Source organism: Oryctolagus cuniculus, chromosome 16 (assembly GCF_964237555.1).
Source record: "Oryctolagus cuniculus chromosome 16, mOryCun1.1, whole genome shotgun sequence".
Lineage (NCBI taxonomy): Eukaryota > Metazoa > Chordata > Mammalia > Lagomorpha > Leporidae > Oryctolagus > Oryctolagus cuniculus.
In genome coordinates, this window is record NC_091447.1 from 25589691 (window position 1) to 25733869 (window position 144179).

At 42.9% G+C, this 144179-nt stretch overlaps 1 protein-coding gene, 1 long non-coding RNA gene and 1 pseudogene across 4 annotated transcripts; 1 reads left to right on the forward strand and 2 right to left on the reverse strand.

The window, feature by feature from the left end:
• Positions 1–10295: 10295 nt before the first annotated feature.
• On the reverse strand, positions 10296–117310 carry DPY19L1 (dpy-19 like C-mannosyltransferase 1). 3 transcript variants are annotated; one of them, XM_051852895.2, is made up of 22 exons: positions 116872–117310; positions 101069–101093; positions 100061–100148; positions 98010–98147; positions 94303–94423; positions 93493–93586; positions 72237–72294; positions 57464–57555; positions 54923–55022; positions 53053–53130; positions 42517–42603; positions 41088–41147; positions 40497–40577; positions 34262–34363; positions 28548–28619; positions 27216–27265; positions 22309–22333; positions 21490–21609; positions 19517–19691; positions 18690–18789; positions 17483–17608; positions 10296–13042 (listed from the first exon to the last, which is right to left on the reverse strand). In XM_051852895.2, exons 1-22 carry the CDS (start codon positions 117167–117169, stop codon positions 12886–12888), a joined length of 2247 nt encoding a protein of 748 aa, XP_051708855.1. In that variant the 5' UTR covers positions 117170–117310; the 3' UTR covers positions 10296–12885. The 3 variants fall into 3 exon arrangements, with proteins under 3 accessions (XP_051708855.1, XP_051708856.1, XP_069915812.1); XM_051852896.2 differs by lacking the exon at positions 42517–42603 and having other exon boundaries at positions 116872–117300; XM_070059711.1 differs by lacking the exon at positions 101069–101093 and having other exon boundaries at positions 116872–116998.
• Positions 117311–131924: 14614 nt separating this feature from the next.
• Positions 131925–137582, forward strand: LOC103349447 (uncharacterized). Its single transcript, XR_007922141.2, has 2 exons — positions 131925–132056; positions 137365–137582. It is a non-coding gene; the product is annotated as an uncharacterized lncRNA (long non-coding RNA).
• Positions 137583–139765: 2183 nt separating this feature from the next.
• Positions 139766–144179, reverse strand: part of LOC108177225 (dynein light chain roadblock-type 1 pseudogene) — a 6363-nt pseudogene continuing 1949 nt past the window's right edge.

Here is a 144179-nt window from a genome sequence, read left to right on the forward strand (position 1 = left end):
GCGTTCATGGCCACGAGTTTGGACAAATCATTTCTATTCTCAATGAAAAGCAAAAAGCAATGGCGAGAAATGATTCCCCGTGGGTTGGGGAGACGCTTGGGAGGGAAGGAACCAAAAGAAAATCTCAGAGGTTTTCGGTGATAAACATGGTGAGCCATCAGATGCGGCACCCAGCCCACTCTGCTCCTCTCAATAAGGAAAGGGAGGGGGTGGAAGACATCCTTAAAGCGGCTGCCATTTAAGCCTGATGGGCAGGAAATTCATCTTAAAGAGTCCTCATGCTCTGGTTGGAAAACACAACCTAAGGGACACATTTGGTTATGACCATGAACCCCTCTGAGGACAGAGAACCTTGATGAGAAGGTGTAGACACAGAGGAAATCAGCCGCTCTGCAGGTGGCTTCCTAAGGGCTATAAGTTGGAGGGGGCCGTTGGCCAAAGGAGGAACGAGCGTCTAGGGGAGCACAGGACAGTGCGCAGCAGGAGGATGGGAGGCAGGGGCCAAAGGAAGGAAGTGTGGCCAGGAAGCAATTGCCCATGGTAAAGGTGACCACAGCACTGTAGCCCTGTGACCCAGCCCCTTCTCTCACCCACAACCGCAGGGAAGGCTTTGACACATTGCACCTTGAGTTGGAGGGGCTTAAAGGGTAACAGGCTGCCTGCCCAGCTCAGGAACAGAGCAGAGCAAAGACAATGGTATTGTCAAAAGCCAGCAGTTCCACACAGGGACACAGGTGTGCACATCCCCAGGCCATCTTTACTTTATATTAATGGAAGAAAGGCACTGAGAGCTGGTAGTAACTTGGCCACCAATGTAAGATCGCATTTAAACCTCACACCTAGGCTATGCTGAATTGCTACTCTCTGTTACAGACATGGAAACAGAACTTCAGAAAGACTAAGGCATCACCCAAGAGCACTGTGCTTTTGCCAGGGAACAGCCACGCCAGGCTGCATCCCCTGCTCCAACCAACTCCAATGCATGAGCTTTTAGCCAGTCTACCCTTGATAAAACTTTCAAGGCCTTGAACTTCATTCTGGAACTGCTTGGTGGTAGAAGTGCCACTAATTTATCCTAAAATGCTTTCCCAGTGCCTGGCATGCAACAGGTACTTAATATGTGTTTAGAAAATTAGGACCAAGAAATTAATGGAAATCCTACAAGTTCTGTCATCAGCAATATCCCTGAGCTAGCTCAAAAGTAAATTAATTTGCCTGAGGTCGTATAGCAAGAAGGTGACCCCAATCTGTCTCAGAAATTAAACACTTATTGAGTCCCTCACATGTGCCAGGTAGAGTGAGTCAGGCACATGACATGTCAACAGGGATACGCATGTGGAATATTATTTTACTTGAAAGGCAGAGTTATAGAGAGAGGAGGAGAGACAGAGACAGAGAGAGATCTTCCATCTACTGGTTCACTGCCCAAATGGCTGCAAAAGCCAGGAATGGGCCAGGCTGAAGCCAGGAGCCCAGAACTTCTTTTGTCTTGCACGTGGGTGCAGGGGCCCAAGCACTTGGCCATCTTCTGCAGCTTTCCCAGGCCATAGCAGAGAGCTGGACTGGAAGTGGAACAGTTAGGTCTCAAACTGGCACCCATATGGGACACTGGGCGTTGCAGGCAAAGGCCTAGCCTTCTATGCCACAATGCTAAGCCCTGTGGTATGCTTTTGATGTGAGTACTCTACCTTGTGTTGGGACTAGCTCTCACAACTCTGCAAGGTAAGTAGTACTGAGTCATGTAAGTGAAGGGTTTCAGATAGTAAAATGGCCAAGCTAGCATTAGAAGCCAGGTGCACTTGGCTCATGACTGTGACCTCCCTGTAGTCCAGAATCTACTGTTAATGACTCAGAGGGGTTACTGTGTTATTGAAACACCTTCAATGGGATTTTTTTTTCTTTTCCAGAAAGTACTGGAAATGATAATAAATTGAAAGTCTGTCTTTCTAATGTGGAAATGTTGATAAACAGTGGAAGTCACATTTTGGGGAGGCAATTTGCTTGGAACCCCAGCTAACCTCTCAATGGCCTTTTGCAGGAGGCACCTCCCTCCCAAACTTCTCTGGGACAAGCAAAAAATATGAGAGGGAGTAGAATGACGGCGTCACGAAGTGCCCCTGGGGGCACAATGTCCAGCCGATTCTTTCCCACCCAGGATGAGATCCCAAAGTCAGGGCAAAACAGAAGGGAAGGAGAGGTGGTTTTCGTGGAGAAATCACTCGAGGAAGTCCTTCTTCCACAGCAAAAAAAGGCTTTGCACACAGAAGGAAGGATAAAGCCTCCCAGCTTCAGGAAATTGATTCTGGGCAGAAATCTTTGTTCAGCTTGGTTCTTTAGGTTCCCACAGGGATCTCTGGGTGGTAACAAATGCGTCGTGTGCCAGGGATAAACAGAAAACTACAACAATTGTTTGCACAATGCAAAGTGAATGTTTAGTCATTGGCAACAAGAAATAAGTTCATTATGAATATCTGAAACAACAAGCAGGGGCACCAAGACGACAATGAATGATAAATGCTGATGTGTCCTACTGTGTGCAAGCACTCCGAGAGGCACGGTGTCCTTAACCTCCTGTGTGAGCCTGGTGCTGGCCTTCCTGGGCTCAGGAGAACATTGCAGCCTCCTCAGCTGCTGCCACAATGGGTAGCACACAGAGAAAAGAGCTCGTTCTATAGAATGTTTGCAGGAAATGTCTCGCGCAACCTTCCTAGCCGCCATATGGAACCAGCATTATTTCTTATCCACATTTGATCCAGGAGGAAATGGACTTTCAGGAATGTAATTGATGTGTGCAGCCCCACACAGCTGCATCTGAGCCTGAATTCCAATCCAGATTCAACGTATGCCCACGTCCACGTCCTGACCACACGTACCGTGGTGAATGGAGTGTCTTGGGCTAGGACCAAGGGACCAACTTTCTAAGATGAGTTCCACTACTAAGGACCAAGGTCTTAGCCGTCTGCAAGGTATTCCTTTGCAAATAGAAGATGTTGGCTTCAACCTTGTTGGTGGCCATGTCTTCTAATACTCAGAGGTTTTATTATCCTAAGTGGTCACTGCTGGCCTCATGACTAGGACAACTGTATCCTCCATTTGGCTTTTACCTGCACACTCAACTGAGGGTCTCCCAAGGCACCCAGGGAAAGGTCATTTACAAGTTCTGATTGCTGGAGAAACTGAGTCTTGCCTCTGAAGATTCCTGTTGTAGACTATCCTTTTCATGTGTATTAGTGCCCAAGAATGTCTAATTGTTTTTCAATGTTGAATACATGCTGAGAGATATCTACAAAATAGGACTGTGGTAAAAATAATTACAGACTGTCCCCAATTTAGGATGGTTCACCTTACAATTTTTAAACTTTATAATGAACCCAAAGTGCTAGCATTCAGTAGAAACTGCACTTGGAATTTTGAATTCTGACCTCTGCCTGGGCTAGCAATAAGCAGGACAGTCTTCCTCCATGATGCAGACTTTGGTACAGCCTCAGCTCCCAGCTGGGGACACAATCCCGAGGGGAAACAGCCCAGGCTCCCCAGTGTGCTGTGTTGCTAAGCTAGGGTGTTCCATGGTCAGCTGCATTAAATGCATTTCCCATTTAGGATATTTTCAACCTAACATACTCATCAGGATACAGTCCCTGCAGGAAGTCAAAGAGCATCCACGACCTTGAAGACTCCCAGGCATCCACGACCTTGAACACCCCCAGGCACTCCTGTCCCATTCCATCCCCTTGCCTAATTTGGTGCTTACCACTCAATAGTTTTTCTTCATATTTTACATTTTAATCCATCAAAAATATATTGTTTAACTTTTCATGTTCTTGAGCTTTCTATAAATGAACTCACATGTGTCCTCTGCAAAGTAGGGTTTTTTGCCTTTGTTTTGCTTACCAGCATCTCCCTGGGAGAACCCCGTGTTGTTGTTGACAGTTGTTTAACAACCTCACTTCCATCGTCAGCAGGAGCCTACTGGATGACACCGTGTCACAAAGTCCGTTTCACTATCTGCTCCAGACACACGTCCAAGCGATTCTGCAGTTATCTGCTGTTACGAACCTTTTGTACTTGTCTCCTAGAGCAGGTTTCCAGAACTCTGTAGAGCAGGTGTCTAAGGAGCAGAGATGCTGGCTCGTGGGGTGTACATTCTCAAATTGATCAGTGTCACTTACTTCCCCAGCGGTTATCCTCCTTGGAGAACAGGGGAGAATCCATGCTGCTCCACCTTTTTCTCTGTACTTAAAATTTCTTACCACTGTTATCTTACAAATGGCAACCTTGTGGATTTATTTTGTATTTCCTTGCTTTGGAAGAGGTTGCATTTGTTTTGTAATATTTTAAGCCATTTGCATTTCTTTTTCTTTGAAATGTCCATGGCATTGGCTGGTTTTCCTAATGGATTCTTCATCGTTTTCTTACTGTTGCAGTTCTTCATTCTGGATTCTAATCTTTGTGAGATATACAAACTGCAAATATCTCCTACACATCATGACTTGCTTAACTCTCTTTCTGATGTCTTTCGATGAGAAGTTATTAACCACACCACAGGGAATGCACCGATCCTCATAGGCAGTTTTCACAGATGAGATATTAGGAAGTCCTTCTTCGCCGAAGCACTTGTCTTCTGTTTCTACTCGTCTCTCATGTTTAGGTCTTTAAGCCATCCAGAATTTTATTTTATTTGTATGATGCAGGGATTCCATTTCATTATTTTCCATATGAAAAATCAGTTGTTGCAGTCTCATTTGCCAAATGTATGTGCACATATGCTCCCGGGCTAGTTATTCTATTGGTCATTTTTTAAAAGATTTATTTATTTATTTGAAAGGCAGAGTTATGAGAGATAGGGAGACACAAAGAGAAAAGGGGGAAGAGGAGGGAGAGAGAGATATCTTCCATCTGCTAGTTCACTCCCAAAACGGGCAACATGGACAACAGCAGCCAGGGCTGTGCCCGGCTGAAGCCAGGAACCAGGAACTCCTCTAGTTGTCCCATGTGGGTGAGAGGGGCCCAAGCACTTGGGGGCATTTTCCACGGCTTTCCCAGGCACATTATCAGGGAGTTGGATGGGAAGTGGAGCAGCTGGGACTGGAATACGTACTCATATGAGATACCAGCATCACAGTGGTGGCTTAACCCACCACACCACAATGCCCAGTCCCAATTTTTTTTTTTTTATATCCAATACCTCTGCAGCTGTTACAATAAATCTATCTGGTAAGAAAAATGTCCTTATCTCATCCTCTTCAGAAATATCTTGTTTATTCTTCATCTATAAAATTTTTACATTGTTTGTCAAGCTCCATAAAAATTCTTATTGGGATTTTGATTAAAACTAGGGACAAACCTGAGAACTGATATTTTATCTCTTATGCTAAATTTATACCTGGGTTCTTGTCTGCATCCGTATTTATGAATCTAATATTCCTGTAGCTTTCCTTCACTGCATCGAGCCTACCTTGCTCTTGCTATTAACATTGCAGTCATCTAAAAACTGAAATCTCTCATTTCCGACTCTTCGGATGTTTGTGTGAGACTGGAATAATCAGTACACTGAATTTTTCTGGATTTGTTGCTTTCTTTGAGGGAGGATTTTTTTAAATTTTAATTTGCTAGATTTGTTATTTTTAATTTCTACTTCTCCTTGGATCAGTTCTGTCAAGCTGTATTTTAAAGGAATGAAGCAATTTCATCTAAGTACCTAAATTTATTGAAGAAATTGCTTATACTATCCTCCTGTTACCTGTTTACCAACTGCAGCCTTTGTAGTTTGACATTCCTATTTTTTATGGCACCTTTCTTTTCTTCTGATAGTGATTACAAATAACCAACTTTGATTTTTGTTCATCTCTTCTATTTATTTTCTGCTTTCAATTTCTGCCTGTTATGTCCTCTAACTATAGGAGTGGGTGGAAGTGCAGGGACTGTGCTATATTTACCTATATTCCTGACATGTTCTACTTAATTATTATATACTTTAGAACCCACAAGCTATTTGTGCTTCCCCCACCATCATTCTGTTTCCTCCCAAGTTTTCACCATAAGCTTTTGGACTCTCATAATTATTTATGATTTATTTTAATTTTTTTTTTTTTTTTTTTTTTTTTACAGGCAGAGTGGACAGTGAGAGAGAGAGAGAAAGACAGAGAGAAAGGTCTTCCTTTGCCGTTGGTTCACCCTCAATGGCCGCCACGGGCAGCGTGCTGCAGCCTGCGCACCGCGCTGATCCAAAGCCAGGAGCCAGGTGCTTCTCCTGGTCTCCCATGGGGTGCAGGGCCCAAGCACTTGGGCCATCCTCCACTGCACTCCCTGGCCACAGCAGAGAGCTGGCCTGGAAGAGGAGCAACCCGGACAGAATCCGGCGCCCCGACCGGGACTAGAACCCGGTATGCCGGCACCGCTAGGTGGAGGATTAGCCTATTGAGCCGCGGCGCCGGCCCTTATTTTAAAATTTTGTATTGATTTCCAACTTAAGGGCATTGTATCTTTTCTTTGCTTGAATTGCTATTTGATCACATCTACCCAACTGTTATCATCCAACAAATACTGAGCACCCATCAGTGCCAGGTACTGTTCTAGGTGCTTAGGTTCCATCAGGGAACAAGAGGCTCAAATCCCCTGTGGTGGCCATGGATTTGTCTGCACCTTCTCTTTTTAAGTACCACCCCAGGATGTGCATCCTATACTAGAATGAAGAAACATGCCCTATTCCAGTTTGTAAACGATGGGCATAGGATTCTAATTTAGTTGCTTCTGACAGTAGTAATTATACAATTGCTGCCATCTGTTTTGCCTAACATCTTCATCTAATACCACACCAGTCTCTTCCCACACTGTGGAAATTTCCTCCTCTAGACTTGAGCTCCTCGCTCCCGGGTCAGACCACAGGACCACACAACTGAACCAGGTCCATGAAGAGCCCCTTCCCCGGAGACAGAGAAACCTGTCTTTGCCATATCGCTTGCCAGTAGACACACAGTTACCAGCCCTGCCCGAATGTACTCAAGTACCCAGACAGGGTGTGTTCGAGTTAGCTTTTGTTTGGCTGTTTGTCAAGGCCACTGTCCTCCTATGTGTGACATTAATCTCATCTGAAGATGTCCAGCTTTTCTTTATTTCTTCTCCACAGTTGGGATAAATCAACTTCCATTTAAACAAACTGCTAAAATAATTTTAGTGCCATCTAGGATGTACCACATTGTTGAATAAAGTATGGTTTATTTCAAAAAATCATTGGTCAGTACAACTTGTCAGGAACTCTGCTGGGAGGCACTGTGGGTTCATAACGGAATCAAATGCACGCCCGTTTCCAGCAGGACAAGTCATGGTAACAACCGTGTGATGTAACGGTTACAGGAGCATGGGCAGGGTGAGCACGTCAGCCGAGGGGGAGGCAGTTAGAGGGCTTCACAGAGAAGAGACCATTGTGTTGCATCTTGAGGTACCCACTGATCAAGAAAAGCATTTTGCAGGAAAAAAAGTATCTACAATGGAAAAAAAAAAACAAAAACAAAACCCAAGTTCCACATTTGTATTGCCAAGTTGATTCTTAATTTAACTGTCCTGGTTTTTTCTCATTGTTCCTTCTCTGCTTTTTGCTGCTACCTTCTGATTCCTCACTGACACGCTCATCAGGGTTTGCACAATGCGGCTCTAGCACTGCCACTGCCTGCCTTCTCCCAGCCGCACCAGGAACACACTGGACACAGCATTCTCTCCTCAAAAAGCCTGCTCAAGACCACGTTCCCCGACAAGTAGAAATAATGCTGAAATTAAGTCAGTCATTAATAAGAGAGACACCAGCTTCCAATTCCTTCTTGATGGAAGGAGACTTGGAGAGGGGTTGCCCAGTGGTGAAGCAGGAAGGCAGGGTCTAAGCTGTCAGCCGAAGCTTCCCATCGCCAACTCATAGTGACAGGCAGACAAGTTGGAGAATGGCTGCCATAGGCTTTGGTTAGAAAAAGCTACACTCGGGGCGAAGGCTGTGGTGCAGAGGGTGAAGTGCCTGCCTGGAACACTGGCGTCCCACAAGGGCGGCGGTTGGTGTCACTCTGATCCAGTTCTCTGTTAATGTGCCTGGGAAAGCAGCAGAGGACGGCCCAAGGCTTGGTCCCCCGTACCCACATGGGAGACCTGGATAAAATCCTGGCTCCCGACCTCAGGACTTCACTTAGCCCAGTCCTGGCTGTTACAGCCATCTGGGGAGCGAACCAGTGGACAGATCTCTCTCTCTTCCTCTCCCTCTCTTAAGTCTGACTTTCAAATAAGTAAATAAATCTTTAAAGAAAGAAAGAGGAAAGCCATGCTCGCCTGCCTGTGTAGAGTGCTGGAGGGGTTACTGATTTGTACCTCCTCGAGAGAGGATTTTCTGAGTCTGAGGTCTGATCAGTAAGTAGATACCACAAATAAAATCCTGCGGGGCCTGGCCGAAGACAGGGATCAGCAGGGACGCAGCCATGGCCTGAGCGGTGCCGATAATGCTGGGCTTGAGAGGCAGCCCGCAGGCATCTTTAACAAAATCAGTGTTCATGGCAAGCCGCCAAATCTATTTAGAAACAGTCATTTCTGACATTCATTTCTAATTTTTTATAAGCAGGTAAGGACTACAGCCGTCAGAGCAATCAGCATAACAACTGAATGAACTTAATTTTGCTAAATTTAACTTTTTTCCCAAGGTATTAAATCTGGATGCAGCAAAAGAAAAAATACACCCAGGTACTTAAAAATCAACGAAATGATAAATATGCTGCATTAAAAAGAGCATGCCTAAACAGAATACTGGATAGCATTACCGTTTATTTTTCAGTCATTTTGGCAACGTCGTGCATCAAGAAATTAGAATTGAGGTTAGAGATAATTGAGTATAGAGAATCGGTTTTGACTGTGCAGCCAATGTCAATGCTACCCTAATCTCTTTGCACAAAAGAAAAATCTTATCACTCAATTATACGACAATGACTCAAAATCTTAAGTCTTCAACTCTTAACATTCAGAATTTTAAACCCCTCTAATGGGAAGAAATGTAAGAGAGGGTTTCTAAGTCCTTTCTGTACCTTGATACCCTTTCCAACTTCTAATATAAAAACACGCTTGTCCTGATACAGTGCTGTGAAATAAAGACCAATTCAGAAGTCTAATGAAATTTAAAAGCAGCTCCTTTTTTTCTACATTGAGAGCAATTTTACTGATCTAAACTGAGCCTCCGGCTGGAGAGAGGAGGAAGAGAAAGCAGCCAGTGTGTGACCCTGTGACCCCAGGCTGACTCCTGGTCACCCTCCTATAGAGGGAGGAGATTAAGAATTTCTGGGGTGAAAACCTAATAAAGTGCAAAAGCTTCAAATCCCACACATCAGTGAATTCACTTGTTTTCTTCTAAGTGAAGTAAGGTTACAAAAGGAAGCTGTGTTTCAAGGGATTTTCACTCTTTTTCCATCTCTGAAAAGGTTACAATTCCAAAATATTTAAATGACCCATAACTTAACACCAATGTTCTGATTAAAAATTACCTTATCTGTTTTCACCTCTAACAGTCAAAGGAGGGACTTGGTAAAATACAGCTCCAGACAGAGGGACCGTCAATGGGCCTGGGTGGGATGTGCTTCAGGGGTGGAGCGCCCCCTGGAGGCTGGTCTCCCAGCCAGTCTGTCCCCACGCATTAGGGCAGCTCTTCTCAACCATGGGTGGTCCTTAGGTTAACAGCACCAGCACCACCTGAGCCCTGGTAGGAACTGCACCCTCATGGTGGAAGCAGCAACTCAGGCTCCTTGGAGGTGATTCTGAGAACCGCTGTGTTAGAACACGCCATTCACAAAGACGCCGGCATCGAGGTGGCACTGCAGAAAGAAATTAATTATATAAGAATGAGCAAAGCTAAACTGCCTTTCCTCCAAGGAGACAACACAATAAAACTGATGTTTGTATTAAATTAAAACATGGAGCTATAATTTGGGAAATGTTATGGCAGCAAATTGTCCACAGTTTAATGTATGAGAAAATGCTTTCAGCTACTCTGCAATAATTCCTAACCTATAACTTTCATGAACTATTGTGTCCCTTAGTGGAAAGGATAAAATAATGTGACTCTACCCTATATGGGAAAAGTATCTGGAAAATTCCAGTGAATACCACCCACCAATGATGAGCCAAGGAGGCTCATGGAGCCCACCATTAGAACCCTTCCCTTTGTCTTCGTGACTGCAACACGTCTCAACCGAGTTCATGGCTACGTGGTTACAAAATGAGGCCAAATACGTCCACAGCTGAGGTGGAAATGAAAATAACATCAAGACAAGAAACACTTTGTACATTTTTCATGATCTTTTTTATTTAACATATATAGTACGTGTAAACAAGTGGCATAAAATTCATAAAAATACAATACTTCTATGCAACATTACTTTATTCCTGATACATCCTTTCATTTTCTCCTTAATTTCATTGGCCTATTTTAACACTACACTTGCTGCCAACATTGTTAGAGGATTATTTTTAACAGAAATACTGCCTCAACTTGGTTTGCTTAAGTGTCATAACAACAACTATTTTTGTCGCCTCCTGCCCAACCTTGCTTTCCTCACACTAAAACAAAAGTATTTGAAAATGTTAAAGGTATATAAAATACTGAGCCGTAATACTGCTTTGCCGTTCACACGGAACCCACTGCTCCTCTGTGTTGCCATGACAGACGCTTCCCCAGTGCCGGTGGCTGCTAGACACGATGAAGGCCGGGCGTGCACTGAGCCCCGTCTACACTGGCTTGTCCAGAGCAGAACCAGAGCTTGTTGGTGGGGTTACATCAATCCGTGCTGTCATCAAAGGATTCTTCTGGAAAAAGCTTGTTTAGCTGACTTCAATGTTTTCCAGCACAGAGATAGTAACATTTTATTGTTTTCCTGTGCAGAATTTTCATTCCCTACATCAGAATGTATTAGGAAAGGAATTTAAGGGAGGTGAGAAGAATAGAGAATAGCTTTAGAGGAGTGACTGGAGAACGTCAAGCAGACTTGGGTGGGAGCAGTCGCAGGGAGGGCAGAGCACACCTTCCCTGTCTCCAGCCAGTCTCTGCTTCTCAGCCTCCAGGGCCCTCCTCCCGTCTCCGTGTCGCTGCGTCATGGCTCAAATGTTTCCCTTCATCCACAATCTCCAGGAGCTTCCCTACTTTCTGAAACTGGCCAAAGTCTTAGAAATAAAGCAGCCAGCCAGCAACGTCCGGAGGACACTGACGGAATCGGTCTCCAGGCCGACTCCGGGGAAGGAGCTGCTGGCTCTGGGCACCCTCCCCCACAGGCTGTGCTGGCTCGGCAGCTGGCTGATACCACAAGCCAGTGCTCCCCCAGCCCAGCCGTGTCCTCTGGCAGAGAGCGAACAGCTCCCGGTGGCTTGCAGGACTGAGCACTGGAAGCCCTCCCGGAGGACGCGGCTCCCGGACAGTCCACAGGGAGGTTACTCTGCCTGTGGTTAACACAGAGAACGCTGTATGATTAAATGTATACTCAGTCACAGTCATGGTTTGCTTAGAGTTTAAAACTTTAAAACCATTTCGCAGAACTGTGAGGATTTACTACTGTTTTGAAGAATCTCATTTCACACAAATTAATTCCTAAGAGACAAAAAAGTTCATACAAAAAATTCAAAGTAAGTTTGGAAATTTTTCAAAATAAAAATAAATAGCAAGAAAAAAGAGGAAGACTTAATATACTTATTCCTCATACTAAAATAATGGTTTTTAGAACCAAACTTGTAACATAAGGCTTAAGGCTTTGTCTTATTTAAGACAGGCAATCTTAAAGTAAAATATAAAAACTCCATTTATCATATTTGCTTTTTGACTCAAAAATTAGTCACATTTTAATTATATTTGAATAGTAAAAGAAAAATTACCTTATACTTCTAGCTACTATCCCACTGTAAATTATGTCTAATCAAATATACATTAGTTTCTAGATACATTATATTTGGGGTTGTTCAAAATAGTTTTTCTTAAAACTACAATTAAACATGAAAAAATTTAAAAGTGGTTTAAAGGTATTAAAATATAAACATTTGAATAATATTAAAAATGAGAAAAATACAGCTACCATTACTGTTTTTTTTTTCTTTTTCTTTTCTTTTTTTTTTTTTAGCCAAGAGTAAGTACTGGATGAGCAACTAAAGGAGTAAAGAGCACATATTTGACAAGAATGGCAGGGATGGGGAGAAGGACGGGTTGGAGACGTGGGAGTTTCAGACAGTAATGCCGCAGGCCGCCAGTAAAGGAACTGAAAGGCGACTGGTCCTAAGCACTAACTCCGCGAGCCTGGGAAAGGAACGGGCAGGGAAGGCTTCCCTCACAAGTGCAGCAGACAACAGGAAGCAGTGAAATAAACACATGATTCCATACGCCGGGCCCACGTCTGCCCCGTCTTCTACACCCTGGCTGCCGGCAGGGGCTGACATGACAGGAGAGCTTAGAGGAATCAACAAAGTTCCCAAAAGACAAGAGCAAGAAGCAAAAGAAAAAAGCCAAGGGCGTGAGTCGCCCCTCCACTGTAAAATGCGTCCCTAGGTGGTTTAGAATTGAGTCTGTTCACATCACCCTTGTCATGATCCGTCATATTTTTTTTTGACCGGTAGCTTAGCTCACTTTAGCACAAATATTTAAGTACAAGCATATACTCATTTGCATAGCAAATTTTAAGGGATGCATTGAAATAGTAACCAACTGATAAAGGTATACGTTGTTTTACAATCAGAATGGCATTCAAATTAACCAAATAAAGCGTTTTCTATTTGAAAACAGTTACCTATAAAAGATTTTGGGATCTGAATTAAAAACAACACATGACTTCTTAGCAAAACATTAAAACCATTACTGATGTAGTTCTCTGGAGGCAGCAATTCATGTAGCAGTCACTCTTTTATAACTTCTAGAACTTTGTAAACACTGTTCTGGAACACGGTGGTGAAGTGAGGCTTGGACTCCTTCACCAAGAGGTTACATAAGGGTGTTTTCCCCGCATTAGCAGGATCTTCCACATCCCAAATTTCAGGCATACTGCAACCAGGCCTAGACAAATAAATACACACATTTGAAAAAAAAAAAAATCAATGTATGTTATATAACTGCAAATAAAGCAGAGCAGTTTTTACATTCTTCACTTCAATTTCCTTTTTTTTTTTCTACTTGAATTAACTTAGTTTAAAAGAAACCCTATCATGGCTATTTATATTTTTGTAACTGCCATAAGTCCTCTTTGCGACAAGATGAATGAGAGGCCAAGGTGATGAGGAAGAAACAGATCTGGAGAACACACACATTCATGTGCTGGAGTAGGAGAGACCATGGTTCACGTCCGCCTCAGTCACCTGCCTAGAGGCAGACGCACAGGTAGCTTCCATAGCTGTGAAAGGGAGAAACACCATGACACAGGTCTGTGGCAAGGGTTGAGAGAGATCAGGTATCTAGTACCATACCTGGCACGTAGTGATTACAGGTATTTTTAGAACTGTGATTGTAAAATATGCTCAATTCACAGGGAAACTGCAACAATTGTATTCTTAATGAGTCAATTTAAAGAAAGTCAGGTGGTATTAAGCTTACATCTTAGCTAAGAGCATAATTAAATATTAAAAGCTATATATATTTTTGTATAGAAACAGTGTAAGTGTAACGGGTATCATGAGATGTTTGCCTAAGTAAATCCTTTAAAGTTAACTAGCACTCTTTTAAATCAAGAACTGTTTTATAGATATAACTATTGGAACATGATAAAATTGACATTTTCTTACTTGCTTTTTGAGAAATTTTAAGACACAGAAAGCTGACAACTGCTTATGTTTTGTCAGTCGCTTCACTTTAAGAAAAAACTGCTCCACGAGCCCGTCAGCCTCCGTGCCAGTCCTGTTTGACTCTGCACCACCAGCGGAGACAAACATGCCTTCCCTTTCAAATAACATGTTTAATCAGAAAGTAATCAGAAAGTAATCTGAAAGTAATCAGGGGCCAGTGTCCTGGCGCAGCGGGTAAAGCTACTACCTGAGACATCGGCACACCTACACAGGCACTGGTTTGTGCCTTGGCTGCTCCACTTCCAATCCAGTTCCTTGCTAATGTACCTAGGAAAAGCAGTGGGAGACCCAGATGAAGCTCCTGGCTCCTGGCTTCAGCCTGGCCGAGCCCTGGCCACTGCAGCCATCTCGGGAATGAACCAGTAGATGGAAGATCTCCCTGGCTTTCTCAGGGACAGCCCTCTAACTCTTTCAAATAAATCTTACAAAAAAATAATCAGTCATTATCAAAGTGTCAAAATACAAATGAAAACAAAGTAAAAGAAATGAGGTTGAGGCCAGTGCTATGGTTGCCTGCAGTGCCGGCATCCCATATGGGTGCCAGTTCAAGTTCTGGCTGCTCCACTTCCGACCAAGCTCTCTGCTACAACCTGGGAAAGCAGTGGAAGATCACTGAAGTGCTTGGGCCCCTGTAGCCGTGTGGGAGACCTGGAGGAAGCTCTAGGTTCCTGGCTTTGGATTGCCTCAGCTCTGGCCGTTGTGGTCATCTGGGGAGTGAACCAGCAGATGGAAGACTCTCTCTACCTCTCTGTAACTCTGCCTTTCAAATAAATAAATAAATAAATAAATAAATAAATAAATAAAATGGAAGAGAGAGAGAAAGAGAGAAAGAGAAAGAGAGAGAGAGAGAGAGAGAGAGAGAGAGAGGTCAACAGCATGTCCAATGCCATTCTCAGCAAACCCCCTGCGAGACCTTGTTATACACGTGGAGACAGAGGTGTGTGTGTGCGCACACACACAGACAACAACATACAGACATGCTCAGATGCTCCTGGGTTGTTTTTACAAAAATGGGGTCATTTTGGGATTCTCTGCTTAACCAAAATGTGGTCTCTGTTACCATCCCAGGATATAAAGGCCTACTTCAATCTTTTCAACAGTTGCTAGCACTCACATTGGATTAATCAATCAGTCACTCCTTTAGGCATGGATATTTTAATTATTTACATTTTGTCATCATAAAAACAATGTGTTTCTCAGCGAGTGTTCCCTTAACGAGGATTTGAACGCACATGTTTTGCAGAGACTCATTGACACTGGATGCCTATGAGATGACAGACAATACGGTTGGGCTTGGGCTTGTTACCTTTACATTTTCTCACAAGTGTCAAAGCCAAACTGTTAAGTGCTGAGGGCCAGTGGGAGAACAGAGAGAGAAGTACAGGAAGCAGACAATGACCCGGAGCTCTCCTGAGATCAACAGCTTTTAGGAAAAAGCGAGGGCAAAGAGCTGTCTTTGTGAGCTCTGTCTGCCCCGCAGTCTTTCTCTGAGTTTCCTAGGTTCTCCCCGGGCCAGCCAGCTACATCGTTAAATAGCATTAGTGGAAATTTGAATAATTTTCTTCTGAATACATATTTCAATTTTATGTCAACTCTATTATTGAAATAATGAAGAAAGGCAGAGAACTGAGAATAAAAGAGTAGTTAAGTAAAAACTCATCTACAGCTTGCATTTGAACAGCAACTGCTGAATATTTAAGAAATACTTAAGCCACTTGGAAAGGAGAGCATATGAATTCAGTGCTCACCCCTGTGCCAGGCAGGTGAGGTGCTGGATAACTATTAGTCCCTCTCCCTTTCCTCTCCTGCCTAAGGTCCCCATCTGCCCCACGTGGGAACAGAAAGCACAGCTTTTGCTTCTCCTTCAAGGCTGCAGCAGAGCGATCTGTCCAGGGTTTCCTGAGAGTAAGCAGTTAATCTGGTGCAAACCTTACAGTGGATGGAAATGTTACTTCGGGTGATGAGTCGGGAAAACAAGTGGGAGCAGGTTACTCTGAGTTTCCTTCCTCCCTCTCAGGTCCCGCCGGGACAGGCACAGCAAAGGCCACCCAAGGTCCACAAGGGGAAACCGCACTCCTGCCCCACCCTCTCTCTCAGTGGAAGTGACCTGAACCCAACTGTCTTTGTTTGGTGTGCATAATGTATCACCACATGGAACAGATTTGCCTCTACATCCCTTCTTGTGGAAACAGGGCTCTGCGTATCAGAACATGAGACTACCACAGTTGCACAAATCCAAGGAGCACATCAACACCTTATAACACAAAGCCTCTGCAATGCTGACATTTTCAAATATGCAAGGGTCCAGAAAAAAAGAATGAAGAATTTTGACCCAGGTCCAATTGTCAGCTTGGAGGAAAAAAAAAAAAGATTGAAAATTGTTTTTACGTTCCAGTAACCTATAACTCTCAGCAAAATGAAGCCCAAGGAAATCAGAGATTCCAATTCTAGTGGAAACCTGTCAAGAAACAGAATTCTTCCTATTGAAAATGCCAGCTATCATTTATTACAATTCGCTCATAAAGATGAGAGATCTGTATAATTTTGCTCCAAATTTATATAACAAAATTCATTAAAGCTGTGTGAAATTTCACATATATTCACATATCTGAAAGTACTAAAAGCATTTTCTAAATTACAAGAACGTATTTTCTATAAATCTTGATTATAGTCAAGTCAACTGGAATCATTCCACAATTGCCAATTACTTTCTTTCCCTTGTGTACAAAGCTGAGTAGCTCCTATGCTACAAAACTATTTTCACCGGTGAGTCAATATTCAACCTTTTGTCTTATTACCCACGTGTTTCCTTGAAATAGATGATGGGCTATACAGTTAAGCCACAGATGTTGCAATCTCCTGAAGGTTCCTGTTTATAGAGTAAGAAATTTTTAAATAATAATGTCCCACAAAATACCCTTGATTTCTAATGAAAGTGCTCAAGTGCCATGCTTTTCAGGCACAGCATGGCCTTGATACTCCAAAGGCAAGCAACTGCCAACCCGCTGTCCTGCCACCCAGGTGCAACGTTTCCATATGCTTGACTGGAAACACTTGGACTTCCACTGTGCTTACTGAACTTCTCTGTGGGAACAGAAATTTTTAAACTATAAACCCAAGAGAGCATGTCACAGTAAAGTTAATTATTTTTCCACCCAAGGAAGAGATTAAACGGCAAGAAGGTAAAGTTTCATTCGCAGATGATGCTGCCAGGACGTCCTATCCATCCGCAGGACACAGTGTAGAGAAGATCACAGGTAGTCTGGGCACTGAAAGACAACGCTAAGCTGCCTGCCTCACTTCATCACAGTGTTGAGTTTCAGACTCTGGAAGCTTCTTCAATGAAAAATACATCCAACTTTCAAATAAAAGCTTTTAAAACATTGTAGGCAAATATGAACAATTTGAGATATTATCAGTCAGTGCCAATATAATCCCTTTAAGGTAGTGTGTGCAGGTAGATGGTTATAAAAGAAATATTCATAATGAGTAGAAACAAAAAAAAAATACCACTCCAACCCAAATAATTATCTAAAAAGATTTTTCCACTTAGAGTTTGCAAACTGTTATCTGACTCAGACCACCAGCAAAGCACTTGCCATGAGGGTGAATTAACTTTTCACATTTCATGACCATAGGGACTGTGTCCAGTACTCACTTGGATCTCCTTATACACCATGATTCTTCTAAGATGTAATAATTCACTTTCAACTTTATCAATTCTCGCTTCACTTCTTCAGCTGCTTTTCGACTATACATTGAGTATACTATTTTTGTTCTAGCTCTTTAAAGAAAAATAAGGGGGTAGAAAATTTTCAAAATTAAAAGGATACAATCACCATATTCAGAAGAAAGACCACACAGAATCAGGTCACCAGAAACTTCCTCCCAGGCGAAGCGGCATGTGCCCCGGGAGGAAAGGTCTGGGTTTAACACATCCCTTTGCTTCCCAACTTAGAGAGCCTTTTGCCTGTTGGTTGGTTTTGTTTTTAAAAGCTTTGTCATTCTATATATCACAAATAATTCTAAGGCACTCTGTGTGTGGACAGGGATGAGCTACAACCAACACAACCACAGGACCGTGCTGAAGATCATCAGCCTCAGCGCTCTGATACCAACAATTAGCATTATATGGTTCTCCACTTTATAGATTTAAGAAAAACCAAACTTACTCAATGTAATTGCCCTGGAAATTAGCTGCTAAAAATGATTTTTAATGAAAATGTTTTATTTATAAGTTGTACATCCTATGGTTCTACAAAAAAACATATGCACTAACAGGATTTGCCTAGGAAATGAATAGCTTCACCTACCCTAGAAATTGCATGAAAATTAAATCAATTACTTTTATGAAGAGAATACAAGACTATAAATTAGGAACAAATGGTCTCAAAAAATAAATCAAAATAAAAATCCAAAGATTATTTTAGTAGGCTATATTGGTGAGAACCAGAATAAAATCCTCTTTGAAAGTGATTCTATTTCAACTGATTCCTCAGAATTCAAGAAAAATAGCCTATAAGAAGCCTTAAAAACAATAAGCTGCTGACTCTTCAGGAGAACTTGAGGATGATGACAACTAATGAGGACCTAGTTATCTGGAGCCCTGTGAGCCTGCAGAAACTGAAACAGCATGCAGCCTTCATCTGCCTGGTACTGAAGATCACCCAAAGGTTATAGGTCTACCGTCCTGTGGCAGTAAAAAGCTTAACAGTTCTGGTTCTAGGTTAGCAGTCTGATTTCAGCATTCCTCTCCCTGGCCCTGTAATTCTCAGTTCAACACTGCCTTTTTGAAACCTCATTACTTGGCTGGCTTCTTCACTCACTATTTATTTATATTTAACAGTTAGAGATCATATACTGACCTCAAACCTGCATCTTCATAGTGTGGATGATTCACAACTGGCCGAAGCGCGGAGAGCTTAACGCTCGCCATGGTGGGCATGGCACCCGCAAACACGGCATCTGCAAGGCAAGGAGGGCTTAGGGAGACGCTCGGGCAGCAGCAGCCGGAGTCTCCTCCAGGCTCAGCTCAGTTCTCTCACAGGTGACAGAGCTGAGGCACGGCAAGGTTTGTGACTTAATGACTTAAAGGTAGAACCAGAATGAACTGGACTGCTGAGAAAGCAGAGATCAACTGTTTTCCTTGGAAAACACAGGTTCATCATCTCACCACTGAGGGTTTCTTTTCTTTTCTTTTTTTTAGTTTCACAGCATTAGAATTAGAAATCTTCCCCATTTCTAAGAAAGTAGCAAATTGACTAGGAAAGTTTCATAGCACCAAGAAAATTCTGGAAGATGATTCAATATTCAGTCCCTGATATTCCAACGATTACAGTCTTGCTTTCTATGTATGAATAAAATATCACATTCCAAGAGTTCGTTTCAAGAAGGAATATGAGGACTACTATTAAAAATTCATTAAGAAAATAAGCATAATAAAATTATTTTAAAATGGAGCATTTAAACTTTGGATAACTTTTGAAAAAAAAGGATTTATGTAAAGTAGTGGACTATTAAGAGAATATTATAACATTTCCCCCTGCAAACCATTAAGAAGCACTGATAACTCCCATTTTTTAAATACAGAAGCAGCACTGCTTAGAAAAAGAGCATTGGAAACAACAGGAGTTTAGGATATCAACTCTAGGAAAAACACTAGCTATATAATATGATTTTTTTTGTTGTTTACCTGGTTTAGTACTATATTTGATCCATTCTATAAGTTCTTCTTGAGGCAAATTGCTGAACTCCCCTACAATATTCCACTGGGTCTGTAGATTTGCAGAACCTTGTATCGACATTGCTGCTAATATAGCAAAAACAACAGCACCAGGGTGTATTTTGCAAAAGAGCCATCCAAACAGCTGAAACCAAATTAAGAATACATTGGTAACTGCTGGTACAAAGCAGCGTGTACCCAATAAACAAAAGTCCTTCCCAGAAAAGAACATGGCCCCTGCTAGAGTCTTAGAGAAAGAATTATCCTAAAAAAGTCCAGACAAATTGATTCTTGGGATCAAAAAGGACATGACTTAAGGACATGACTTAAGAAGATCTATCTCTCAACCTGCTCCCTCTACTCTCAGATCCACATAAAGCCAGGACCATCTAAACTATTTATGAGGCTCAGTGAAAACTGAAAATGTGGGGCCCCTTGTTCAAAATCATTAAGAAGTTCAAAACAGCAAGAGCAGGCATTAAACTCAATGTCGGGTCCTCCTGAGTTTGAGTCTCTGGGCAGAGAAGACAGCAGAGTTCCTACCCATCAAAGCCAGCCTAAGTGACGTTTGCCACCCTGATGGGATTTCAGAAAGGTTCCCAATCAGCCTCCTTTCCAGCCCCCGACTGGAAGCACCAGGGACAGTGGACAGTCATGCCTAATGTAATACCCACATTGTAAAGTTGGCTGTTTTTTCCCAACAGTCCTCTCTCAGTAGCAATACTTGGTCCCTACCGTCTCCTTAATATCATTTCTCTACATCTTTATAGCTAGATCCCAAGCTCTGGAGGGCCTTTTCATCTTCCACCTACCCCACTGCCACGCCCAGGGTGCAGAGCAGGTGCTTGGTAACCATGCTCTGCATTTCTACAAGGAGCTGCCGCCGCCCCCTGGCTGGCAGAAGCACGAGAAGGTGACACTGTGGAGAACACAGAGCCAGGCGGCAGTTGCCAAGAAACACAAATCATCAAGCTTGGCTGGAACTAAATTTTACAAAGTGAAAATCGGGGATGTGTACACAAAATGTACACTCAAATGGAAAAAAAAACTGTTAAAGTTTGATAACAAAGTATCATAAAAGTACTTATGACAAAATATCCATTTCATTTCACTCCAATATATTCCATTTTAGACCCTCGACTAGTTACCCCGATCAGGGAAAAACATATGTTATCTGTCTTTTTGGGACTGGCGTATTTCACTAAGTATAATGGTTTCCAATTGCATCCATTTTGTGGCAAATGACAGGATTTCTTTTTTTTTTATAGCTGAGTACTCTACTCCATAGTGTATATATACCATAATTTCTTTATCCTGTCTTCAGTTGATGGACATTTTGAGATTTCATGATTGCTTACAACCCTTGTCTCTTCTGTTGAAGAATGGTGTTTTTTTTTTCCTTCATACTATTTGTTGAACCTTTATTTACTGAAGGGTTAACCTTAGGATCATTAAATAAGTTAAAAGTAGATCTCTGTAAAAATCTAAAGTGGGAATGGGAGAGGGAGGAGGCGGAAGCGTTGGACAAGGGTGGGAGGGAGGGAAATATCACTAAGTTCCTAAATCTGTATATATGAGAAACATGAAACTTATAACTTAAATAAAATTGAAAAAAAGTACTTATGACTTGAACTCAATTCTCAGAATTCCTTGTGATATGTATATCGAAACACCAAAAAATTATTTCCACAATTAAGCTTCACTTTCTATCAGCACCTGTAGTCACAACTCAGGAACTTAGCCTGCGCTGATTTAGGGTTTGCTATATGCCATGCTTAGCTTTGGCCCTTACCTTGGAGGAAAGATGAGAACAGAACCAGGAAGAACTTTAACTACAATGACCGGAAGAACTCAGGCTAACTCAGTATTGTTTCCAGGCCACACAACTAAGGCTGGGGTAAGTTACCCTGGCAGCTACAGCTCCTACATCAGCCCCAAGTTACCTGTCTTGAACACAGCAAGGAAGCCATGACACACATGTGTGGGGTCAAGAAGAGCTTCAGTCTCATAATTAAAATGCCAAGCACTGTATATGCTAACAGTTGCAATGCATGATAAACCAGCTGAAAGAAAGAAGAAAACCTTTTTTTACTCCTATTATTTGTGAGGTTTAAGAATATCCAGTTAAACAGGTGGATATACAGGAAAAAGTACTTTTCTTAGTAACAAAAATGAAGACTACTCTGATTTCTGAAATTTCTAAAACAATTCTTAAAATTCACTGCCCCATTCTAGTAAAAGGCTAAAATTATCAAGCCCCAAAGGCGAGTGTTTCTGTAATTCCACTTGGAGTGAAACATGCAGTTAATTAAGCCCACATTTCTGAATCCACGTTGGTGCTACCAGCAGAGGCAGGCAGGAACATGGTAAGAGAAGCAATGCTGCCTCTAGGTCCTAGAGCTCCACCTGGGAGCTACCAGGGAAATCAGGCTGCAGTTCCCAGAGACAGGAACAGGCAGCAGCCACATCTGAAGCCTTGGGGCCAGCAGGCAGCAAGGAAAGTCGTCTCCACGTGCGTTTAAAGGGGCTACGGGAATCAACTGTGATTACTGCAAGGATTATCAGAGCAGCCCCGATGAGCTTCCTACTTAATTGTTTCAACAAATGAACGGTCTGTGAATCTTAATTTAACATTCTCATAGAAACACACACTGGGCTGATCTGAAGATGATACATGCCAATAGACTGAGAAACGGGAACTAGAAAGGACAGTACAAATATATACAAACATAAGTAGAATTTTAGTAATGTTAGGTCCTTACCTCTCCATGATCAAAGTGGTGTTTTCTGAAATGGAAAAAGAAATATATATAGTGAATTTTTATTAGAACTACTTCCTTCACTTATTTGCATTTTAGCTTACAAATTTGAGTTTCACAACTTCTATAATATTCCCCCAGGACATATATATGCAAGTCAAGATAACTAGAAGTTATATACCAAAACAAGTGCTAGAATCCTTTATGACAGTTTATTTTAAACATAACAATGCTGTATTAGACTCTGAACATTTGACGAAATGGGTATTTATCAGGCCAACAGAGGCACCCCACGGTGGAGGAGATCCATCTCCGGTGATGTCCCAGTGAAGCAGAGAGTGCAACAGAGCTCTGATGCTTTCACAGTGCCATACACCTGCTTCCATCCCCAGTGGTCCTTCAGCTCCCACACACAATGAAGACACAATGGAGACAATCTAGTTGGGGCCACCACTTGAATCTTCTCAGCACCAGCCGTGGAATACACAAATAGCCACAGAACTCCACCGTTAGCATTGCTGAACAGGTCTAATTTCCTCAGAAAGGATCCCTGCTCAGAGGCCAGACCACATCCCTACCATGGATTCTCATCCCAGCAGTGGGAGCAACCTTTCCACTCTCTCACTTAAAACCCCAAAGTAGGTTCCCTTCACAGTTAATCCTGATACAGTCATCCTGAACCAGCCACTGACAGTCACCTCATCCCAGGCCATCACAGAGCTCCAGTAAAACTAGACTAATGTGTTCCTTCCAGCATCTGAGAGGTCTCCCCTTGATCACTCCTACCCCACTGCCTTGGTTTATTCTCATACAGAAAACAAAGTTCTCACTTGTGGTTTACTTAATGGACATCTGTCTTTCCCTATAAAAAGGATCACTTCAGGAGTCAAGCCCCAACCTCTCAATTTCATTGAGGACTGAGGGCTCTAGAGACAGAGCAGTGACAAGATGGAAAGCCCTTTACCCTCAGAGGTTACTTGTAAGTCAAAGGGGACAGATGGAAAGCAAACACCCATTATGTCCCATGGTGACAAGTGCTGTGGAGAACAGGAAATGGGGGACAGATACGGGGAGGCACGATCAGCCTGATTGCCAACTGAGCGACATCTGGGGGAGCTGGGAGCACCAGCCCCAGGGACCCTGCAAGGAAAGCGCATTTCAGCAGGAAGGGGATTGTTGCAAAGGCCCCACGCTAAGGACACCCTAATGGGCTAACCACAAGGACAACGCGATTAGAGCAGGTGAAGGGGTATGACACGGGAGATCAGAGGGGACCAGAAGAGGCAGGGGCCTGGAGACCACGGTGAGGACTTTGGTTTTACTCCAAGTCATCTGGAAAACTCCTTGAAGAGAGCACTAGCAGGACCTGCCTTCTGTCTGAAAGGCCCATTTTGCTGCCGTGTGCCGTGGGAGAACAGCCCGGGGGCAGCAAGGGCAGAAGCAGGGAGTCAGATAGGAAGACAGGAAGCAGTAGCTGAGGGGAGGTGATGGCAACACAGACCGGACAGGATGGAAGTCAAAGTCTGGATAGAGTTCTGAAGCTGACAATGACAGCATCTGCAGATGGACAGATGTGCAGCGTGAGATAAAGAACACAGTCAAGAACAAGGACGGGACTTTTGAGCTGACCCACCAGGACTGCAGCCGAGGTACGTGTGCAAGCACGCCAGCAGGGCAACAGTCAGACCTTCCGTGCTGCATTCATAAAAACAGAAATTCTCAACCCCGAGGGTTGAGAGAGGAGTGGTTACACAGTAAATCTGGAGTTCAAAGAGGCTAGGTGAGAGACAGAGATGCGTGAGCTGACAACGATATGGGATAAGGCAGCTAGGATAGGGTCATGAGCTGGAAGCCACAGCTCCCCCGGTCCATGTAATCTTATCCACCCACCTATCAATCGGATGACCCCTTCCCCAGGAAGTACTTCCCCTAACTGAGAACCTGGGGGCAATACCATGGAAACACTTCCCTTTCTAAGATCATCAGAAGCGAGATAAAGGGAAGCTCATGCTCATCTCTCTCTCTCTCTCTCTCTCTCTCTCTTCATGTGGACCCAGAGTGAGTACGCTATGGAGATTTCTCTTTTCCTTTCACGATCCATTCTCCCTGGACAATGCCCACCTATGCATGTGTGTTTTACTCACTTTGTAAATAAACTTCATCTCATTGCACATCGTGTTTGTGCCTGTATTTAGAATGCTTCTCTAAGAGGCCAAAGGTCTGGAATAGGAATTTGGCCTAGGTTTGCCCACAACAACATACGTCCGCTCTGTTTTAAGCACTGATATGGCCCCAAGACCTAGAGCAATGACTGGCACATACAGCTCAGTTTTTTTTTTTTTCCCTAAAGAACGGACAGAACTATTAAGTGGTAGCCAGAACCATATGTGGACTGATTTCAGAGTCAATGTATGTCCTACTATGTCATGCTGCTTCTGTTTCACTTCATCCCCTAGATTCTTGAACAAAGGGGATACTAGTAGTCACATATTGATGATGAAAATGAATCTTCTACCTCTCGTCTTTGTATACTGAAATGTGACTTTGGAACTTACATGAAATGAAAAGTCAGCAAGCTATTCCACTTCCAGAAAAGAGTTCTGATCCTACTTGAATTGAATACCCCAAGCTCGATGGTTTTCTAAAACTATTCCTATAGTTGAGTTATTCTTGAAAGGAGAGTTTTGCTTCTGAGAGGAGTTCCATTCCTCTTCTCAAACTGTATACTATAGCTATAACCTTGTTGCTGTTTCCGAAGTTCTTCAGAAATAATTATCTCCAGCAAAGAGAAACGATAATATTGCATACCAGAAACTTTCCTTTTCCCTCAGTCCTCAATTCAAATGCTATGTGTATAATAAGTAAGAGTACAGTTACAGAAAAATGTCTCTAAATGAGAAGAATTCATTCAGGAGTGAGTAATAATTTATCATTGTGTTCCTAGAGATTTGGAGGTGAGGGAATATGGACAATTCCTTCTTCCTCAAAATAAACATAGAAATAAAATTTCTTTTTATCCATTATCCTATCTCATATTTTCAGTAGGTAAAAGTTTGATTCTCATAGATTATTCTTATGCACAAATAAACATGTAAAATTTCCATTTTGGGGCTGGCCCCATGGCTCACTTAGTTAACCCTCCGCCTGCAGCACCAGCATCCCATATGGGCGCCGGGTTCTAGTCCTGGCTGCCCCTCTTCCAGTCCAGCTCTCTGCTGTGGCCTGGGAGGGCAGTGGAGGATGGCCCAGGTGCTTGGGCCCCTGCACCCACATGGGAGACCCGGAAGAAGCACCTGGCTCCTGGCTTCGAATGGGCACAGCGCCGGCTGTAGCGGTCATCTGGGGAGTGAACGAAGGAAGACCTTTCTCTCTGTCTCTCACTGTCTATAACTCTTCCTATCAAATAATTAAAAATCATGCTATACAATTTGGCTAACTTTTACTCAATGACGAATGAAACTATTTGCATAAAGATGCCTCAACATTGCGCTCCATGACCTGACCTTAATTAAAGCAATCTTTTCATAGATATTTTTGGTTGTTTCCATTGTTCATATTACACACAATGCCACAATGTCCATGTTTTTTTTTTTTTTATCATTTCTGTGTACATTTCTAGAGGATACAGTTGCCTTGCAGGAACTGCTAAAGGGTAAGCTCACTGTACTTTTTGCTATGTATTTATATGATCAAACCACTCTCCTACCTACTTCCTACCACCCTGGCATGCATTGGGTATTATTAATTTTTACAGATCTAATTAATAAATGGTTTTCATTTTAATCTGTCTTTCCCATAGGACTGGTCACTTTTTCATGTGTCCACTTACTGTGTGTAAATCATTCATTGTTCAACTAGTATTCTTTACATGTCCCAAGCACCATATAGAAACAGTTGAACCAAACAGAAATTATCCGTCCCTTCAGGCGATACAAGTAAAACATCAGTATTTAAGAACAAACGATGATAAATGGCAAGAGAGAAAGACAGAGGCTGTGATGTACTGAAAATAGCAAGCAAAGGGAAGAGAAATTTAATCAGAAATGATGGTTAGGAAAGCCTACCTGAAGAAGGTGACACTCGAGCGAGAACTAACAGAGTTAGCCATGCAGAGTCAGGCTGGGGCGGGAAGGGGGCGGAAGGGGCAGGGCACAGTTATGGGCACAGAGCATAACTCCTGCAAAGCTGCACAAACAGGAAACAACTTGCTGTTGTCAAAGAACAGAAAGCAGATCCATGGGACATAGATGTAGTAGGAAAGGAAAGATGTGAATTGAGTTTTCTCGCAATTGCTTGTTTGTGTTCACTCATCTTCCACATGGGTTTTTAGCATTTTTCTTATTAATCTGTAGAAGTGCATTATCTATGATAGTCATTAGTCCTGAGTCATGCATTGCAAAATTTTCCCCAATTTGATCTTTCTCTTTGAACAATGCTCATTCTACTTTTTCTACATCAAAGTATTTCTCTACTCAACTTCATCAACCTGTCTTCCCAGTAGATAGGCTTTATGTTCCCTTGGCTAATTTGGGGGCTTGAATTTTTGTTATATTTAAATCATTACTCCATCTGGAATCTATTTTGTGTAAAAAGCAACATCTGAATCCAGTTTTATATTTTCCTACTCATTTCTCAAAAGGCAGACCATGAAACCTAAAACCACTCAACATAACAATTTACTTTCTCTTCTGAATGGAATCACAATGCTGCATCCATCAAATACGACTTACGTGCAGGGCAACTGTCAGATTGTGCTAATGAGGGAATAAGGAGAAAGTCAAGAGGGGGAAAGACAACAACAGGAAGCATCAACTGCCAAACACTGAAATGTGAAACATGCAAGTATTCAACCAACACAGCAAATATTTAATAAATGAATAGAGGAGATAACAAAATTGTAGCATATTTACCTTATATGTGTCTGTTGTTTAGTTAAGACACACCACATATCACTAATAATCTGCAAATAGATTTTTAAACATTTTAGAAAAGCTGTTGGGGAAAAACAAAATTTTAACTAAAATATCTTCCAAACTTTCAAAATTTTAATTAAAAATTTGAGAAGTGATAACTCAGAAAATAATAACTACAACATAGTCTTATATTTGCACAATATTTGACCATATCTAATATTCAACAATCCTGTTAGGTAGAGTATAGCTTCCTCATTTTGAAAATGAACAATGGGCTCAGGTGGATTACATGATCTCCCTGAAGGTAGTCAACTATTAAGAAGCACTGCTGGGACTTGAAATCTGATCTTCAGGCTTCAAGTTCACATTCAGTGCTGCTTCCACTCTGCCTACGTTATTGGCAATGCCTCTGCTCATTTATATACATACAAAATTGGAGACCTGGCTCAGAAACTGATAACTACAACAACGTACATTCAAAACACGCTTCACTGTGCTTTCACATTTAGCACTAACTCTGAGGTCACTGAATCTGAAATCCAACTCCCAACACGGATGTTTTTGATGACATCAATGACAGGTTTTAATCCAGCCTTGGAAAAACCACCTTGCTGCTGTTTTAATCTGTAACACCTTCTGAATCAGCCCAGATCACTGATGGTCAAAGTCCAGTCTCCTAGAATTGGTCATCATTCTAAAGAGCTAACATGAGTATAATCTTATTTTCAAATAGTATGCTTTTAAATATTTGGAAGTAATTATCCTCCTATTTGAATTTCTTCTTTTTAAGCCAAACCACTCAGCTTCTTTAATCTGATTTGTTTTTATCATTTCTTACCAGCAGCTTGTTGCCTTCTGAATATATTCTGGAGGGCTAATGCCTAATATATATTTCTTGAGTTCCTACTAGATGCAAACCCACTGAAAGTATAAAGAAGTACAAAGCAGCACTTAGCACATAGCAGGGATTGCCTAGAGGTGACAAGTGTTGTGAGAACACCAAGTGGAACATCACTGAAGGGGCCGATGCAGAGCATCTTTGCTTTGTAATGGGCATGATGTGCTAACCTGTCTTGCAAAATACCAAATATTCCAAAATATCAAAACGTGAACCATCCTTTTTCTATGTTTATTTTATGCCAGTAGATGTCAGAATATTTTGAAGAACTGTGAATATCCATGAAAGGCTATCAATAAGAAAATATGTATTTCAACAAACCCATACAAAGCACTGTATCACATGAACATGCAGCCAAGTACATGTAGCTATGATGTAAAAACAAGAAAATGCTGCTTTTATAAGAAAGAGCTCTCAAATGATAAACGTACCTTTCTAACAATTGCAATAAACACTACAAGAACAACTGGAAGCAACAATGTCTTTGTATACCTCAGCGGAGTCTGAAATTCAGAGAGGTTTTGTTAGAGGCAAATATTATTTTAACCAAACAAAATTTCATTTCAAATAATAAACAGATGATTTTCTGAAACTGTAAGTAGAGAAGCAGGAACATTCACTCATCAAGATTCCGATCTACCCACTGACTCCCATCATGAAAATGAAGGTGCATTTCCATAGAAATGAATTTCCCTAAAACATTGAATTGAAAACACTGAAAGTACAGTTCCCAAACACTCGCTAGAATGAAATGCGACTAGAGAGATTGCTCTTCACTGTTTGCATGCTCCTCATCCAACTGGAACGTCAGACTTAATATTCAACTAAGTTAAGCAGGGCTCTTTTTTAAAAAAAAAAGTATTTATTTTTTGCTTATGAGAGAGAGAAAGCCATGGGTCATGCATCTGCTGGTTCACTCTCCAAATGTCTGTGACAGCTAGGGGTAGATCAGGCTAAAGCCAGGAGCCTGGAACTCAATCCAGTTCTCCCACATGAGTTGCAGGGATCCAAGCACTTGAGTCATCACTTGCTGCCTTCCAGGGTGTGGGAGAGAAACTCAGGCACTCCGATACGTGATGTGGGTGTGCCAAACAGCATCTTGACTGCTATACCAAACACCCACCCCATAGAGCTCCCTTAAGGTTGTCTTGAATATATGTGCTAGTGGAGGATAAAAATCTTACCCACGACACACACGTGCATGCATGCACACATTCACTGTCACCCACACAAATTCATACAAAATAATGACCAGTGTTTATGATGCGAACACAACACATTTTTTGTATTTGTTAGTAACAGGTAAAACGTCACAGAGGTGCAGGTCGAAGACGCAGCTGCCTCTACTCCAAACCACCCCTCTGACTCGGGACTTCTCTGGGGTCAGCAGCCACCTGACTAATGGCCCAGAGCCGCCGGCTTGGCCGACGATCATGGGTGGCCAACCAGCGGCGAAGCGGCCCAAGGAGGACGAGCCTCAGATGCTGCACGGAGCCAGCACCTGTAAGCAGTTCAACGTGCACATGGGGTTCGGCTTCCTGTCCACAACCGCCCAGGCCAGGGTCCCACTCGACCCCCCAGTAAAGGTCTTTGTGCACCACAGTAAAGGGCACATGGAGGGCTTCCAGGTCCCCAAGGAGGGTAAAGCAGAGGAATCTTTCTGCATCACTGGGTCTGGTGGGATGTTCTGTCCTGGGTGTGCAAGGTGGCCAAGAGAGAAGAACGTGCAGAAACGCAGACTTGCAGGGGACAAGTGCTAAACCTGTGGAGGCCTAGACCACTGTGCCAAGGAGTGCAAGCTGTGTGTGCCCAAGAAGGGCCACTTCTGCCAGCACATCAACCATTTGGTGGCCTCGGGGCCCCCGAAGGCCCAGCAGGCCCCCAGCTCCCAGGGAAAGGCAGCCTACCACTGAGAGGGTGAAGAGGGCCACAGCCCTGCCCTGCTCCCTGAGGCCCAGAATTGAGCCACAGTGGCCATGGGGTGTTCTTTCACTATCAGTAAATTTCAAGGGGTACATACTAACTGCAGAGTAGAGAAAGTGGGGCTATGGTGGGTTGGAGACAGCTGGCTCTACCATGTATCTCGGGCTGGGGTTCCCAGCATCACCCTTCCCCTGTTCATGCTGGGAGGAAGGAGTGAGGCAAAGGTATTACAACCAAACTCTATCCAGATACAAGCGAGGACTTGGGCAGGTCTTCACCCTGTAACGCACATGCTTCATCCGAGGCCTCCCATTCAGAATCTCCAGCTTTAGAAAGAAGCCTGGATGGGGAAGTGTTTTCCTTTCAAGGAAGGATATGGAATACTACTTCCCTGGCCAGGGTGAAAAGACTGGCTGTGGGACCAGATTACTGGGCCCAACCTGCAAGCCACTGCACTCTGGGGGAGAATCTCTCTTGTTTCTTCATAACCCAATCCTGGGACAGGGTGCTGGAAACTGTCCATAGCAATGGGTTGGGACAACAACAGGCAAAAAAGGGGGCTGGGGACACAGCCACAGACCCCGTTCTGGGCCAATGTGATCTTAGCTATTTGCTCCCTTGCATGACTGCACCTTGGGGCCCACTTTCTCCAGGATGCCAACTGCACTGTGTGTGAATGACGTATCTTGTGCATTTTAACTTGTTTTTCTTAATATAAATATTCTAGTTTTATATTTTTGTGTATTTTAATCTAAGGTCCTCATTCCTGTATGCGTTCTCAGGTATGCAAGCAATCTCAGGGATACGTTGGCAGCAGCTCGAGGCCTGCACAGCAGGAAGAGTTTTTGCTGTTTCTGTCACCGTGGAGAGCAATTGTCTGGAGTGCTCAGCCTATTGAACTACCCCATTCTGCCAATTAGAGCTGGTTTTTCTTGCCACAGAATCCTCTTGAAACCCCCTCTATCTGGAACATGTTTCATGGGAGATGAGGTTTTAATTGGGTTGCCCCATGACTTGACCTCCTCTCACTGGAAGACTCAAAATTAGTCTGAACAGGAAAAGGTGGTGCAGGCAAGTTCACAGAGGCTGAGCGGGGGAAAGGCCCAGAGAGGAAGCCACGGTCAGGGTTGCCTGATTCGAGCACATGGGTTTCTGCTTCACATAACACATCTATCCTTCACCAGGTAAGGACGAACCCATTACTCACAACAGGGTGTGTGTGCACACACACGTGTGAACAAATGTGAGCTGGTAAGGCTAAGTTTGAAGACCAAAACCCCTGTGCCCGTTCTGTGCCGTCCAGGGACAGAAACGTGAAGCAAGGACTAAAAATCTTGAACCTTTCCAAATTCTTGGCTTCCAGGGAGACTGACAAGCTAGGGCCTCGTGGTGCCAGGAGCCAGGGTCCTGCCTTGGGACAGTAGTGAGCACTAGTGTCGTGGTGACCAGCGGAGAAAAAGGGGTTCTGTTTACATGCCGAGAGATCACTGCAAGCCTCCCTCACTGTGTTGGAATGGGACAAATGCAGTAGAGCACACTGGGTAGTGAGAGACTGGTCCTGGGTTCCTGTCTTCCCCAGATGCTGCCCCCTTTCAGTTACTGTACTTGTCTGGGCTTTGTAGGGCTTCACTGAGTCTCTGAGTTGGTGACTGCTAGGTGGCCGGGTCTGTGTAAATATAATGTGTTGGTCTTTCTCCACATTTGGGATTTTATTATTATTGGGTTCATTTGGGATTTTATGATTATTAACAAACTTCTTTTTGTATTGAGAGAAAACAGCTGAAGCATCTTCAACAGAAGGTTCCAGGCAGGCAAAAGGATTGGAAACATAAATTTGGGGGGACCCTCTTCTTGGAGTGGGGATCTAAAATCATCTTTTCTTTTGTGTTCCCTTTCTCCTATCCTATTTTGAATCTTCTATTCTTAAAACTCCTCCCTACCCTCTTCTCCATTCCCCCATCCACAAAAGGAAATACATACACCCACACATAAACATTTAATTCTTGGGTGTCTCCACAACTCTAAAGGATTCATGCAAAAATCCTAAAGAAAATAGGAAACTTCTACCCCTTGTTCCCAACCTCTGGAGTCAAGACCATTTCTTGGTATGACTCACACCAAAAGTTAAGACACTGATGTATTTGGATGGGTCAAACATACTTAATTTGTATCTGAAAGAAGAGAAGCTACTGGGGACCTTCTGTGTAGAAAGTGGGGTTTGGAGACCAAGAAGGAGGCTTTGAATGTATAGCCAAGTCACTCAGGAACTTTCACACAAATGCAAGAAACTTATGTCAAAATGGCCAAGACTGTTTGATAGGAGACGGATGAATGTAACTCCATGTTCACTGCTAGAAACCAAAGCTTTGTGTGAAATCTTGAATTGATGGGGAGGGAGGGAGGAAAGGTAAGAAAGCTTGTTCCTGTTCTTTCAAGGATCCCTGCCCCTCGTTCCTGAACAGCAGGAGACTTAAGTCCCCTTGGGCTTTGTTGAACCCCATCACTGGGGGGTGTTTATTTGAAGGTTGATTTTGCTGTACTGGGTACTTCCTTTCCCATTTTCTAATCGCTTTGTAACACAAATACTGACTCCTCCCATCCCTTCTCATTTTTCTGGAAAAATAAAGTGAATAAATCAAGATCTAGTGGTATGGGGGAAAAGAAAACAGCACAGAAATGTTTTTAATAACGAAGACCCACACACTGCAATCACACATGCCTCCTCCTCATCTTTAAACAAAAACACTGCTAAGACTGTGTTCTTTTTTACTTTATGTGTGTTATTTATAGATATGTAAGTCGTACCATTTTGTTCCCTCCATCATACATCAGAGGCATCTTACATTCTCAGGATGACAGCATGTTAAGGGATAGCACGTGAATTTTTCCCTTTTCCCCACTGGATGGATATTCATGTCAGGGATGCACTTCCTGAACTGGCACTGCCCTCTCTACAGCAGAGTTGCTATGAACTAAGGGCCTCTGAAGGTGAGGGAGAAACAGCTTTGTTTATTTTAAATCAGCTGAAACCACTGTCTGCTTTGATAAGCAACTTCTTTCATCACGTAAATGAGGAGTAATATTCTCATGTTAATAGTGGCATGTATGTGTCCTCAGTAATGTTACAGGGCTTCCGATATGTCTTAATTATCTACTGATTTTACCCTCTATTTTCTTTACTGCTGCCTTGAATAATCTTGATCTCCTGTCTTGGAAGAAACCTTTCCTTTGTTTCCTTCAGCAGGGTCAACACTATCACACACCTTTTTATTAGCCATGTTTTGTCAAGATCACTTGCCAGAACACAATAAATGAAGACTCACGGGCCCCTGGGGTAAACATCGTAGCTACAGGACACACTCTACTCAGAATGGCTGGATGATAAGACTTTGCATGTGGTGCACTAAGGTCCACTGGCCCAGGGCTCAGGACACTGACCAATACAGTGGGATCATGGGGGACACGAATTTGTCATGAAAGTATCGTTAGCCAGTTTAATACACATATACCAATAGCTTTGAAGGAAAATATGTCACTGATGATAAAATACAATAAATCAGTGTCACATGAGAGGCATAAAAAAAAAACCACACGTATACAAGTTTTTGAAACAAACCAGCTCAAAAACTATTGTGACATCATATTTTATTTAAAACACTGAAGTATTTTCCTATGTATTACCACATTTTTGTCTGCACAATATCCATTCATAGCATACTGCCAGAAACTAGTAAACTGTAACACAAAGAATCAGAGTCACTTGTTCGAGACCATTAGGTAATAGTGCAGGCTTCTGCCTCCCAGTCTTCAGAGGACAGTTTCAGGAAAAACAACGTTGGAATGAAAAACTCATACTCAAAGATATTTCAAAGCAATGTGATCATTCAAACCACCACAAAATGAGCGGAAATATAAGAACCTGAAAGCTTGACTGTATTAATGCGCTCTCTGAAAAGAGGCAACTTGAAATGCCTCTGTGTTTACTCATCCAAAAAACTACTGCAAGCCTGAACGCCTGTTTCCAAATTACCAAAACGAGAAACGGCCACATACTTCAAGAAGCTGCACTAAGGTAAACAGGAGCATCTTCTCTAAGCTGCCAGATTTTCCTTTTCCTTCAAACTGCGATAAGAGCACACAGTGTCTGAAATAGCAGGAGCACCTTTTACAAAAAATGAATGGACCAAAACCCACAGAAAGAGTACGAGAAATCACAGCTTACCTCCTTTTCCATAAAGTCAAACTCTGCTGCACAGGTGTACAATAAAGTATCAAAATCCTTATAACTGAAGAATTTTGATGTTAGTAAGTTGCCAATGTGAGCCTAGCAAGAAATAGAGAGGAACCATTACATTGAGTCGAATACAACAATAATACTTTTTAATTTAAATACTATCTAAAAATAGTTTGTTTTTGTTTTTTGTTTTTTGTTTTTTTTTGACAGGCAGAGTGGACAGTGAGAGAGAGAGAGAGACAGAGAGAAAGGTCTTCCTTTTGCTGTTGGTTTACCCTCCAATGGCCGCCGCGGCCGGCGCGCTGCGGCCGGCGCACCACGCTGATCTGAAGCCAGGAGCCAGGTGCCTCTCCTGGTCTCCCATGCGGGTGCAGGGCCCAAGCACTTGGGCCATCCTCCACTGCCTTCCCGGGCCACGGCAGAGAGCTGGCCTGGAAGAGGGGCAACCGGGACAGAATCTGGCACCCCGACCAGCGCTAGAACCCGGTGTGCCAGCACCGCAAGGTGGAGGATTAGCCTATTGAGTCACGGCGTCAGCCTAAAAATAGTTTTTATAACATAAAATCCACTGTTCCCATATTGGACTTGCTTTTGTTAAACAAAGTGCTGTACCTTCCAACCTCACAATTCCTCCTCCTTTTGCTCTCAAGTGATTCTGATAGCTCCAACACTCCAGCATCCTTTCTCATCCACATACCAAAGGCTTCCACCCTGAGCTTTACCCGGCTCACAGTGCTAACCTTGGTAAAACAGGCTACCCAGCATCTACCCACAGAAGCCTACCAGGAGATATGGGCTTGGGAACACACTTCTGTCCCACAGGGACAAGGAGTCAACGGGTAAAGAGAAGGGAATATTAATTCTGAATTAGGGAAAGGGGACTGAAAAAATGACTTCAATAAAGTGGAAGTGGGCAGGCCTTGGCATACAAGGCACCCTCTGACTTATAACCAATTCATGGTAATTCTTCATGTTAGCAAGTGCCCTCATTTATATCACCAGATTTCCTTCCCACAAAAAGCACCACGATGAAGGTAGATATTTTTTTACTTTATAAAAGAGGAAACAAGGGACTAAAGACTTAAAACATTTTGCAACTGTCATGTTCGTTACTATCTTAAAAAGACCAAAGAAAGACAGGAAATTATACCTAAGACCATAACTAAAATTCTATATGACATCCACATGAAGTACAAGCGTCAGGGTGAGAGGAGGAACCAACAAACAGTGGGAATGTGATGAGGCATTCCAAAATGCTTTGTCCTCTTGGGTGAAAAAACGCATGCTGACAACTTTGTGAAATCAAAAGGAGAAATACGGAGCATCTTAAAGTAGCACAGGAAAACAGACCGCAAATAAAAAGGAAGAATAAAAGCCTAGTATAATAATCGCCACAAATGTAAAGAGCCTAAATTCATTAATTAAACAACAGGATCTCAAAGTGGATTTAAGGGAGGAAAACCCAGTATCACGTTGTCAACAGACACAATTAAAATAGAAATATGCAGGAAAGTTCAAAATAGAACAGATCAAGACAAACCAGATAAATATGAATCAAAGAAACCCAGGTGAGCAACTGTCTCAAAATTGAAATTCAAGCAAAAAATATATGGAAAAAGAATACTGCTACATGCTGATAAACAAGAAAGCAAGAATATATATCAAACATATTTGCAGATAACAATACAAAGTATATAAAAGAACTGCCAATGAAATTGAAAAAAGAAATAGGTAAGCTGACAGTGTTCACTGGAAATGTTAAATATTGTTCTCTAGAACACAAAAAGAAAACACAAATTAACATAAAACTTGAATAATATAATTAATAAGCTTACAACCAGGGGATATAATCTGCCTAAAGAGAGAATACACATTTTTCTTAAACACAGTAAAATATTTTTTTAAAATGTTAACATAGCATGTCAACAAATTTCAAAAATTGATACTTGCAGTAAGACTACAGAATAACTAGGAATGGCTTCAAAATCCTTTCAGTTAGAAACATAAAATTTAACAGTATTTAGATTAAATAGAAAAAATCACACAATAGTCAACTTGTAAGACAGATAAAAAATAACTACAACTTATGGGAAATTTTAGTTTTAAAAACATTTACCAGAACATAAGATAGTGAAAACAAAGAATTAAGCATTTTCCCTCAGGCATGATCTCATTCATCTGTGAAACCTCAGAAAACTGTTCTCAGAGACATAAAGAATAAAATAGTAGTTACTAGGGCCTTGGGAGAGGGGGAGGATGAGAGAGAGTTTGGCCAAAGGATATATAATTATATTACAGGACAGATAAATCCAAGAGACTGATTGTATACCAAGGTTACTACCATTAATGATAAATTATCATACTCTTGAAAAAGGTAAAAGGAGTACATTCACTACAAAAATGATCGCTACATGTGGTAATTCAATTGTTAACTAGATTTAACCATCCATAATGTATGTATACTTCAACACAAGTACATGATAAATATATACAATATCTTTCAAATTAGAAAATAAAAAATGAAAAATAAAATAAGGAACATAGAAAATCATTCCCTACACTTGCACTCATGTGAACATTTCAATAAAAAGAGTTTTCGCTGAGTCCAATAATAATTATAGTTAATTAATTATATTTGGAGAGACATACTGAGAGAGCTCCCACTCACTGGCCCACTTCCCAAATGCCTATAAAGGCCAAGGTGGCAAAGTTAGGAGCCAGGAACTGAATTCAGGTCTAACACGTGGGTGGCAGGAATACAACTGCTTGAGCCATTGCCACTGCTTCCCTAGAGTCTGCATTAGCAGGAAGCTGGAACTGGGAGCCCGGGCTGAGAATCAAACTCCAGTACTCCAATGTGGGGCACAGGTATCCTAAACAGGGGCTTTACCACTAGGCTAAACACCCAACCACAGCAAGTTTTTAAAAACCATGCTCTATTTGATGACAATGGGCAGATTTCCCCTAAACACATAAACTACCACAGCTCATTCCAAATGAGTTAATTTCCTAAAGAAACTGAATTATAGTTAAAACAAACAAACAAACAAAGCTACTCACAAAGAAACTGAGTCTTGAGGACATGGAAACATTTAAGGGAGATATAATACCAATTCTACAAAAATTCTCTCCAAAACCAGGAGACAGAAGAGGCACTTCCCAATAATTTTTTCTATCTGCTATTGAGAATGAGATGTTACAATCTCTAATTCCTAAAATATCCATTTTGCTTTTCACTTTTCTCAAGTTTTGCTTCATGTATTTTGGAAACTCTGCTTTAGGTGCATGAAAGAGCCACATTTGTAACTGTTAAGTCTTCCTGAGAAATTATCATCATGCAGCGCTCCTCCTTGTCTCTAGCAGTATTGTCTGTCTTGCCTGACAGTCAGTTTTGTCTGACATTGAAATAACTACCCCAGCTCTTATGGTTACTGTTTGCATGGGATGTCTCTTTCCTTACTTTTTTTTTTTTTTTTTTTTTTTTTTTTTTTTTGACAGGCAGAGTGGACAGTGAGAGAGAGAGAGAGACAGAGAGAAAGGTCTTCCTTTGCCGTTGGTTCACCCTCCGATGGCCACCGCAGCCGGTGCGCTGCCGGTACTTATCCTGGTCTCCCATGGGGTGCAGGGCCCAAGGACCTGGCCATTCTCCACTGCACTCCCTGGCCACAGCAGAGAGCTGGCCTGGAAGAGGGGCAACCGGGACAGAATCCGGTGCCCCAACTGGGACTAGAACCCGGTGTGCCGGCGCCGCAAGGCGGAGGATTAACCTAGTGAGCCGCGGCGCTGGCCTCTTTCCTTACTTTTACTTCCAAAGTAGTCATCAGACTTTAGTCAAGGAGAATACTGACAGGAAAGCAGGGATAAACGAAGAGACACTCACCTAGCTCCTGAAGGACACAGAAACTGCATTTCACCTTGCTCGCCCTGGCATCCCCGCTTACTCAATCACCAATCAGTTCCCATCTTCACCACCGACTCCGGGTGCCTTCCCGGATCTCCTGTGTCAGTCTACAGCACTCTTACATACTTTTTATCCTGGTCTTCACTGCACCCCAGTATTTTTGCCATAAACTGTTCCTATCTCCCCACAGACCGTGTCTTTCTGTTTTCTGTCTCTAAGGTGTATTTCACATAGCAGGCACAATGCAGGTACATAGTTAATGAGTAAATGAATTTTCAACTACAGTTTTATAGTCTTCAAAATCTTTCCACAGGTTACAGAAACTCATTTAATAGCCCAGGTTTTTCTTAAACCAATTTTAAAGCAAAAATCCCCTTACTCGTATAAAAACCTATATAAACAATATGTAAGAGATTCAAGCTAAGCTGTCTTGGGTACAAAGAGGGGCTAGAGTGGGTAAGGGAGTGGATAATCTCCTAGAAGAGTTAATAGAAGTCCAAACGTCACAGAATCCAGCTTCAAAACCACAGCTATAACCTAGTAGAGGAGGAGGAAAGATCACCAATGAAGGCAAACTACAGGAAAAGAAGGTGGTTCGCTCCTTCTGTACTGGGTCTTGTGTTGCTCTCTTTTTTAACTAAATTTCTGATAGCCTCCTGACTTAAATTGTGCTAATTCAAACACCAAAATAAAATAAGCAAAGCAATTACACGTAGGAAGAATACATAGAGCAGAATTCTTCTCACTTTCTCTCCTACCCAAACACCTCTCTAAATAAGACTGACTTCAATTAAATTGTTTATAAAGGCTCATAAATAAACCTTTGAATTATCCAGAAAATATGGGGAACAAAATAGTAAGACTTTCACAAGATCTCTAGTTAAGGCTCTGAAGATTGTGCTTTCATCTGTTACAAAAGCAGATGTTCAAGTCAGAAAAAGAAAAATGGGGACAGCACTGGGGTACTGCAGGTTAAAGCTCTGCCTGCAATGCCAGCATCCCATAGGGGCACTGGCTCAAGTCCCCGCTGCTTCCCTTCTGACCCAGCTCCCTGTCAATGGCCTGAGAAAAGCAGCGGAAGATGGCCCAAGTGTTTGGACCCCTGCATCAACATGAGAGACCAGGATGAAGCTCTGGCTCCTGGCTTCAGCCTGGCCCAGTGCTGGCCTTGTGGCCATCTAGGGAGTGAACCAGCAGATGGAAGATAGCTCATTCTGTCTCTCCCTATTTGTAACTCTGACATTCAAATAAATAAATCTTCTTAAAAAAGAGGAAAAATGGATGCACGAACATTAAAATTTGGACTTTAATCCCTCTAGTTTTCGCCAGCGCCGCGGCTCAGTAGGCTAATTCTCCGCCTTGCGGCGCCGGCACACTGGGTTCTAGTCCCAGTCGGGGCACTGGATTCTGTCCCAGTTGCCCCTCTTCCAGGCCAACTCTCTGCTGTGGCCAGGGAGTGCAGTGGAGGATGGCCCAAGTCCTTGGGCCCTGCACCTGCATGGGAGACCAGGAGAAGCACCTGGCTCCTGCCATCGGATCAGCGTGGTGCGCTGGCCGCGGCGGCCATTGGAGGGTGAACCAACGGCAAAGGAAGACCTTTCTCTCTGTCTCTCTCTCTCACTGTCTACTCTGCCTGTCAAAAAAAAAAAAGAAAAAAGAAAAAAGAAAAAAAGAAATCCCTCTAGTTTTCTAGTTTTAAACTTGTAAAAACTTTGTGATATAGGCCGGCGCCGCGGCTCACTAGGCTAATCCTCCGCCTAGCGGCGCCGGCACACCGGGTTCTAGTCCCGGTTGGGGTGCCGGATTCTGTCCCGGTTGCCCCTCTTCCAGGCCAGCCCTCTGCTGTGGCCCGGGAGTGCAGTGGAGGATGGCCCAGGTGCTTGGGCCCTGCACCCCATGGGAGACCAGGAAAAGCACCTGGCTCCTGGCTCCTGCCATCGGATCAGCGCGGTGCGCCGGCCACATCGCGCTGGCCGCGGCGGCCATTGGAGGGTGAACCAACGGCAAAGGAAGACCTTTCTCTCTGTCTCTCTCTCTCACTGTCCACTCTGCCTGTCAAAAAAAAAAAAAAAAAAAAAAAAAAAACAACTTTGTGATATAGAAGGATTAATATAACAGGATAATTTATCAAGAAATTAATTTTGGAGAAAAGTAACTATGAATATTATCAACTTGCTTTCTACTATACGCAGATAAAATAGTAAGTGAACAGACTTCATCCTAGAATTTGGTTAAGTAGTGGTACTTTAATAATTCAAATAATTCATTCTTAGCCTGCTAAATTACTTCAAGTCTGTCAAGTTTAAGTAAAAATGCACTTACATCATCTGCAATACCAAAGATTTTAGATGTCAAAAACTTGAGAATTATAGTTCCAAATAACCAAAAACATCCTTGGATAACCTACAAAAGAAAAAGAAAACTAAATATGATACTTGAAATTCCATAGCCTAGGAAGAAACAGTAATGCTTTAATCATATACATATGAAATGTAAAATAAGTCTCTCTCCTAGAGAAAATGCATTCTAATTTAAAATAACATTTCTCCAAAATCAAGGCTATCACCAAAAAATAAAACATACATATATTAATAAAGGCCTATTATAAAAGTTTAAATATTTTATAAGATTTATACAGGAATAAGAGATAAATTCCCCTTCTACAAATGTTTCTTACACATGAACTGCAACTCAGGGAAAAACATGGGTAATAAACTGGATTATCTACCACAGATTAATTTTAACAGTCTTCATGAAAAGGGCGATTTGGCACATCAAAATTGAGCCCTAGTATGTTTTAAAACTGTTAGATTCCTTGCATTATATAGATCATTTCCTTAAAAGTAAAACATAAAACCAATGATAAGTTTTAGACAAGGAAAAACACATGCATTAAAATAGATTGATTCTTACCCATAAACTAAGTTCAGAAACACTTATTTTCAGAAGATGTGGCTTCATTGCCAGCATACCCTGCAAAGAGAAAATAACATTTAATACTTGTAAATTCAACTACCGAAAGGTTATCTATATAATATTCTCTTAAATTCCTCACACTGTTGATTTTTCACCCAGTATCTCCACATGCTCCTTTCTGTAGTAAGTAACTTCAAAAAACAAGTTTTATTTTATCCAAGGTAAGTCGGGTCAGTTAGTAACTTCACAAGGTTAAAAAGAGAATTACCATTTGTGAATTCCTATTATTGATTTTTGTACTGCTTATTTACCAAAGAACCAAGAGATACATATCAATTTCTGAATTTAGAAAGCAGTTATATAGGCATCACACTTTCCTTAAGCTAAAACTACTGAAACTTAGGATAAACTACAGATAAAATTTTAATGAATCAATTAAATATTCCTTCATATAGTTTTATCTTTCCAGGTACATGGATTCCCATGTACTTGGATTTTATTCCTATTCAGTATTCATTTCAACAGCTTCTCTGTGCACATGTAGCAAGAGTTATGTACTTTATCATTGGTAATACTACTACTTGCCAATGCATGCATGTAAAATATAGAATTGAGCACACAGTCACATTTCCTATTTAGAGAGTTCATTGATTTTAAGAACTAAAGTGATTAATCCCAAAGCAACTCAGTTAATGACTTCTGTTGTCTAAAACATAGTATTGCCACATTTCTGTGACTAAGTATGCTCAAGTCACAGAGCCCAAAAAGCTGGTGGCTAAAATTAGGGATAGGTATATTTTAGGAAATGGGTTATTTAATAAATATTATTTGTAAAATGAAACAAAGAAACAGGAAGTTCCAAATTTGTTATTGGTTCTAGATAGCAAAATGACAAAAATAATCTGAGTAACTGAAGTGATTATTCAAGAAGCAGACATTGCTTCTACAGGGCAAAAAAAATTCTTTTGTCTTCAAGAAACTGCAGTACAGCACATGTTCTTTAAATATAAGGAATAACTTAGGTTTGCAAAACACTAATAATGAAATCCATGAAAAAAAAGGCATAGCCATCCCTAGAAGTCTAAATTTCAGAAGACTTTTGCATTTAGAATAGAACTAAAAAAATCATAGAAACTTTTTGAAATGAAACCTGCGACCAAAACTTAGGTGATAGAAAAACTGAGGAAAGAAAAAGAAAGGACAGACTGGGATCTGAAGTGAGGTGCTATGCTTTCTCGTATCAATATTTCTGTGCATGTGTTTCCCCAGTTTGGAAGTGAGCAACTGAACATTCTGTCACATGTAGATGCAGTCAGTAAGACACATGAGACAGTTCATACAGAAACTTCTCACAGATCCCAAGCCAATGATAAAGAAATTGATAGCATTAGCTTCCAAAGCAGCCACATGCTTAAGGAACACTTACCCAAATAACTACTAAAGAGGAAGCATAATAAGATGTTAATAACATTGAGTTCCCAAACATCAAAACAAAACAAAGTGCAAGAGAAATCTGGAAAAACACAAGAAAAAATACAATTAATGTACATAAAAGGAAAAAATTTATCTTTGCTGTGTAAATCACACATGCCCACGAGAAGCAGTTTAAACTGTTCGAAGGGGAACACACACTAAAGGTGGCCCGCTCTCCATCCCCCACCTCACACCCCTGGAAATGACCACCACTAAAGTCAACTCCTGTGCATCTTTCCAAATGCCAACATGTATGAATTCCTTCTCCCTTTTTATTTTAAGCCACACATAAGAGTCTCTTGTAGCCTATATTAGTTCTTGTTTTTACTCTGAAGATGCTTCTGAGAGCTTTCTGTATCAACCTAAACCAATCTGATTCATTCTGTGAAAGCACCGAAGAAAGTATCCTACTCCATACCGGTGACATAATCTGCTTGACTGATCCTCTGAGTCTGCTCAAAACAGAAATATTTTCATTCTGTTTTTTGTTTCATTTTTCATACTAGAAACACTGTCATGATAAATATCCTTATGTGTACATCTTATGTCTATGTCAATACATTTTGGATAAATTACTAGAAGTGGAATTAATGGACCAAGGATATACCCATTTTTAAATCTGAAAAAACAAAAATGACAAATTGCTCTACAAAAAAGATTGAACTCTTTTCTCTCCCACCTATCAGGTAGGAGAGTTTTTGTCAATGCACTCTATGACTCACATTGTGTACCATTATTTAAAATATTCACCTATCTAATAGGACAAATGTGTTGCCTCACTGTTTCTTTTAATAGTGGATGGCACACTTGGTATTTCTTCTACTTGGTATTTCTTCTACTTGGTATTTGTGTAAATTGCTTATTTCTACAGTTTGCTTTTCTACTGGGATTTGATTATTTTCTTTAAGAATTAATATATTTCAGAATACAGCTCCTTATTAAGCATAAATAATTGTAAATAATCATCACAGTTCATTTTTTAACCTTTGTATTATTTTTATTATGGTTATTAAATTATTTATGTTAGTAAAATTTATCTTTCATTTCCTTTAAGGCTCCAGGATTTGTCTCTATAGTAAAGTTTTTAAAAATAAGTAATCTATATTTCTTTCAAGAAGTTTTATTTTTGATACATATATACCAATTTCTATAAGAATTTTAGAATTAGCTTAAGTTTCAAAAAGTAGAATCTTTATTAAAAATAACTATTCAATAATGTACATTACATGTATATCTGTCTAATATTGCATCAATACTATATTCAAAAGCAATATATGCTGCTTCTATTTCCTTGACATACATTAGTGAAATACGTTTCCCTCATACAGAACCTGCATGCTTAAGTTTATTCTAAAGTACATGATTTCTGCTGATTTTGTATCAGTAATCTTAGATCTCAGGAGTCAGAAATAGATGTTGACTTTTATTAACTGACTATTGCATCAAAGGAAATGATCATGTTGTTAAAAAACCTTTTAATGTGATATTAACAGAATGCATAGTGTATTCCTGTAATGCCTTTGCTTGTCATGGTGTTTTACCTCTCACAGACTTACTAAATGGGTAAATAACCAAATTCCAAAAAAACTGATGACAATACTTCCTGTCCACAAATGCTAAGAACTAAGGGTAACTAAAGTTTTTGTAAAAATCAGGAGAATATCATCACTTGGAATAAATGTATTCATGACCAAGAATCAGCCAAATCAGTGCTAAGAGTTTTCAAGAGAAAATGTAAAACAGTATTAAGAAAGTAGGTACTAAATGTTTCAGGAATTATTTGGGGTTGAAATTAGTAAAAAGCACACTAACTTGCTAAAAAGACTCCTGAAACAGCTAAGAATGCTCTCACTGCTGGACACAATAAAAAAGATTTTAATATCTCAATCTCAATAATGGATAAAAGAAAAGGAGACTTAAGTACAGAAATAGATGACCTAAGCAATATGGTAGACAACCAGAACTAACAGAACCTTTAGCCAACAAAAGCAGAAAATGGAGTTTTTCGCAAATGCACATGGGACAAGGTCTAGGAAAGAAAACATGCCACCTAAAAATTAAGTCTCTGTAGGCTTAAAAAAAGGATCCCATATAAAAAGCATCTTCTGTGACGACAATAGGAGGAGGCTAGAAATCTATAACAGAAAGGTAATTGGAAAATTCAAAAACTTGTGAAAATAAAACAAAATGTCCTTAAACAACCAAGGGACAACAAAGAAATCACAAAAGAAAATTATTATAAAGCATTTAGAAGGAAATGGAAATGAAAACTCAACATATCAAAAATTGATACGAAGGAAAACAATGCTAAAGGACAAATATATAGTCATAAATGGTACATTACAAATCAAAATTAAACTTATCAACATAACTTTTATGCCTTAAAGAACTAATCAAGCCGGCGCCGCGGCTCAGTAGGCTAATCCTCCACCTTGCGGCGCCGGCACACCGGGTTCTAGTCCCGGTCGGGGCGCCGGATTCTGTCCCGGTTGCCCCTCTTCCAGGCCAGCTCTCTGCTGTGGCCAGGGAGTGCAGTGGAGGATGGCCCAAGTGCTTGGGCCCTGCACCCCATGGGAGACAGGGAGAAGCACCTGGCTCCTGGCTTTGGATCAGCGTGGTGCGCCAGCCGCAGCGCGCTGGCCACGGTGGCCATTGGAGGGTGAACCAACGGCAAAGGAAGACCTTTTTCTCTGTCTCTCTCACGGTCTACTCTGCCTGTCAAAAAAAAAAAAAAAAAAAAAAAGGACTAATCAAAAAGAGAGAAGGAAGGGAGGGAGGGGGTAAGTGACAGAAGAAATTAAACCAAAGACAGAATAAGGGAGAAAAAGACAAAAATTAGAGCAGATATAAACAAAATAGAGAACAAAACACAACAAAGAAAAATCAACCATACTAAAAGTTGCTTTTCAAAAAGATCAACAAACCAGATTGACAACAAAACTTCAAATTAACAAAAAGAGAAATGAAAAAGAGAACTACTGGTTTTATAAAAATAGAAGAATTACAAAGAAGTACTATAAAAAACTGCATACCAACAAGTTAGAAAACTTAGATGGTCAAAGTCCTAGAAACAAAAAAACTACCAAAACTAGTAACAGAAACTCTAAATACATCTGTAACTAATAAGGACACTGATTCAGTAATCCAAAAAATCCCCAGATGGCATCATTGGGGGAACTCTGCCAAACATTTAAATAATTAACATCAATACTCCTCAAACTTATCCAAAAAATTCTATGAGGTTATCATTACTCTGACAGCAAAGTCAGATAAAGACACTACAAGAAAGGAAAACTACACACCACTCCTATCATGAATAGTTATATGAAAATACTAATAAATCAAATTCAGCAGCATATTGAAAGGATTATATATTATAATCAAGTGAAATTTATTCCTGGAATGCAAGGATGGTTGAACATAAGAACATCAATCCAAGTAATATCTACCTTAAAAGAATAAAAAGGGAAAAACGAGCATCTCAATTGATGCAGAAAAGCATATGATAAAATTTAACATTCCATGGCAAAAACATTCAACAAGTTAGAAGTAGAAGGATTCTGCATAAACATAATAAAATCCATATATGAAAAACCCATAGCAGACATTAAACTCAATGGTGAGACTGAAATCATCTTTTCTAGGTAATAAAGCAAGGATGCCAGGTTATGGCACTTTTACTCAACAGATTACTAGAAGTCTTGCTAGACAAATTAGAGAAAAAAACCAGCATCCAAACTGAAGGAGAGAAGTAAAAGGATTTCTGCTCTAAGACGATATTTTAAATGGAGAAAACCCTAAAGCTCACACATGTGTAGGTGGGCGCACATACATACATACAATTACAATCAACAAATACAACAAAAAATTCACAGTGGCAAAATACAAAATGAACACATAAAAATCAGTTGAATTTCTGTATACAACCAATCAACCTGAAGAGGAAAACAGACAAGTAATTTCTTTCAACATAGTATCAAAGATTAAAATGCTTAGAAATGAACTTAACCAAGGAAGCATAAGACTTATACATACAATGAAACCTGAAAAACACTGCTGAAAGATATTAAAGAAAATATAAATGTAAATATAACTCCATATTCCGTGTTTTAAAGTACTTAATAATATTAAAACAATGCTACCCAAAGATTTCACACTATAATTCATATGGAAACTCAAGGGACATTGAACAGCCAAAACAGTCTTGAAAAAGAACACAGTTAAAGGATTCATGCTTCCTGACTTTAAAACGTAGCATAAAGCTACAGTAATCAACAGTGTGGTACCCACATAAGACAGAAATATATACAACTGCAATGGAATAGAAAACCAGACACAAATCCTTGGATATATAGATAAACACTTCATGTCAAAGGGTGCCAAGATCTTTCCACGGAGAAGAGATAATCTTTTCAACAATTGGTGCTGACAGAACTGGAAACCGCCAGAGATGGACTACTACCAAATACCATACATAAAAATTAACCTAAAATAGATGAAAAAAAAACTCAATCTAAGAGTTAAAAGTATAAAACTCTTCAAAGAAAACATAGGGGGAAAAGCTTCACATCATGATATTTTGCAATGTTTTTGTGGATATGACATAAAAAGCACAGACAACGTAAGAATATATAGACAAACTGGACTTCATGAAGACTGAAAACATCTGTGTATCAAAGGACAAGATCAACAGAGTGAGAAGGCAACTCACAGAATGGGGAAAAAAGGTTTCCAAGTAACATATTTGATAAAGAATTCAAATCCAGAATATCTAATGAATTCCTAAAATAACAAAAATAACCTGATTTTGAACGTGCAAAGGACCTGAAAAGACATTTCTCCAAAGATGACATATAAATGATGAAGAAGCACATGAAAAGATGCTCAACATAACTAATCATCAAGGAAATACAAATCAAAACCACAAAAAGTGTCCAGCATGTAAAGAGTTTAACAGCTGCCACTTGGTCCAAACAGTAATAACAAGCTGAACAAACTGAGCAGTCCACAACTCCTCTTGGTCCAACAGAGAACTGAGGCCAGGGCAAACTGCTGCCTCAGAAGCAAAACACCCCAGGCATACAGAGAATCATGACCTACTAGGACAGAAAAGCAGGAGTCGGAAAACCTGAGTGAGCTGTATGGCAAAATGACAGAGGCTCATGGCAGACAACTCTGAGAGTTAAAACTCCAGGAACTCAATCCACAGAACAGTTCTTACATTTTTGTTTTACCTCTAAAAGCTCTACTAAGTCCCCACAATGAGTATCAGAGAAAAATCCTCTCTGTCGCTCCCCGTCTTCGTGGAGGAACGACACAGGACCCTGCGCTGTTCTTTTGTCTGCTCGGCCCTCCCGGGGTTTGCTGCTGGTTCTTCCCGGGTTGGCTACCGACCCTTCCACCTCCGTGGAAGGGCGGTTCCCCCTGGCCACTTTCCCCACTTCCGCGGGGGAGCGGCACACTGCCGGCCGGCTCTCTCGGGGGCTGCACAGGTGTTCCTTCAGATAGATGTTCCTGGTGCATGTTGTCTCTCTCCTCCTTTATAGTCCTCTTCCACCAATCCCAACTCTGCTACCCACACGCCGAGTACGCTGCTCTCCTCCAATCAGGAGCAGGTCCTGCTGCTTATTGGTTGAACTGGAGGCAGCTGCGTAGAAGCTATTTCTCCCTTCTCCCAGCGCCATATTGTGGGAGAGCAGATGTATAGAATAAGTCTTAATTCCAGTAACAGTATAGTCCGAGTTGCTCCCCACACTCTCGTGCTTCCACCAGAGGTAGGAGGAAAGGAGTCACTCCTTTTAAGATTTATTTGAAAGTCAGAGTTAGAGAGCAAGGGAAAGGGAGAGGTCTTTCATTAACTGGTTCACTCCCCAAGAGGCCACAATGGCCAGGGAAGAGCCAGGTGGAAGCTAGTAGCCAGGAACTTTTCAGGTCTCCCATGTGGGTGGTAAGGGCCCAAGTACTTCGGCCACCTTCTGCTGGCTTTCCCAGGCGCAGTAGCAGGGAGATGGATCAGAAATGGAGCAGTCAGGACACGAATCAGCAACTATATGGGACGCCAGTATAACAGGAGGCAGCTTTACCTGCCTCACCACAATGCCAGCCCCTTTCTTTTTTTTTAATTTACATAAAGAGAACAGATTTCATATGAAGCCAGCATTATCCAATTATCAAAAACAAAGACAATAAAAAAAAACAGACCAATGTCTTTCATGAACACAGACGCAATAAACTTTAAGAAAATATTAGCAAATAAAATCAAACAATGCACAAAAAGAATTATATACCAGGCCAACTGAGATTTACCACAGGTATAAGGCTGGTTCAACATTCGAAAACCACTTACTGTACCTCATTTTTTAAAACAGATTTATTTATTTATTTGAAAGTCAGAGTTACACAGAGAGGAAAGGCAGATAGAGAGGTCTCCCATCCGATGGTTCGCCCCCCAATTGGCTGCAACGGCCGGAACTGTGCCGGTCTGAAGCCAGGAGCCAGGAGTTTCCTCCAGGTCTCCCACAAGGGTGCAGGGGCCCAAGGACTTGGGGCCATCTTTTACTGCCTTCCCAGGCCATAGCAGAGAGCTGGATGGGAAGTGGAGCAGCCGGGACTAGAACCGGCGCCCATATGGGATGTCGCCGCTGCAGGCCAGGGCGTTAACCCGCTGAGCCACAGGGCCAGCCCCATATTGTACCTCATTAACAGACTAAAGAAGAAAGCTCACATATCTTATGAAGACATGCAGAAAAATTTGTCAAAATCCAATAATCAATCATAATAACAACTCTCAACAAACTAGGAATAGAAGGAAACTTCCTCAACTAGTAAAGAATGCTTATTTTTAAAAAAAACACAGCTAACATCATACTTAATGATGAGAAACTTGCAGCTTTCCCTCTGAGATCAGGAGCAAGGTAAGAAAGTTCCCTTCATTTATATTCTTTATGCCATCAAATCAAAAGTTACAGCTAATACAGTATGAAAAAGAAAATAAAAGGTGTAAAGGTTTGGAGGAAAGAAATAAAAGTCTTTGTGTGCAGATGAAATGATTATTTATGAAGGATATCCAAAAAAAAAAAAAACCACAACAACAAAAATTCCTAGAATAAACAATTAGAGAAAGTTTCCAGGATCCAGGCTACTGCACAAAAGTCAACTGCTTTCCTATATATACCAGCAATGGAAAAGTGGAATTTGAAATTAATAACAAACTGCCATTTATAACTAGAATTTAAAACTGAAATACTTAAAAATCTAACAAAATTCTTACAAGATATATACAAAGAAAACTGTAAGACATGGATAAAAGATAATCAAATAAGAACTAAATAAATGGAAAGATGGTATACGTTTATGGACAAGGAGGCAAAATATTGATCACAATGTCAGTTCTTTCCTAGTTGGTCTATAAATTCAAAACAATTCCAATCACCATCACAAGTTATTGTGTGGATATCGACAAACTGATTCTAAAGTTAATGTAGAGATTCGAAAACCAAAATGGTCACCTTGTGTTCGAAGAGCAACAAAGTCAGAGGACTGACACTATCTGACTTCAAGACTTAACTATAAAGTTACTGTTATCAAGTGTGGTATTGTGGGGCCAGCACCGTGGCTCACTTGATTAATCCTCCGTCTGCGGCACGGGCATCCCATATGGGCACCAGGTTCTAGTCCTGATTGCTCCTCTTCTAGTCCAGCTCTCGGCTATGGCCCGGGAAGGCAGTGGAGGATGGCCCAAGTGCTTGGGCCCCTGCATCCAAGTGTGAGACCAGGAAGAAGCACCTGGCTCCTGGCTTCAGATAGGCACAGTGCTGGCTGAAGCAGCCATTTGGGGAGTAAACCAATGGAAGAAGACCTTTCTCTCTGTCTCTCTCTAACTGTCTAACTCTGTCAAATTAAAAAAAAAAAAAAAAGTATGGTATTGTGAAAGAAGACAACCTGATTAATAAAACAAATATACAGCCCAGAAATAGGCCCTCTAAGTATGGTCAACTGATCTTTCAACAAAGGAACAAAGGTTACAAATACAATGCAGAAAAAAAAAATCAACTGCTACTGGATCAATACCAAAAAATGAAACTAAACATAGATTTCACACCATTCACAAAAATTCACACAAAATGGATCATAGATCTAAATATGCATTACAAAACTATAAAATGCCTAGAAGACAACACAGGAAAAAAAATCTAGATGGTTTAGGTATGGTGGTGACTCATATAGATACAACACTAGTGTGATCTATGCAACAACTGACAAATTAGATTTCATTAAAATTTAAAAATTCTGCTCTGAAAAAGGCATTTTCTTTTCTTTTCTTTTTTTTTGACAGGCAGAGTGGACAGTGAAAGAGAGAGCGAGACAGAGAGAAAGGTCTTCCAATTTTCCGTTGGTTCACCCTCCAATGGCTGCTGTGGCTGGCGCACTGCGCTGATCCGAAACCAGGAGCCTGGAGCTTCTCCTGGTCTCCCATGCGGGTGCAGGGCCCAAGGACCTGGGCCATCCTCCACTGCCCTCTCGGGCCACAGCAGAGAGCTAACTGGAAGAGGGGCAACCGGGACAGAATCCGGCACCCCAATCAGGACTAGAACCCGGGGTGCCAGTGCCGCAGGCAGAGGATTAGCCTATTGAGCCGGGGCACTAGCCTGAAAAAGGCATTTTTAAAAGAATGAGAAGACAAGCCACAGGCTGAGAGAAAGTATCTGTGAAAGGTATATCTGATAAAGGACTGTTATCCAAATATAAAAATAACTCTTAAAAGTCAACAATAAGAAAATAACTCAATTTGAAAAAATGACAAAAGACCTTAACAGACACCTCACCAAAGAAGAGATACAGGAGACAAGTCAATATATGAAAAGTTATTCAACCAAATTAAAGCAATAAGACACCAGTACACATCTATTAGAATGGTCAAAATCCAAATACTGACAAACCAAAAACTGGCAAAAATATAGAGTAGAAGGAACTCTCATTCATTTCTGGTGGGAATAAAAAAAAATAGTACAGCCATTTTAGAAGACATTTTGGCAATTTCCTTAAAACTGAACATGCTTTTATCATTTGATCCAGCAACTGCTTTCTGCCAGAACTTGGAATTCTCCAAGATGCCCTTCAGTAAGTGAATGGCTTTAACACAACAACAAAAGAAAACAAAAAAACCGGTGGTACATCCACATAATCAAAATGTTATTTAATGCTATAAAGAAATGAGCTATTGGGGCAGGCATTTTCACAGCAGTTAATTAAGATGTCATGTGGGATGCCCACATTTCATATTAGAATTCTTGAATTCCAGTCCTAGCTCCACTTTTGATTTTGGCATCTTGCTAGTGCACACCCAAGAAGGTAGCAAGTAATTGCTCAAGTAACTAAGTCCCTGACACCCATGTGGAAGGCCAGATTGGCTTCCAAACCTTGAGTTGGCCCAGCTCTGGCTGTCGTGGGCATCTGAGGGATAAACCAGAGGATGGGAAATCCATCCCTGGCCCCACCACCTCCACTCCTTCTCTCTACCTTTCAAATAAAAAAGAAATGAGCTATCAAGACATGGAAAGACTTTGAGGAAACTTAACTGTGTTTTACTAAGTGACAAAAGCCCATCAGAAAAAGCTACACACTGTATGGCTCCAAACATATGACATTCTGCAAAAGGCAAAACTATGGCAACAATAAAAAGATGAGTGGTTACTCGGGGGTCAGAGGGATGAAGAGGCAGGGCACAGAGGACTTCTCGGACTAGGAAGCCATTCTGGACGATGCTACAGTAGTGGAAACATGTCTCAATACTTCTATCAAACCCAAAGAACTTATACAAATTATAAAACTAGTGACAGGAGACAAATGTTTTCAAAGGAAAAATACCGATCCTTCGCTCCAGCTAGTTCCACCAAACCAGAATATTTCTCTCTGCACTATCTACTTTGCTAACTCCCTCTCTTTCTCCAATCTTTGCTCCACACCCCATCATGCTGGCATGCCCATCCAGGCTTTCCTTGATTTGTTCTTTTCTTTTTCCTGTAATGCCTATCACCTTCCAACATTTACTTACTAAATGCATTATTTATCTTTCTTTCCTCCTTTCCCTACTGCACAAGATGTCAGCAACATAAACCCTGGGGTCTCTGTAGTTCTGGTCACTGATGTGTACACATGCCCAAAGTCGGTGCTCAATGAATGATCATTCCACCTCCTTTTAATAGGCAGCTCCTGGATAACACGGCGTTCCATGTTTGCTCCTTCATGAGTTATTTATTTTAACAATAATGTATAACTTAGGAGCAACTGCAATTAGATATGACACAAATTAAAATTTTCTAGACAGCCTATTTAAAATCAGATTTGTTGACTGTACCGCAATGTTTGAACAATATTTGTTTTAGTTATGGAATCACGTTACAACTAGTTTCAATCATAAACAAATCAAATATTAACCTGTTTACTTTAAGGTCAAACTAAATGAAAAACAGCCAATAAAAAAAGTTACCATGTGTATATAAATGATCTTCCGCAATTTACATATATCAATGTATCCCACAACATATACTGCAAATAATGATGCAATCTGAAATTTAAAAAGAAATTAAATTAAAAATACATAAAATGAATAACTATAAGAATGAAGATTATTGTTGCCTAAAATGGATTTATTTTATACAAAAAGTGAGTTTTTTAGTTTTCCTTTTACCTGCTCATTTATTATTGAATATGATCAATATGTTAACATGCAAGCCCTGGTTGGTGTTTTATTCTCCTATACACATCTCTCTAAATGAGCCACATGATGACCTGCCTTGTGGATTATTCTAAATGCTGCTCATTTTTATATCAGGTTGACTCTACTGTGAACTTTTACAATGATCAAGAGCCCAGTCCAATTAAAAAATATGAGATTACAATTATCATATGACAATGCACACACAACTGGGGAAGGTACATTAAACTCAAAAATAATTATGTATTACATATGTGTAAAATACATTCAATTCTACTTGTTAGCCACTCTTTACAAATATCTTCATAAGTGCCCTCTTTCATTAATAGAAATATTCAAGCACTACTATAATCAAACTTAATAAATTTCTTAAGCACTTTCACCACAAACGTAGTTTTTATTTTTTTTCCATTTTGAAGAAAACTGTATAGTATTTATCAAGAACTCTAAGAGTACTAGAATTATTTAGATGCATCAATTCAGTAAGTGAAGATATTACACCTCTTGCTTAAAGAGATTATCTCAAACTACTCCTCTTCATCCTTCTTTATGGAAAAATCAATTCAAATTCAATTCTATGCCTCTCTTACTATACAGATACAGCATAGACAAATGGCAAAACAGCCAAATGAAACTTGAGTTTCATTCACCAAGCTTTTTATCTCCAAGAAATCTACCAACAAATTTTCCCATCAATAAGAACAACAAGAAAGTTTCCTTACACCCAAAGTGACCCCTGGGGAACACTGTAGTATGCAGGGGTGACTGTCATGACGTCCTAAGGGCAAGTATGCACATTTACTCAACAGAAGCGCCACAGACAGACATAATACACCCTCCAAAAACACGCAGGCAATCTCCATTAAATGAAAGCAGAAAAAAGTTCTCACACTCCAAGCACTAAGCCAGTAACTGCACAAACATAGCATCTTACGGGGAGAATCATGAAGATGATTTAAACCAGAAATTGATTTAAAATGTCATCAAACTAAAGACAACAAAGGTGTCTAAAAGATAAGGTCAAAGGAGGAAGTAAATACAAATAAAGCTTATTTTAAAAAATAATAAAAGTAGTCAACCTTACTAGTATCTGGCTAAGTCCAAGGTACTACGTTCAGAGTCTTATACGCATTACCTCATCTGAACACAACTTACTCCCTTTCTCAACAAAATACCTTCCTTTATATACCTCTATTTGAAGGGAAGCTACAGTGCATGAAAAGCTGATAAATGAATTGCAGACTAACAAATGGAGTTATATAAAACAGGAACTGTCTAGCTATTTATCCTGTTACTCTGTACATATTTAACCTACATGTAAGAGTATATGGCGCTATTCATAAAAGAAACACATTTTACTTAAGTGAAATGCTACAGTTTATTTATGACGAATACTAAAGTTACAACACTAGTCTTCTGTTAAACACACGAACAAACACTGAAGAACAAAGATAAGCTAATCAATACTCATTAACAAGTAAATCTTACATATTTCACTACCCTGAACTTTTCTTCAAAAGCATTAACTAGAAAATATTTTTAGGACTTAGAGTCATAACATCTCAATTATAATTTTATACAAATGAGTTCACATAACCAAACACACTAAGCTTAAATCAGTTTAAAAACATAATCACCTTACCTGAGTAAGAAGTACAAACTGTGCAAATTGCCATGGAAGCATGAAAAATACGTTGGAAATGCAGAGTGCAATCAAGCTTCCTCTGTAAAGTTTTGTAGCCCTAGAAAAGATAAAATAAATATGTTAAGTTTAACTACAAATAATCTAGCATGTCTCCAAATCTGAATCTCTAACAAATTGATTAGAAATTACACCTCCTGACATTCAGTTACAATAGCTTCTCTTCCAAAGATGACCGACGTCGGCAGGAGGAAACATCAGTACATGTGGATGTCCCACAGAGATGAAGTTATCCTTCAGAAGAAAGGCAAGAAGTTGCCACCACCCCAGGAAAGCAGAAATGTGGACTCTCCAGCTAAAAGACTGCAGCTTCCAAGAAAGAAGCTGTGGCTCCAGGCACAATGAAAGCAGCCCCATTTCCAGTCAACCAGCCACACCAGGAAGGAAGAGAGCAGAGCCAACCACAGAACAAAACCAGAAAGCAAGGAAGAGGAGGAGGATCAAGATCAATCTAAAGGGCCAGTGTGTGGCACAGTGCATAAAGACACTGCCCACGACGCTGGCATCCCACGTAGACTCCATGCCAGTTCATGACCTGGCTGCTCCACTTCTGATCCAGCTCCCTGTTAATGGCTAGGAAAGCAGCAGCAGATGGCCCAAGTATCTGGGACCCCGGCACTCACATGGGAGACCCACATGAAGCTCCTGGCTTCAGCCTGGCTCTGCTCTGGCCATTGCAGCCTTCTGGGGAGTGAACCAGAAGATGGGAGATCTCTCTCTGTCTCTCCATCTCCAACTCTTGACTTTGAAATAAGCAAATAAATCTTTAAGAACAATTAATCCGAAACAGCAGTGGAGAAAGCAGCAGCTGTTCTAGCTTCAGGTGGCCAGGAACATGGGCAAGAAGAGGTTCCCTAGATAAACAGAGAATGAAGCAGACACTGAAGAACAGAAATTCTCCTAGAACTTTTTAGCAAAAAAAAGGGAAAAAAAAAAAAAGGACAGACAGACATGAAGGGAGGAGCTCAACAAGGCTGAAAATGACAATGAGACCAAAGAGAACATAAAGAAAAGAGTTTGCCAGTGAAGCAGGATAATGGCTTCCAAAGATGTCTCTGTCCTGATCCCTGGAACCCAGGAATACACATGTGGCATGGCCAAGGGGAACTAACGCTCAGATACAATTAAGATGACTAATCACCTGACTTTAAGAGAGGGAAAGGACCTCAGATTTTCCAGGTGAACCCAGTGTGTAATCACAAGGATCCTTGAAAGAGAGGCAGAAGAGACATTTAGAATGAACAGACTGGTGAAGGACTCAATCCACCATTGCTGGCTTTGGTAATGGAAGAGGCCATCAGCCAAAACATGCAGGCAGACTCTCTAGCTGGAAAAGGCACAAAAACTGGTTCTCCCCCAGTCTCCAAGAGGTGTGCAGCCCTGCCGACCCTCATTTTAGACCCCTGACCTTTAGATCTATAGGCCGTGGCAGCCATTGGAGGGTGAACCAACGGCAAAGGAAGACCTTTCTCTCTGTCTCTCTCTCTCACTGTCCACTCTGCCTGTCAAAAAAATTAAAAAAAGAAAAGAAAAGAAAGAAAAGCTAACACCAAAACCACCACCCATGCCACACAGTGGAAAGGTCTGACTAAAGATACCACCCAGGAGACTGCCCCATGTGACATCTGTGCACCTGCACAGATCACCACTGAGGAAGACGGATCAAAAGGCTGACGTAATGGGCTTCAACACGTTCCTTCTGACTCTGGCAGATCAATGAATGGATTTCTTATCTGAGTTTTCTTCTTTGTTCTACATTTTTATAGGTTCCATTTTCTTTTATTTTTATCCTCTGAAGTAAGGCAGCATCTGTCCAAACTGAATATTTTCAACCAAAAGGGGAGATAATTGTTCACAGTTCTATTCTCTTTGCTGCTTGAGTATCTGTTCAGTCTCTTTAGCTGAAAGCCAGATGAATGTAAGAAAAATCTAATCCAATCCTAAATTTCTATAAAGAATTTTCCTGGTATATCTTTGGTCTACTGAAGCAGTTTCTTTCTACATCTACTATCTTATTGTCAGAGATGCTAAACCCATGTAGGAAGACCAATTTCCCATGTAGTGTATCGGACTGCTCTGATTCTGTGAACTGTTCTTGGCTCTGCAGGACTGTGCCTTACAGGACACACTCTCGCACGGCCATTATTCCCTTCTTTCTGATGGTTTCTTTAGGAGGCTACACTGGTGGCAGAAAAAGACTTGAGAAAGGGAAGGAGACAGAAGTCGAAGTGCATCTGCTGCTCCTTGAGCAGTCACTTCTGGATCACTAAAAGAAGAAAGAGGATCAGAAAGCACATGGAGGAAACGTCTTTGGTACTACGTATTTTTAAGTTACACTCTTAAAATAGCTTTATTAATTCAGCATAACAACAAGATCATCTTAATTATGTTGACTTTTTTATTACAAAAACCTAAGAACTTTTAGTTTAAGTTCTTTATGGCAAAAATCCAAAAGAAAACCTCGGGAAAAGTCAAAGTCACCTGAGAATGTGAGTCACGAGCAACATCTGAAGTACGAGGAATGGATACGAGAAGCTTTCCCGGAGAGGTGGCGTCCACATCACGCGGGTACACTGAAAAACAGCAGAGTGTGCAGCGCACTTGTTAGGCTTGCTAGCTGAGGCGTACCAAGTGACAGCTGCTGCTTCTAGTACTTTTCACACTTAATTTAAACTGTACATTATTAAACAGGCTACCAGACTTTCCACAAACAGCAAACTGAAGCAAGAAGCATCACTGAGAAAGGGACATGCCAAGTATTAAATCATAAAATGTCAACAACAAAGTGTCAAAAAACTCCAACTATACCCTAAAAGGAAAAGGGGGGAAGTTCTAGGAAAAACATGTTCTACCAACATTAGAAATGTGTCACTTTGATTATTTATTTGCAGATTGCCTTCTTTCCTATGAATTGCAGCAAAAATGATCCAAACCAATACTTCAGAGCTCTTTAGAGTCATCAATTTTAGCATTTTTATTCCCAGTGCTACTAAAAGGAACGTTTCATTTTGGTTTTTTATTCTTCTTTGCCCAAGCTACCCTAGGTTACAAAATACATAACAGTGGAAAGAGAATGAAACAGCAAACATTCTAAAACATTCTAAAACGGTCAAGTATCAGCTTTTCTAAAAAGTTCACTTTGGGGATAAATAAACAACACACACTCTGAGATCCAGCATCCAGTCAAGTTCCTGAATGTATTCTAAATGTAAGAAGTTCGTCTTTCCACTTCAAGAAAATGGCACTGTGTTAAATGTAAGCAAATGTATTATAACTACTAAGTTAGTTACACTAGAAGAAATCATTATGTCTTCCATGTCAAGCAGTGTTGCCTACATAAAGACTACACAGCATTACCAAGACCATGTCAGAAATATTATCTCTCCTTTATTTTAACTCGACCTTAGACTACTGGATATTTCTATTATTGCTATAGAAAATCTGAACCAATTTTTCTCCTCTTTTCTACCAGAGTTTACTATCTTCTAAGAAATTAACATAGCTAGCTATTTATGAATGAACTACATACACAAGATGCTTCTGTTAACAATGCGAATTTGCAGGTACTGAAATGCAATTTTAAATTACTGTGGGTTAAGTTGTACCACTCAATGTTAGCTGGCATCCCAAGGAGTGCCAGTTCAAGTCTCGGCTGCTGTCTCGGTTTCTGACCCAGCTCCCTGTTAACATGCGTGAGAAGGCAACAGAAGGATGGCCCAAGTGCTGCAGTTCCAGTCTCCTGGCTATGTCCTGGCCCAGTCCTGAACAATGCAGCCGTTTAGGAAGTTAACCAGCAGAAGGAAAATTGACACCTCTCTCCCTCCCTTCCTCCCTCCCTCTCTCTTTCTCTCCCTTGCCCCCAACTCCCCCTTCCTTCTCTCTATCCTGTCTTACAAATCAATAAAAATAGATTTTTAAACAAAGAAAATAAAAAGTTAGTATGTTAGAAATTTTAGTATGACTGACAGCAAGACATATAACCAAAATTCATAAACTATAAGTCTCTTGCAAAATCTAGTAAGAAAATATTAAAATTATTTAATACACAATTTGAGAACTTTCCCTTTTCTTTTTTTTCAAGGTGAACAAATTTCATATATACAGATTTAGGAGCACCGGGATACTTCCCACCCACATTCCCACCCGCCCTCATCCTTGCTTTCTTATTTCTTCTTCTATCTGTTGAACTCTTTACTTATTGTAGAGTATATTTACTTATTTATGAGTATAAAATACACTGAAAATAGATCATTCTAAAAATTAAAAGAAAGAAAATTTTCTTCATACAGTGTTCAACAGCAATTTTTGTTACCAAATTCAACTACACGGGTATTTCTCAGAAATTCATTTACTAGCTAAAGTCACTCAGTCCTCTCGAACTCAATTACATCCCCTGAAGTAGGAGTAGGAACACTCAATTACAGGGCTGTAATAAAGAACAAGGTCTTCTTCCTACAAAACGCTAAGGGCAAATGAATCCAAACGTACGTGAAAGTGCTTTTAACGGCTTCTCTGATAACACAGTGGCTTTACTGCATCTGGCACAGACTCGCCGTTTCAGAGGACCCCATATAATGTGCAAATAGTAAACAGATTTTGTTTAATCATACCATAAGTTTCAACAAATATTTTTTCTTAATTACAACTTTAGATGGAACATAAAAATCTTCTAGTTGTCCACACTTTCAGGTTTAAAAGAGCACTGCTTGTAAAAGGCAATACCCTGAAGTCTACGAATTAAAGGAGAAAATATACAACAGGAGTCACTGTGTACTTACTCCTCATGTGGGATCTCTGTCCTTAATGTGTTGTCCAATGTGAATTAATGCTATAACTAGTACTCAAACAGTATTTTACACACACTTTATGTTCTGTGTGGGTGCAAACTGTTGAAATCTTTACTTAATATATACTAAATCAATCTTCTGTATATAAAGATAATTGAAAATGAATCTTGATGTGAATGGAATGGGAGAGGGAGCGGGAGATGGGAGGGGTGCGGGTGGGAGGGGAAGTTATGGGGGGGAAAAGCCATTGTAATCCATAAACTGTACTTTGGAAAATTATATTTTCTAAATAAAAGTTTAAAAAAATATATACACATGACATACTTCAAAAACGGTTATACAAATGCATAAATTTATGGTGGATGCTAAATACAAGAAACCCATTTGTTGTGAAAATGAAAGCAATTGGCCGGCGCCACGGCTCAATAGGCTAATCTTCCACCTAGCGGCACCGGCACACCGGGTTCTAGTCCCAGTCGGGGTGCCGGATTCTGTCCCGGTTGCCCCTCTTCCAGGCCAGCTCTCTGCTGTGGCCAGGGAGTGCAGTGGAGGATGGCCTAAGTCCTTGGACCCTGCACCCGCATGGGAGACCAGGAGAAGCACCTGGCTCCTGGCTTCAGATCAGTGCGGTGCGCTGGCCGCAGCGCGCCAGCCGCGGCGGCTATTGGAGGGTGAACCAACGGCAAAGGAAGACCTTTCTCTCTGTCTGTCTCTCTCTCTCTCTCACTGTCCACTCAGCCTGTCAAAAAAAAAAAATTAAAAAAAAAAATGAAAGCAATTAAATTCTTATACGTGGAACTGCTATCATCCAGCATACAATGTTCCGCACATGGTTCACAGCACTGAAGAGTACTTCAATGTAATACCGTCTAAATACGGTGGGCAACAGGCTTTCCTTTATTTTCCACGGAGCAAAGGCTGAACTGTTTAATCATTCATTCAAGAATCAAAATTCAGCAATTTCAGCAATACCCAGCTTGATTTTCCAATATCTACTTTCAAATAATTTGTTCATATTAGAGATACAGCATAATCTACTGGCTTTCTCTTCATAATTTCAAAATAAACATGAGTACGGCCTATAAATTGTGATTAGCATTAGTATCAAATAGATCATGTTTCAGGTTTGTTCCAAGACTTTTGACTTGATATTTGTTAGTTTTAATCTCAACTTTTCGGGATAACTTTTAGGTTTAAAACAAATTGCCCACCTCTAACTACTTACTGCTATGCTGGATTTGTTATAAGGTTGCTTTATATTGCTCAATATTAGCTATCATAAAGCTTTATGCAGTAAATGTATCAGGGTCTCCATTAAAGATTTTTGGCCAACATAAAGGTTTGGCTACTATTCCTCAGAGAATGGGATAGGTGTAAGGATCCTATTAGCCACAGGATAACCATAAAAAAGCCTAGTGCAACAGCTATGGTTTGAGTATCTCTATTTGATGTTACTCAGGGTATCTCATTATCTAGGTAGACCCTAAGCTTGGTATGGGCTTTTGTGTTGCTGCTGGCACTGCACTTTGATGGCACATAAACTTGGTTGCTTTCTTGGAATTTTTGTCTATTTCTGTACCATGATATACTGGTGTTTCTGTAACATATACTGGTACATATTTCCATTTGAATTGATAATTCAATTTTGCCTCACAGAAAGTTTTAGGTTTCAGTGATATGTAATTGCTATTATTAAGCTCTACTATCTTTAAATAGAATGTCTGCTGGTTCCACAAAAGGAAACACAGATCTTTCTCTCTGAATTTCCAATGTATCAGTACATCTTATCCTAAGTTTACAGAGAACCTCTGTGAGAACAGTCATCTTTCTTGGAAAAGCAGTACAGTACATCTACACACTTCTAGCCAGCATTGCAGACTTGAATCTGAATACTCCTGACATATTTGAAATGGAAAATGCATCTGATGAGATGTGATCAATATCAACCCCACCACCTCCACCTTATGATTGTAAATTATACTTCTTGGGGATTTCTACTCCAAATAAACTCTGTGAAACTCTCTAACAAAAACATTAGTCAAGGCCGGCGCCGCGGCTCAATAGGCTAATCCTCCGCCTTGCGGCGCCGGCACACCAGGTTCTAGTCCCGGTCAGGGCACCGGATTCTGTCCCGGTTGCCCCTCTTCCAGGCCAGCTCTCTGCTGTGGCCAGGGAGTGCAGTGGAGGATGGCCCAAGTGCTTGGGCCCTGCACCCCATGGGAGACCAGGAGAAGCACCTGGCTCCTGGCTTCGGATCAGTGCAGTGTGTCGGTCACAGCGCATGAGCCATGGCGGCCACTGGAGGGTGAACCAACGGCAAAGGAAGACCTTTCTCTCTGTCTCTCTCTCTCTTACTATCCACTCTGCCTGTCAAAAAAAAAGAAAAAAAAAAAAAACCTTAGTCAAGATAAAAAGGCAGGATAAAGGCCGGCGCCGCGGCTCACTAGGCTAATCCTCCGCCTAGCGGCGCCGGCACACCAGGTTCTAGTCCCGGTTGGGGCGCCGGATTCTGTCCCGGTTGCCCCTCTTCCAGGCCAGCTCTCTGCTGTGGCCAGGGAGTGCAGTGGAGGATGGCCCAAGTGCTTGGGCCCTGCACCCCATGGGAGACCAGGAAAAGCACCTGGCTCCTGGCTCCTGCCATCGGATCAGCGCAGTGCGCCGGCCGCAGCGCGTGAGCCATGGCAGCCCTTGGAGGGTGAACCAACGGCAAAGGAAGACCTTTCTCTCTGTCTCTCTCACTGTCCACTCTGCCTGTCAAAAAAAAAAAAAAAAAAAAAAAAAAAAAAGGCAGGATAAATACAAACTCAAACAAATGGTTTCAAGTGTATTATCAAAAAGCCTAACACAAAGAAAAAACAACTAAAGTTACTTTTTTTTTTTTTTTTTTGACAGGCAGAGTGGACAGTGAGAGACAGAGAGAAAGGTCTCCCTTTGCCATTGGTTCACCCTCCAATGGCCGCCATGGCCGGCGCGCTGCGGCCGGCGCACCGCGCTGATCCGAAGCCAGGAGCCAGGTGCTTCTCCTGGTCTCCCATGGGGTGCAGGGCCCAAGCACTTGGGCCATCCTCCACTGCATTCCCAGGCCACAGTAGAGAGCTGGCCTGGAAGAGGGGCAACCGGGACAGAATCTGGTGCCCCGACCGGGACTAGAACCTGGTGTGCCAGCGCCGCAAGGCGGAGGATTAGCCTAGTGAGCCATGGCGCCGGCCCATGTATTACTTTTTATTCCCTTAATAAAATATACTCTTAGGAAAAAAGACCTACAAAGATATCTTGAACCTTACTTGGTAGGCTTATTATTGGAAATAGTATTAGTATAATAATTCTGAAAAAACTATTTTAATGTGTTAAACAATAAATCAAGTAAGTAAATCTACTTAAAATGTGTGAAGATGGGCGGTACAAATATGGAGTAGGAAAAGGAAGAAAAGAACCTTATGATACTGGATTAGAACTGTAGGAATCAATAGGAATCAATGATATTTTAAACATGTACTTTCTGAGAATGGGTGTTGGTACTAGCAGTTAAGAGGCAGGTTAGGATACCTGCAACCTAATCACAGTGCCTGGGTTTAATTCCCACTTCTGTCTCCTAATTCCAGCTTCCTGCTAATGCAGACCCTGGGAATCAGCAATAATGGTTCAAGTAACTGAGTGCCTGTACCCACATGGAAACCTGGATTGAGCTCCAGCCTCCAGGTTTCAACCCTTGTTAGATGGCCATTGTGAGCACTAGGGGAGTAAGTCACTAGATGGGAGCACTATCTCCATTTATCTTCTTTGCCTCATAAACAGGCAGATTGAGGATAAAATACATTTTCTAGCTCTCTGCAGAAAGGGGGCTAAAAGCAATTATATGCAAGTAGCAATGAGCACAGTGAGTACCCAGACTGTGGTCTCTATATACTATTTTTCCACTTCTAGGACTAGAATTCCTTGTATAGCTAATGCCATATCTGTGTTCAAGACAATCCTGGAACAACTTTTTCTGACAAAAAGGAAATGTTCAAAGGCTGCAAGGACACCAAAAGGACAAAAAATGATGCCATTTAAAAAAAAAAATGTAAGCTATCTTGGAGTTCATCTAACAAACATAGGCAAAACAGAAAACACTGCTGAGAGAATTTAAAGACAAACATGAAGAGATGCATCTAGATTGGAAGATGCAACATGAGGGAACTTCAAATGGCTAATAGGAAAAACTGGCCTTCCTTGTAGCCTTCCACATTTTTTTAAAATGTGAAAAAAAATTTAAAACAGGAACTGTTCAAGATAAACTGCTCTAGATAAAATAACAGCTAAATACAAAGTGGTATCCTTAATCCAATTATGGTTCCAAGACAAATCATAAAGGGATTTACTGGGATAACTTTAGAAATCTAAATATAAGATATATTAAAATATTATTGTATAATTATCAGTGGTAAGTTTCTTAAGTATGATAAAAATTATTGTGATTATATATGAGAATGTCCTTACTTTTATGAAACATGTAAGGAAGTATTTAGGGGTGACATCCCCATCATGTCTGCAACTCATTTTCAAATGAGTCAGAAGAATGTGTACATAAGACAGAGAAAGCAAATGCAGCAAAATATTAAAATTGGAAAGAAAAAAATGAACCTAGAACTTCTCTGTGAGCTTAACACTTTTCAAAATAAAAAAAGATGGAGGAAAACAACATACAGACACATGTGCATTTCTTGTACTGCCTTCGTAGTACAAGATTTGCAGTGGAAGGGGCCAGCGCTGCGGCATAGCGGATAAAGCCGGCATCCCATGTGCATGTCAGTTTGAGTCCCAGCTGTTCCTCTTCTGATCCAGCTCTCTGCTGTGGCCTGGGAAAGCAGTAGAAGATGGTCCAAGTGTTTGGGCCCCTGCACTCGCCTGGAAGACCCGGAAGAAGCTCCTGGCTCCTGGCTTCGGATTGATGCAGCTCCAGCCACTGCAGCCATCTGGAGAGTGAACCAGAAGATGGAAGACCTCTCTCTCTCTCTCTCTCTGCCTCTGCCTCTGCCTCTCTGTAACTCTGCCTTTCAAATAAATTAATAAATATTTAGAGGAAAAAAAAAGATTTGCAGCGGAACTAGGTACAGCTCCAATCTAGATGAAGGCAGCTGTTGGTCCTGCATTCACACCTGGGAACAATGGCCTAGAACAGGTTCTCTGCTAGAACCAGTAGAAAACGGACTTCTAACTACATAAACTGGAATCTGGAAAAGCCACAAACACAGTGAACAGTTATGCCTGATTTGGCAGAGTGAAGAATAAAGTACCAGTGAACTCTGGGCGGCACTGAGAGAAAAAATGAAGAAGGAAAAAAAGGAAGCAGGATATCAAAAACTTACAGACAGCATCAAACAAAAACGTATATGTCATCAGAATGTCCAAAGGAAATGAGAGAGAGAGTGCAGAAGAGAAAAATATCCAAAGAGAACATATTGGCTACAAATTTCCACAAACTGACTTACAATAAAATCAAACCACTAAACAAAGATGTTCAGTGACTCTCAAGTAGGAGATACACAAAAACCTGGGCTCTAGGTCTACCACTATCAAACTAATAAAAAGCAAATATAAAAAGAGAATTTTCAAACCACCAGAGAAAAGACACATTCAGGGTACAATAATAAAAATAATGATTGACTTCTTATTAAACAATAGCCAAGAGACAAAAGAATGGCATCTTTAAAGTGTTGAAAAATAAGGCTATAAATCTAAAATTATCCAACAACAACAACAACAACAAAAAAACAAAACATGATGAGAAAATACAGACTTTTTTTTTAGACAGACAAAACCTAAGGGAATTTCTTGGCAGACTTTCACCACACTGCTAAACAAAGTTCTTAAATCCAAAAAGAAATTATACAAGATGGAAACACAGATCTGCAGAAGGAAAAGAATACCATGGAAATGTTACCTGAAATGTCTATTTACTAAGGATAATTAGGGTTTAATTAGGCACCAGTTAGGAGGTGTGTGTTGGTGTGGGGTGTCAGGGGAGAAGGAAAAAGGCCTAGGACACAGCAAGTGCAAAGGCCCTGAGGAAGGAAAAGGAATGGTCTTTTCTAGGAACTGGAGGAAGGCAGGCCAGTGGGACTGAAACAAAGACAGCCTAGAGAGAGCTGTGAAGCAAGACCAGAATCCAGAAAGCACAGGCCATTAAGGACATCACAGCCTAGTTTTCTACTACACCACAGACTAGTTTTCAAATCTGTATCAGCAGATTCAATCCAAAGTATCCTTTCTTTTTTAAAACTTCTGGAGTTTCCCAAAGTTTAATAAAGGGCCACAAATCCATGGACACACCAATCAATAGCCTGAATCAGTAATACATCTTGTACTTATACTATTTTATAAATTAACATAAAAATAAACTATTTCATTCTCTTGCTCCTTCAGTGGCTTTCTGTCTGCTCTAAATGTATCTTTTCTATTTTTTAAAAAAAGATTTATTTATTTGAAAGGCAGAGATACAAAGAGACAGACAGACAGACAGGGACAGAAAGGTCCTCCATCCACTGGTTCACTGTCCAAATGGCTGCAATGGCTGCAGCTAGGCCAAGCCAATGATAGGAGCTTCTCTGGGTCTCCTACATGGGTGCAGGGGCCCAAGTACTTGGCCATCTTCAGCTGCTTTCCCAGGTGCAGGGAGCTGGGCCAGGACATGAACTGGTGCCCACATTAGATGCTGACATTGCAAGCAAAGGCTTAGCCTTCTATGCCACTTATCCCACCTCCCTTTATTACCTGCCTGACCTAATCTATTATTCTCTTTTCCTACAAGGACCTTCTTGTTACTGCTCAAATGGGCTAGTTTCTCTCCCACCTTGGGCAGAAGACTGTCCCCAAGGTCAGGGGTCTTTGTTTTACTCACTGACACATCCTAAGTAGCAAAAAGTTCTGGGATACAACAGACACTCAGCATATGTCATTTTAACTGAGCTGGATAAATAGAAGACCCAGAGTAGGTGTTCTGGCCAAAATTTGCCATTACTGGAAAGAAAGGAAGGAATAATATGTAAGTCTGGGCTTATACCCAGAAGAACTGAAATTGGCATGTTGAAAAGTTATCTTCAGTCACACGTTCATTTAAGCGTTGATCGCCAATAGCCAAGATATGGAAGCAAACTAAGTGTCTAGCAATGACTAAATAGATAAAGAGAATAAGGCATACATATTTAATGGTATACTAAACAGTGTTTACATAGGAAAAAAAAAATCTCTGATTCATGGCAACCTGGATGGGACTGGAGGATCTAATGGGAACTGAAAGCCAGGCATAGGAAGACAAACACTGTACAACCTCACTGACGTGTGGAATTGAAAACACCCTCAGAAAGAGAGGAGAATGTGGTGCCAGAGATTGGGAAGGGAGAGGTACAGAGAAAGGAAGAGGAGGTGTTGATCACAGGGTACACAGTTTTAGGTAGACTGAAAGACTAAGTTTGAGTGACTTATTCCACTCCATGATGTACCAAAGTTGGTAAGGTAATAGGTATGATAATTAGTTTGACTGATTCTTTTGACATGAATACAAAGGTATTTCAAAAAAAAGTTTATGCCAAATGCACATTATGAAAAAATTGTGCATGAATTTCAACCTTTTTTTACATCAAAGTAAACTTACAGGGTGGGTGTTGTGGTTCTGTAGGTTAAGCTGCTGCTTGGCATACCTGCATCCCATATCAGTTTGTCTGAGATATTCCCACCCCTGCTTCCAATCCAGCTTTCTGGTAGGCGGCAGATGATGCCTCAAGGACTTAGGGACCTGTCACCCACCTGGAAGAACTGGGAGTTCCTGGCTCCTGCTTTCAGCCTGGCCCAATTCAGCTGTTACAGGCATTTGGGGAGTGAACCAGCAGATGGAAGTTCTATCTGTCTTCTTACTCTGCCTTTCAAATGAGTAAAAATAAATAAAACTTTTAAAAATAAATTTAACTTTTAATTCCATTTTCCTTTTTTGTAAAGATTTATTTATTTATTTGAAAGTCAGAGGGGGAGGGGGAGGGGGAGAGGGAGGGCGAGGTTCCATCGGCTGGTTCACTCCCCAAACAGCTGGAGCTGGACAGATCCAAAGTCAGGAGCCAGGAGCTTCTTCTAGGTCTTTCATATGAATACAGGAGCGCAAGAACTTGGGCCATCTTCCACTGCTTTCCCAGCCCACAGCAGAGAGCTGATCAGAAGTAGAGCAGCTGGGACTCGAACCAATGACCATAAAAGATGCCAACACTGTAGGTAGCAGCTGTACCCGCTATACTACAGCACTGGCCCCAAATTACTTATTTTTAAAAAAAAATTGCGACAGAAATATTAGATATAACCCCAAAGGCAATCTTTTCATTTACTTTGAATTAAATTTTTAAAGTTTTTTTTCATTATAAATAAAGGATTTCTTCTTTAGGTGTTTATATCTTTATATATAAGAACATATTTTATGTAAAATATAAATCATGCATGGCAACTTTTAAAATTCTTATTATGATAAAACTAAATGATAATATTTCAGAAAAACAGAATATTAACAGTCAAAAATTAGAGGAAAAATATATTTAGGGGTTTCTTTATACTCATGTGAATGCTTTCAATCTGTACTCTACAACTCTCACAATACCAACCCAGGGTGCATGCACCTTATCCTACATGGATGTAGTCTCAAGAGTAAGCAAAATTGTTAGCTTTCATTATTATTTTAGCAATAATTCTCAATAGTGACAAAATTAAAATTTAATGAAGAAGCTTGGCAAATGAAAATAATGTATTTTATTATCAAGTGTATAAACTCGATATTATTGATCTAATTATCATGACCAATTAATAGCCCCTTTATTGAATTTTCATGTATTTCAGATTTGAAGGTTTTTTTTAAAAAAAATATTTATTTTATTTATTTGAAAGAGTTACAGAGAGAGGTAGAGACAGAGAGAGAGGTCTTCCATCTACTGGTTCACTCCCCAGATGGCTACAACGGCTGGAGCTGCACCAATCTGAAGCTGGGAGCCAGGAGCTTCTTCTGGGTCTCCCATGTGGGTGCAGGGGCCCATGGACTTGGGCCATCTTCTACTGCTTTCCCAGGCCATAGCAGAGAGCTGGATTGGAAGAGGAGCAGCTGGGACTAGAATCAGCGCCCATATGGGATGCCGGCGCTTCAGGCCAGGGCTTTAACCCGCTGTGCCACAGTGCCAGCCTGGTTTTGGTTTTTTGTTTGTTTAAGATTTATGTATTTATTTTGAAAGAGTTAGAGAGAGTGAGGTATAGAGAGAGAGAGAGAGAGAGAGAGAGAGATATCTTCATCTACTGGTTCACTCACCAGGTGGCCACATGGCTAGGGCTGGGCCAGGCAGAAGCCAAGAGCCAGGAGCTTCACCCAGGTCTCCCAAATGGGTGGCAGGGGTCCAGGTACCTGAGCCATCTTTCACCACTTTTCCCAGGCCATTAGCAGGGAGCTGGATTGCAAGTAGAGCAGCTGGGACACAACTGGAGTCCATGTGGGATGCCAGTATCACCAGTGACAGCTTTGCCCACTATGCCACAACAACGTTGGTCCCAGATTTGAAGGTTTTAAATTGCTGTTTATCACATAATTTTATTAACCAATTCACACTACACATATTATAGTTCTTTTGTTAGGGTAAAAATCTCTCCTGATAAAACCACCCGAGGGAAAAGAATTTTAAAAGTACACTCTACACTGTCTTATAGTCTAGTACAGAGAAAGAAAACTAATTTAAATGGAACATAAGTGCAAAGAACAAACGACAATGATTCTTTGGCACATAAATCGCTTACTCCTTTGATGAAAGTAATTCTTCCAAGAAAGTAAGGTATCAATTAGTGACCAAGTAGTAATTCCAGTAAGCAATGCTCCACAAAAGTTCTCCAAATGCATGAACAGATACCATCAGAGTAGATGTTTTTCCTCATATAAAAATTATATACTTTAGGTAGCATTTTTAAAAACAAGGAAAATAAATCTTATAATCTGAAAACCACAAGACATAAAATTTTAATAAAAGACTTCCAATCTTGAGTCCTCACCTATATTTAAACACAAACAGCAGTTTATGCTCTCAAATTTTATTTTAATTTTTAAAGATTTATTTCTTTCTTTATTTACTTGAGAGGTAGAGTTACAGAGACAGTGACAGACATCCACTGGTTCATTCTCCAAATGGCCACAACGGCCAGAGCTGGGCCAATCCCAAGCCAGGAGCCAGGAGCCAGGAGCCAGGAGCCAGGAGCCAGGAGCTTCTTCTGGGTCTCCCATGTGGGTGCAGAGGCCCAAGGACTTGGGCGACCTTCCATTGCTTTCTCAGGCCATAGCAGAGAGCCGGATCAGAGGAGGAGCAGCCAGAACTTGAACAGGCACCCATATGGGATGCTGGCACTGCAAAAGGAAGGTTTACCCACTATACCACAGAGCCAGCCCCTTGCTACCCCAAAGCTACAGTTACAATAAAGACAATTATATACTTGACTATCTCAGTAAAACTGAAATTATAATTCTAATGCTAATTTACTTTTTTTCCTAAGAGTGATGTCTAAGCATGTTTAAATATACAGAATAGCTGAAAAGTATCAAAAAGAAATTCCATGAGCATGAAAAAAAATCACATAAATTGCCTGATTCCCTTGTAAGGAATGATATTCACACTACAAGATGATCAAAATTATAAGGAAAATATGAGATCAGGAATTAATAACCCTTAGTATACACTAAGTATAACACAACAGATCTTTGACTTAGTATCTTTCTGTGTCTTGGCTCCAAAAATTTCAATAATCCCTTTTCTCCAACATGTTGTTATTATTATGCAAGGCTCCTTTCTTCCACTAGGAAGCAGTTATTTCCCATTTCTCAGGCCATTCTCACAAGAATTTGACAATAGGTCCACACGTTTCATGGGCCACACTATCAAAATGTACAGTATCCACAGTCAAGAAAAAGCAAAATCTTTCTTTTTTTCTTTTTTGGCTCAAAATTCATACTGTACTAATCATTATGTCATGCTACAGTCATCTGTCAAATATTCTAATCTACTTGGCTATTCTAGCTTTTACAATTCTGTGATTCTAAATACTAAGTACATATTAGTTGAATAAACATTAGTAACTGGTTAAAAAAGTCGTCTAAATTTGACTCTGCATCAAGTTTGGGTATAACTGCTCTTAGAGCTTCATAACATGTGCGTGTTCAAACCCTGCAGACACTGGAGTGTATAAAGGCACAAAAGGACGAGGTCACGTCACTCAAAGCAGGCTCACCTTTCTTTCCTCTCCTTCATATTAAACTTGCCATGAAAGAAATCTGGACAGAGATACATCACTAGAAATTCATTTACCACTATGATTAATTTAGGAGAAGGAATTCGTTGGCACTTTCAATTTATTATGAAGTTTAATCTGAACTAAATTAGTAATAACATTAAAATATTAATAATACAAGCTAACAATTACATTGCAATCACCGTATTTCAAACATTGCTCTAGGCACTTTACACATATAAATTCATTTAATCTCTGCAATTATCCTGTGAGAGGGGTAACATCACTGTACCCATTCACAATGAGGAAACCAGGCACAGAGAGATGAAATGATTAGTTCAGTTCACACAGCCACTAAATGCCAGAGCCAGGATTTTAATCCAAGAATCCTAGATCCAGAGTCTATATTCTTTACAATGCTGTTCTCTTTAGAAAGCCTTGGATACTTGCAAATTTGCGGGTATAATTAAGTATTTTACAAAGCATATTTGGTTAATACATTATAGTAAGAACTTGGTGTATAACTCCTATAACAAAGCTATCCCTGCACTAGGCAGTTAAAATATTATCTATGGTTGGCTTATTTTTAATATTCTAAAAGTATGGCTTTCATAGTTTTCAAAATAAAAAATTGGGGGCCTGCACTTTGGCATAGAGGGTAAAGCCGCCACCTGCAGTGCCAACATCTCATATGGTTACCAGTTCAAGTCCTGGCTGCTCCACTTCTGATCCAGCTCTCTGCTATGGCCTGGGAAAGCAGTAGAAGATGGCCCAAGTGCTTGGGTCCCTGAATCCACATGAGAGACCTGGAAGAAGCTCCAGGCTCCTGCCTTCAGATCAGCCTAGCTCCAGCTGTTGTAGTCATCTGAAGAGTGAACCAACAAATAGAAGACCTCCCTCTCTTTCTCTCTGCCTCTGCCTCTGTAACTCCACCTTTCAAATAAGTAAATAAATCTTTTTTTAAAAAAAGATAATTAAAAAATTGATATAGAACCACTATTTCTTCAACCCTCTAAGAGATATATCATCCAGGAGATATAAGGATCATGAAATAGTCATGAAGAGTTAATTTAGTATTTAAATTTTGAATCAAAACAGTAATATCCAATATTTAAGGAAAGCCATTGTAGACGGAAATTAAATTTAAGAAGGAACATGTATTTCCAGGAGTCATTCTGAAAATAACTGCAACTACTTACCTCCCCATGATTGAAAAAGAAGCACAGCACTGTGACCAGGCCTCCTAACCGGCTGCCGCTGAAAAAGAGGTCAAGAAAGTGCAACTCAAACAACGGAATTCATGGCAATCTGCTAAAACCGTAAAGTAATACCATCTAAAAGCTTTCTAGGACTACAAATAGTTTCAGCTACACTAGAACTCTCCTACACTTATTTACAAAATAATTTACTTCCTCCAAAATATCGTTAGTTTGCCTTCTTCAAAATGTATAGACTCAGAATATCAACTGAAAGGGGATAGAAATTCTAGTAGTCATGTTACTGCGAATCATTCAACCTAATCATTCAACCTAACTGCCCTTTTCCCTTTTTGTCCTCAGTACCACAATCTGGTTGTGTCCTTCAGCATTTCTCAAATCATCTTCCCTGGAATACCCGATATTCATTAGGGAAATGGGTGAGGATGAAGGCAGAACAGGACTCCCAAAGGGTCATACAGCTGAGAAACACCACACCTTCTGCCTGCACTTGGGCACTACAGAAAATGCTTGGCAAGGCCGGCGCCGCGGCTCACTAGGCTAATCCTCCGCCTTGTAGCGCCGGCACACCGGGTTCTAGTCCCAGTCGGGGCGCCGGATTCTGTCCCGGTTGCCCCTCTTCCAGGTCAGCTCTCTGCTGTGGCCCGGGAAGGCAGTGGAGGATGGCCCAAATCCTTGGGCCCTGTGCCCCACGGGAGACCAGGAGAAGTACCTGGCTCCTGCCATCGGATCAGCGTGGTGTGCCGGCCGCAGCGCGCTGGCCGCGGCGGCCATTGGAGGGTGAACCAACGGCAAAAGGAAGACCTTTCTCTCTGTCTCTCTCTCTCACTGTCCACTCTACCTGTCAAAAAAATAAATAAATAAAAATTAAAAAAAAAAAAAAAAAGAAAATGCTTGGCAAACACTAACTTACAAATACAGGTTTTACCATTGGTCTATATTCGGTATGTCAACCAGGTTTGCAACTCCAGCCAAGGAATAGTCTGGCAGTTCTAAACCATCACATGCTCTGATAACAGTGAAATGTGTCCCCTACTTTCCTCCGAGCCTGGGTTTTTAGGTTTGTTCCACTGCTTCTTTCATCTTTACTCTTGAAGTCTTCTTAATCTTTAACTCACTGCTGCTTTCTTATTATTCTACCCACATACCTTTCCTTCTTTCAATCTGAATGTAAGTATGTGTACAACACAAAGACGTCAAAGAGCTAACAAAGAACTGGATGATGTAGGCACTGTACATACTACTAGGGATGTATGAATGAGAAAAGGACAAGGAGATGGGCAAGGCTGCAACCCCCAGCGCAGGCGGCCTGCCAGCCACAGCAAAAGGGGAAGAGGAAGACTGCATGTTTGCTGGCAAGAAGTTTTTGGAGTTCCGGTTTTTCCTGTGGAGTCGGAAGCACAGCCACTTGCCTCTAGAGCGACAAGGTGGCGGTGTTCACTCCGAGGTACTACTTCTACCTAAGAAGAGAAGTCTCCAGGGAAACCAGAACGGCCACTGAGCCATCTGGAAGGGAGCTGTGAAGGCTGGGACACAAACTCACTGGGTCACTAATTACAGGATGATGGCTTCTCTCCATCAATTGTCAGCCTGCAGCGGCACAAATGAAACGCAAAGGGACAAAGAAACAGAATACTGGCTAGAACCTGGACGAAGTGACAGATCAGAGAGATAAGAGGGACCGATGAAAGAGCTCAGAAATAACACAGGCCGAGAGTGGAGGTCAGGGTTCTCTCCTCAGAGGCCTACAGCATCTTCAAAAGAAAGGCAAACAGGCAAACGCCAGGCATCAACAGTGATTTCAAATCAAAGGGGTTAAGACAGAGCAAAGGGTTTGACACAACAAATAGATAAATTTGAGTATTTTGAATGTATTCTTATAGGACACAAAGTACAGAATTTTCTAGTAGTAATGACTTCCTCTTTGCTACTTTCCTCCACTTCTCTTTATCTAGGATACTCAGCGACATTTTTGTGTGTCCATCCTTCCAAGCCTTTTAGTCACACATTTTAACGCAATCATACTATTAACAACTCTATGAAACTTGTTCCTTTTGTAAATAATTAATCTATCATCCAAGCTAAGGTATTCCATTATAGATGTCAAATACTGCACTGCACCAATATACTCCCATTTGTTTAGCCCCTTCCTTATTACTGTACATACTGATGCTTTTATTTCCAAAGGACAAGCCTAACTATCAGACGCTCAAGTCAAAGAAGTGACCTATGTCAGGAAGCACTGCCCCAGACCCCAACTCCACCACAGTGTGTCAGGAGTCCTTTTCTCTATCACTGACACAGTACCTGATGCTTTTCAACCCTTTCCTGTTTTTTAAAAAAATACTTATTTCTTTAAAAGGCAGAGCTACAGGGCTGGTGCCGTGGCAAAACAGGTTAATCCTCTGCCTGTGGTGCTGGCATCCCATATGGGCACTGGTTCGAGTCCCGGCTAATCCTCTACCAATCCAGCTCTCTGCTATGGCCTGGGAAAGCGGTGGAGGATGGCCCAAGAGTCCTTGGGCCCCTGCACCCACGTGGGAGACCTGGAGGAGGCTCCCAGCTCCTGGCTTCAGATCGGCGCAGTTCTGGCTGTTGCGGCCATTTGGGGAGTGAACCAACGGAAGGAAAACCTTTCTCTCTCTCTCTCCCTCTCACTATCTGTAACTCTACCTCTCAAATAAATAAATAAAAATCTTAAAAAAAAAAAAGGCAGAGCTACAAAGAGAGTGGAGGAGAGACAGAGATCTTCCATCTGCTGATTCATTTCCCAAATGGCCACAATGACCACGGCTGGGCGAGGCCAAAGCCAGGAAGCTAGGAGCCAGGAGCTTCTTCTAGGTCTCCTATGTGGGTGCAGGGGCCCAAGAACTTAGGCCATTCTCTGCTGCTTTCCCAGGCACATTAGCAGGGAGCTGGACTAGAAGTGGAGCAGCCAAGACTCAAACCAGCTCCCATATGTGATGCTAGTGCTGCAGGCTATGGCTTTAACTCTCTGTGCCAGCTCCTAAACCCTTTAAATTTTGTCCTTTAGATATATGAAAACTTACTTCTCTTACATTCTTGTCTATCTTTCTATTGGACTGTCTGTTTTGTTATTTAAACATCAGGCTTATCAAACCTTTGGTTGTCATATGTGAGACAAAGTATTTTGATACAATATATGGTGTATTTTACCAGAAAGAATTTTAAATTTTATGTAGTTAAGTATGTCGATATTTTCCTTTGTTTCTTCTGTACTTTCTGTCTTATCTGTGAGATCTTCACCATTTCAAACTTATATAGCCTCCTAAAATTTCTTTTAGTATCATTATCATTACACTTTCAACTTACATCTTTCATCTGGTGAAGCCCAATTTTGTTCTTTTTGAAATAACAATTATAGTAAAACCACTTATCAAATAAACAGATCTTTTCCCAGTGAAATGAAATTCAGCTTATATATTAATTTCTTACAATACCAGATTGTACTCAATTTCAGTCCACTGATTTAATTCTGTACTTTTTAGTATCATACTATTTTATTACTGTAGCATTATCATAATTTTAGGACATGATAAAGTTAGTTCCCCACCTCCAACTACTCTTATTTTTCTAGGAAACTGTCATCAAAGTATTTTTAACACATAATACCTTAACGAATATCCCCTTTGAAAAAGGAATGTTGGGTTTCTGATTAGAAATGACATTCAATTTACATATAATTTGGGAAGGATTATAGGAGAATAATATTGCCTATTCAGTGGCATAGTATATGTCTCTCCATTTATTCAATTCTAGTTATATTTCTTTAAATAAAAATTTTATGAACAAGAAATATAGTAATCAAGTACCTAACCCTAAAACTTCTAGAAATGCAATCTGATCACAATAGAACATTTTATTATTTTCAGAACCTGGCAGGTCATGTAAGCTAAAGAAAACACACCAAGGATTTGAAGGAGTTAATAGACAAGCTCGATTTTGTGAATTTGTAAAGATTTTGAGATATACAGAGGATATGTTTTCTTAAGTCCCTTTATCATCTAGCTGCAAGATGAGTGAGACAAGACCCCTCACTCCGTGACTACAGTCCATGGCAACCTAAACCCAAGAAACATGGAAGAAGAGAAAGTTTTGGGAATTTAAAGTAAAATTCCCTATTAAATGTTCCCCTGAACAAAATGAGATCAAAACTGAAATTCCATATCCTTAATTTTTGTTAGATACTGATTGATTTATTTGGGACACACAGAGAGAGAGAGAAAGAGAGAGAGAACCCATTTGCTGGTTCACTCAACAAATGTCCATCATGTTTGGGCCTATGGTTGGTTGGGCCAAAGCTAGAAACAGGGAACTCAGTGTAGGTCTTCCATGTGGGTGTCAGGAATCCAATTACTGCTGCCTTCCAGGATCTGCATTAGCAAAAAGCTATAGTCAAGGGCTGGAGCCAAGTTTTAAATCTTGGTACTTCAATGTAGGACACAGGCAAGTTAACCAGGGTCTCAACAGCTAGGCTTAATGTCTGCCCTTTTAACTTCAATTTTTTAAATGGCAGAATAAGGATAGAGAGAGGAGAGAAAAGCCACGAGTATGAATTCCCAACAAATTACACAGATGAGGTTTGCCTACAAAATCCTACACCTCACTCAATCACCATACAACCCTGGAGCTGTGAGGGTAGACATTTTCCTGAAGACAGAACCAATGCAGCACCACTGCCTTTCCACCAAATTATACAAACACAGGTTATGGACCAGCATCTTCCATAAATATAGACTCCGCTTTGCCTAAGCTAACCAGGAGGCAAGTTTCCTGGTATAATTTCATGGCCCACAAAAGCTGGGAAGGAAGAACAAAGTGTGCTTATCTACAACGAGTTACAATTACTATGAAATGATGTGACTTGCGATAAATCTAAAATAGCATCCCTAACATCTACCTCCCTCTCACCTCAATTCAAAGAAACTACCACCTAAGTCATTTTATTTTGCTAAGCAGAAAAGATGCAGTAAGCAGAATACTTTAAACTGTTTTAATTGTTTTTTTTTTCCCCCATTACAGGCGATCAGTTGATATTTCAGCATTCCCTAGTGGTTAAAAAAAGAAGTCTCTTCTATAATATTACCATCAATTGTGAAACACAAAAGCTCCTATCATGAAAATTTTAAAACATTCTAATCTTGCTAAACATTTACCACATATACTCATATATTTCACCTTTTGAGCTTTAATTTCCTTAGACATAAAAGGAGGCAGTATTAAAAAAATTCAAAAAGATCTTAAGAACACTTTTCTCATTCTTATATTTAATAATCCTGTAATTCTCCTCTTTCCTATATCCTAAAGTTGAATAGATTTAAATCAGTCATCAAATTTTAGTAGGTTTCATAAGTAAGATTTTTATCTCTATATGCAAAAAATGATGAAACAAAGTTCAACTTTACAAGAAAAAAAGCAATCATAATTCATTTAAAATTGTATTAAATAACTCTTAGAGTTGAGTTTTCTTGTTATTTGTATAAATACTTGAGAGCCAGAAAAAGAGTAACTTGGAAATAAATGAATCTAGAGAACTTCTAATCTCGAGTCTGGCACTGAAGGCACTGGCACCTTACTAGCCTGATGGAGAAATGCAAACCAGGCCTGGTTCAAATCTGAGACCCTGGTGCCAGCGCCATGGCTCACTTGGTTAATCCTCTGCCTGTGGTGCCGGCATCCCATGTGGGCACCTGGTTCTAGTCCCGGTTGCTCCTCTTCCAGGCCACCTCTCCGCTGTGGCCCGGGAAGGCAGTGGAGGATGGCCCAGGTGCTTGGGCCCTGCACCCGCATGGGAGACTGGGAAGAAGCACCTGGCTCCTGGCTTTGGATCGGCATAGCTCTGGCCATAGCAGCCATTTGGGGAGTGAACCAATGGAAGGAAGACCTTTCTCTCTGTCTCTCTCTCTCACTGTCTAACTCTGCCTGTCAAATAAAAAAAAAAAAAAAAAAAAAAAAAAATTGTGCTCCTCTCACTCTGAGCCTGTATCTCAAAGCTGAGACCCTTCCCTTGTACTGACAGGTGGGGAGTCCCTGGTACACTAAGGTAAGGGATAGTACAGCGAGGAAAGAGGGAGAAAAGTGCTCTACTTAAGAAACTATTTAATGGCTTTAATTTAACTCATTGTCTGACACACTAAACAAAAGAGTATTTCATTTAGTGGATTATGAACTTCCAATTCATTATGGATGCTGCCACAGGTCTAGTACCAAACCTTGTCCATGGCAGAAAATCAAAAGGTACCTACCTGAAGGCCCAACAGAATCATGAATTCCATTCTGCCTGTTCAGAGTGCTGTGGAGCCCACAGTAGAACACACCACAGTGCATTTCCCTGCTGCCCTGGGGCCCTGGCCCAGATGTGGGCTTCTGCTCTCACCAGCACCTGTGCTCAGTGCAGCTTCAGCTCTGACCCACTCTGCTCTGCTCAACCATACTGGCCTTCCCAGGGTGCTCTCCACAGCATTCCCTCAATGGCTGAACAGCTACTTCCCGACACCCGGGGCCTCTTCCCACAAGCTTCCTGCCCCTCCTGCTGGAATCAGCACTCCTGGCGAAGATGCTTCCCTGGAGCCTCCCTCACAACTCCTCCCTGTCCTCCCACATGCCAGCCCAGACTGCCATCCTCCTCCACCCTGCCACTGCAGCTAGTGCAATCTTGAAGGCTAAATGAATCCAACCAAGCCACCACCATCCAGGTAAACCTCCACCGGCATCTGTTTACTTGCAGGGTCAAATCACAGTGCTCACAGAATCTGGCCCCGCGTGCATCTCCAGATTCCCTTCACTGTTTTTCCTCCGATGAAAAGACCACAAGGACTGCAGTATGCAAAACACAGCCTGCGGGAGAGCAAGGCTGGCGGTGGAGCTAAGGCAAAGCCAGTAACAGAACAGTGAGGTGTCCTCGGGGCACGGTGATGGCAGAGTGAGAAGCAGAAAGATGCCAGGGGTATTCCGAAGAGGAACAGCAACAGGATCCTGTGTACACTTGGACAGCAGAAGTAAGGGAAGAGGTAAGCCACGGCAGCTCCCAGCAGTCAAGACCGGAGCATTCGCGTGGACGGAGGGCCGCAAACTGAGATACAGAGGACACAGAAGGAGCAGGTTTTGAAGAAAGGGTGCCAATATTTTCAACCAATAACTTTCATCAATTTGTGCATACTAAAGAGAAATACTTATCTCTTAAATATTCATATACAACTGTTAGACCAAGTGGGTTTGATAAAAGACATGTTAACAGGCCAAGTTAACAGAGAACATTCAAAAAAATCTGTAGCTGAAAAAGTTTGAGATGGTGTAATTCACAGCCTACTTATGACACATTTTTAGCCAAAAAGCCAGCCTGTATAAACACAAATGCTTAGTATTTTTTAGCAAAGTTAGAACAAGAAAATAGATAAAACAATGGAAGCAAAATTAGTATAAAGTATATATTTAACTTTTCCTAAAAACATGTAGGGGTGGGGCAGTGGAGGAGTGAAGAATTGATATAAAAAGCTATTTTATTCTATAACAGAGACTAAAAAGAATCCTGAGTGCTTCCTGGGTAACTTGGGTTGGATCATGAGGAGAGAGAATAGGAAAATCGGTTATGTTAACAATGCGGGCAGGCATTTGGCCTAGGGGTTGAGCTGCATGAAAAGTTAAGACCCCTATATCCCTTGGTTCAATTCTTAGCAATGGTTCCCAATTACAGCTTCTTGTTAATGCAGAACCTGGAAGGGAAGGGGTGATGGTTCAATTAGCTGAGTCCCTGCCACCCACGTGGGAGACCCAAATTGCATTTCCCAGCTCCTGGCTTTGGCCCAGCCAAGCTCTGGCCATTGCAGGCATGTGAGGAGTAAAACAACAGACAAGAACACTCTCTTTTACATCCTCTTTCTCGTTCTCTCTCTCTCTCTCTTTCTCTCTGACTCTGTCTGTATTTCTGCCTCTTGCCAAAAAAAAGTCTTTAAATGACTATTTACTTGAAATGTAAATGGGAACATTCAGTAAAATTAAAAGTGGGGTTTGACATACATACGAATCTTCCAGACTCTCAGCGCTTCTAGAACACATCTAGACATAAAGTAGCTAGAAAATTCTCTCTGGTTTCAGAGAAGCTACTCTGACCCGCTGATGAATGACCCAAGAAGGTAACAGAGGAGAACGCGCTGTCCTGTGCGCCTGGCTGCCTGCACTGAGGAGGAAGCATTCGCGCTGACCAGCTGTGTCCAGGGGACGGCAGGGCTTTCCTCACAAGCCCTGAGAAGCAATGGAGAACGGAGTGGACAGACAAGGGTAAACATTCACGAGGAGGAAGTGAAGGGGTGGGGCAGGGTGGTCACAGGGACACTGAGCAGCAGGCACTCAATACAGAGAAGTTCATGAAAATATCCTAAGAAGCTCTCTTCCTAAGAAGCCACACCTCACTGCAAGAGGGAATGAAAAGCAGGAACAGGGAAACTTGACTGTGCCTAGGTGAGTGTGCACACAGGCCCTATGCATAAAATGAGGGAGCAGAACTCTGTGCAGCTACCAGTTCTGCTCAGAGGGGTTTGGCAGTCAGCTGTGCCTGAACTCTGCTGGTTACATGCAGGGGCTGCCGAGGCTGTGAAAGGAGAGCTAGAGGACCAAAGCAGCTGGGCCTCCCCGGACAGAGCCGTTTACAGTCCGATCATTCTGTAATCAAACCCCCGGGTCAGTGGGGCACTACAACCTTACAACCAGCTTTTATAAGCTTTGTTCTACAAAATAAAAGAGCCAAGGATCATCAACCTGCTGGTGGGTTTTCAACATGAAAAACAGGCGCTAACACAAATATAAGGGGGAGCTGGAGGTGGCAGAGACAATGCAAAAAAACAAAGAAATAGTCAAACCCAAGATTCTTTAGGTAAGTTGGAAATCTCACAGAAACGACAATAAAATGTAACATAGAAAAACGTAACAGGGAAAAAAAAAACTAAGAAAAGTAGATTTGGATGTAAGAATTCCAGTACGCAAACAATAAAACTGCAAGAAAAGAGAGAAAAATTAAGAAAAAAGTCATCGATGAAATAATAGTACTAAAATGTATTCCTCCAAACTGAAGAATGGCAGAGCCCAGGTAGACAGAGCCCGAAAGCACCCAGTGAAAAGCAGCAGCATCTGCCACATCATGATCTTTTAGGACATAACAATACAAAGGTGAGCATAAAAGCTGTCACTGGAGGATAACAAGCCACATACAAAAGGAACTGAGGCAGAATAGGGCCAGGCTTTTGAAAAGTCACACTGAATCTTAGAAGTCAGTGGAGTAAAGTCTTCAAAAGTCTCAGGAGAAATAAGTCTATAACCAGTCAAAAATAGTAGTTAAATAAAAAGTAAAATAATGGTCAAACACACAAGACGCAAGTACTTCAAAATTACCTCCATGTACTCTTTCTTGGGAGCTACCTGACGATGAAAACCACCAAACTGAAGGAATAAACAACAGAGATACAACTCAGGGCCCAAGCAGCCACACTCCCACCCAAAAAGGAAGCCTAGGACTGCTCAGGAAGGGCAGTGGTGAACAAAGTGCAGGGAACAGAGAGGAGCGGCCTCGGCTGCGGCAAGCAGAGAAATGCGGACTTCATACATCGACAATGGAAATAATAACTGCTTTCCATTCAGTTGCAGATCTAGAGAAGGATTAGTTAATACACTGGAAACTAAAGGAAACAAAATATTAGGCAATTATTAACTACAGGACAAAATTAAAGTTACCAAAGAAACAATTATTTCTATTACTTGAGACAGCAGTGAGTCATATGTACTGGTTTACACATTAGAACTGCTGAGGGTCCGGTGCTGTGGTACAGTGGGTTAGGCCTCTACTGGGATCCCATATGGGCACTCGTTCAAGTTCTGGCTGCTCCACTTCTGATTCAGCTCTCTGCTGAGAGCCTGGGAAAGCAATGGAACATGGCCCAAGTGCCTGGGCCCCTGTACTGGAAATCCTGGAGGAAGCTCCTGGCTCCTGGCTTCAGATTGGCTCAGCTCACTTGTTGCGGCCATTTGGGAAGTGAACCAGAAGATGGAAGACCTCTCTTTCTATCTCTCCCTCTGTCTGTAACTCTACCTCTTAAATATTAACTTAAAAAAAATACTGTGGGTTCAATGTTCTTATCTGAAAATCTGAAATCTGAAATGTTCTAAAATATGAAATGTTTTTAGCACCAAATGTCACAAGTTTGATGGCTCAATGTAACACACTGTTTTTGTGCACAAATTTAAAATACTGCAGAAAATTATCTTCAGTCAATGTGTATAAGGGATATGAAACACAAACAAATTGTGTTTTGACTTGGTATCATCCCCAAGATATCTCATGATGATATGTAAATGTGAGGGTACTTCAACAAGTTCATGAAAAATGAAATTAAAAATTAAGTTTGGGGCCAGCGCTGTGGCGCAGTGGGTTAACGCCCTGGCCTGAAGTGCTGGCATCCCATACGGACGCCAGTTCGAGAGCCAGCTACTCCACTTCTGATCCAGCTCTCTGCTATGGGCTGGGATAGCAGCAGAAGATGGCCCAAGTCCTTGGGCCCCTGCGCCCATGTGGGAGACCCGGAGGAAGCTCCTGGCTTCAGATCGGCGCAGCTCCGGCTGTGGCGGCCAATTGGGGAGTGAGCCATCGGATGGAAGACCTCTCTCTCTCTCTCTCTGTCTCTCCTCTCTCTGTGTAACTCTGACTTTCAAATAAATAAATGAATCTTAAAAAAAAAGTTTGCCTCAGTGCAAAAAGTCCTGAAATCCATGAGCGTGAGTATTCCAAATCCAAAAAAATGAAATTCAAAACACCTCCATTCTCAAGCACTATAGATAAAGGAAATTCAGCCAGCAATAAATAGCATATCCAGGGGTACAGTACATAACCAGAAAGATATTCGATAAACTTATCTGGGGACTTGCTGATATTTGTTAGACATATGACTCTGAGAAAGAAAATCATAAAAATATTCCAACTAATATTCTAAAAAAAGTGTTCTTCACCACCAGAAGAAATAAAACAAGGAACTTTGTCTTGAAACTCATTAAGAGAGAAATTTTCCAAAAAAAAAAAAAATGGAAGCAACCAAAAACTGCTGAACCATCCAAAACTATGGAGTTATGGGCTAAAGTATACATGGGGGATGAATCATCAAGGGAAATGTACAGTCGCATATGCAGACATAAAGGAAACAAAAGGGTCACACACAGCGTGTCACATTTCCTTCCAAATCTGTACGGTAGTTAGAATGTCAATAAAATGACTCTAAGAAAAATTCACTGATGAGAAAACATTTGAATGTTTATAAAAACACATGTAGGACACCTAAAACTGGAGCAAATGAGCTTGTGAGAAAACGGCAGTAATATACATCTACATATCAACCTGAAAGAGACAACACACGTTAGCCTCAGAACAGTTCTCAGAACTCAGAAACCTTGGGGTGCTGAATTAGTGCAGAAAAGAGACGGAAGTATGGATCCCTCTAAGTGAAACTATTTTCAAACTATTTCACGTGAAACATTTTTTACTAAAAAATAAATAGCTATTCTCTTTGGAAATGGAATAAACAGGGTCTTTTTCACTCAGAGTCTCTAAATAGAAATTAATAAAGCTGCAGCTGATTTCACTACTATGGAAAGAACATTTAAAATGTAGTCCCACCAACCCCACGTCCACAAATCCCAACTTGGCAGCTAACGAGCTCTGTGATCGTGAGACAGTTATTTCCGGTTCCTGGGCTTCAGTTTCCTCATCTATAAGATGGCATTGCACAGGATTACCATAGGATTAAATGAGTTTAAGACTGTAAAGAGCTTACACTAGAGCTTCATACACAAATGTTAAATATGTATTTTTCAATATAAAATAGACTTAAGTATATATTGGAATCTGCTGAGCGAAAGCTTCAGAATGAGCCCCCTTGGAAAGATATCCTAAATTGGTAAATTCTACTAAGGTTTATATGATACATAACAATGTTTTTAGTTGTGCTTTGTAATTAATTAATTAATTAATTTGAAAGGCAGAATTGCAGAGGTGGGGAGGAGAGGAGGAGAAGAGGAGAGGAGGAGAGGAGGAGAGGAGGAGAGGAGGAGAGGAGGAGAGGAGGAGAGGAGGAAAGGGGGGCGGGAAGACGTATCTTCTCTTTGCTGGTTCACTCCCCAAATGGCTCCAATGGCCAGGGCTGGGCAAGGCCTAAGTTAGGAGCTTCTTCTGGGTTTCCTATGTGGGTGCAGGGGCCCATGCACTTGGGCCATCTTCTACTTTACCAGGCCACAGCAGAGAGCTGGATTGGAAGTAGAGCAACTTGGACTTGAACCGGTGTCCACATGGGATGCTTTCCCAGGTGCTTTAGCAGGGAGCTAGATTAGAAATAGGGCAGCCAGGGCTTGAACCAGATATGGGATGGAGGCGTCTCAGGTAGGGCCTTTACCAACTACACCAGAACACCAGCCCCTGATGTGCCTTTCTTATTTGGCAATCATGAGTGAAGTTTGTTTCAATGAACTGAATTCATTGAATCAAAAACAATTGAAGGCAACCATTCTTCTGGGTGCTTTCTAGTCTACAGAGAAGACAGTGTCTCCTAAACTTACATCTTCTCCCTCTTACCAAATAACTTTTTTTCTTAGTTTTTTATTTATTTGAAAAGAGTTACAGAGAGAAGGGGAAAGACAGAGAGAGGAGGAGATGGAGAGAAAAATCTTCCATCCACTGGTTTACTTCTCAAATAGCCGCAGCAGCCGGGGCTGGGCCAGGCCTAAGCCAGGAGCCAAGAGCTTCATCTGGGTCTCCCTTGGGGGTGCTGGGGCTCAAGGACTTGGGCCATCTTCACTGCTTTCCCAGGCACATTAGCAGGCAGCTGGGTCAGAGGCAGAACAGCCATGTCTCACTCAAACCAGCACCCATATGGGATGCAGCAGTTGCAGGCAGAGGCTTAATCTGCTTTGCTACAATGCCAGACTCATCAAGTAACTTCTTAAAAATTATTCAATAGGCCGGCGCTGCGGCTCACTAGGCTAATCCTCCGCCTTGCGGCGCCGGCACACTGGGTTCTAGTCCCGGTCGGGGCACCGGATTCTGTCCCGGTTGCCCCTCTTCCAGGCCAGCTCTCTGCTGTGGCCAGGGAAGGCAGTGGAGGATGGCCCAAGTGCTTGGGCCCTGCACCCCATGGGAGACCAGGAGAAGCACCTGGCTCCTGCCTTTGGATCAGCGCGGTGTGCCGGCCGCAGCGCGCTGGCTGCGGCGGCCATTGGAGGGTGAACCAACGGCAAAGGAAGACCTTTCTCTCTGTCTCTCTCTCTCACTGTCCACTCTGCCTGTCAAAAAAAAAAAAAAAATTATTCAATAGGCAACACTGTGGTGCAGTGGGTTAAAGCCCTGGCCATATGGGCGCCGGTTCTAGTCCCGGCTGCTCCTCTTCCAATCCAGCTCTCTGCTATGGCCTAGGATAGCAGTAGAGGATGGCTCAAGTCCTTGGGCCCCTGCACCCACATGGGAGACCCAGAAAAAGCTCCTGGCTCCTGGCTTTGGATCGGCACAGCTCCGGCTGTTGTGGCCATCTGAGGAGTGAACCAGCGGATGGAAGACCTCTCTCTCTGCCTCTACCTCTCTCTGTAACTCTGTCTTTCAAATAAATCATTAAATCTAAACTGAAATAAAAATATTATGCTATAACCATGTCAGTTAATTTGATAAAATACGTCTTTTGTTACAACTCTGAAAGACATATGCTGCATTATATTTTCTTTTATATCTAAAGGCAAACCAAAGGGCTGACAGTCACCCCTAATAAGCTCTTCTCACATCATGTATAGCTTCTAACAGGGAAGGTGGAGATGAAAGATATTAAAGGAGCAAGCTAAGACGCTGAGCTTATTCAAGGAGAAAAAAAAAAGAAACCATTAAAATCCTCAGAAAGAAAATATACTGAAATGCATGAAGTAAGACAAAACTTTAAAAAAATGAATGATTAGGCAACAAATCTCAGAAATTCAAAGTATGAAAACAAAAGTGAAAAGAGTAGTAGAGGGTTTGGAAAAATAAGGCTGATAAAATTTAAAATGTAAAAAAAAAGCCAAAGAGATTAAAAAGAAACAATAAAAAACATGTGAAAACAAAAGCAGTGGGAAATGGAACATCCAAATAATAAAAATTTTGAAAGAGAACAGAGAAAGACAAAGAAATCACTGAAGAAAATTTCTCAGAAATTAAAGGTATAAATTGTAAAAATGAAACAATAAATCAAATACCCAAGGTGACAGATGAAAGCAGATGTACACCATGACATATTGTTGTGAAATTTCAGGACTGGGGCTGGCACTGTGGCACAGTGGGTTAAAGCCCTGGCCTATGTGCCAGCATCCCATATGGGTGCCAGTTCTAGTCCAAGCTGCTCCTCTTCCAATCCAGCTCTCTGCTATGGCCTGGGAAAGCAGAAGATGGCTCAAGTCCTTGGGCCCTGCACCCACGTGGGAGACCTGGAAGAAGCTCCTGGCTCCTGGCTTCAGATCAGCACAGCTCCGGCCATTGCAGCCATCTGGGGAGTGAACCAGTGGATGGAAGACCTCTCTCTCTGCTTCTACCTCTCTCTCTGTCTTTTAAATAAATAAAATAAATCTTTTAAAAAAAAAAAGAAAAAAGTTTCAGGATCACAGAAACAAAGAGAAGATTCTATAGTCATCCACAGAGAGGAAGGAGAGGAAAGGGTACATAAAAGTTTAGGAATCTGAGTGACTTAGAAGCAAGTCAACAATAGTACAATGCTTGCAAACTTCTCAAGGACAATGTTACAAATCTAGAGCAAAACAAGCAATGAGGGTTCTCCACATTCTGGGCCAGCATCCCATGTGGGCACTGCTCTTCTTTCCATCCAGCTCTCTGCTATGGCCTGGGAAGGCAGTGGAAGATGGCCCAAGCATTTGGGCCCCTACACCCGTATGGGAGGCCCAGAGGAAGCTCCTGGTTCCTGGCTTCGGATTAGCCCAGCTCCAGCCATTGAGGCCATTTGGGGAATGAACCAGCAGATGGAAGCTGTCTCTCTCTCTCACTGTATGTAACTCTACCTCCCAAGTAAATAAATAGCATCTTTTAAAAAAATGAGATATAAAGACAAAATAAAAACATTTTCAAATATGCAAAGTTTTCATAAACATCTGCCTCCCATATATCCACTCTCAACAACTGCTAGAAGATGCTCTGTCAAAGTGAGAAAATAGCCAAGTAAGAGGAATAAACAAGACATAGCACAGAAGGTCCAACAGGAGGCCAAGAAGCAAATCCAAACGGAACAGTGAAGGAAACCACCAAGAGGACAGACGTAGACAAAAATACAGAAGGCAGACCATCCAACCAGGTACCAACCTATGCCCAAGACCCTGGGGTTCTATTAAACCTGAGGACAACATGCAGAGGAGCCTGGATGAAACATAGATTCTTGTGTTTGTCTTATTTTAGCTCCTCCATGCCTTACTACAACTATCAGCTAGACACGCATTCTGTGCACAGAGTTGTTCTACGCTGAGGTACTCCTCAGAGTGAGGGTACAGTGTGACTTCAGACACGGTGGTGCCTTCCCCGACAGCACTCCTGCAGGACACGCAGCCCTGGCCCACACTACATTTCTGCCAGATGTCCTCACGGACTGCATTACATTCAGCCCAGGACCGACTCACGATCCTGTTCACTGATGTCCTAACAAGTGGAGTTGCTGTTTAAACCCTGCATGTGATTTTCAGGCCAAGCCACAGACAAGGCTTTGCTGGTAGGCCACAGAGGAAGCTGCACTTTCCAAAACCAAGGCTGGTGCACACCCAGTGCTGGCCATGCTTCACAGATCTGCACTCTCACCCTGGCACTGTGACTCCTCGGTATCTAGCGAGGCCTTGGGCAGGCTCCTCTTATGGACCTCAGCTGAGACTTCTTGGTGTCACTTTCCCACTCTGCCTCAGATCCCAGGTTTCTGTGTGTCTGTCTCGCTTAGTTGCCAACACAGGGTAACTCCCCAGTTACTAGGTTCTAGTAACCAAATCTGACATTGAAATTGAAAGGAAGCCAAAGGTGAAGGACAGCATGACAGAGACAGGGCAGGCCTCCTGGGTTACGGGAGATTTCAAATTCTCACGTAGGGTTTTCAGCAGGCCCACATACTTTGGTTTCACGACTCTGCTTCCACAGACCCCTGGAACCTAGTATTGCACTCACTCTTTCATTCAAGCTAGTCAGAGTATTTTTAGTGTGCTACTTCCAAAAGAGAAAGAAACACACCCTATTTAGAAAACTCATTATATTTGTACACCTTCTTTATATTAGTGGAATTCATAATAAACTGTATGTATGCATGTATTTTTTTCCAGAGCTGGCTATAAAACAAATACTGGAGCACCACTGACTAAGGGTAAATAATTAATATCTAAATATACCATCCAATATATTCTTCTTCAGCAATGCACAACGGCCTAGCTAGAGGTAACCCCAAACTCCAGAAAAATATTAAAATCAAACTAGACTGCAAAGAATAAAAGGTTTAGTATTACCTTCTTGATATCTGCCCTTGGGGTCTAACCACAAGAATGGCTGGTATTTATCGATGAGAGAATTTCATTTCCATGGCATACATGAATTTTCCCCAAAAGAAATTTTAGGGGAAGTCCCTAATCACCTGACCACCTCTGTCTTGTGTTTCAACTTCCCGGCAGAACAGGCTTCCACATGCTGGATCTTAAGCACCAGCCTCCAGAAACAGTCTGTGACTCAGAAACATTAGGGTATCTTAACAAAATAAATAACTGTATTCTATGAATTAAAATTACAGCTTTAAAAATAACGATAGATATTTTAAAGAAAGACTAAAATACTTAGGAGTCTAGAAAAAGAAGTCCACCATGAGTAGGCGATGTCTACAGCAGCACATCGCACTTCATCCCAGCACAGTGTGGCAGCCCACCCCTTCCCATGGGGCTGTTTTCTATTTTTTATCCAACTTTCCATTTCTGGAAGGGACTGGCATGCCTGACTTCTGAAAATGTATTGTATTTAAAGACAAGCATACTTTGGGGTTTTAAAATGTCATAATCTGCCTGCAAATTTCTAACCTGCTAGATAAATCGCAGCTTCTATTTTACAATCTATAACATAATTTATTTTAAAAAATCCAAGCAAAAATCTAGGCAGCCTTCTCTTTAACCCACCCTTAAAGAAGTCTACAGCTTTATCCCACTCACAAAATTAGAAGGGTGACTAAACTAACCATCAAGGAAGATATCATTAAGAACAAACCAGTAATTTGATACCGCTAAAAAAAACCTTGATGTCAAAAACAGTTCAGGCCAGGGCCACGGCTCATTTGGCTAATCCTCCGCCTGTGGCGCTGGCACCCCAGGTTCTAGTCCCGGTCGGGGCACCGGATTCTGTCCTGGTTGCTCCTCTTCCAGTCTAGCTCTCTGCTGTGGCCCAGGAGGGCAGTGGAAGATGGCCCAAGAGCTTGGGCCCTGCACCTGCATGGGAGACCAGGAGGAGGTACCTGGCTCCTGGTTTCGGATCGGCACAGCTTTGGCTGTAGCGGCCATTTGGGGAGTGAACCAATGGAAGGAAGACCTTTCTGTCTCTCTCTCTCTCTCTGTGTCTAACTGCCTGTCAAAAAAAAAACAGTCCAAAATGTAATGGAAAGGGACTGGCACTATGGCACAGCAGGTTAAAGTCTCAACGTGCAGTGCTGGCATCTCATATGGGTGCCGGTTCGAGTCCTGACTGCTCCACTTTGGATCCAATTCCCAGCTAATGCACCTGGGAAAGCAGTAGAAGATGGCTCAAGTCCTTGGGCCCCTGCACCCACGTGGGAGACCCGGAAGAAGCTCCCGTCTCTAGCTGTGGATCGGCTCAGCTCCAGCCGTTGCAGCCATTTGGGGAGTGAACCAGGGGATAGAAGACCTCTCTCTCACTCGCGCTCTCTCTCTGTAACTCTTTCAAATAAATAAAATAAATCTTAAAAAAATGTAATGGAGGAGCTGGTGCTGTGGCGCAGCAGGTTAACGCCCTGGCATTAAGCGCTGGCATCCCATATGGGTGCCAGTTCGAGACCCAGCTGCTCCACTTCCAATCCAGCTCTCTGCTATGGCATGGGATAGCAGTAGAAGATGGCCCAAGTCCTTGGGCCCCTGCACCCACATGGGAAACCTGGAGGAAACTCCTGGCTCCTGGCTTCGGACCGGTGTAGCTCCGGCCGTTGCGGCCATCTGGGGAGTGAACCATCAGATGGAAGACTTCTCTCTCTCTCTGCCTCTCCTCTCTCTGTGTAACTCTGACTTCCAAATAAATAAATAAATCTTTAAAAAAATGTAATGGAAAAAAAAAATGGGCCTAAGTAGCAAAAAAATCAAGTTTGTTTTTCCTTACTATCCTTTGGATCAGGTTAGAGAGATGGATCAGGGTGAAGAAAAAGCCCATAAACAGCAAAAGTGGAGCTGGAAAAATGGGAATATGTGCTGCTATCGCAGACCACTGCTGGGTGCAAGGGTTGGACAACACCATAAGGGCCAGGTGGTCCACAAATCAGGGAAGAGGACAGACACAAATCAAGCTACAGCCCCTGATTCTGGGAGAAGAACCAGAGACAGTGATCTGGAAAGACCCAAACACTCTTGGCTATCAGTTGCTTCTTCGTGCCACCTTCCACAGTATCTATAAGCATTTTTTCCTACAACGACAGTAAGAAATAAGACTTTATACAACTCGGTACACACACATATGCACATATGCACAACCAAGTCTAACATCTATCCTTATTAAGACTAGTATATGTTGTTATTCACATTTGTATTATTTCTTTTTCCATGTAAAAATAATGCTTGAGTTCAATCCACTAAACTGATTTTAAAATCTTCTAACAGGTTGCATCCTGCAGTTTGACAAACTCTGTGATGGAGCAGCGTTCACTAGACTTTGCTGAAAGTGAAAGTCAAAGGTCCCACGGCATCATAGCCCAACTTGAGTCCTGTCCCTCTACTGGTCCAATTTCTGATCTCCTTTATGAGCTCTTCCACATGTCTCAAACCAGCCTAGCGGAAGCCCTCTCATCATCCAGCCCAACCATTTCCCAATCTTAATCCCCCACAATCACCCCCCAGGCTTATTATAATTAACCACTGCTTTCCAGAATGCCCACCTTGCCTAGCCCCAAGGTGTCTTCTCATCCTTTATTTCCACTTATCCAGATCCCTCTGAATACCCAATGCCCAGCTAATGTGGCTCCTCCATGCAGAACAAATTTCTCCTGCCTATGGAAATCTGAGCACTTTATCTTCCTTACTACTCTGGTTTGGATATGGCCTTCCCCGCCATAACTCCTGTTGAGGCTTAAGCCCTCAATGAGGCAGCGGAGGGGGTGGTGTCACTAGGTGTCACTAGTGCTTTCATGAATGGACTAATCTCTTTCTTGAGAGACTGGAGCAGAGCTCTGGAGACTAAACTGGGTCTTGGCAGTGAGCTGGGTCTCTCAGGACTGGACTAGTTACCTCTGGAGTGGGCTGCTATGAAACAAGGTTCCTCCTGCTGTCCTGGTGTCTCCAACATGTACCCACTCACACTCTTGCACATTCCTACTGTGTGATACCATCCATCATCTTCAAACACAACACGGCAAGAGGTTCTTGCTAGATACAGCCACCAGATCATGACACTCCCCATCCTCCAGAACCATGAGCTAAATAAACCTCTTGTCTTTATAATGCATTTTCACAAAGCAACACAAAATGAAGACAGACCCTTACTGTCTCTCTGTCTTGCATTTGCACACTCCCAGCCACCATCCCCACCTTCTGCCCTGACCCACTCTCGTGCTCTCAGAGCCCAAACATACACTCCTTAAAAACAAGCTACTCAACGTGTACTTTTATGTGTTGATTGAATGACTTAAATATGTATCTCCCACTCAGGGGGAAAAAACTGCCTTCTAGGGACCACTGGGGCTAAAGACTAGGAAAGTTCAGGTCAGAGCCCAGACCACTAAGAACCCCACAACCAAAAGCAGAACTTTGCATTCTCTTCAGCAGATATTGTCCCTTTGGTCTTTGAAACAACGGTTATAACCAGCATTATAAGAAAACAAAATGAATGTTTACTTGAATTTTTTTTCAATTAAAAAAAAGTAGCATAACTATAGATATGCAATGCAGCAATTAATTCCTTGTTTCATACTTAACTTCTCTTACTTATAATCTAATCACCCAAATTTGAGAAAGGTAGACCTAAGACAGATGGTGAGCACTGAGTGTAGTGAACCTAGCCCACCAGGTTTCCCGCCCTGTGCTTGTTACGATACGGGCACACCAGCCTCCCTTCCTGATTACCACAGCTCCTTCAGTTCCTTCTCTGTCTGGATTCTAAAACAAAATTGCTCACATCTTCTCATAATTATGCATTTTCAGTCTCCCCAATTAAATAATTCAAAGAACTTTCTTGAAATTTATCTTCTAATAGCTTACTCATTTGACAAATATTTATCAAGTAAATGCTATTCACTCAAACACTGAGCCAGCAGTTCAATAGATCTTTGAGCTACTAAACTGAAAATGCCACACTTCCAAAGCAAAGAAGATAATGGGAAAAGAGCAGATTCAAACTCATTATCCCAAGTCAAAACCATTTACATATGCTCATACTTCTGTAATACAAAGAATCAGTCAGCAGAAAAGAAAAAAATTCTAAAGTTACTCAGAAGGTAAAAGAGTTCAAACACACATACCATGTGATAAGCTGTCAAAAGAAGGAACATAAAAATAAAAATCCTTTTAAAATCTTCTGATTTTAGGAATGCTACTCAACTATGAAGTAAATCAGATCCGATATTAAATGTTTGTATAGAATAGTCTTATATTTCAACATTAGCAAAGTAAAAGCCATTAACATTAATTGGTGATATGTAGGATTTTCCCTTACATTTTACATAAAAATATACATATATGGCAGACACTCAAAGGCCTGTGAATGTTTAAAATGTATCAGATATCTTCACAAGGTCCTGGTTAGGCCTCAACAACAATCTTAAATATGGTTGGTCATGCCAACAGTAAACTCATGCAAATATGAAATAATTTTATAAATCAGATGTTTTAGAAATGATATTATAAAACTGACGTATAAGCTTCAAGGTCATTAACTCTTACCTAATAACTAATCAACTCTTATTATTCTAATAAATCTTACAAACACCTACTAAAATATTCTTACCTTAAATACGTGCCATATATGAAGAATAATGCCATCATTAATCCATTTAAAATAAAAATTACAGCAACATAAAAGCAAGCAGGATCTCCCAATCCTTTAAAAATAAACAAAACATATGTTCTAACCATACATTACTTTACACATCTAGCAATTTACATTAAACTGTGCGTATTTTGAAAATGGCTGCCAGATACATGAAGTGATTGCCTTGGTTCCCAAACCAACACATGACACTAGCGCAAGAGCCGTGAGAACAGGGCAGCAACTGCGGCGGTTTCAAAACAGGCTGCAAATTTGATGACACACCTCCTATCAAGCCAGGGGGCTGTGGCTTCTGTGAGGCTGGTGGAATATGTGACTGCCCCGACAGAGCATGACAGAGGCGACACTATGTACTCCTGAGGCTATCGCACGAGGCCGTGTGCTGGATCAGCTTGGTGCTTCGAGCTGCCACAGAGAGTCTGACTACTCTGAGGCGCCCCACTACCACAAGTCCAAGCCACACGGAAAGGCCCTGTAGGAGCAGCCCAGTGACAGTCCAGGTAGAGCTCAGCCTTGCAGTCACGCTAGCCCGAGTTAAGCCCAGGCTTCCAAGCGATCTGAATCTTACAGCACAAGTTCCTGAGCTCATGCAAACCCCATCCTGTGTGGCCTACCCACATTTCCCACCTGGAGGGTCCCCGTGCATAATTAAAGGGCCGTTGTTTATCCTACTGCCTTTGGATAAGTCTAGTAGTACCCCGGGCAAGCGTGGAGCAAGTTTACTGTGTTGCAGCAGGTAAACGGGTGACATCACAGAAAGAAACTCACCTTCACAGCTTTCGATAGGGCTGAGTCCTTCTCCTCTGGTAACTGTCCAACATATTTTGGTTTGAATGCCAATGAAGTCCATTATTTTGGTATAAATCCTGTACCAGCTGGCCAAGATTACCTATTTTTGAAAAATATAAGAAATTAAAGGAAAATATATTATCCTAAACAGTTTTCATTACTCAAATTTTTTTAGCTCTTTTGACAATGATCAACTTTTCCTTTCCTGTACCATTCACTGAGCTTCCTTTAAATTTTGTTAAATGAGGCTCAGAATCTCCCACACATATTCCTCACAGGTCAGTCATCTGTTCACCCACTGGTAGGAATAAAACGTAACAAGAAATAACCAAGATTTATGCTTTTCAAAAGCTATAAAACTCTACTAAGGGACATAAGAAGATGCTAACAAATAGATACATTATGTTGACTTGAATAGACTTAATTTTTCAAGATGTGAATTTGCCTCATATTAATTCATAAACATAATACAATCCAAATCAAAATTCCAAGTGTCTAAAATGTATCTAGAAAAATTACAAGGAGATGACTAAAGGGAATATCCTCCTAACACACTTTAAAACTCATTACTTATGATAATTAAACAGTGTGGTGATAACAGAATAACCACACAGATCGATGCAACCGTGGTGGTGGCAGCACGGAGCCACCTGGACCCCCACTCAGAGCTGAGGCACTCATTCCTCAGCTGCCAGGAGGGCTGGTAGCTGACATCACTCAGCTGACTCCATCTCTAGAAAATGCCCTGGGTCAAGGGGACACTCCCCACCCAAGGGCAACCTGCATCCAATGATTACTATTCGATAAAGAAGGATGTAAAGCCCAGGGACCTCCGCAGTCAGCCCAGCTCCAGAGCTCCCCACAGGCTCTGTCGAGGTCTTTGTTGTGACGGCATCACAGCATCCTAATATCTTTCCCTTGATTCCTGCTCATGAGCCCACCCCAAGGGCATTCCTTGATACTCTTCCTGCATGCAAACCTCCATCCCTAAGTCCACTTAGCAGTACCTCAATCTAAGGCAACGTTGAGCACAAAGTCTAAACGCAAAGACAAGCATAATACAGGTAATTTTGCATATAAAAAGAAAGCTGGCATCAGTGTTACGGCACAGCAGGTTAAGTTGCTGCTTGCAAAGGAAGTATCCCATATCAGAGTGCTGATCTGAGTCCTGGCTACTCTACTTCCAACTCAGCTCCCTGCTAATGCACCTAGGAGGCAGTGGAAGATGAGCAAATGGAGACCGGCATGGAGTTCCTGGCTCCGGACTTCAGCCTGACCTGGATCTGGTTGCTGCAGCCCCTTGTGGATGGAGGATGTGTGTATGTGTGTATCACTCAGTCTTTCAAATAAGTAAATAAATCTTTAAAAAATAAAATAAAGAATAAAGATACTTCCAATCAGTGGGCAAAGGACAGCTCATCCATCAGTGTTAGGTTACACAACCAACCATTTTGAAAATAAAAAAAGGTTAGATTTCTATCCTACACTACAGATCAAAACAAATTCTGGATAAATTTAAAATGTAATATAAAAATATTAATATAAAGAATGAAGCTTTTTATATGTACATAAATGAAAACCATAAATTAAAATATACATACATTATATAACTAAAAGGCAAACAAAAAGCCAGAGAAAAATGTTTTACACAGCTTAATATTAACATCCTATATTTAATAAATGACCTCTCATAACATTTCAGTAGAAATACAAAGGGCCTGAACAAGTAATTATTTTTAAAAATGAAAATGCACTTTACATACACACACACACACACACATATATATAGCTTTAAGATATATTAATGAATTAAACATATCATGTGGTTTTAATTTCTCTATCCAATTAGGAAGGATATAGGTAAACAAATATTTTAAAAAACTCGGTGGTGGGAATTCTGGTTAGTATAACCTATCTGGAAGGCATGTGGCAATATGTACCAAAATCATTAAATTACATATTTCACTGAATCCAACAGTTCTGTATTAATAAATTTATAATTTAAAAAAATAAGGAAATCTAGAAAGATTTAGCTTCAAAGATGCTTACTGCAGCTTCATTTGGAAGATTTAAAAATTTGAAAGTAATCAAAATTTCCCTAAAGGATAGGCTAAATAGACAACAATATACATAAAGCCACTAAAAATGAAATTGTAAAAGAAATATAACACAGAAAGATGGTTATAAAAATTCTTAAAAGACAAAAGACACTTATAAAAAAATTTCCATGCTCTATGATCCCAGATGTCAAATCAGTATGTATGTGGTCATAAAAAGTACTTCTTAAGCGGCGCATTATTAAGAAACACAGAAACTTACTGCTCATCTACTTGTCTGTAACCTTATCTCCTCCTGAATTCCTCAGGCTAACTCACTGATCTGGACGCTCCATCGCTCCCACTAAGGGCTGTGCTAGAGCAGCAACTGAGAAGCAGGCCCTACCATCAGGCAGTAGGCCTCTGGCAGTGAGTACCATCCCAGCTTCCTGTATCGCAGTGCTTGGCTCCTATTCCAGCTCTGCTTCCAATTCCAGCTTCCTGCTAATGCACACCCTGGGAGGCAGCAGGTGATGGCTCAAGTGCTTGGGTCCCTGCCATTCATGTGGATGCAGAATGAGTTCTGGACTCCTGGCTTTAGGCTGGCCTGGCCTCAGCTGTCAACGGTATTTGAGTAATAAGCCAAAGCATGGGAGATCTCTGCCTACCTGCCCCCCCTCTCTCTCTACCTCTCTAATAAAATTAAAATGTAGGTGGTGAAATGGATTTTAAAAAGAAAAAAAAAAAGTACACTAGGCAGGGAGCACATGGAGGAAAGCGTCTCGCAGCAGGGCCTCCAGTCAAGTCTAGGAAGAAGTCGCCACTAACGCAGGCACCGGAGAACACAGGCGATGAGTCAGAGAGGGAGGGGGAGGAAGGAGAGGCCCTTCAAGTTAAGGATACCACCACCTTTCTCCTTCACCTCCTGGGCAGACCCACAGTCCCGTCAAGCGCAGTCAATTAAATGAGAAACCTCAGAGAGAGAAGAAAGGTTAATTTGGCAAATAAAACCCAAGATTCTCCCTTGCTATAATTCCGCCAAGCACACCAAATCATCATTTTCACATTTTCTTGTTTTTCAAGATGTATTTATTTATTTTGAAAGTCAGAGTTACAGAGAGAGAGAGAGAGAGAGAGATAGAGAGAATGGAGGGAGCGAGCTTCTAGCCTCTGGTTTACTCCCCAGATGACTGCAATGGCCAGAGCTTGGCCAGGCCAAAACCAGGAGCCAGGAGCTTCATCTTCTTCATTCCACGTGAGTGGCAGGAGCCCAAACACTTTGGCCATCTTCCTCTGTCTTTCCCAGGCCATTAGCAGGGAGCCAGATCAGATGCAGAGCAGCCAGAACACAAACGGGCACCCATGGAATGCCAGCACCACGGGCGGCAATGTTTACCCACAGTGCCACAACGCTGGTCCCGTTTTCACATTTTCTGAACAACGATGTCACAATAGTTCCACAGAATCAATAGTGATCTCATTTGATTCCTCAAATCAATAGTGATCTATTCTCCACATTCCTTCCCAACATATTTTCTTTTAAAAAAACAACATAAAATGTAATACTAAGTTATATTTTAGAATCAGCATTTAACAAAAAAAAAAGCAGTTTTTGTAAGTGAAAAGTCACAATTGAAAAAAGGAACTTACCTCAGGGTAAAGATTGAACCTTTTCAGTGTATTAATAACAAGGGGGTATTCTGTCAGTTTATCATTCATAATCATCCAGACTCCATTCAAGAATGAGGGCGCTTCTACAATAGTCTTGAAGTAAGAATAATATAGTCCCTGAAATAAGGGCAAGCTCTACTTAGAATGAAAGGTACATGATTACTATGCTCCTCTTAGCTTAAAAAAACTATTAAAAATATACTGTTTATGAAAGCAAAGCAATCGAGCAGGTAATAGCTACAATTAATTTCACACGTTTCTGATCACTGATAAATTCTTAGGCTGCAGAAAACCACATAGTTTTGCATAATCTAGTCTTAACGGGAATAACTGAATACAACACCTTCAAAAACACTTTCATGAAAAAAAAATAGACAAATTCCATGTACTTCATGTAAAAAATCCTATAACCCAAACCAATGTGTTAGAAAAGACTACCTTATATACAGAGTAAATGGTTTATTATGGAATTAAAGTTTATCATGAATCAAGAAATCTTTTCAAGCCAAAAATGCTTCCACCCTAACTGTTCATAGAATTTCCAAAATAGCATTAGTCATCCTTCCTGCAGATTTATAGGCAAAAATGCAAATATGTTGAAAAGGCTGCATGTTGATCATATACATTGATTTATATGCATTACATATAAATTTCAATCAGATGCCAAACAATTTTACACATCATTTTAACCCTTACCAGCTCAGCATTAACAACCCTAAAGAACTGGAGATATGGAGGTAAGGATGGGACAGAAATAACTGTTTAGCTTGACATGCCTCCTTGAAAAGATAGCAAGGGTAGAATAAGACATTCACCAAAAACCAGGAACATATCAGAAGTCTAGTGAGAGACTAAATGGCAGTACAAGGAAAGGCAGATAAACAGAATACAAACTCCACCCTCCATCCAATTTTACCTACAGCTATTCTCATTGCTGGGACCATTACCTGGCAGACTCTAAACTTGGTTTAAGCCTCATACATTCAAAAATAATTTGCCTACCCAGACATTTATTTAAAAAGAAAAATCTACCTTGATGCTATGTTGTTTTAGTTCTCACATCACTATTTTTAAAATTATATTTTCTACTGTCTTGTATTGAATAATTCCCCCAAATTTTCATGTCAACCAGAACCTGTGAAGGTGCCCTTATCTGGACATAAAATTAAGATGAGATCACTCTGGATTAAGAAGGGCTCTAAATCCAATACAACTGGCATCCTCATAAGGAAAGGTAAATCGTGCACAGAGCCAGAGCCACAGCCATGTGAGGATGGCGGCAGACTTTGGAGCCATGCACTGACAAGCCAAGGAACACCAGAGACGGCCAAAAACCACCAGAAACTCAGAGAGGCAAGGAAGGATCCTGCAAATATCTTCATTTCCCACTTTTAGCCCCCAGAACTGTGAAAGAATAAATTCAAATCTTCAGCTATAAAACTCTGATCTATTAATCTATAGGAAGCTTAGACAAATACAATAAACAAGATGAATTACTCTGGGTAATTGTATAGGACAAATGGCCTCAATTCCTCAATGAATAAATGACAAAAAAAAAAAAAAAGAACAAAAGTAGGAAGAGGAATTTAAGGATAAAAACACCTTCAAGACACACATCAACTAAATGCAATGTGTAGACACTGCTTGGACACTGACTCAAACACATCAATAGTGTCTTTTCTAAGTGCCAATCAGATTATTAAACACTGATTCATATTTGATGATATGAAAGAACTGCTGTTAACAGTTTTTAAGTGTGACATTGCTATTGTGATTAACCAAAACTAAAAAAATCTTGTCTTTGGAGTTACTTAACAAAGTATTAGCAGATAAAATGATACATGTCTGGGACTTCCTTTAAAAAGAGAAGGTGAGGAGCGATGTGCTGGCAGCTGCTAAACCTGGGAGTCAGAAGCAAGGGTTGTCTACTTTTTCTACTTTGGTACATCATCTTTTAAAATTTCCTGATAAAAAGCTTAATTTTTTTTAGAATCTTAAAATACTTCAATAAAATACCACACAAAACTAACCATTTCAGTGCGAAAAGCCATCTCCCTTTCCAATGTTGAGAGGTGAGAAAAATGACGATCATTTTCAAACAGGTGTGTTATATGGCTCCTGGGAAAACAAAGCAGCAACAAAACAACTGTGTTGAAACTTACACAAAGTATTATATTTTCTAAAGCAACTATAAAAGCAAAAGAAGTACCACAAATTTGCAGATGATTTAGTAATGAATCTAAAATGCAATGATATTCATATTTTCTTTCCATTCAGTATGTCTCACATGTCTATTAAATTTTCTCCATAAGAAAATATATTAAAACTAGATTTTAAAATTAAAATAAATCAGATTAATGCTATTTTAAGTGAAATACAATAAAAGTACAGATTAAATTATAAATGTCATAGTGTATGTCATTTCAGAAATGTCTGATTAATGAAATTCATATGTCTCTCTTCCAGAATATTAAAAAAATTAATCTTCCTCTCAACGTGACCACTATATTAACGTTAAGAGAAGTCAAGACTCAAATATAGACTCTTTAATAATATATCTTTTTTATTAAAATTATATTTTGACTCTGATTTTATCAATTAAGCTTTTTTCAGGTTATTGTATCGCATGTAATATATATTCATCCTATTATTATTCCTTTGCAGATCTGAGGATGGTTATGGTTAATTATAAACATACATATGTAATATGCTATGAGGGGTGGGTGTTTGGTATAGCAGTTATGATACCACTTGGAATGTTCTCACTCTATATCTGAGTGCCTGGGTTTGAGTCTTGGCTCTGCTCCCAATTCTAGCTTCTTGCTAATGCACAACATACTCTGGGAAGCATGTGGTGATGGCTCAAGTAGCTGGGTCCCTGTCACCCACATCAAAGACCAGACTGAGTTTCCTGGCTCCTGGCTTCAGCCTAGCTCAGTCTGAGCTATTGGGACCATTTGTAAACCAGAAGATGGGAGTGTCACCCACTCTGACTTTCAAATAAACAATTAAAATATATCATAAAAGAACAATCTTACCAATGCAACACTGCTGCAAAGGCAGCTGGAAGAAAAAAAGAAATTTAAATTACTATTTTAGCTTAAAGAAATGTTTTATCTTACAGAAAAACATTGCCAAGATAGGCCTGTCAGTGCTTTGGGTGTATAACTGTTGGTCCAATCTTAGAGATTAGGGGAAGAATACCGACTCGGAAGAAATCACCAGGAGGGCTATGCCTAAACAGCAGCAGACTGGGTCATCAGGAAACGAGACGAGACGCATCTCCACAATTCTCATTCATTCATTCACTCACGGAACAAAACATCTGAGGTCCTACTGTCTGCCAGACTCTATACAGGAAAACTCAGCAAAACCACACAACAGAACTGAAAGAGGAACGGAACCAGTTAAAAGAAATATGGTGACCCTGGAGGTCAGGACTAGGAGTAGGGAAAAAGACCAGACTGTTGCATTTTTATTTACTGCTGCAATATCTGAATTTGTACAATAAATCCTGATCTTCTTAAACAAATTCAAAATAAAACGAGGAAGGAAGACATGGAGGAAAAAAGAAGACAGAAAACAAGCTAAAGACAACATCAGTTTTACATAAGAGTGAACAGTTGCTTTCTGACCAAGTACAAAGAGAGTTAGATGAAGTTACAAATATTTAAGCTGGTTAGTCACCTGACATTTTTTATTTAACCTTTCAAAAATGTTTCTTGTTCATCTACCACTGTTTGGTTTGTCTAGAACAATTTCACCCCATCATAAAAAAAAAAAAAAAAAAAAAAAACAAAAACACTGAGCTTTATTTTCTCAATGATTCAATTATCATTTTCTGAACAGATCATTCTTCCATTGAATGTAAATGCCACCATTCTCCTACCGAAGACTTGTCACACATACTTTGGTAATTATAATTTGGTAATCATTGGTATTTCATGATAAATTATTAGTTCAGTGAATCCTCACAACCATGCAGGGTGTGAAAGAGATGAGACAAAGGCCTAGGCCTCCTCACCCTAAAGTACTCCTATTCTTCCTTCCTCTTTTTTTCCTTTTAAAGATAAAAGAAATGAAATTCGTCTATTGATATAAAGGATATTTTATAGGGCTACTCATTTTTTTAAAGATTTATTTATTATTTGAAGGTGAGAGTTGCATAGAGAGAGGAGAGGCAGAAAGAAAGAGAGGTCTTCCATCTGCTGGTTCACTCCCCAACTAGCCACAACGGTCGGAGCTGCACCGATCCAAAGCCAGGAGCCAGGAGCCAGGAGCCAGTCTCCTGGGGGTCTCCCGTGAGGGTGCAGGGGCCCAAGGACTTGGGCCATCTTCCACTGCTTTCCCAGGCCACAGCAGAGAGCTGGATTGCAAGTGGAGCAGCCGGGACTAGAACCAGCGCCCATATGGGATGGTAGCACTGCAGGCAGTGGCTTTACCTGCTATGCCACAGCGTCAGCCCCAGGGCTATTTGTTTATATACAAAAATTTAGATATACTTTGTTTCAAAATTAAAATACATTTTATTATGCCATTTGAAAAATAGAAGTGACTGCAAAGCCTGGACCTTTGTAAAAGCATATAATTTAAGAATGAAGATGCAAAAATGACAGGAACTTCTAACGATACACCTAGGGAGCTCTGCTTGTCTTCTTGCCCACAGGAAAACATATTCTCAAAGATGTTCTCTAGGCTTCTTCCAGTGATTATCAACCCTGTCTATATCTTTTAGGGGTGTAACAAAATTGATAATACATTTTTCCACTTTAACATATATGCCATTTTTTTACGTTCTCAGGAAATGAGATACAGTATGTTTTTGTTTTCAATTCAGAACACAAATTGTAAGTAAGAAAACGGCATTCAAGGACAGAATTTTGCTTTGTTAATCTAATTCAAAGGATGCAATCCTTAAGACTGCGAATTCTGAAAGGCTCTCATGACTGTGCTGGAAGCACATAAATTGCCTACACTCTAAAACTGAATTAGACATTCTCGGATATTGCATTAACCATTTCTGATTAAACAAACTTTGTACCAGATTATATGTCACATTATATCAATTTACAGTCTGAAGGGATTTGAAAGGACTCTTTACCGAAAATTATTCTCTTGTTATTAGAATCTTACTTAAACAATATAGATTGTAACTCCCTGAAGGAAGAAACAATGTGTCACCAAGCCTTGTGACAGTACTTAAATGAGTAGGAAACAGAGAAAACAGCTGAATTCATGCCTACAGTTTGATACAATTAGGGACCAGGGGACACAACACCTTAATCATGCCCACATAATAACCTGAGTTGAATATACTTTGATAGACACACACCCACACATTCATGTGTGAATCCTTCCAAGGCTGAAATCATCAGTAAAAGGTTTCCCTGTACCACACCAACAATCCATCCTGGAGGCTGAAGTCAGTTTCTAAATGCACACGTCTGGGAATCTTCCCAGAGCCCACCCCCTGCCCTAATATCCAGTTGATCCCCCTCTCAGACCCATGTAACACTGGGCAACAATTTCCAGAAACCCCAAGAGTCTTAGTGACTCTGTGCCTTTTTTCCTGCCTGAAAAAATCAATTTGTCTTTTAAAGTGCATCTGGGATGCTTATCTGGCTACCTCAGCTGCAATACCTCTACGACAGCAGCTCAGCAACTAGTCAGGCACACACCAGTCTCCTCTGCCAGAGTGCAAGGGCCTCAAGGCAGGGCCTGTGTTTACTTCACCTTCATACGACATCCTTTAACAATATGCATGGCACCTCACTTCCTCTCTGACCAGCACCACAGTTGAACTGTTAAATTACTAGAGCCTGAGAACATGTAGGAAAAATTAAAGGGGCCAGCGTTAAGGCATAGCTGGTTAAACTACCCCCTGAGACACCTGTATCCTATATGTGCACTAGTTCATGTTCAAGCTGCTCCACTTCTAATCCAGCTCCCTGCTAATGTGCCTTGGAAAGCAATGGAAGATGACCCAAATGCTTTACACTCTGCCAACCATGTGAGGGATGTGGAAGAAGCTCCTGGCTCCTGGCTTCGGCCCAGTCCAGCCCCAGATATTGTGGCCTTGGGGAATTAATCAGTAGATGGAAGATTTCTCTGCCTCTCCCTCTCTCTCTCAGTAACTCTTTCAAATAAATAAATCTGTAAAAAAAAAGAAAAATTACAGAATCTACTCAATGAAATAAAAACCAAAACACAATAAACCAAATTATTCAGTGGGTTCCCATTACATGAAGGTGTGTATGTATGTAAATACAAATATACATATAAACGTATGTGTTTATATATATGTCTAATATATTAAAAAGAAATCGCACTTCTAGTTCATGGCACTTGCAATGAAAGGCCCAGTTTCTGTGTTGTAAACTAACCAGTGGAAAGATATTCTTTAGGGGCCAGCGCTGTGGCATTGCAGGTAAAGCCGCCAACTGCAATGCTGACATCCCATATGGGTGCTGGTTCTTGTCCTGGCTGCTTCACTTCCAATCCAGCTCTCTGCTATGGCCTGGGAAAGCAGTAGAAGTCCTTGGGCCCCTGCCCCAGCATGGGAAAACCCAGAGGAAGCTCCTGGCTCCTGGCTTCAGATCGCACAGCTCCAGCCATTGTGGCCAACTGGGGAGTGAACCAGCAGATGGAAGACCTCTCTCTCCCTGCCTCTCCTTCTCTCTCTGTGTAACTATGACTTTCAAATTAATAAGTAAGTCTTTAAAAAAGGGAAAGATATTCTTTAGGATACAACTTGAGAAAGTGAAGAGTCACTTATCCCAAGTTGCAGTCTATTTTCTGTTGCTATAACAAAACACCTTGGGCTTGTACTTTATTTAAAAGATTCTTGAGCTCACAGTTTTGAAAGCTCAGAGTCCACATAGCCCAATAGCTCTAGCACGGGCCTCCCTCACATCACATCACAGTGGATGCCATCATGGCAGGAGTGATTGCGGAGGGTGGGGGGGTGAGGGGAGTCACATGTTGAGACAGGGAGGGGTCAGTCCTGCTCCAAAACACCCTCAGGGAAGGAAGCAGGGTACTAGGAGAATGACCTTAGTCTCTTCTGAGGACAACACCCTCAATGCTTCCATCGGGCTCCCCCTGAAAGGTTCCCCCACCTCCCATAGACACACCGGAGGATACTCTTCTATTCAAGGAGTCACACACACCACAGCATCCCACAAGCTCAGAGCCTTCCTCTCTTCTGGTGCTTAGATTTTTGTGACCATTATGAACAATTTGAAGTCAACAAGTACCTATGCCTATTAGAGGCACAACACACCTTCCTAAAAACCAAGAACATCCTAGAAATATTAGCCAACATCACTGCCCTTAATAATAAAAATCTGTGAGACACACAATTTGGGCACAGAAGATACACATGAAGGGAACAAACACGCGACGCACTCAAGCAAATGGCACAAAGCCTGAGGACTGTAAGGAATCTGAGATGCAGACACATGGAACCTTCTTAGAGTGCATTTCTTTAAAGTGGGAGCTTGGGGGTGGGGGGAAGCCACAAGACACAGATGCAATTGATGTAGGGATTTACAGTGGGAAGCCAAAAATACAATACAGCTGGGCGTGGACTTGATCCAACATGCCAAAGCATTCCCTTTATAATATTCACGATAAAAAACATACATAATAGTGAGAAACAAGCATTAATATTTTTGAGGGTCACTCAGTATACAGACAGCGTGTCAAGTTCTCAGTGCTCCAAGATTGTCAGCATGGGCATTTAGCTAGAGCCATGGAACGCCAACAAGACAGCCAGAATCCCTGTGGCAGTAACGTCTGGGCATTCAGGAGGCTGTCATCTACCCCACACCACGCCACACAAATAGGGTCATTTTTGCCTGTGCACTGTGATAGGAAAAGGTTGGAAAGCACTGAGCTAGTAAACAAAGAAATCAAGCCAGTCTCACAGAGAACATCATAATACAGCAATTTAAAAGTGCAGTGATCCAAACCCTAGTATTGCATTAGAATCACAATTGACACTAAATAAAACTAGAAATACCTGAATATTAATCCAGGGCCTCTAAATCTGAAACTTTTTTTTTTTACAAGTGATTCTGATATACAATCCAGTTGAATTATCATTGGTAAGAGAATGACTATGGCAAAGCCTAGGAGCTGTTTACAAAGTTTAACAAGAAAATGGCTCCTTGCGAAACCAAGTGCCCTTCCATGAAGCAGTAATTTTATCATCTGGGAGCTGTTGGAAATGTAGAGTCTCAGATCCTACCCCAGACCCGACTCCTCATCTACATTTTAACAAGCCCCATGAAGTGATTCACACACATTTGTAGAGACACTGTTGCAACACTGGCAGCACACTGGAATCCTGGGCTCTTTCCTCATTACCAGGTCTGGCATGGGGCTGAGTCCAGAGCACTACCAGGGTTGAGGGCACAGACTGAAGAGGAACACGTGACCACTGCCTGCCTGGGTCTCCACACTCAGAGATCCTGATTCAATAGTTCTGTCCTGGGACACAAACCTGCATTCTTAACAAACCCTCTCATGACTTTATACAGCCCAGACTCTCAGAAGCACCACGATGTCAAGAGGTCCAGCGAGCAGAGTAAGACGACAGTACAGGTGTGAGATGAAGAGACGTGTACAGTAGTGACGAAACGGGCCTAATTAGGGAAGGGCAAATACAAACTCAAAAGATTCTTAGAAGGAAGCATGGGCAAAACTTGATGGCTGAAAATAAGGGTTTAAAAAGAGAAAGAATTAAAAGTCAAATTCTTTCTTACCTGGTAAGAAAGACGATCTTAAGAAGAACAATTCCTTAACTTTTTGTATGATTTATAAGTTATTTACTCTATTGGGGTCTGATTTTCACCAAGATTAAATGAAGGGTTTTACTTAGATTTCTATTCCTAGTACTTCATGACCTTGAATAGCACCCAGGGCACTAACGTTTCTCACTTCCTACTTGTAAAGGTAACTACACAGCTATTTTTTTTTAACTTTCTGTTTGCATCTTGATCTTTCTGCTCCCCAAATTACAAAGTCTTAGTAGGTCTGGCCCTTCGGTTTTCTATTTTGAATGGGGGGTGGGGGAGGACAGAATGTATTTCAAATAGGAAAAGAACAAATGCCTCCAATGTATTAATAGAGATAATCAGTCTCAAAGTGAGAAGCAAGGCTGCTTCTCAGAGATACCGACTGAAGAAACCACTGCCCCTAGGAAGGTCTAAAGCCCCCAGTGTCTACAGGACGATTTTAAAGTCGGCTTTAGTTAATCTCGACCTCCTTCATATACTTGGCAGAGCAAAATCATGCTTTACAAGTCTAGTAAAATTAGGAAGTTCTTAATTAGAATGATAATGTCTAACATCTGCTTATCAGCTGCAGATTACAGAGCGCTTTCACACATTAAGCAAAAAGAATCCAGGAGTCCTTTTAAGACAGATATGGTTATTTCCCAGGAGGCCCAAGGCCACATGACTGGAATGCAGCAAGGCCTGGAGGAGAGCCCAGGTTTCTCTGACTCCAAACTCATGCACAAAAATCTTAAATTCATTCAACCAAAAGGATTCATCAGCACACAGAATGAAATGCCTTAGAAATCACAAAACTTCAAGGACAAATGGTTTATTTTAAAGTGAATATATGAAAACAACAGAATTTGGAAAACATATATCATCAGCCCAAACAGAATATATTAAGCTTCTAAACAGAGAAATACTCTAAGTAAATTTTCACATATTTTAAATATTTGTGTATGTACATATATTAAAGCAGGAAATATTTAATACAATTAACCAACATATGTAAATGCAATAAATTCCAACTTCCCATAAAAGTCTTACCCTCAGTTGTGGAACACATATATTTCTAAATCAAACAGCAAAGTATGTTAATTTTCATAAAGTAATGTTCTTACTGAAAAGAAGTATTTCTAAGTTTTAAGAACAAGGGGCTTGGCCAGCACCACAGCTCACTTGGCTAGTCCTCTGCCTGCGGTGCTGGCACCCCAGGTTCTAGTCCCAGTCGGGGTGCCGGATTCTGTCCATGTTGCTCCTCTTCCAGTCCGGCTCTCTGCTGAGGCCCGGGAAGGCAGTGAAGGATGGCCCAAGTGCTTGGGCCCTGCACCTCATGGGAGACCAGGAGGAAGCACCATGCACAGGCAATCTGCAGACCTTTAGCAATCTTGATGGGAAACACGGAGAAACTACATCTTTTCACTAGGTGACAAAGACAGACACACACACACACACACACAGAGTATACATTAAGGCCCATCATGCTCTGCAAGAGATTTTAACAAGTTCATTAAGTAATAATCTTAAGAGTCCGGATTTGCCCCAATATGCAAACTGTCCCTGGATACCACAGTATCTTGCTTATCTTTTAATTTAAATGATTAAGAAAGTTGTGATACTGTTTTGCCTATTGTGCTCTGTTTTTAGAACACAGCTGAACAACTAGATCAAATTTAAAATTTCAGAATTGAATAGCTTTCAAAAAATAATAATAAATGAAAACTGACAGATGGACCATAAAGTTATGCAAACCACAGTGATTCCCAAATAAGCAGAAGCCAACAAAGTAGTGCTCTAGCTAAGCAGTTATCAGGTCTATTAGGTTATCTTCCCATTATATCTTTGATAATTTCCTTAGACTTTAACTCTGAAACCTAAAATTTGACAGATGTGTTTAACAAAGCCAAGAGACCTTAACTTCAAGCCCAAGCTTCACCCACTGATTAATAATGATGTTGGGCCATTGACCTGGTCCTACTTTAGTTTACTAACCAACAAAATTCTGAGAGGTAACCTTATAATCGAAATTTCTAAGGAAATCAGAGACGAAAACATATACATATATATATATAATATATAATATCTGAGAAATAAAGTCTCAGATACAGTGGGGAAAAAAGAGAAGCAAAAATCTTGTAAACATAGTGGGAAACAGCAGGACTCTGCTTGTTACGTAAGTACTTTATGATTAGTATTAAAGCCCAGGAAAATAAGATTCTGCTGTTTGACAACTAGAGCACAAAAAACAATGATTACCGTTAGCAAACAGGAAAACACAGTGCAGAACAAGTAGAGGTTTAGGCAAATTAAGCATAAAGTTATAAATAAAGCTTCACTCTCCTGAATTACAACAATATTCCCAAATTAAAGATTTGTTATGATAGCAACCTTTCAAAAGCAATTTATCAAGTGATTTATAAACTGTCTTCAAGACACAGCTGGTGCTGCTGTACTCTACAGACAAAACTCACCTCCATCCTTGGTCAGTACAGTGATTCACACAGGAACTTCTGTGAGTGATTCGGGTGACAGCTATGCTATTATGTTAACATTTACCACTACAAGAAGTTAAAATTACCAAATGCCATCCCAACACTCATTATGACAGTGATAGTGCAGAAAAACACACCTGACAATGGGCTACCCTGGAAGGAAGTCAAAAACAGGGAGCGATGCCAGACAAACTATTCATTTAAATGCCCCCAGGAAAAAAAAGTCATGGTAATAATGCAGAGAGAACAAAGAAACAGTATCAAAGCACAAAAATATGCTGTAAGTCATAATTTATATATCCTGAAAATTAATTTTTACCATTTATTTCCATCCACTGATTTTTATTTCATTATAAAAGGTCACCCATGGAGAGTGATCTTCCCTATGAAACAAGACTGCTCTTTATGGGATTAGACAACAGCATAAAGGTCAGGACCTAGAAACAGATGGGAGAACACTACAGACTGTCCACTAGAAGAGTGAAGTTCCAAAGGTTAAAGTGTAAGCTTTAAAGGATAAGGGATAAAGTATAAGCTTTTGGCAAAAGATGAACTCGTATAACAAGAAATTAAAAATAATCACATAGAGACAGGCCTTTGGCACAGCAATTAAAGCGTCACTTGGGATGCCCAAGTCACACATCAGAGTGCTTGGATCAAGTTCTGGTTCTGCTCAGGATTCCAACTTCCTGCTAATGTGCACACTGGGTGGCAGCAGGTGATAGCTCAAGTACCTAGGTTCCTCCACCCATGTGAGAGACCAGGAATGAGTTCCTAGTTCCTAGTTTTGGCCAGCCACAATTATTGCAGGCATCTGGTAAGTGAACATCTGATGGGAGATATCCACACACCCCTACTTTACCTACCTCCCCCTCTCCCTCTCTCTCTTTGCCTCTCAAATAAATAATTTTAAATAATAATAAAACCTAAAACTATCATTATAAAAACAAGTAAACCAACAAATAATAAAGCCTGAAGCTACCCCATGTACAGAGGCTTACGCTCTGCATAATGTAAATAGCTCATTAACAAATATTTTGAGACACTGTTACACCTAAGAGGCATTAATGCAATCTAAAAGGGTGTTTAAAACTAGTAACAACTATCAAATCTTAGCAATGTCCAAATATACGTATATATGTTGTAAAAATTTTATCTTCCTGTATTGATGCCATATTACTGACCAACAGACAACTACAAACTAAGAGTACATTATTTACACAAGAATATATTTACACAAACTAAACTCATTACATTTGTTATTTTAGTGCTCATGAGCATTTCATGTCCAGATATCTTCTAAGTGTATCTTTTAATAATACAATATGTTTAGGTCATTTGAAACATTCTTTACTGTCAACCAGATGTCTATTTTAGAGAGGGAAACAACGGTTTCAAACATTGAAGAAATTCTCTAAAATCCTCAATTCCCGTACTGCTCATTGGCTTTCCTGGGAAGTGCCTGTGTGTTCACACAGACACACACTCTCAGCTGGTGCTCAGCTGTGTCTGAGGTTCGTGTGAAAGCAAGCCCACACGTCCTCAGCTTTTCTTGCCCCTTATGCCAGCCCTAACATGCTCTTTCTACTTCTCCCCGGATCTCTGCAGACGATGCCTCCTTTCCTTATTTCCCTTGAAGAAAGAAGAATCATGAAAGCTAACACTGAGCATGAAACATCAGGGTTTTTCAGAACTGGACTCTAGGGCATTTCCTGACCCTATTTAAAGTGAACATTTCCTGTTTTTTTTTTTTTTTTTTTTTTTTTCCTATCTCAACTGCTTGCTTCTTTCCTCCAAAGCACTTAACTAGAATGTGCAATTGTCTCATTTATTTGCCCCCCCTTCTTTCTGGAATGCAGTTTCCATTAAATTTCTGAAGACCTCATATATTGTCACATGGTTTCATGAAGGTGAATCATGTACTCCATTTTATCCCCCAAAACTAGCACCTGTCACAGTATGTAGTCAATAGATGGCAATTAACCTGCTGTGCTAATTTTTTTATTAATTTATTTGACAGATAGAGTTAGACAGTGAGAGAGAGACAGAGAGAAAGGTCTTCCTTCCATTGGTTCACCCCCAAATGGCCGCTACGGCTGGAGCTATGCGGATCCGAAGCCAGGAGCCAGGTGCTTCTCCTGGTCTCCCATGGGGTGCAGGGCCCAAGGACCTGGGCCATCCTCCACTGCACTCCCGGGTCACAGCAGAGAGCCAGACTGGAAGAGGAGCAACTTGGACAGAATCTGGCGCCCCAACAGGGACTAGAACGGGGGGGGGGGGGGGGGGGGGCTGGCACCGCAGGCGGAGGATTAACCAAGTGAGCCACAGTGCGAGCCACAGTGCCAGCCCCGACCTGCTGTGCTATTCTATATGTATCTCATTTATTCTTTGGCATAAGCAGGCAAAGCATTTAAAGTTGACACAGCTAAGGGTGAGAAAGTGATTGCAGAAACCAGATGAAAATGCAGATCAGTACTGAAATGGCTGTGCTGCTCCGACCACACCACACTGCCCCCATCTACTTCCCAATACCTAGACTCTGCCTCCACCTAGTTTCTTACTCCTGCTGCCCCTAAGAAATCACAATGTTCCCATGACAGTCATGTGCCAGAGAATGAAATTCTAGTCGAGGACAGACCACACACACCATAGTGACCCCATAAGATCACATGACCTCGTGACATCGCAGCACAGCCATCTTAGTTTTTGTGCCAGTACTCTCCATCAAGTTTGCAGGATGATGAAATCCCCTCATGATGTACTTCTCAGAAGGCATGTCCATCATCAAGCAACTATACGAGTGTATGAGGGGTCTTCAGAAGGTTCATGTGCATCATGAAATGTATCCTGGGGCACAGTGAGTTAAGCTGTTACCTGCAATGATGGCATACCATGAGTGCCCCACTGCTCCACTTCCGATCAGGCCCCTGTTAATGTGCCTGGGAAAGCAGTGGAAGATGGCCCAAGTACCAAGGCCCCGGCCAGCCACATGGGAGACCCAGGTGAAGCTCCTGGCTTCGGCCTGCCCCAGCCCTGGCTGTTGCACCCATTTCAGGGAGTGAACCAGTGGGTGGAAGCTATCTGTCTCTGTCTCTCTTTAACTCAGCCTTTCAAATAAATAAATAAACCTTTATGTTAAAAAAAAAAAAAAGAGATGTGCATTATGAAAAAACTTCCTGGATTACAAAACATCTTAACAGCAAAATAAACTCTTAATTCCACCTTTCCATAAATTTCTTGAAAAATTCTCTCATGGGGGTTCAAGCCTCCCAGGGCACACATGCCAATATATGGAAGCATTTTGGGTGTCCCACTGGGAAGGTAGGGCTGGCATCTATCAGGTAGAATCAGGGATGCCACTAAACCAGGAGTGCAATGCACAGGACAGCCCCCCCCCACACACACACACACAACAAAGAACCACTCCACTCACACTGCGAGGTTGTGAAGCCCTGCCAATAAAGGACCAGGCTAGAGGAGTGCAGGTGCTCCTGCACCAGGCAGGGAATGAGAACGAGTCCAACAGAGCAGGAGGAGGAGGGGAAAACAAAAAGGTATCTGTTCCATGCTCCGGTTATATGTTTTGTGTTTGCTTTGTAAACACACTAATTTAGTCTTTCACCAGCCGCACTTTGTTTGCATGTTTAACATGTGTATTTTCCACTTCCACAGAGAAAAGCAGCCCTTCCGTTTTCCCTTGAAACACAGAACCCTCTCCAGCTACCCCTCTGTCTTCCCTTTGCTGATAAGGGACATGGTACAAGAAACATGTCATTCTTAAGTCCAACTAAAATAACGGCCTTATCAGATGATAAATGGCAACTGACAGTCCCAGCTCTGGGGAAACAATAGAGATTGGGGAAACTGCAGCCAACTGTTCTGGGTCCCCATTTAAGGAGGGGAGAGGCTTCCACAGTGCCACCGTGGGAATGTCAGCTCAGTGGAAAAGCACACACGCGGCCCTCCATGATCGCCGTCATCGCCTCCACCCCACAGCCACGCTGGGTTGCCCTGATACGCGGCTTGGATCCGGGTGTTTAGAAGTTTCCAGGCGACTCTACAGACAACTGAGATGGAGACCCACTGGTCTAGCCCAGGGCTCGCATTTTACATACACACACACTGAGGCTCAGGAAAGACATATGCTTCGCTCAGATACCCACCTAGTTTGAAACAGACATAGAAACAAAAAACAGTGCTTCTGAGGAAATGTTTTCAAGTTTGGTATCACAACGCTGGACCATGAAGCAAAAACAAGAGGAGGAAATCAGAGCATACTGCACATGACAGGGGTACACACTTTACAGGACACTTTTTTCTAACACATGCACATATGCACTGGCTGGTTTCCACCCATTCTCCTCCCTTCTCTATCCCAGGAGGCTGACCCTATACAGTACCCCACTGTGCCCTTCGCCCAAGGGTTTCCAGCAGGTTTGACCAGTGCAAGGCACTAGTGGGAGAGCAGAGGGTGGATGGAGGGTTTGGGGTCACTCTGACTGACCTCACTCGCACAGCACAGCTCCTGACGAAGCTCTCCTTCTCCACTCAGAGGCGGCGGCACCTTCCCATTGGGGACGGCCCCTGGGTGCCTCACGATCCTCTGTGGGTGCGCTAAACCTGCTCACTCGTCTGGAAATAGCCCATTTATTGCATCTATTTCCTGCTTGAATGCGACCATACATAAATAGGTCAACAGCTATACTAGCACATACAGAATGTCTGGGCTGCATTTTCAGAACTGTGACCAGGTTTAATGTACACAGTATTGTTTACTGTGGGCTGCGGTCAAAATAAGTTTGAGAAACACTGTCAGGTTCTTCCTACACTTTCACTTCCTCTGGCTGATATTCCTGGGCAGGCATTTTGGCTCAGCAGTTAAGACTCTGCTTAGGACAACCACGACCCACTGTGGAGTGCCTAGTGTCCAAGTCCCAGCTGCACTCCTGATTCCAGCTTCCTGCTAATTGCATCCTGGGAAGCAGCAGACAATAGCTGAAATAGCTGGGTCCCAGCCCCTCACACAGGAGACCTGGATTGAGTTCCTGGTTCTGGGCTTAGGCTTGGCTCAGTCCACATTATAGTGTGTATTTGGGGAATAAACCAGAAGATGGGAGATATCCCTTTTGAAGTAAAATAAAAAATATTAAAAATATACCATTTAAGAACCCTTCTTTATGTTTGCTACCATCAGGTTGATATCAAATAAAGAAAAACACACATTTATCAAACAACTCTTAACAATGCCCAACAATGCAAAGCGCCAGCTTGGCGGGCAGTGTCTTCCTTCTAGGGGCTTAGCACCCACAGACTAGATCTCTCATCAGTCTCAACCTTTAACAATATGTACTTCTAACACATAACTTCATGCTACAAAATTTCTTCTTAAAGAGAAATGAAACCATCTTTTGTGCTAGCATAACATTTAGTTGTTATACTTCACCTCTTTGGATCAGGTATCAGTTAACTCTTCATGAACAAAAAAAAGATCCAATGCCTCTCAGTGTGGAAAAGCAAAGAGCTATTTTTAAATCCCACACTAGAGCACTGGACAGTGTCAGCTCAACTCTCACTCATTCTGGGAAGGTTAGAAAAGAAGAAATGAGGCAGCGTTCACAAACGCTAAATTCTGCTCCTCTCTTCACGACCTGAGTTGGTTTTTCTTGGTTTGCTTTGGTGTTTGATGCTTTGGCAAAGCACGATGACAGGGAACAAATATGCATGACATCAGTCTCGAGATGACATACAGGACCAGAGGAAAAACCAATTCCAGGTCTGATCATTTGGCACTGACATCTCTCCAGGTAGCCTGGGGACTCATGTCGATGGTGAGGAAGTCCCCAGGCCTTGGTCTGTCACCCAACCTGGTCACTGAGCAGGATGCAGGCAGAATGGTGGCCTACATTCACTCTTCCTCCTGCAAAAACGCTCCAAGAGGCAAGTCACGCAGTGTCCCAGTATTACAGTACTACGAAGTTGTATGAAGGCACACACACATTAATCCAAGTATGAGCTAGCAATACAAGGCCATCCACAGGAAATGCAATCACAGGAAAAGAAAATATGCCCCCCCCAAAACATGGCAATAGATATTATATCATTCTAGTGTAACCTCCCTGAAGAAGCAATGCCATTCCATAATTTCTGGCAAATTGGTCATTGTGCTTATACTAGCCTTTCAAGAAAAATGCCAACTTCGTGGTCATGAGCTCGCAAGTCGGCATTATGCATTTATTTTTCTAATAACCACTAAGACATGTCAAGTACTCTAGACACAATGCGTCAGTGTAGTCAGTGTATCACCCAGCCCGCTGGGTTCTGCTCCTCAGGGCATCCCGAGGAGGAAGTAGGCACACACTCTACTCCCTACAGCAGAGAAAGGGAGGCTCACAAAGGAGCGAAGTTGAAACTTGAACCGCACTGAACTACTGCGCACGGGCTCCGGAGGCTCTGCTCATCCACTGTCTCATGCTGCCTCCCCAAGGTGACTGCTCCGGCACGCCGGCCAGCGTCTCAGGCTCGCCGCCGACAACACCGTGCAGGTCTAGCCACACTGGGAAAAAACACCGCCTAATAACAGCAGCAAACTTTCTGCCCCGTGCACGTGCACACACACACACACACACACACACACACCGCGAAGGCTGAGCGGCTTCAAGCAATGGCTGGATCGCAGAGAAAGCCAATGCGCTGTGTTCCTTCTGTTCCTCCACCCCTACCGAACCCCCAAACTCTTGGCTAAGGGCACTCCGGGTCAGGAAGGGAATGTGAAAAGCTAGGAAGTGATAAATCACAAGGAATTAAACTAATTCAGCGGCCAAACCCATTGTGGCAACATAGAGAGAGCGCAGCAGCTCAGCGGCTGACTTAGAAAAATGGGGCCTGTTATCCAAACTGGTACACCTTGCCTCCTCGAAGGTCAGTCCGGGAACAATGGAAACCAGACCGGCCCCCGGCCTGCGGACGCTCCAACTTTCTTTCCCTTCGGTGCTTCGGCCCCACCGCCCCGTCGGCGTTAGGCTCCGGGAGGGCAGGGACCCGGTCAGACGCCCGCAGCCCGGCGGGGAGCCGCACAGCCTGCCAAGTGCCGTGCCATCGGGAACCGCACGCAAAGTGCCAGCGGCTGGGGCTGCGGCCGGCACGCAAAAGGCCCGCTACAGTTGCACCGCGAGTTGAGCAACTTTGCAGGACGGGGAACGAGCGCCGGCCCCGAGCTCTGCCGAATCGCTCCCGCCCCCCACCCCCCCACCAAGGCAAAGAAAGCATCCCGCGACCGGGGGGCCGAGGCCCGCGCCCATCCGCCGCGCCGCGGGTCCCGGCCCAGAGCCGCCGGGGGTCGCCGCCAGGGCCGGGCGGCTGCGGATCCCGGGGCCAGCTTCGGAAAGCCGCGACGGACAGCCGACGCGGGGGAGGGGGAGAGGAGGTGAGCCGGTCCCAGGGAAAAAGTCGGAGACGCCGGCAAACTGGCGGGCACCGACCTGCGGGGCTCCGGGCGGGGCGCAGAGCGCGGGGCCCGAGCCTCAAAGTTGCGCGTCCCGGCGGCGCCGCGCGCTCCGGGCTGCTCACCTAGCAGGAGCGTGGTCCAGGTCCGGCCGCGCCCCGCGCGCCGCAGGCCCAGCGCCCCGCGCAGTCCGGCCACCAGGCGCCCCCCGAGGCCGCCCCCGGCGGGCGGCGCGGCGGGCTCGGCGCGGGGCCCCTTCCTGCCCGCGGCGCCCTTGCGCCCCGGGGACGGCGGCGCGCGCTCGGGCCCGGGCTCCCCGGCGCCGAGGTCCGGAGCTCCCCTCAGCGGCGACTGCGAGGCTCGGGGCGGCTGGGGCGGCTTGGGAGCCGCCTCCCGGTGCTTGTTCCGCGCCTGTAGGACCATCTTGGCATAGTCGCGCCCGCTCCTGCGCGCGCCCGGACGGCGGCCGGGGGACAGCGGGGCTGGCGGGGCGGCCGGGCCCCGCTCACTCTCTGGCGGGCGGGCGGAAGGCGGGCCGGCCCTCCGCGCGGGCGGGGAGGCGGGGAGAGCACGAAGGCCGGGCGGCGGCTGCCTGCCTGGCTGGCGGGGCGGCCGGGAGGCGGCGCCGGACTCGCGCGCCCGCCGCCGTTGCCGCCGCTCGGGTTGTCACGGCGACCGCGGAACGCCGGGGGGCGGGGGCGGGGACTCCCTGCGAGCGGCCGCGGCCCCGCCCCCCGGCCCTCCGCGCCGGACGCGCGCGCGCGGAGACGGCCAGCGCGCACGCGCAGACTCCCAGCGCGGGCGGGGCCCGACCTCGCGGCCGCCCGGCGACCCTCTCCTGCTTCGGGGCGCGATGTGGGTTCCGTCGCGGCTGGGGTGCGGACGGCTCTCCGGAAGCAGCCTGGTGGCGGCGTGGGGAAAGCCAGCGCCCTCTCGGGGCGGGCGGCGCGGGTGGAAGTTTGAGAGCCGGGTAAGGCTGCGCGTGGAGCGCGCGGAAGGCGGAGGCCGGGAGGAGACGCCGCCGTGCGGCCGCGGAGGGGCACTGTGCGTGGGCCACGGGCTGCGTGTCCCCCACCGCGCGCGGTCGAGGGTCGCGCCCCCAGGGCCGTGGAAGCCCTGACCCGGGGTCCCGCGGCACGTGGGCCCGAGCGGGGAAGGCAGCAACAAGTGCGCGCTGCGAGTTTCACCTGTCGTAGCCTTGTTACCTAACAGCAAGCAGGAGAAACTCGGCGTGGCGGGACCACGGCCCCGCGGTCGTGCGTGGGCGAACGCAGCCCGGGGCAGTGCCCGCCGAAAGTCCTGGTTGTGTGAGCCGAGGCGCGCTGTTCTGTTCACCTCCGTTGTGATTCTAGGGCGTCCACGTGACTGTGGGGCTCCCACCGTGTTTCCCAGCCAGGTGAGCTTATTAACACCGGCGTTCTTTCACTCGCTAGACTTTTTTAAGGGACTGTGGGTTCTTTTATAAAAGGAAAGGTGTTTGCGTTGCTAATTCAAAGCCTTCTTAGTATATCTTGTTTGGATGGCTGATGCCAGCAGGTTTGGATTCTGAAACACTGCGTCCAGTGGGTTAATGTGGAGTATAAGTTAGCCATCAGGTTAAAAACAAAAAACTGCATCTCAAGGAGTTGCGTCTGTGCAACCCACAAGGGAGACCCAGCTCCTGGCCCTGGACCATTGCAAACATCTGGGGAGTGAACCAGCAAATGGGAGATTCTTTGTCTCTCTCTCTCTCTCTGTCCCCCCTTCATAGTAAAAAGTGTTTTTAATTAATTCATTATTTATACAAATAATTTGTTCGTTAGTTTTTGTTTCTTTAAATAATGAGGAAGATATGGAGAAGACGGTTGGTTCAGCATTTGAAATGTTGGTTGCTTGTCTGTTTCCTCCTCTGTGTGATAGGACCTGCATTCAGGAACTGCCTCCCTAAAGCTACACCGTTTTGCCAGAGAAAATGCTTGTTGGTTAATAAAGAAGTGAAGGGTTGCAAGAAGTAACATGATCGAATGGTCGTTCATAGCACTGTGCTGTCGCATCCTTGAAAGTCACTGAATTCCAGCCCTGTGTCTTATCCCACCGTCTCGAGTTTCCAGACCAGATGTCTTTCCCATTCAGCTGCCCCTTAGAAGGAAGGACACAGGTGAGCAGAGGACCGACAGCCCGTGATCCTTGGAGCAGCCGCACTCCCTGTTCTCAGCTGTCTGAGCTGTCCATGCCCCTGAGTGTTCCCCGCCTCCCACAGGTGATTTATAAATGCTACCAAGAGGTAACTCACTAAACCTAGGTAAAAGAGCAGGCCCCCAAAAGCAGGTGTTTCACATGGGGGGAGTGGTGCAGTAGAGTCTGGAAGAGTCGTGGAAGGTTGTCTGGCAAGTTTCATCTTTGTGAGATCACAAGAACAAGGAATGCAGCAGAATCCTCTATCCCTAGGCCAGTAGTGGTGGATGCTAAAAACGCCACATAGTGGTGGATGCTAAAAAACAAAAACAAGTTGGCGGAATTCAAAGCTGTGTTTTGAAAGATTATTGTGGATGGATGATCCGGTGAATCAACCCAAGGTTACAATGAATTTACTTGTCTCTAGTGTGTGTTGCTTCCTGAGAGTTGCAAACGTACCAGGAGTGCACTTGGTTGTGTGACATCACAGCTTCTCTGGGACAAGGCAGGCAGGTTCTGAGCCAAGGAACCTGAAAGAACAGGCACTCGGGAGGAATCACTGGTCTCACCCTGCGGCGGAAGCCCACCGTTCTCTCAGTATACGCTGTACTTTGGGCACTGAAATAAAAAGCTGTTAGCTTAAAAAAAAAAAAAAAGTGGTTTTGATTTACTTTATGTGGGGAGCAACTTGGACTAAGCTAAGTTACTGGAATAAAGACTTATTCTATGCATCTGCTCTCCCACAATATGGCGCTGGGAGAGGAGGAAACAGCTTCTACACAGCTGCCTCCAGTTCAACCAATAAACAGCAGGACCTGCTCCTGATTGGAGGAGAGCAGCGTGCGCAGCATGTGGGTAGCGGAGTTGGGATTGGTGGAAGAGGACTATAAAGGAGGAGAGAGACAACATGCACCAGGAACATCTATCTGAAGGAACACCTGTGCAGCCCCCGAGAGAGCCGGCTGGCGGTGTGCCGCTCCCCTGTGGAAGTGGGGAAAGTGGCAGGGGGCCCGCCCCTCCACGGAGGTGGAGGGACGGTAGCCAACCCGGGAAGAACCAGCAGCAAACCCGGGGAGGGCCGAGCAGACAAAAGAACAGCGCAGGGTCCTGTGTCGTTCCTCCACGAAGAGGGGGAGCGACACTTTAGGGGTGGATGTTTGGCACGGCAGTTACATCTCCACTGGGGACCCCACATCCCTTGTACTAATTCCTGAGTTCAAGTCCCAGCTCCAGTTCTTACCCAGCTTCCACTAATGTGCACTCAGCAGGTGATGGCTCCAGTACTTGTCTCACTGCTACACATGTGGGAGACCTGAACTGAGTACCTGGCTCCTGGCTTCAGCCTGGCTGAGCCTTGGCTGTTGAGAGCATTTGGGAAGTGAACCAGTGGATGAAAGATTCATCCTCTCTCCCTCTCCCCCTCCCTTCTCCCCTTTTCAAATTAAAAACAAAAGTTAAAAAATAATTTTACAAAAGCTTTGGGGATGGAAACAAGATTTATAAGGAGGAGATTGCACAAAATAAATAAGTGGGTAAAATGATTTAAAAAAAAACAAGTAAATGTCGAAAAATAAAACTTAGTGATGTTGAGGTATAGAAACCAGGGAGACATTGTCAGATTGGCAGTGAAAAAATGTAAATTTGGTCAAGGAAAGACTATGCTGGGAGCCAGTTTCCTTATTTCTCTACACTGGCATTTTAAAGGGCCCATTTGGAATGTCTAAATGCTCTCCTTTTCCTCTCTACCTATAGAGTGACAGCTAAATGAGAAATCTGGCATTTCTCATTTTGTTGAACTAGGGCACTTGATTATTGTATTGGAGAAGTGTCTTAGGGTCAGATTCAAGATTCTAACAATTGTCTCACTAAGCAATTGCTCAACTCCAAAGGAGGAACCTACTGAACCCAGCTCATTTCATAGAAACCTAAAATGGGTACAGCAAAGTTTATCTGAGGAACATTCAACTTTCAGCAGCTGCAACATTAACTTGTCACTGTGTTCCAGTATATTTCTGTAGTCTGGTGAGAACAAATGCAGATTGCTGCTTTATTGCACTTCACATTTTATCTTCTGTCTACTCGTAGCTGACCTGGTAATTTAAACTGTTCATGCTCCAATGGGTGTTCCTGAGAAACTCAGGACTTTGTTATTAGTCCTAGTTAGCGTGCACCATCAGGAACCACCCTGCTGTGCAGCAGCATGGCTCTTTAAAAATGCAGTTTCTGTTACTGGGGACATACTACGTCCTTAAGTGCCTTAAGAGGTAGGAGAAACATTTGGAAAACAAAATCGATGTACCAGGTCCCCTTCCCTCAAGGGCTTACAGTTTAGTTGGAGAGGCAGGCCATGCCAGCACAAAATATGTGACTCAGAGCAGTAGTAAAAGAATGTTCTAGACCAGATGATGGTTGACAACGTTGAACAGCTCTCTGGGAGGGGGTGAGATTTGACCTGGGCATTTTTGTGAGGATAGATTTTGTTAAAGGGGAAGTGGAAAGGGCACTATAGACAGGGAACAGCATATGGCAGGGTCTGGTGCATAGAATGTGCAAGTGTGAATGTCGTTGGAGAGCAGGTGAAGGAGGGACCACACACCTGATGTACATCTGAAGAATGAAGGCGTGGGTTAAGGAGTGACTGCATGACGTAACTAACGAGTGGAACGCCGAGTGCCTGGTGCCCAGGCCTGGAGCGGACCTCTACCCCGAGGGTGCTGAGTCCACCAAGTAGGAGGTGGCCTTGGGAATACTGGGAGGCAAGAGCCCACCTCCAGCCTCTCACTGGGGCCGGACTGTGTGTGCATCCCTCGTGCCTCTGCCACCTCCTTGCCAGAAGCCCCAGACCTCCTCTCCCTCACCCCTAGGTGCAGAGCAGGACTCTGGACTCCTTCCCTCAGACATCACCTGGTCAGTCGGCTCTCCCCAGGAGCCAGGGTAGCACCTGCACGGGTCACACAGTTTACCCACTCCCCCTCAGCTGCTCCCTCCAACCGACTTTTCCTCCCCGAGGTCAGTGGCTTTCACCTGATGTGCTCAGCTCTTCCCTGTCATTTCCACCTCTTGACTCTTCCCAGAGGCTCCTTCTCCCCCAGCTCCACCTCCTGCCACCTTAGAGCTACTTTCTGCCTCCTTAGAAAGGGCCCCTGGTGGAAGCCTGGGGGGATTTGCATGGGCCTGGAGTGGACATCCTCGGGTTAGGGATGGATGCTCACTCAGCACCTGCACCTGCTGCAAAGACGTTTCTGTTTTGTTTGCTTTGGCCGGGAGGTGCCCTGGGCTGTTTGCTGTGGAGAGAGGCCAGTTACTGGCAGCCGCACCCGACGGGTCTGGGGTGTAGACGGGTCTGGGGTAGGCTTCAGGGTTTTGATAAACCTGGGCCCAGGGGAAAAAAAAGAAAAAGGTCCTCTGAACTCCGTGTCTCGTACTCTTCCTCATTGGTGTCCTCAAACCTTGCCCATCAGCCTTCCCTCCCCCATCATTTATTCTCACCCCCAAACCCCCCCAGTTCTGGCCAGTGCTAGGAATGGAGTCAGTACCGGGCCTCTCACCTCCTTGGCATGCTCATCTCTAGGGACCTGAACTCCTCCGTGCCATCCACCCACTCTTGCTGCCTCATCCTGCAGTTTGCCATCACCCCAATCTGGCTTTGCCTCTGCATTTTACACTTCAAACATCCTAACTGCCAGTGCCTGCAAGTCTCTGTGTTACTCATCACCACAGCCTCTGTGCCAGGAACCCACCTCCCATTCCTGCAAAATCCTTCCCGCATGGAAAAATCTCATCATCCAATTTTGGGTCTACACCCAGACAGCTAAGGAAGCCCTACCACTTGAAGGCAGGAAACCCTGTGGGACATTAGCTTCTGTCAGCAGCTGGACCCTGAATGCCACCTTCCATGTTCTGGTCCCATTTTCTACAGCAGTTATGGCATCTGCCCACTAGTCTTTTTTTTTTTTTTTTTTTTGACAGGCAGAGTTAGAGATAGAAAGGTCTTCCTTTTTCCATTGGTTCACCCCCCAAGTGGCCGCTACGGCTGGCGCGTTGCGCCAGTCCGAAGCCAAGAGCCAAGCTCTTCCTCCGTCTCCCATGCAGGTGCAGGGCCCAAGGACCTGGGCCATCCTCCACTGCACTCCCGGGCCACAGTAGAGAGCTGGACTGGAAGAGGAGCAACCGAGACAGAATCCGGCGCCCCAACTGGGCCACTAGTCTTTTAAACCTACCATCCTGTCACTACCTGCGCACTTCCAGGAACAGGCTTTCCTCCTACTCCAAGGAGGAACTGGACATCATCATCAGGAGCTGCTCCATACACAAACTCATCCAACAATTTCATCATCAGGAGCTGCTCCATACTACAAACTCATCCAACGATTTCCTGTCCTCCCATGATAGCAGGAGCCCCTCTTCCATCCCCAGCCAACCTCTGTCCCAGGGACTGGCCCACCCCATCCTGCCATCTTGGTACCTTTTCCTGCAAACTGTTTCTCCCCTCTCCACTCTTTGGCTGTCTTCCAACAGTTTTAAGCATGGCCAAATCAATCTAAGTAAGACCCCTCCCCCAAACATCTTCCCAAGGCAGCCACCTATCACTCCCTTCCTTCCTTCCTAGACATTGTTTATATAGAGATTTATTTATTTATTTGAAAGTTACACAGAGAAGGAGAGGCAGAGAGAAAGGTCTTCCATCCACTGGGTCACTCCCCAGTTAGTTGCAATGGCCAGAGTTATGTCCATCCGAAGCCAGGAGCTTCTTCACAGTCTCCCACGTGTGTGTAGGGTCCCAAGGACTTGGACCATCTTCCACTGCTTTACCAGGCCATAGCAGAGAGCTGGATCTGAAGTGGAGCAGCCGGGACTGGAACCAGCGCCCATATGGGATGCTGGCACTGCTGGCGGTGGCTTTACGTGCTATGCCACAGCACTGGCCCCTCCTAGACATTCTTGATCAAGCTCCTTATACCTGCTGTGTCTGTTGGCTCAGAGATTTCCTGGAGTCACTTTGCTGTCTCCAGACTGATTTCTCAGTCATTCTTGGGCTCACAGAAGTTTGATGTCTGCATCTTGACACACACAACACAACACTGCTCTTGACCAGATCATTAATCCCCCCCCCCCCCCCCCCCGTTGCTAGGTTCACAGGACACAGTAGTCCCTACCTATCTTGTCTTCTGTCCTTCGGTCTTTTTGACCTGAACACTTAGGTTTCGTGATCTCTTTGGCTGCTTTATTCCAGTCTCCCTCAAAGACTCCTTTTGTTCACAAATGTTGATGTCCCTTGGAGTTCAAAAGCTGGCCTCTTTTCTTTCTACTGTACATTCCCTGGGCAGTCTCATTACTGTCTTTTTGTTGGAGCCTTCCAAACCTGTGTCCCCAGCCCAGCTGTCCTCCCTGAGCCTCAGACTCCCATACCCAACTGTCCATTCTGCACTTACACTGGGATGGCGTTTTGGCACCTCTAACCCAGAAATCCATAACCACTTCTCCAGTCTCCTATCCCAGCAAATGGCATCACTGTTCCCCTGGTCCCTCATCCAAGAAGTCATCCTTGTTCCTTACCTTATGCCCAGCACCGGTTCACTCTCAAAATCTTGGTGATTCTCACAGATTGCCCTCAGATCACCGCATTCCTTCCCACCCTCTGCTGTTATCCATGCGGTTTTCCCCATGGCCTTCAGCATCTACTCACTGTGCCCTCGGATCTTTCTGGCTGCCAGTCAGTCTTGCTGAGAACCATTTCTAACTTGCAGATCTGATGCTGTGACCGTGTGTGTTACAAACCATTCAGCACTGCCAGCTTCTTGGACGTGGCTTCCTGGGCCATCGTGCACTCTGCCACGCCCCTGCTCCTGCTCCTCCAGCCCCATCACCACCATCCCCAGGGTCTGGTGCCCTGCACGTCAGTCACACACTGTCCTTAAGCTCCGCCACACTGCCGTCCTGTCCACCCCCTGCCACTCCTCCTGGAAGCTCTAGCTGAGAACTCAAGTCTGGCAGGAACTTCCCTCCTCCCTGGCCTCCCTGGGCCCACATCTAGTAACGGAGACCCCTCCTGTCACATTGCTAACTATGCTGTTTCAGTGCCTGTGTAGTTGACTTCTCTGTTGGACTGTGGATCTCTGAGCCCGTGAGGGAATGAGGAAGCTGGAATTGGGGTGAGAGAAGCAGAACTGCAGCCCAGCCCACAGGGAGCGCTGTAAGTGGACTGCTCTTCAGAAGCGTGCAGCCTGCAGCAGGGGTCCTGGATGAGGACAGCCACACAGCCAAGCTGACGCTGCTGCCTCTGGTGAACGGGGAAGACCTTGCGAGGCACGTCCCTTCCGCCAGGAGCAGTTTACCAAGGGGGACTCTAGGGAGCCTTCAGCCACCACACCCCCCGCATCTGAAAGACAGACTTCGGACCTGAGGGGGCGTCCGGGTGACACACCACAGCACCCTCTGCAGTACATAGTAGGAAGCAAAGGCTGATTGAGATTCGGAGCCTTAATGAGTGATATACTTTCAACTTGGAAGTAGGAGACTAGCGACATTTCCTGAGCAAGAGGCTGATGGATTTTCAACACTGTGCCAGAGGGTGTGCTCTGAGGACAGGAACTGCCAGCAAATGGTGCGGGCAGCCACGGGACAACATGGGGGGAAAGCCCAGGGACCTGGTGGCTTCTCCTCTAACCAGGAGAGGGAAGGTGCGATGGGCTTTGAGTAGAACCTTGAGAGCATGGCAGCTGAAAGGTTAAGTGAGCTCCTTGGAAGGAAGGTGTGATTAGTGGACTGCACCTCGTTTGTCAATTTTGAGCAAACATTTTCCATTTGAAATGCATGGACTGTGAATTAGCCCTAAGTTCCACGAAGGCAATGCTGTATCCCCATGCATAGTCCATAACAATTTGAATAAATAAGTGAATCAAACCTTGTTTGATGCAACAAATTCTTAATGATTAGTTTAAGTATAACCTTTCAGAGTGTCCGCTATATATATATTTTTTTAAAAATTGATATATTTGAAAGGCAGAGTTACAGGAAGAGTGAGTGAGTGAGTGAGTGAGAGAGAGAGAGAGAGAGGTGTTCCATCTACTGATTAACTCCTCAAATGGCCAAAACAGTTGGGACTGGGCCAGACCAAAGTCAGGAGCCTATAACTCCATCTGGGTCTCCTACATGGATGGCAGAGGCCCAAGTACCTAGCCCATCTTCTGCTGTTTCCCCAGGCACATTAGCAGTGAGCTGAATCAGAAGTGGAGCAGCTGGGACATGAACCAGCGCTTATATGGGATGCAGGCATGGCAGACAATGGCTTAACCCACTGCACCACAGTGCTGGCCCCTCCACTATATATTGCTAAAATATAGTTATTTTACATTCATCTTGCAGACATTTAAAAACTATGAGGTGTAGTTGTTTTGCTTACCACACAGGTATTAATTCAGTTCCCTTTGGTTAATGCCACAAATCCTACTTTGGTCTCAGGAAACTAAGCTTAAGGGAAAAGCTGGAGATGATTCATTGCCATCTCCAGATGACCCAAATTACACACACTGCTCAGCATTGCTGGAGTGAGTGGGTTTCTCACTTTTACCTGCCAAGAAGTGTTATGTTGCTAAGGTGCTCATTTGCAGCAGGTGACAGATTAGGGCGGAGCAACAGGTAAGGAGTCTTTGGCTCTCCTGAGAAAACTGACTGGCATGGGTTCCAGCAGCTGATTCTGCAGCTAAACTTAGTGGCCCTTGTGTCTGGAGGAGCCCAGGCTGCTCCAGCAAGAGCCCCGTGCAAAGTGCAGTGAAATCCTTCGTGCACTCGCTGTGGCATCTTGTTGCAGAGCAGTGTGCACCACACAAGTTCCTAGGAGCTGTGGGAGGGATGTGCTGGTGGGTTCTGGGCAGCCTCTGAAGGAGCCATGACCCAACTGCCATTGCTCCTGAGCTCATGAGAGTATTGGGAGTCAGAAAGATAAAAGTTATCTCCCTCTTTTGTGACTGGCTCAAAACGGATTGTTGGGTGCCATGGACAAAGGAGGGAGAAGAGGTATTATCTGAGCACACGGCCCATTCTTGGTCCTGTTACTGCACATATCATGGGCTCCCACCCATGCCTTTGGTATCTCTGCCTCTGTGTGGGGTGACTGGGGATGGATGCAGTGATGTTAATGAGGCTTTAGGCCCAGTGGTGTTTGGGACGCCAAGCCTCTCTCAGTACTCACTTGTTCAGAGAATGAAGTCAGAATTTCCACATTCTCACGAGAGAAGCCACAGCAGTCCCACCCAGAGATTGGTCCAAATGCTGTGTCTTGCCTTGTGCAGAGTTGAGTCACACTTGGACCTAAAACAGTCTCGTGGCCAAGTTGGCACTGACCCACGAGAGGGTTCTCTGGCAGCTTGTCATAGCACTGCCCTTCACACTCAGGCTTGATTTGTTCTTTTTTTCATCAACCATGATGAAATAAATAGGACTGGGACTTTAAGAAGTCATTTATGGGGGCCGCCGCTGTGGCACAGTGGGTTAACGCCCTGGCCTGAAACACCGGCATCCCATATGGGTGCCGGTTCTAGTCCCGGCTGCTCCTCTTCCAGTCTAGCTCTCTGCTATGGCCTGGGAAAGCAGTGTAAGGTGGCCCAAGTCCTTGGGCCCCTGCACCCATGTGGAAGACCTGGAAGAAGCTCCTGGCTCCTGGCTTCAGATCGGCAGAGCTCCGGCCATTGCAGCCATCTGGGGAGTGAACCATCAGATGGAAGACCTTTCTCTCTCTGCCTCTCCTCTCTGTGTGTAACTCTGACTTTCAAATAAATAAATAAACCTTTTTAAAAAAGTCATTAGAAGTCATTTATGGAGCACACACAATTTCTTCATTGTCAGTTTCAGAATTTTAACCTGTGATATTATTTTGTTCAAAGGAGTTAGACTTGCATGGAGAATCTGCTGCGAGTCTCCTGATGTAACAGAGAATGCCTGAATGCAGCCCTCTGTGGTCATCCTGGACAACCAGGGCGCTTGGCCATCTTTGAAGCTCATTCCAGCCAACAAAATGAAAGACACTGATTGGCAAGTTGCTTTCCTTCTACTCTTCAGCAAGTTCTGTGCAAACGTTTAACATATTAGGGACTGGATGGTGCAGCGGGTTAAGCTGCTGCTTGGACACAGGTATCCCATATGGGCACTGGTTGGAGTATTGCTGCCCCACTTCTGATCCAGTCCCTGCTAATGTACTTGAGAAGGCAGTGGAAAATGGCCCAAGTGCTTGGGCCCCTGCCACTCATGTAGGAGACCCAGATGGAGTTCAAGGCTCATTGCCCAGCCATGGCTGTTGTGACCATTTAGGGAGTGAGCCAGCAGATGAAAGATCTCTATCTCTCCCCTATCCCCCAACTCTCCTCTCTAACTCTGCCTTTCAAATAAGTAAATAAATCTTTTTAAAAAAACTTGTTTGCCTTTCTGCAAGATTACATGTTGTGAATTTCTTTTCTTCCTTTTCTTTTTTTTTCAAAGGATTTATTTTTTTATTTGAATGTCAGAGTTACAGAGTAAAAGGGACAGACACAGAGATCTTCCATTTGCTGGCTCACTCCCCAGATGGCCATAACGGCCAAAGCCAGGAGCCAAGAGCTTCTTTTCCTGGGCCGTTAGCAGGGAGCTAGATCAGGAGTGAAGCAACTGGGACTCGATCTGGTGCCAATATGGGATGCTGGTTTCACAGGCAGTGGCTTTTCCTGCTATGCCACAACACTGACCCTGTACAATTGTAATTTAAAGACAACATTGCTGCTGTAAAAAAAAAAAAAGTCAAGCAAAATACCTTGGAAACTTAAAATGTAGATTACTGGCTCCTGTGCCTGGAGAGGGAGGAGTCTGGGGAGATGGGCCTAGCCAAGGGCTTGTGCTGCATGTGGCTCCTGATCACACCTTGCAAAATGCTCGCCTTGACAGCGGTTTGAGACTTACTCTAAAGAATCTACTTAGAGCATTTGGAAGTCATACACCTCTTTAGTAAGTTAATTTTTAAGTTTTGCTCCTGTTTTGTATTCTTTGGGCAAATAAATGGTTTCTCAAATTCTTCCATTACTAATATTTAATAATTATACACTTACAGACACATTCAAGAAAAGCAAACAAATCTTGATTGTAGCAGTTATGGAGAAAACAATACTTACCTTCACAGTGCTTACCTTCCTCCATTTGCTAACTTATTTTTTGAAGGAATACCTGCTGAACATCCATAATAACTCTTGCTTAGTGCCTTAAGATGTATCTGTGAGGGGCTGGCATCTCTTATCAGAGTGCCGGTTCAAGTGCCAGCTACTCTGCTTCTGACCCAGCTTCCTGCTGGTACATCTGAGAAGGCAGCAGAAGATGGCCCAGGTACTTGGGTCCCTTGCCAGCCATGTGGGAGACCAGGATGGAGCCCCTGGCTGCTAGCTTTAGCCTGGTCCAGACTTAGCTGTTGTGGCTATTTGCAGATGAAAGCTATTCCCCGTTTCACCCCCCCCACACACACCCCCATCACTCTGCCTTTCAAATAAATAAATCTTAAAACAAGGATGTATCTTGGAAATAGATCATAAAATACTGCCAAGAAAATGAAACAGGTAACAATACACCATGTGCTATTTCTAAGGTTTTGTTGAAAGGTTACGCAAGCATGTTATTTTGGGATTTGTGGAACTGCAATATTTCAGAGCTGTTAGAGTCTTGGCATCACTCGGCCATTTCTTGGAACCTGAAGAGGGGTGAGGGGGTTACCCATGACTGATCAGTGGATTCCCGCAGGCCTGCCCCTCTCATCCTTGAGTGCTGACAACCTTCACCCTGCCTGGGAGGCCTTGGAGAATGCTGATGCTCAGCCCTCACTCAGGAAAGAAAGACATCTGTTTTCAGAAGTTCCGCCAGCTAAGTGTGGAGGCTGAGACCCTCAGCTTCAGCTTCGGAGAAAGAAGAAATGACCCCTGTTCTTACTCCTTAGAATACTACAGGTTTGACTTATGCTAATTTATCTTTACACAGACTATGAGGTAAAAACCCAAAGTCATGCGATGACAAGGAATGCAGGGTGTGTCGCAGATTACAAAGCAAAATGTGGAAGTGGGTTTTACATAACAAAGGTGGGACCTTGTCCCTGGCATTGGCCCCTCTGGCTCCTCTTTTGTAGCCACGTAGATCAGGTCATGAATGCTAGTGTAATTTATGCAGGGCACAGAAGGTACCCTGAGCAGTAGTTTGGAACTTCCAGCTGGGGTGCCAGGGAGTCATTTCCAAGGCCCCAGCTCAGCTGTAGCTCTGGCAATCTGAACAGGAATCTCCCCTCCTCTTGTCTCTGAACTAGCCAGAAACATAAAGAGCCTGAAAATGATGGATGCAGGGAGGGAGAAATGAATCAAGGTGCAAGTCTGAGAGCCAGTGAAGAATCAAAATATTCTGGAGATAGCTCCTTGTGCCAAATCCCATTTTTCCTGGGGTTACCGGAGCACAAGACACATCTGGGGAACCAGCCAAGGAAGAGGCCTCATGGAATTTTAAGCATCATGAAAACAAAAGAAATCCAGGCGTAGGCCACCTACATATTTATGTATGGGTGTGATTCAATACAGTAATGAGACATTTCATTCTTTGTGCCCAAAGACAAGACAACTGATAGAACGTCAAGGAAAGGGAAAAGCTTTATCATAGCAAATATGACAGCTTCTACAAAACTTGCCTTTCCCAAGTTCTGGGTATCATTTGAAATCTTTTACATATGTTAATTGTTTAATTATCACAACAACTCTGAAATAGGACACTTAGTGCTCATGCCACAGTGCCTATCCCCTAAAAATTGCTTATTAAAAATGAAGGTCACAAGAGCTCATCCTACAATCACAAGCTTTCCGAAGAAAGTACATTCAGTGCAATGGAGTGTGGCGTATCATAGGATTACTGTGAGTTCTCTTTAATTTATACATTTAAAAGTAATTCTTTCGCAGACTTTGGAACTCTATTGTTAGTAACAAATGACTTGCACCGCTGCTGACAGCCCACTGCAGTACCTCAGTGTGTTGTGACACCACCAGGGTGGGGAACCATTGGCTTGGAAAATAAACCTGAGCAGGAAGATATTTATATAATTGTGTTGGAAAAGGCAGCTGGAAAGTGCATGAAACTAGGCATCAGCAGTGCGTGTCAGGCCTCCCAGCTTAGAGCTTTCCTGGAAAAGCAGGCAGGAAGAGGAGCCGGCGGGAAAGCAGACACATCACAGAGGTGCAGATGGCCCCGCAGAGTGAAGCTCTGGGACGCATGCTGCCTGGCAAGATCACAGGACGTAAGTCCCTGAACCCATAGCGTTACAGAAGATGAATTCAGCCCTGGCCGAGATTGTCCCTCTTTGAAGGAGCAAACGGGGGCCCACTTTTCCCAGGACTTCTGCGTGTTTCCTGCCGGCCCTTCCAGGTCAGCTGTGTGGCCCTGGTCAGATCACTTAATGACACCAGGAGGGATGAAGTATGTGACTCCTGAAGTGCCACCCAGTGCAGAAAGCCTGTGATGCTTTGATTAGAAGTGGCTGGTTTGTGATTTTGATTCCCGTGGAGGAAGGCTAGCTCTGATTACTAGACGTCCATTGCCCGTTTTCCTCCTGTCTTCAATCTTCCGCCAGCAGTCCACCTCCACGTTGTTTTCTTTTTCATTTCAAATGGATTTGTTTTTCATAAAGCCCTCCTGTGTCCCTGGCCTACAGATACCAGGACATACATTGTTTGGTTTCAACCCATAAAAGCATTATTTAGATTAAAACCTAAGACACAACTATATAGCTAAATGCTAGGTCCACAAATTTCCCTTGGTTAGTAGGCCCTCTTTCTTTTCCCAGTCCGTTCCCACCTAAAATGCATTTTGTGTTATTTCATCAAAGAGGAGAAGTTATGTTATGGAACTTTGTTTTCAAACATCAACATATGCCTTTTGGTTACATTTCAGATAATCAGGATGGACTTAAATCCCATTTACTGTGCTAATTAGCACAAGCATCTCAAAGTCTGCACCCAGACTCTAGTGGTTACTTAGGCAGTGCGGCTGTAAACACCGTGCGGGACTTTCTAGGAACTCAGAGGACCTAAGAACAACCCAGTGGACTTGATGTTGAGGTTAAAGACAAATAAAACATAAGTGCCGCCCTTCAGTGGCACTGCTAGAACAGGAAAATGTGAGTAGATTAGTTGTACCAGGCACCTTCTGGAATGTCACTCATTTCCCAAAGAATTCCTGAGGCTCTCCCCACTAGCCCCCATGTCTCCACCTAAGCCCCGCAGCCTGAAGCAGAATTGTGTTCTGTGACTTGCCCCTGAATGAATGTTGACCCCTGCAGGGCCACACATACTGTGTCTGTACCTGCAGCTAACGAGGTGTGAGCAAGCCTGTGAACGGAAGACTCAAACTAGAAAATTATGAGGCAGCCACTTCTGCTTACCAGCTTGTCAGGGCAGTGGAAAGGTAGGAAAAAGAAAATCAGTCTGCACAAAGAATGGTGGAGCAGACACAGTGAAACAGGAGGGGGAGAGGATGCAAGAATCTTGGAGAATGCAGATTCCCCCCACTACTGGTTCCAACCCTCCCTAGGGTGAGCCATGTTTCAGCACTCAAGTGCTGGGGGCACCCTGCATTTCCCTTTTCTGTTTAAGCCTCCTCAGACTAGGTTGTGTGTGTGCTTAATGTTTGCAACAAAAGCCCTTAACTAATAGATGAGTACAATTAATTATTTTTGGTGAAACAGTTTAAATGAGTACAGGAAAAAAATTGTTAACCTATCTTATATATACCAATTCAGTAAAGGTAACCTTTATATGCAATGATGAATAAGCCAATGACAACTCATTTTTGTTCTTAAGTTCTTTCCACTATAAACACACAGCAACATGCAGCAATATTTGCAAGTCACTGAGCTTTGGGAATGGGTGTAACAAATAGTGGTGGACAGCCTTATTTAGATCAAGGAAGTTTTGGGAAAAACAAAAAAATGCTTCAGGCTACAATTCTCTTTCATTCAAGGTAGCTTTATTGTTGCTCCTTTGGGGAAAGTATACTTTTACAATTCAGGTGATTTGTATATTGAAGAGAAGGATGCCAGTGAAGAAACTGTGTCTGAGACAATGAAATATTATAAAATGGTGCCATTTGAGAATTGTAATACAACTTTTTTTTAAAAAGATCGATTGATTGATTTGAGAAGCACAGTTAAAAGAGAGAGAGACAGGTCTTCCATCCATTGGCTCACTCCCAAGGTGGCTGCAGCAGCCATCTGGGCCGATCGAAAGCCAGGAGCCAGGAGCTTCTTCCAGGTCTCCCACACAGTGCAGGGGCCCAAGGACTTGGGCCATCTGCTGCTTTCCCAGGCCATTAGCAGAGAACTGGATCAGAAGTGGAGCAGCTGAGACTTGAACCGGCACCCACAACTTTTTCTGTCTCTTGTGTTTTGACCGCACCTGACTTTTCAAAAAACATAAATTACTCTGTTAGCCCCAACTTTTCCCTTTTACCCTTGAAAAATCCAGTCCAGGAAGTGTTGTTATTCCCATTTAACATATGGAGAAACTGAGACTCTGTGGCTGTTTCAAAGAATGTCCATAAAGTCTTTGGTACTCTTCCCATCAAGAATGGGATCCATGTTCCATCTACTGGAGAATGGGCACACTTTTAACCACCTCTGTGAATCTGGTGTGGGAAAAGTGATACTGTCTGAGTGCCTGAGACTGGATCACAGAGGGTGATTGACTTTCACCTGCCTCTCTCCAGGACAGGTGCCTTCGGAGCCTGGGCCTCTGTTAGAATCAGCCAGCCTGAGGAATCCCCAGGGAGGGGCCACACTGTGATGGGGGAAGAGCCCAAGCCCTGCATGTCCCAGCTGCCAGCTGTGCAGGTGTTCCCGAGCTGGGCACCAGACCCTATGAACAGCAAGGTGGCCTTCAGGCGAACTCAAGTCCCAGATACTATCTCACCTGTCATGGCGTGAAGACCAAAAAGTACCTTGTGGAATACAGTCATCCCCCAAATCAGCGAAAGGCAGTAACAATCGATACTAGTACTTGTGTTTTGGAGTAGATCATTGTGCTGCAAAATCCAAAGGCAGTCACTTTCCAAGGCCACTCGGATTTTTCAGTGATGCTAGGGCAAGGATAAACTCGACCATTGAAGGCAGTACCATGTAGACAATTGTGGTAGGCCCTGGGGAGCAGAGAAAAATGGAGTACCCCCCCCACAAGCCCATCTGCTGATCTGGGCCCCCTCTTTCTCCCTTCCTCCCATTGTAACTCCCCGTTGCCAGGGCTGAGTGCGATGGATGGGCACCACTGCTGCCAGTTTCCAGGCTACAGGAGCCAGGTTTTCTGTCTTGTCTTCTGCACCGTGCTGTGTGCAGGTGGCTCTGGCATGGAAAGGTGGCACCACACCGGCTGCCAGCTTTGGCTTTCTTGCCAGTCCTTGAGGAGTTGGTAGGCGATGTTGGAACTGCACACAAGCAGCATTGCAGAAGTAGCTGGGTGCCATGCAGCCTGCCTGCTGAGTGCTGCTTGGGCCTGATGGATTATGCCCAGGCCCTGGACTCACACTGCCTGGCTCCATAGGAAAAACACATGTGCTCTGAGTGCCAGCTGATCTTCCCTTCCCGCTTCTGTGCTAAGGTAAACATTCCCTGTGAGAATTCTACGTTTCATCTACTTCCTCCACAGAGATTGGTATAGAGGTATAAAGGATGAGAAAAGGAGTCATTTTTATGAAGGATGAACTCAGGGCTGCCCTATCCTGGGCTACTTACATAGGACAACACACAAGTGGCACCTCCTGGGGTACAGGAGCACTGAGGTTCTGTGCCCTGGGCAGAAACAAGTTATTGGGGCCATAATGGCTTAAGCTGCTGTCAGTAGCACCAGCATCCATATGAGTGCAGCTTCGTGTTCCGGCTGTTCCACTTCCCATCCAGCTCCCTGCTAAAATGCCTGGGAAAGTGGCAGAAGATGACTCAAGTACTTGGGCCCTTATACCCATGTGGGAGACCCTGGTGTAGCTCTTGGCTCCTGGCTTTAGCCTCGCCCAGCCCTCGCTGTTGCGGCCATTTGGAAAGTGAACCAGGGGATGGAACCTCAGCATCCTATGTCCTCTCTCTGTCTCTGTTTCTGTCTCTGTCTCTCCCCTCCCTCTATCTCTCTCTCTAACTTTTTTAAATAAAGAAATCTTTTTAAAAAGTCATCTTTTTCATTCCTGGGGTACATGTAGTGTACTTCCATTTAACAGCTACATGCTTCATGAATTAAATCAACACATTTATCCCAAATATTGATTGTATTAAGTTTCCTTTTTTTCTTATTTTTGCCTGTTATGAAGTCACAGTCCAGTGAAAACAATCATTGCCGAATGTGTATTTCTGTCCTCTAGGTTTCCTTTGTTCCCAGGATACCTATATAGTAAAGGGGAGGAGGAGGAGAGAGAAAGAAGACAGAGAGAAGAGGAGAGCGATGGGGTGGGGAGGAGTAGGAGAGGAAAGTCCGGGTGTTGGGAGTAGGGAAGGCTGCCCAGATGCTGCATCTGGTTTATTATTTGGCTTACGGTTGAAAGAAATTACAGTCTCAGCGAATTAGCCACTACGCAGTCCTGAGGCAGGCAGAGATACGCATAGAGCAGATTTCCTAACGCGTCTTTCACAGAACACCGGTTCCCTAAGACGGTAACACGCGCTTTCTAAACAAAGACTGATTTTTCTTATTTTTAGGAAAGCTGCATCTTCCCCTTTCCCCGCTACCCTCCGTGATTCACAATTTGTGTTCACACGTTTGAGGCCCTGAAAAGTCCTCCAGTAGAAGCCAAAGGAAGCCAAACCAAAGGCATGAGCAGAGCCCATGACCCAGGGTGGAGAAACCCTCAGGTCCAGCAAGAGCTGTGGGCTATGGGGTGCACCCCGCAGGTTCCCTGCTAGGTCAGGGGCAGCAGGGTTCTCACCGTGGTGGACAGAGGTCTTCTACAAAGCGCTGCTTTTTGACAGGAAGAAAACCTTCGAGATAGAGTCTGAGTTGAACATCACTTTCCCCCTGCACCCAAGTCCTGGGAACCCTGATGCATCGCATACCAGAGGTCCCGTGCCTGTATTGCCTCAGGCTGGCTGCCTAACCTATCCTTGATCTTCCTCAAACTCCCATTCCATCTTCACAGGCCCTTGCTTGCCTCCCCTGGCTAATTCCTGATTCCTTTAAAAAGAGATACCCAAGTCAGAAAGGAGAGTTCCGGAAATGCCCCAGCTTCCTCCTGGGGACAAGAGGCTCGTGTTGAGCCCAGACTTGCCTGTCCAGGACAGAGGGGAGCCCCTGGCAGGGAGAGAACCTGTTGTGAGCGAGTTGGTCCCATTTCCCCGCTCCTCCACACACCACCCCCCTGTTCCATGGATGCTGAGCGGCAGTTTCCTCCCGTGTCAGCTCTCCTCCTTTCAGGTTTGGGGTGAGGAATCAGTCATCCAATTCTGTGTCCTCTTAGGTAAATGATTTCCATCTAGGACACTTCAGTGTATTTATTTATTAGAGAGAGAGAGTGCCCCCGTCCATTGATTCACTCTCCAAATGTTTAAAATGGCTAGGGCGTGGCCAGGCTGACGCCAGGAGCTCAGAACTCAGCCAAGATCTCCCCCATGGGGGAAGGGGATCAAGTGCTGGAGCCATCCGTTGTCTGCTGCCTCCCAAGGTCCGCAATAACTGGACGCTGGACTTGGGAGCCAGAGCTGTGAATGAAACACATTTAAGATGTAGGCCTCTTAAAGCTAGGTCCAGTCCCCCCCCCCTGATTTGCGTTTGGTTAGGATAGGATAGGATAGGATAGACCAAAAGCTGACTTGATTGCCAAGTCTTGCCCTTTTCCAGGGGTGTCTTTTAAAAAGGCATCTAGGCCAGCGCCGCAGCTCACTAGGCTAATCCTCCGCCTGTGGCGCCGGCACACCGGGTTCTAGTCCTGGTCGGGGTGCCGGATTCTGTCCCAGTTGCCCCTCTTCCAGGCCAGCTCTCTGCTGTGGCCCGGGAGGGCAGTGGAGGATGGCCCAAGTGTTTGGGCCCTGCACCCCAGGGGAGACCAGGAGAAGCACCTAGCTCCTGGCTTCCGATCAGCGCAGTGCACCAGCTGTGGCGGCCATTAGAGGGCGAATGAACAGAAAAAGGAAGACCTTTCTCTCTGTCTCTCTCACTGTCCACTCTGCCTGTCCAAAAAAAAAAAAAGGCATCTGACATCTCTTAAGACCCAATTTTCTCATCTCTAGAATGACTTCACAAAGATGTTCTGAAGATTAAAGCATATGATGTATAAAGAGCTTTGCATTCTAGCAGTGTCTGCCTACCTGTTTCCTACAGCCCAGGTAGCTCATCCCAAACCCATGTTTTTCCCACAGCTGGTGCCACAGTTTCTGGGAGCACAGTGGTGTCATGGTTTTGAGGCTTAGTTCTCTGTGTCCATCATTTTCCTCTAACAATGTTCCTCTCTGTCCTCAGCCACCGAAGAGGAGCTTACAAGGTACCTATCGAAGTCCAGCTGGATTGGATGCAGGACCTAAGTGTGTCATTAAAAAGAGGAAAACTGAATCAGTAATAAGCTTTTGGAGGGCCTTGCTTGAAAAAGCTTGAATGGACATCTTATTTTTTGAAAGATGCTATGTTGCTGTACAGTTGTTCTCCATCCATTTTAAACTACTCGTGTTTCCCAACAATAAGTATTTTTGTGATTTCATCTGTTTTCTAAGGCGTCCCATGGAGACGGGCAGCCCCTGAGCTCCACAGCACACGTATTTTGCACCTGCATTGAAAAGCTTCAGCTGATTTGACCGGTTTCCTCCCGTCTATTTTAAACCGCTCCTCCTCTCCCCTTCTGAAATAAATGTGTTGGTGCCCATGAGTCATACCCGGATCACAGGCTTTTCAGAGTCCAAAGACCCTGACAGCTCCTCCAGCAAGAATAGTTGTCGGTGAGAGCAGCCTCCTGTTGGTCAGGCAAGGCAGAAGTAGCTGCGGACAGGAAAGGCGAACCTGGGGCATGAAGGAGCTGACTCCACCAAAGCAATGGTGTGAGATGTTCAGTTCCTTTTCACCTTTCTATTTCAAGGCCTTCTTGATTTCTCTGTTTGCCTAGTCTGGAGTCCTCAGGCAGGTGGGCTCTGTTTGTATCCGTTTACTCTGGAAGCAGTTGCCGAGTTGTGTATAAAGAGCCAGGCCTTGAGCTATATCTTGTGCATGCAAAGGTATTGCTTCCCCCATTAAGCCTGTTTTGTAGCCCTAAGGAAAGTGAAGAGAGCAGAGTGAAAGGCACTAAAATGTCGTAGATGCTGGAATGGGAGTCCGTGTTAGTGTGGTGGAGACTTAATCCAGGAAGCCGAAATTGCATGCCTGCTTATGTTTCTGATCTGGAGAACAAAAGAGTCAACCTTTGTTAAAAAAAAAAAAACAACTTTGCATACTTTTGCTATACTTTCATATTGATCTTCAATATGATATCACTATAGTCTCAAACAGTAAAGACAGTTGTCACAACACCTGATTTCTTGTCATTGCTATGGTGAATTTTACTCGCTTTCCTGTAGGGGGAAGTGGTTCTGAAGAAAAAATGTCTCCCATTGAGAGTCTCTTCATGCCTCTGTGACACTGTGTGTGTCCAAAGATTTAAAAGTACAGCAGTCTGTGATGAGATATTATTTCATATAAGCTAGTAACCCACAATTACAGATCATCTAATGTGAGAAATGGCATTGGCTAAAGTATTCTGAAGTTGAGGCTGAAGTTGGGAAAAGAATGCCCAGGGAAAATCTGTTGTGCTATGGTAAAGCTCTGGTCTATACAGGGAGCAGAGTGGAAAAGCTAGATTGGGTGGAATTGAACCCCCAACCTGGACGCTCTGAGAGCTTGGTCTTGTAACCCATATGCCCTGCTGTGACCGTCCACATCAGAGTTCCAGCCAGTCACTTGGGTGAGAAGTTCTGAGAGCCATTCCAACATAGGGCTGGCCACACAGTCATCCTTCTAACCCAAACTTGCACATCTCCGTCTGTCACCACCCCTCCCCTTCTACTCAATGTGTTTCAGTGCTGGCAGTGGGAGGTGGGAAAAAGAGCCATCCGACCATGTATCAGGGCCGAGCTACGAACTTTGCCCTTGTTTGCCTTTTTGTCTTCTGACAAGGCAAATCGTGTGCTACAAAAGAAAGAGTCTGGGAAAACATTAACAGACTACCTCTAAAATAAACCCTGACCCATCCTCTGCACCTCTGTGACATTTATACACCAACATAGACGTGCTTGATGGTGGTTGGACTGCTTTCCAGTTGAGAAGCAGTTACTTGCCTTTTCTGATTGGCTGTGTCTGCGCTGGTGAGAAGTTGGTTAGCAGCCAGGCTCCCGGGACTGCCCTGTTTCCTGTGTTATACCTGGAGAATAAGCCCACCCCAGTAAACACAAAGTGACTTTAAATCTTAGAGCTACACAAGATACCAGGACGCTGTAGCAACCAGTTCTCTTGCAGTAGAAGCTATGCATTCATGCATTTAGGCCATGTGCATTTTTCCCAGCGTAATGGCTGCTTAAAATTACAGTATGAATTAGCCCTTGTTAGAGAGAGAGTGTCATAATGAAGCACCCTTCCCCGCCCCACGTTGGCGCAGTGAAATACTGATCCTAGAATCCAGAGGGGACACACAGCCCTGAAAGAGTAAGCAAATGACTGAGTGGAAGAAGAAATCCCACCCAGAGTAATTGCTCGGGGTGGATCTTTAAATCGCTGGTTCCTGCACATTAGCAACCGCAACAAGAAGCAGGGACTCAGTGAGCTCCCACCGACCTCCCATGCTTTCCGCGTAGAAGAGGACCTCAAAAACTTTATGGAAAAGTAAAAATAAAAGAGGTTTTTTTTTTTTTTTCCAAATATTGGAACATTTTAATCCTGTTTGTTTTATTGACTACATACTGCATACCTACCTTTCTTTCTTCCTCTCGCTAAATTTATGGAATGTCATACACACTCTTTACACATACATGCATCCACATACAGGTACCTATACACTTAAAATTTTTAAAGATAAATTCGAAAGATACCTTAAATTATTCAGAAAATGTATATATATATAAACAGTATATACAAGTAATAATTTTTAACATTTTCTATCTTCACTTCATATGTGGTACTTTTACATTGTTTTTTCTTGAGAAGAGAGATATTAAAGTCACAAAATGGGGGCTGGCGCTGTGGTGCAGCGGGTTAATGCCCTGGCCTGAAGCACCGGCATCCCATATAGGCAGGCACCAGTTCTAGTCCCGGCTGCTCCTCTTCCAATCCAGCTCTCTGCTATGGCCTGGGAAAACAGTGGAAGATGGCCCAAGTCCTTGGGCCCCTGCACCTGTGTGGGAGACCCAGAAGAAGCTCCTGGCTCCTGGCTTCGGATCAGTGCAGCTCCGGCCATTGTGGCCAATTGGGGAGTGAACCAGTGGATGGAAGACCTCTCTCTTTCTCTTTGCCTCTCCTCTCTTTATGTAACTGTGACTTTCAAATAAATAAAATAAATCTTTAAAAAAAAGCTACAAAATGTGGAATTCATTACAGTGATCATAACAAGAAAGAAGGTTATATGGTCATGTACATAGTATAATTCAGTGAAGACTTTATATATTTATATATTATACCAAATAATATGAAATCTGCACAAATTTTATATATATTAACTTCCGAAGTTTTGAAATCTATACATATTATTTTCATAATACACATTCTCCAATGAGCTTTTTTTTCTTAGCATTTGGTTATTTTTTGTTAAAGAAAAACAGGCTTTTTCAAGAACAAGATGATGTGAAGGTCAGAAGGAAACTGGGTGTGGGCTTCTCACAAGTTCTTGCTCCAAAACCGGAAGTGAGCAAAGCGGGTCCACTCCAGGAACTCCAGAAGTGGCTGGCACAGTAGAGTGGCCCCTGGGGTGGGGTGGGGTGCGCAGGGCTGGCAGCCCCCCCCCCCCCGGCCATGGATTGGTTTGAGTGGGCTGCAAGGCCATTTCCACATTCCAGCTGGTTGACATGATTAACACTATTACTTGGGGGGGGGGGGGGATGGCATTAAATTAAGGAATGACGTGGATCCAAGAGAATGGCTTGTTCAGCTGGATTCTGAATTGCAATCAGGAAGTAGTCTTCATCTGGTGCAACCATAACTTCATTTTTCTTGGAGTGAATTCGAAGGAAGGTCACTTCACGCACGGTGCTCTGGGCCTTCAAGATGAAGTTGTGCATGAGGGTGGCATGCTGTTCGGTGGTAGGGTTGTCCACCGTGCTGTTGATGGGAATGCCTTCCGTGTCCACCACCATGATCCCTTGCACTCCCTTCTGGCTCTGAAGTTGCTTCAGTGTCTCCTCCACCTCCGCCATTTCAGACAGATCCAGGCGCTTAGCTTTGGGGACGTGCAGCCTAGTCCCATGCCCCTCTCCATGAGCTTTTGAAGGCCCTTTCTATAACCTATTTTCTTTAAAAACAACATTTTGAGGGAGGCATTTTTAATATCTCCGTTTTGCAGATGCTGAAATTTTAAAATATCAAATACATTGCTCAGTCAGTAAATGGTAAAGCAAGGATTAAAGTCATCTTCATTTACATGCTAATATATGAACTTGGTCCCCAGAGCGGTCAGTACACTGTTGGATACTTAAAAAAGAATTAAGAAAATGTTGATCCATTTTGGGGATAACTCAGTTGTATTTTAGGGACGGCAAACAGTAGAAGTGTCCCAATGGAATCACCAGCCAGTTATTTTCCATGTTATTCCTTTGTGAAACATTTACTGAGCACGTACAATGTGCCAGATACTATACTGGGTGGAAAACAAAACACAAATCCTGGGTTTCAGTAGTTCACAGCTCGGTAAGAGACTTTCAAAGGTTAACAGATAATTTTTAGATGATCAAAAATACGACACATAGGGTGGCATTAGCACAGAGGGCATGGCCAGAACCTGCCTCCAGGAAGAGGAGAGATGCCAAGGAGGAAAGGGGAGGAAGTGGGAGGAACATTGAGATTGCAACAGGCCCAGGTGGGGACAGTGTGAGCACAGTCTGGGGAAAGAGTGGCTGGCAATTTGGAGCCATCCCTTGTTGCAACAGTTGAGGGTCTGCTGCTTGGAGTCAATGATCCTGAGGGAGGCGGGCACCAAAGCAAGAGTGCAGCGGGGGCACAAGAGGGAGATGGGCTGCAGGGCCCGCAGCTGGGGTGGGGGAGGGAGGGCGGAACCAGGAGAGGTCCTCTCCACGGACAGCCGTCACAACTACCCGGAAGTGCAATTCACACCCTAGAGTTCTCTTGGTGTTTTGCATTTTTGTGTGAAAACGGGTGCCACCCAGGGCTTTAGCACTTTTTGTAGGTCATTTCATGACAAGTGTTATAACATTTCCTAGCCAGCAGATGGCAGTAAGTAGACATAAAATAAATATTTTGCACCCAGTAATAGTTTTTAGTGGGGCTTCCTCCCATGTATCTTAAAAGGAATCATTCCAGGTTTTAAAACACAGTAAGTCATTTGCTTCAGAGGTATAGTTCAGATTATGACAGTTTTGTTTTCCTCAAGTCTGCAATGAAAGTCTAATACCTTCAATGTTTAAGTAACAACTTTGCCTGGAGTAATATTTGAACAAATTTCAGTGTTTGAATTTTCATAGAAGTGTGAGATGCATTGTTGCTATTTCTTAAGTCCGTTCTCAAAGGACTTGTCTCCATTCTACACCATATGCTTGATGAGGTTGCAAATGGAGGTGGGGTGGGTGTGGCATGGATAAGGAAGTCCCCTCTCTCAACTGTGCTGTGGCCTCAAGGGAATTCCCATGGTGGAACACGTCCATCTGAAATACACAAAGGCTATCAATTGCACTGATGGCTTGGGTTGCAAAAACAGAATTCTCACCACCAAGAGGCTATTTTAAGGCAATGATGAAGCCATATGATATTGTGTATCTTGAATTATTAAAAAAAAAAAGTATTGTGAATTAGCATACAATATCTATGAATGAAATCTTTCTTTAAAGTCCTGGGCATGATCTGGTCAGTAATTTTTGAAAAGCTGTATTATTCCTGTAAGGTCATAATATTCTTTTATCTACAATACTGGATTTTCCAATTATCATTTTTCTAATTATAATTTTTTGAATTACTTTTATAAAAAATTTTTAAACATGAAATAAAATTAAAAATAACACTCTGGGACCAGCACTGTGGCATAGCAGGTAAAGCCACCGCCTGCAGTGCCAGCATCTCATATGGGCGCCTGTTTGAGTCCTGGCTGCTCCAATTCTGATCTAGCTCTCTGCTATGGCCTGGGAAAGCAATAGAAGATGGCCCAAGTCCTTGGGCCCCTGCACCCATGTGGGAGACCAGGAAGAAGCTCTTGGCTCCTGGCTTCAGATCAGCGCAGCTCTGGCTATTGTAGCCAATCAGGGAGTGAACCAGTGGATGGAAGAATCTCTCTCTCTGCCTCTCCTCTCAGTGTGTAACTCTTTCAAATCAAAGCTTTAAAAATTTTTTTTAAAAAATAACACTCCATCTGCTTTGTACTGTTCAATAAAGGCATACTCACATCATCTGTCATTTGAAGAAACTAAGTGCTAGTTGCACAATCAAATCCACCATCTGAAAACTGGTCTAAGCAGGTGGACCTTGGTTGCCAGAACAACTCTGATGCTTGGTTAAGTGCAGAGAGCCTCTGCAAAAGAATCTGAGAGTTAAAAACCACTGTTGTGCTACCAAAGTCTTACCTGGAAGGAAGCAAAATACATTAACTCCATGGAGTACCATAGCACAGCAATTAAGCCACTGTTTGGGATGCATACATTTCATACCGGAGCTCCCTGGTTCAAGTCCCATCTCTGCTTCTGATCCAGCTGCCTGCTAGTGCGCTCCCTGAGATGCCTCAGTTACTTGGATCTCTGCCACCCATGTAGGAGACTGGGATTGGGCTCTGGGCTCCTGGTTTCAGCCTAGTCCAGCCCCAGTTGATACAGGCATTTGAGGAGTGAACCAGTGTTTGGAAGATTCTCTCCCTCCCTCCCTCTCTCTCTCTCTGCCTCTCTGCCTTTCAAATAAATAAAAGTTTGAAATACAGATTGTTGCTGATCTCTCTATGTAACAGAGTTAATTATATATGTATTTTAAAGCAATTGGAAAGAGATCCCAGTTAAAAACAAGGGAGGGAATAAGAGATGGAGGAGGTAGTCTAAAACTGTAAAACAGTATAGTTCTTCATACAGGCATATAGACTCACCTCTCAGGGTGCAGCCTAAGAACTAATGGGGCTCCAA

Bases quoted from the DNA above. Each gene is read 5' to 3' on its own strand.
- DPY19L1 (XM_051852895.2), bottom strand. From the start codon at position 117,169: ATGGTCCTACAGGCGCGGAACAAGCACCGGGAGGCGGCTCCCAAGCCG. The intron at 57,556-72,236 runs GTAAGTAGTTGC...GCTGTTTTTCAG, and splicing joins TCTTTTTCAATCATGGGGAG to TGTACCCGCGTGATGTGGAC. The intron at 53,131-54,922 runs GTAAGGTGATTA...TTTAAATTTCAG, and splicing joins AGTTTGTACTTCTTACTCAG to ATTGCATCATTATTTGCAGT.